Below are 122,815 nucleotides of genomic sequence, written 5' to 3'. Positions count from 1 at the left end.
TGCATGGTTTACCTCAACGCGATAGGTAAGAGTTAATGGATATAAATAAGGCATGAATCCAGTTATGCGAAACCGGATCGTTTCCTATTTGGATATTCTACTCGAACAGGCGGAAGAAATTAGGGTATAAAAGCTATTTCTTTCAATTGAGTTGACATTGATTACTTACTTTCGCATAACGAACAGAAACATGCGTTGCTTCGTGGTGTCTTATCTGATTTCTTTAATGGCAGCAGGATTTGCAAATCCAATTGTCACTAAGTCAGGTAAGTAAAGTGGTTACTTGTAAATTTTGAAGGAATATTATGAGGAGCGTACTTGTTACTATTACTATTATCTAAATGTCTTAAAGACAGTCATAAATAGACTTTATTTTCTCGGAATTACTCTAAAACCATTTCATTTATTTGCAGAATACGAAAGCATCGAGGTACCTGCTCAATCAAAAGCCATTCCTTCTGGCGATCATGTTGACTACACCGCGCAACACGAAACGAACACTCAGAACACTCTACCGGCGTACTATCAATATTACAGCACACCCAGCTATGATGACGTCAATTTGACCACGTCATATCCTGTAGCGTCCACCACGGACAAGTACTGGCATGGCATGGTGGAGGACCACAACAAAAAATACAACTATATTACGGAGACTCTCGACAACTATCACGACAAGATGGCCGACGAGGTGAAGAGTGCCTTCGATCAAGTTCACCAGGCTTTGTCTGATAAACCTAAGAAGTATATGGTCGGAGAAATTGCCTCAAGTAGCAGTTCTATGGATGATCTACAGAAAAAGAGCGACCATTTGAAGTTGGCTCTCAAGCAGCTGGAGGACCAGTTGACGCAGATGCAGCTATACCTGGCGATGCAGGAGGCCCTCCGACCAACCCGGAAACCGGATGCGGAAATCATTCAGCGAAGACCCGGAGGATACTGACAGATGAAAGACCCTGTGGCGACGGTAAGGTTTGCCTCCAGAGGCACTTTGATGGCTCTTTTCTAGTGAAAGTTTAAAATCAAGGGATGTAACGATCTCAAAATTTGTAAAGAAAGAACAGTGAAAAGTGATGAGGAAAAGAGCCTAACTTATCCAATCCCAGGGTCAATCGTTTTCCATCCGATTTAAGATTGCGAATGAAGACAAATTGTATAAGAATGTATTAAAAATCATAGGTCAAATGAAATTAAAATATGTGAACTACTGAAACTGATACCGCATTGATTAGTTTACAAACTCAGATATTACGTAATCTAAGTTTTAAAAACGCTAGACGATTTGGAAAGTTAGCTGAGAAAAAATTTATGTCTACAGTTTTTGTTCCAGCCTCGAATTTGAGTCAGCCGAAATGTGCTGAAAATCGTCTTTTAACAATAGAGCGTAATTCTTAGGTTAAAGTATATCATTTGGGTCCCAAGGCCTGTTAATATGTACAAATAAACAAATAAAATTACAGTAATGTTTTGAAGTAAAGAATGAGACTTGTTAATTATTAGACTCATTTATTTCGTCTTGACTTATAAAAGGATCATGACATTATTTGGAATGTTTTTATAATAGCAATCTTTTTTTTTGTTTGATTATAGTCATTTTAACAGCTTGGGGAATTCGTGACTTCTGCAGTGTTGGGATTTGAACCCGGGTCCTCGGCGTGAGAGGCGTGAATGCTAACCGCGATTGACCTTCCCAGCAATCTTTCCAGTAGACGAAGGAACTAGTAAAAGTAAGTAAAGAAACAATAGTATTTTATAATACCCCCAGGATAAGACATGACGATAAGTGGAAACAGCGGAAAATTCGCGGATAAAGGGAGGGTAATTAAAGCAGCACTTAGATGCTAGGTTCGTAGCTTTTTACCAAGTTGGGAGATCCACGATTTGAACCTTACCAGCATGTAGCAATAACCTTCAGGCAAGACACCATTATGCAACAACATTTGTGCAAGGGCACGAGAACGCAACGTCAAGGTGACCACACGTCCTGATTTACCAGGACATGTCCTGTTTTCGCAAGCGTTGTCCTGGTGTCCTGGTTTACAGCGGAAAATCCTGATTTTCAAAATGAAATCCTGCTTCGCTAAAGAAACTGAAGTACAAATGTTTTTAAAGTCCTACTTTGTCAGTCTTTCTAAGACCATAGGTTATCTCGTCGTCATAAATATTTCGATGCCCAATTTTACATTTTCTGTTTTGTATATGTAGCATACTTTCAACTATTTAAACTACTGTAGACTCGGCGACGAGACGTACGACAGTTGATCTCCATGGAACATAAAAATCGTCATCGGGGTTATGAATACCCAGGTCGATAGAAATGCAATGTTAGACCGGTGGTCAAGTCTATTACCTGCACACCGACATGACCGAGAACTTTGTAGCTTTTCGAGGCCTGGTGATCGGAAGCACTTTTTCCCAAGCTATCCACAAGCCTACCTTGGGATCAGCCTAATCTATCAAATTGTCATCGACGGGCCGTTTTTTTTATCAAATATCATCAATATGCGTTCCCAACGGGATGCGGATACACCCAGAATCGTTACCTAGTACCAGTAACTGTGCGCTCCAACCTACCGACTGAATATAAGGTGCTCCCAGATTTTGTTACGGCATCTTGCAACAATAGCAAGAAATTTCGTAGGGCAGTACCAGGCGAGCTTTACGGGAGCCCCTGCTACTATGGGTCAAATTTTCAAACTCAGACAATTCCTCCCGAGCTTTCGGGAGTACAACATGCCCACGGTTTATATTGTCGTGGATTCCAAGGCAGCATACGATACAGTTAAACGTGAAGAGCTGTGGCAGTTAGTACACAAGGTTGATTACCCGGGCCAACTAATGCGACTGAGTCCTTTCGAATTGCCCTTTGGACTGTTGTTGTGTTATTTAGCATCGTTATTGAAGGTGTGAGGTTAACAACTCCTTGTCTTCGTGGACCACTTTGATATCATTACTAGCAACTTTGAGACGGTAGAGGCAACCTAAAAGCAAAGCCATGGGTTTATACCGTCTTTAGACATCACCCTTCTTTATCGACAGACTTCGCAGCCGGCTGTTAGAGTACAGGAAAATTAAGGTGCTAGTGCAACGATCCTACTGACTCTATAGCAGCACCTCTCCAGTCAAGATTTGAACATACGACGACTAGCTTGTTAGGCCAGCATCATACCCCGAAGCTAACTGGGCGGACTGGGCGGTGTGCTGGGTAGTGCGATCAGATTGCAGCCGACTTGCGAGTGTCGAGATGCTCAACGAATTGGCGACGAATAGCCCAAGACGGGCTCTTGATACAGCACGAGTAACCGCGGGCCTTATTCTTTTTTGCTCTCCTATATGATGTTTTTTTGAGCCTTGCCAGAATACTTGGCGAATTTTCTACTGGTTTTCGGTACCATTTCGACGGCAGTTAGGTTTAGTTGGCTCATTGAAACTCGCCATAGCATTTATACAAGAGAGCATTTTGGCTCTACAACAGTGTTTGAATTTGGTTATCTGTATGGTTGGAGTGGTACATCATCACGATCATCATATTTGTCTAGCTTTGTGTGAATTGTACCTCTAAACACAAGGAGCACACAAGGTTGGTCGATTTGTCGAATCTACATTTTCATCGACCGACGGCGGAGAATGAACCATGAACTTGCACAGCTCTATGACGAACCCTGCATCCAAAAGGTGGCTGCTGGACAGATACGACGGGCAGGGCATGGTGCAAGAATACCGGATAACTACCTAGCAAAGATGGTATTTGGCTCAAGTCCGGTAGGAAGAAAACGACCAGGAGCGCAGCGAGCAACATGGTTAGACCAGGTGGAGCGAGATTCGACGGAGAGTACTCGGTGTCCGAGGAATTGGAGAGCGGAAGCCCACAACCGAGGTAACTGGAGAAACCTTGTTTAACAGGCTTTGTCTTATAGGACAGCAAGCCACTTAAGTAAGTAACTCTTCATCGGCATGTTTGGGAAAAAAATGTCCTGTTGAACCGATATGGTCACCCTCGTACTGCGCCTCGATTGGATGGCCTTAGCTTACATATCTGGAACTCCTCTTCCTGGTTGAGTCTTTCAAACTGTCAAGGTCAAAGTCAGAGAGTACCAGTAAAAGAGAATCGTGGAATTCGTTAATCTACTTCAATATAATGCAGAGTAGAAAGCAAAAACCGTGGGATTAAACGGCCTTTCTAAGACTTGACCCTTCTTTATCGACTTCGCGGGCGGCTATTAGAGTACAGGGCAATTACGGGGCTAGTGTAAAAATCCTACTGACTCCTATATCTAGCAGCACCACCTAGCCGAGATTCAAACATACGGCGACTGGCTTGTTAAGACCAGCACCGTACCTCGACGAAACCAACTAAGCGGCCAACTGATGCGGAGCATTGTGGCATAATTGTGATCCACACATGGTTGATCAGCTTGCAGCCACCGAAAAGAAGCGTCAATCTTCTTTTGTAACCAGTTACCGATTACCGTGAACGATTCGGTTTTTCCGAATCTTCTTTGCTAGGGACTTTGACTGATATATTCTGCATCTAGTAAGACTCCTAGGGTATCGCCACATTTCTTTGAAAAGCGCTGTATTAGGCGCTACGCGGTATTAAGGTGACATTAGCAGTCATCGATTCTGCCAATTTCAAAAGCAGTTTTTTTGTTTGAAACACAAATTCTGTTCATGAAAATATATTCGCTGTGTTTAGATTGACAAGAAGAAAGCAGCATTTATATTTTTTAAAACAGAACCCCGCGTTTGGGCCCAAAAACTGCTTCGGAAATTGGGCTCTCCGACGAAAAGTTAATGATTGCTAATTTCCCGTTAAAGCAAACATACTATAGCATACAAAACAAAATATTTTTATTAGCGGTGTGTTATTTTTCCAATATGCAGCGTAAAGCAGTTTGTACAGCTTTTGCTAATAGGAGATTGCTAATTTAAAAAATAAAACTATTGAACCAAGCATTCTGGTGTGAAAATGTGAGGAATGTGTAAGTTTTTCACAAAACTTTGCACGGTACAAAAATGACAAAATATGCGTCACATCCCATGGAAAATTTCCAAAATATGTTTTTTTTTCTTTTCCGGCAACTCATAAGTTTTTAGTGATACAAAAATTCACGATAGCGTTTATTGTTTTGTTCCTAAAAACTAACGATCCATATATGCGCCGTCGATTGTTGACTAGCATTTGAAGATTCCTTCAAAAATCGTCAACAGTAATTATTTAAAAAAAAAAACAAAATTTCAAAAGGATAGATAAATAGAGTCTTATACTTGTCTAGATTATTCTCTATTACTTAACAAATTAGATAAGGTTAGATTCTTTATTGTAGAAGTTTTCAGCGTGCGGCTGGTTCGCCTCCTGATAAACATTATGGAAAAGATGTTACACATTTTTCTAGATTCTAGGTTAAAACAAAACCACAAAACATAACGAGAAAAGGATGAAGAATAAAAATCTGAACATTTAATTTTAGGACACACTATGTATGTGAACAATTATTAAATTTGGAAAAGCCAATCCAAACTTGAATGGAACATTGCAACTCTGGTCATTTGAAACATGTGCCTCAAAATGTTCAAAAATTTAAGTTAATGTGTTTACCCGTGTTTTCCGGTTTTTCAGATACCATTATTAACATAAATCATGCAGATACTGATTCAGCTGCCTACTTCCTTATTACTCCTTACTATATTGGCGGTTATAGAAACCTAAGAAGAAATTGCGTTAGTGTTAGTAATAAATGTCTCAAAAAAGCTAACAAAAACAAGAAACAAGTTCTACCTGGGCAGTCGGTAAACGATACATAACATTTACTGATCACATGTTTCGAAACAAACGACCATCCTTCGCTGAGAAATCTGTAAATTCAGTACCTGTTCGTGGAAATTTTCCAACTAAATAAGCTAGGCTCCAGCACATCTCACTCAGAATCAAGTCAGCAATCTAACGCCGAGGTTGTTCTAGTGAAGTGAAACATTTGTAAAAATGTGGAATTTGTGGTGGATATCAGCATGTGTCGTACTAGGGATCTGTTCTGCAAATATACAGGCAAACGAAGGTAAGTCAAATTTCGAAGCAAAGAAAAAGCGTGGTGAAACACTGGTTGAACTTACAATTTAAAAAAAATGTTCTTCTCCTAACATAGATATTGTAAGAACAATAAGTGTTGTATTATTATCATCACCAACAAATTAGAATAAAGTTCAATGCAAGCTTCAAATTTGATTCATGTTTTGTATATAAACATGAATCAAATGGAAATACTAAAGCTTTAATTTTTGAGTGTGCCTCTAAATGCTTATATGATAATTTTTTTTCCAGTACCACAATCTACTACCACGCAGCATGAACATGAAGATTTAACCGACAATAGTATAAAGAAAATTCTAGTAAAAGAAGCAAGTCACTCAGTTGACGAGGCCACAAAGGATTCAATTAAACAAAAGCGTTCGGCCACTTATTATGATGCAGCTCCAGTTCTGGATTATGACGGTAACTACTTTCCAAGCTATGTTGAGCCAAGTTATATCCAACCCAGCTACGATCAGCCAAGCTACGAACAATCGAGCTACGAAGAACAATCAAGTTACGAGCAACCAAGCTACATTCAACCGGGCTACGATCAACCTGGATATGCTGAACCAACATACGATAACCATGATACCTCCTACTATCCTAAGTATCCTTTCCATCATCATCATGACAAGTACGTAGAAACTACTACTACTACCACCACTCCTAAATACAAACATACTGTCCCAAATACTACACCTAAATACAAGTATACTGCTCCAACTGTCACTCCTAAACACAAGCATACTGTCCCAACTACAGCACCTACATACAAATATACTGTTCCAATTACTAATCCTAAATACGAGTATACTGTCCCAGTTACTACTTCTAAATACGAGGAGATCCCAAAACAATCTCTACTGGAAAAAGCATCAAGTGGTAAGAAGGAAGGTAAAGAAGCTCCACAGTTCATTGAGGATCCAGTATATCTGCCAACTTATAACAAATCCCACGTGAGCAGTATCGTCAAGAAACCTCTGGCCCATGTTGTAGACACTAAGGAGCATTCAGCTTACCCGCCAACCTATGATAACTCCTACCCAAGCAGTGTCGTTAAGAAACCTCTGGGCTATGTAGAAAATACTAAGGAACATTATCCGTCAACATATGATAACTCTTACCCTAGCACTGTGGTCAAGAAGCCTTTGGGCTATGTAGAAAACACTAAGGAACATTATCCGTCAACATACGATAACTCTTACCCAAGCAGCGTGGTCAAGAAGCCTTTGGGCTATGTAGAAAGCACTAAGGAACATTATCCGTCAACATACGATAACTCTTACCCTATCAGTGTGGTCAAGAAGCCTTTGGGCTATGTAGAAAATACTAAAGAACATTATCCGTCAACATATGATAACTCTTACCCTAGCACTGTGGTCAAGAAGCCTTGGGGCTATGTAGAAAACACTAAGGAACATTATCCGTCAACATATGATAACTCTTACCCTAGCACTGTGGTCAAGAAGCCTTTGGGCTATGTAGAAAACACTAAGGAACATTATCCGTCAACATACGATAACTCTTACCCTAGCACTGTGGTCAAGAAGCCTTTGGGCTACGTAGAAAACACTAAGGAACATTATCCGTCAACTTACGATACCTCCTACCCAAGCACTGTGGTCAAGAAACCTTTGGGCTATATAGTGAACACTAAGGAACATTCGACTTATCCGTCAACTTATGATAACTCGTACGTGAGCAGTTATCCGTCCAGTTACGATAACTCTTACGTCAGCAGTGTCGTTGCCCAGAAGGTTATCAAGAAACCCCTGGCCCATGTAGTAGACACTAAGGAATATTCAGCTTATCCGTCAACTTATGATAACTCTTACGTGAGCAGTTACCCGTCAAGTTATGATAATTCCTACCCAAGCAGTGTTGTTGTCAAGCAGGAAGTTAAGAAACCTCTGTCCCATGTACTGGACGCTCTCTCTCCCGGCAGACCTCTTTTAGTTAGGGGAACTCTCAATCACTTGTTAACTCCTAGTTCCAAAGCAGCCGATAATGCACCCGTTTATGATAATTACCATTGTGGTTGCAGTGATCAAATCGGACGTTTGCAAGAGGCGATTCTGCTGCTAGAAGAAGAGCTTCTTAAAGTGAAATCGATCCTAGATGGTAAGACGAAAATTGTTAAAATTAGCAAAAAATCCAAAATGGCTGAAGACGGACACGATATTGATTAAAGATGGAATAAATGTGATTTTGCTATAAACAATATTGTTTTCCTTTAAATTTAGAACATCCTCTCATTTATATTTTAGAAATTAAGCGATTGTAACAATCAAAATAATTATTTGCCCATTCAGGTTTTAGAAACTCTTGTCGCACAAGTTTATATTACAGTGAATGCTAGGGAAACGTTCACAAAGAATATTAACATCTGGCTAGCATTAAAAGTATATTTGCAAAAAATAACATTAAATACAATTTGAAAATAAAACAAACTCCATTGCGCTCTGATGTAATATTACGAATATAATAGATTTTTCAAAAGCTAGTTACGAAGCCTTGATATTTTCCACTATTGTTATATTTTATTGTTGAAGTTTACAGTTAGGTTACATTTAACGGGAATCCCTTCGCATACGTTGGTATATTTACTGAAATTTCCCGACAATTTTATCTTCTTTACGAATCGAATTCAATTATAATAACTACATGTAATAATTTGTTTACAACAATACGTTACTTATAGCACTGCTCAAATCAACGTTGGTTTTACAATCTTTTTCGGCGTATCCTCGCTATCCACATATTTATAAAAAGTCAGTTACTTTTCTTATTTTATTACACTAGAAAGTTCATTCGTCAAACGAGTTCCTTGTACTAGGCGTTCATAGATATTTATGGGGAAAAAGTAATGCATTTACGCCCTAATAAGGATGTCTACATGAGAGTGCAAATAGTACAGTGAATTTTTATGTTCCACTTTAGAAATTTAGTGGGCCAAATGCCAAACTTATTGTATCATAAATCGGAAAAAATACCCTAAACAGTACTCTTACCGGTTGTAAGCTGGAAAGCGGAGAAGCAACATTCCTTAGGGCCAAATGGAGGACAAATCCCAGATTTTAATTATGCGATCCTGACCAACAGTGAGCAGTCTTTTCTTCGGTTCGTCCAGGTCCATTGCCACGATGCTGTGTTTGGCATCATGGAACGTCGCGAGTGAGGGTCTCCTGCAAATGAAATCGTTTTAACCACATTAAAGCACCCCGTTAATAATAGGAATGTAAATATTAAAATTTATTCCATTAAGAAGCCAAAACTTACTCTTCGCTCTTCAGTCGCTGGAAGCATCCTTCGCACACACGAACGTCGAATTCAAAACCCATGATGGGTATGTTGATACGATTGGTCGAGCATTTATCGCATATCGCCTTTCCACAGTAGCGGCAGTGATGCTGCCGCATACCAATCTGCTTCTGATCGATCATCGCTCTCAGGTTCCAGAAGAACGCACGCGTACACAACTGACAGGTGTCCGATTCGACCCATTCCGGGGCAACCTTACGCATGGCATTCATTTCCCAAAATACTATCACCGAATCCTCTCCGGCCGAGATTAGCTGCTGCGTGTTGCTGGCGTAAGTTAGAGCTGACACCTTATTGCTGAAATTTCGAATGACTTTGAGTCTGACATTTTTCGTTCAACTTACTGAAAACTTACTTGTGACCATGCAATTCGTAGGTTGTTCCACGTTTACCACCGACATCCCACACTATGACGGCCTGATCATATGAACCGCTGAATAACAACTGGGGTCCTTCGGCCCAATACAAAGCACGCACGGAACCAGCATGACCCTTCATCGTGGTTACCACAGTAGCTCCCGTGTTGCTAAGTTTAAGCATCGTAATTTGACCGCTATAGTCACCAACGAAAACATACTTAGAAAGACAATCATATCTTTAAACGCAAGTGTGTTAAGGAAAATTTGGTACTTGTTCAAATATTTAATAATGAAATAATTTTTGAGTAAGGATACTGCATTGCAGTGCACATGGCTTCAAAGGTGAAGCACCCCAAACGCTCTCCGGTTTCTGTGCTGTGAAAAGCGAAAAACTTGTCACGCCCAGCGGACAAAATCCAACCAGTGTGCTTTGCGAAGATAACGTTAGTAATACGGGCCTGGTGGGCAAGATACTCCCTGATCGGTGTCAACCGGTTGCAATCGTCGGACAAAATAAATTGCGAAATGGTACCATTTTCCTGGCCAATGAACAGAGTTCTCGTTTCTGGCGTGTAACAGAGCGATGTACATCCAGACGGCATGTACTGACAAATCGATGGCCAATATTGGCCGGAATCACGCTTCAACCACACTCGAATGGTCCTGCAAAATAACAATCAATAGATAAACTTTGTTCAAACTATTATAATAATATTTAAATGTACACATCTTGAATTAAATCTTTTTAATTTACTAATATGAAAGTTTAAAACTATCTTAGGAATCAATATGTAGCAAGCTTAAATTATTTTACGTCCTATGAAGGCACAATATATTAACCTCAACAGACCATTGGTAAATATTTGGACTAGTATCTATAGATACTTTTAGATATAGCCGCTAGATCCTACAAATCCATTACAGAATCATTAAATGATTAAAATTACAAAAAATAGTTCTGATACTCATTCCTAAACGTTATGCCAAAAATAGCTATAAAATTTTGATAGGACCACTGCAAGAGCTCAAATCTAAATGTTTTTTTATTTTTTTGATGAAAAGGCAAAACTCAATATATGGACGGAAACAAAATTGAATTAACATACTTGTCATCGCAAACACTGATAACACCTTCTTCTCCTGGAATTAGCAGCGCTGCGTTCACGTCATCATTGCAGCCTTCTAATTTGTTCAGCAGCTCCGGCTTTTTGGTGGTACAGAACCGATCATTTGCACTGCGTGGCGCTGGCTTAATTTCAGCAGCCATTCTCGATTACAGAATCCACTAATCACTCGTGACCGTCCGAACAACTAGAATCTAACTGAACGGGAAAACAAAAATGTTGAACGAACTGTGCCTGGAAAGATTAATCTAATCTTCGTTTGCCTTATGTTGACAAAGCAAAATTTTTAAATCACTCGTCACTGGATGGCGAATTAGTCGAATAGTTAACTTAACTATAAATGTATCGAATTTCACCTCTTTTGGATAACAGTAATAAATGTGTTGTAACTTTAACACGAAACAATAGCTAATCTTCTTTAGCACGCAAATATTGTCGAATGTTTTGACAGTATCAAATGACTTCCCTGAAGTGGCAAATTCTCGTACACGCACACAAAGCACCAAACGAATAATCAAGCCAAAGTAAATGGAACAAAGGCGATGTCTTAGATGTTTATGTGGACTATATAGCGTTAGCGTTAGTAGATATAAACCGTATGGATTTATAAACCTTTTAATTGAGAAATCTGAATCAAAATTGTTTTAAATTTTTCTTTGATACGCACCAGCTATTAGCTTAAAGACTCAGACACAATACATACGGATTTTAATACGCTGCGGAAATTTGACAGAAACCCATGGGGAAAATGTCAAATTAAGGTTTCAAAAATAAAGAGAATAATAATTAAAAGTTTCTCTATTCCTTACTGTTGATTTGCACGGAATCGCTCGTTAATTTCGTTTAATTAATTAATTAATTTCGTTTTTTTTTCAGTGGGTATATAGCTAAATTCAACAATATGTGTACCTATGTAGTTTATAGTTAAGGTGAAATTAGTCGTCATCGTTTCTGCCATTTCAAAAGCAGTTTTTTTGTTTGAAACAAAAATTCTGTTCATGAAAATATATTTGAAGTGTTCAGATTCGCAAGAACAATGCAGTATTTACAATTTCACGAACAAAACTCCGCTTTTGGGCACAAAAGCTGCTTCCAAAATTGGGCTTTCCGACGAAAAGTTGATAACTGCTAATTTCCCGTTAAGAAATAAACTACTGAAGTTTTTCGAATACTAAATTTTTTGGATGGATCAAAGTTTGAGTTTTTTTTTTGACAGATTGTTTAGTAATGTTTACAATTAGTAAATATTTTACTAAATGTTCAACCAATTATAGAATTATCTGTAAAATATTTTTACCTAATTCGGAGTTTTGAAGCTGTTAAACTGCTCTTACTAACACACCAGGATTCCTGCTTTCAGAATCCCGAAGATTGCTATTTTATAGTAAAGGCGATTTTTTTTACAGAGGTATCCCGGGGATTTCAACTGGTGGATTCTGTACTTATCTTCTGTATAACTCCCCCACACGATTTCTATGCCCGAAGACAAATATTTTTTGTTCGTCCAGGTGTACTTAGAGAGACCGTAATGCTAAGTTTTTGTTCCAAAATGAACATTTTGTCAACGTGGTAAAAACAGAACAGAACTTTATTGCAACGGTAATAGCCATGATAGTGCCCGAAGAAAATGACTTTAGTAACTAAATGATCAAACATAGTAACTAAAAAGTGACCAAACTAACCAACCTGTAAATGACCAAAACCGGACCAAATTTGTATTTGTAAATTGGTACTTACAGTGAACAATGACTGATGGTTTAAAATTAAAAGATGGAGTAAATAATATGGCGATAGGATTTTTTTCGTTCAAGGTTTTAGAAATTATTCGCAGATAATGTCGATTTAGGTATAATTTCTCTTTGTTGTCATGCGCAAAAGTTTTTCAAAATGCACAAAGAGTGAGAAGGGAAGCTCAAAAAAGGAGGATTTCAGTCGAGGATTGCGCAAGGATTCCATATTCCGTAGTATGTATTGGTATTGAAATTAATGCAAATGTTTCTACGGCCTATCAAATCAATTTGTTGTTAATTTGAAACCATTTTGCACAACAAAAAATCTATTATTCCATCAATTTTTGACCAATTGTTTTTTGATATTTTTTTTAAAAACTTACTTTTAAATACTTTTTAAGTAAATTTTCAGAGTAGTTGGCATAAAAACCTTACTTTCTAACATTTTTCGAAGGAGCGACCGCATTTTTCGCATTTTATTTCCTGTAGAACCGACTTTTGACGACTGGCTCGGAGAAAGCCCAATTTTCGCTCAATTTTTGCAACAATATAGGTCGTATATCCCTCCTAGATTTTCTCGAGCTGTATGTTCGAGTCTAATTTGTTTTGCAGGCCTGATTATCAGTGATAACGTTTCTTTCAATAAATCAATTCCGATGCGCGTTGTGCCATGTTGCATCGCCTTGTTGAAACTTCAATTGTTGAAGACGATGTTTTTGAATCGCCATGGTCATGCAATCAATAATTTTCGATTGAGTTGAAATTGCGCGTTGTAATTTCACATATGCAAAATCTTGAAACGTGGCTTTAGTGACCACACAAACAGAAAAAATGTGACTTTTGAGTGACTAGCACGAAGTGGGTCGTTCTGTTATTTTTACTTCGTGCGAATCGCAATTTATCAGGAAAACGAATTTGGTACTAATAAAATAAAGTACGTGCATAACCTACACATAACTCATATACATTCTGTGTTTCGCAGAAAACATTAACACCAACTGAAAATGGTCGATCTTTCTGGCAACGAAACAAGGCTCTAGCTCTGACCAATTTGGAGTAACCTACTGTATATGTAGGTTAAAATTCATATTAAATTCAAAAAAGGTTAATTCATATTTTATTTCGTAAATAGCATTTAATTTTCTTAATAATTTCTGACTCATTCAAAGTCAAGCTTAGCTTCAAATCTCATTACATGTCTTACTTCCACGTGAACTTCCGTATAGGTACACCATATTAAAAAAGATTTTATTACTGTACATACTCCCGCTGAAACCTCTATCCTCATCGTCTTTCAACAATTTATAATTAGTAATCCGGTACCGCATACCTAATATCAATCGTCCAGAATAAATTTACGATGCTGTTTAGAGACGTGAACGACCTTAGAACTTTTCAGCCCTGAGGCGCGTGTAACACACCGACGACGAATGAAGAATCAAACGGCATTAAGCGACACATTTATGGAATCTCACATTTCCTTAATCGCTGGTAGGTACACATTTTGCGTATATCTACGTATGATTAACGTTATTACAGCACATCAATTGAATTGAGTCGCCGCATACTTGCTCGTGCTTTCTATACTGTTAGAATTAGCAGTTTGGCTATCGTCAGTCCAACAATTTTACTGATTATATATTAGAATACAAGTCAGTTGTAGAAAAAAATCAGTTGAAATGTGAAACATCGAATAAAATTAATGATATCAAAACTTAGCTAACAAAATTTACGATACACGTAATGGAAAAACATTAGTTTTTGAACATAGAGAAAGCTTGACATGATCCATACTGTAACTAGTATATCTCTAAGCAAAAAGTAGGACATTACACTAAGAGACACTAATTGAGACGATTACGAATAAACTATCGGTTATTCCAAACTTCCTTAGAAATATACTTTTTCTAAAAATAAAAAATAAGAAAACTTATCCAATTTAATTCTACTATGTGTATTTTATTCAATGACAGATACGTATTTCGCCTACGACTTGCAGGCTTCCTCAGTGTCTGTTTTCGAACTACTTTTTCTAGTATAAATATAACTTTAACGTTGGGGAAGAATAAATGCTTAATGCGAGAAATGTAGATTCAGGCAAACTGAAAATTCTTGATATTAGGTCAAAAATAACTTTAACTTTAACTAATATAAAACAGTGAAATTTATTTGCATAGTCTCGTTATATGTCAAAGTAGAATTCAATCAAATGTTTCATATTAAGTAAGCGTGCTGTTACCATGGAAAATGTTATCGCAAAATTCCTTAAAATTGTCGAGAAGGTCTCTAAACCAGTTACACCTTGATCGCATGCTGGTAGAGTAATTCACCTTCGGTAGCTAACAACTTTTCTCTGTCACTGAACAACAAGATTGTAGGAAAGTAGGAAAATAAACATTTTTAAAGCAAAATTAGGTTCAATTTAGAATCGTTATAAATGTTAGTCTGTTAGTTGTTAGTTTGTTGACTCCTCCGTTCGAGACTCGCAAGTTGTAAACCTGCAAACGCAAACTTTACGCTAAATTGGACGAGTGAATCCAAATCGTCTTGCAGGCGATAGGCACAACAATAGATGTGACGTTGTTGAGCAGATGCCATTTTTCGGAATAAGTCACCTTCTCTATTGTACATCGCGCTCGAAACCAGATACTGTCACGAGATTGAATAATATTTCTATAAGCGATAAATGTGACCGAACACTCCATTGATCCGTGATTTCACATTAAGCTAATTCAATAGACGTACGAATATCTCATATGAATGCCATTGATGAGAAGTCTTATCAGAAAATGTAACTTTCAATCTGGTTATTGAACGAAGTGCTTTGTTCAATCAAGTAGTATTTCCGACAGCTCGCCTTGCTCTCGATTTCATCATGGGTAGCCATAGATAACAGGCAGGGGCACAATACAACAATAATCTCTTCTTGACATTGACGCACATTTTTCTTGCATGAAAAATTTGGAGTTCAATACGCTGCATCCAGCTGCTCCGATAGCTATTCTTTTGACGATAGCTATTTCTTTTTTAATGAAATCTAGCTTTAACCAGTTGTATTTAAAATTATGTAAGATTCCCTCTCGCAGCCTCACTTGTCATATTACTTTCAGTTATACCTCGATAAAATTTGATAAAGACGATATAAATTATAAATATTAATGTTAGTATCCTGATTAAGTGGGTTGTTTTATAAACTAAAAATATGATGAAAACTCTCACTGTTAGCTTCTTTTCAACTTTAGTTACAAGCCTTATTGGCACTTAGTATCTTGAGGACTTACAAAGCTAACAACCCTTTTAACTACAGTAACGAAAATTATAATCATTTGCTCCGTAATGAAATTTATATTTTAAATTATTACTAAATTCATCTCTCGTACTCCCACGCTTGATTGCATGAAACCGTGAGACAGGAAATTCAGTATCTAATCAGAAATTGCATTCGAAATTTGAACAGGTGTAGCCTATTCTTCTGCCAAAATATTTGACTGACTTATGAAGAGGTCTAGTGATAACCAACTCGTTAACATGAGATATTTTCATATTTCTAAGTAAACGATAATGGCTTTAGGTAATTGCATCCTTGTCAGATAACTATAACTACATATACAGGAAAAGCTGTTGCTATTAAGGGATCAAGGCAAGTACGAATATGTTAGGTTAAGTGTAATATTTGCCTTTGCGCATATGTTAGGAAAATATAATAACTTAAAATAGTTATTGAATATACCAAAAAATTCAAAGTGATTTCTGGGAGTTTTCTTTAAGCAGAATGTAAAACGTGAGACGAGGTAAGACGTTATGAGTAAAAATATCGTATTATTGAGAGACGACAATTTCAACTGTGAGCTCATAACATTCAAATCAAAATCATGAACAACTGACTGAGCGAATCCGGTTTTCAGGTTTATATTTATTTGTTAGCAGAATATGATCGCACTCTTTTGTTACTGGGACAGGCACAGCTTTCTTCAGAATTTTTGGCAACTTTTTTTTAAAATAAAATTTCAACAACCTTATTCGCTATCTTTTCATTCCTCAAAACAGGAAACTTTTCATTTTATCTTTTTTCGTGTCTCACGAGTTTGTTTATATTGGCAATGTCAATGTCTGTGTACATTTTTCAGTCTAAGAAGCAACTGAAGACTGTCTTCAACAATTGGAGTGTATAATTTCATTTGCGCCTTTGAAACAGAACTCCATCTGGCTTCAAAAATAGCACTTTTCAAAAGCTTCCAAAGCTGAATCAATATTGGTTTTACAGTGTAAACTTACTTCAAGAAGATAATCACGGTATAATTTATCGTATTTTCATTCACTGCAGTGCTCAAAGTGGGGTACAATGTGACACGCACTCCACTAGCTATTTTACCTTAAAATTTTTAAATTAGATGTTGGTAATATATTATACAGATCATATGTACGAAATTTCCATTGCTAGTTCTGCTTTTGCTCCGTTCGCATAGTTCTTCTAAACTAAAGGAACAGGATTCTAATTCAACCCATTTCCACCCAACGTTGCAAAAATGCAATGGCAAGGCTAGATTCGCAAATAGTGCAAAACGCTAATCAGACCAGTAGTCCTCTATAGACTTTCGGCAGTAACTTTGCTTACGGGAGACATACGTGCACTAGCCTTATTTGAACGAAAGGTGTTGCGGATTATTTATGTTGGAGTACAAACGGATAGCCGTGAGTGGCGTAGGCGTATGAATCACGAGTTGTAGGCACTAGTTGGAGAGATACCCATCGTACACCTGGCGAAAGTTGGGAGGCTGCGGTAGGCCGGTCACGCCGCAACGATGCCGAACTACTGTGCAGTGAAATTCGTTCTCTTCGAGAACCTCACCGACATCAAGAATAGAGGGGCCCAACGTGCTAGACAGTTCGACCAGGTTAAGACCGACTTGCGTGTGTCGAGACGCTTAACGAATTAGCGACGAGAAACCCAGTACCGAGTACAGTAGATAGGAATTGTTGATACGGCAAGAACCACCCCGGTTCTTTGCTGGTAGAAGTAACAAGTATGCGCAGAAGTGGAACACTATCTACACGCTGAAATGTGTTCATCCGTAAATAGGACGAATTTAATTAAAACTTGGTTAAAATCACACAAAATGCCCTTAAAGTGTACAAACTCAGATTCTGAATGCACCCAAATATTGGCAGACTAAATCCAAAAGTACGTTAGTTATCAAAGTGAATAACAAACCAAGTAACCGAGCTTTGCTGGATTAGCATAGAGAAAAAACACTCACTCAATTTGTTTACATTTTGCAGCTAAAAAGTCCTTTTCAAAAGTTGGAGTCTAATTAGTTAAATTTTCTACCCAAAGTTGGTGTACTTTAAGGGGATATTGAGTAGTTTTAAGCAATCTATTTAGAAGTAAACACATTTAAGAGTGTACCTGTGGGGTAAACCAGCCAGTATTCTGCAAGTATTTTTGACCGGTTTGGCGACAGGCGGGTAAGTATTGTTTGGTGGGAAATTACAGACAAGCACCTTGGTACAGGTACATTTTTGGTACAGTTCTCCCGGGATTGCTGACCCCTTTGGCCAGGTTTTATACAGTGCATTTCCAGTAGTATGGTCGATTTGTTAAGAGACTTTTAACCACACTTTCGTTAATTCAAGTTCATTTCCGATCGCTTTTGGGTTTTTACGAAGGTTTCCCTTAATGACAGATGAAAATTTCTCGATAGAGTAAAGCTCAGAAATGCTTGGAGGGTTACCCTCGTTGCACTGTTCTTTTAGTATCAGTTCAAGAAGGGCTGAGAGTGAACGTTTGACCAAAACAGAGGCTTTCGAATCGAAACGTCGTGCTGACGCTAAAATTATTCAACTCTAATGCATGGCTAAAAGTTAATTTGGCCACATAGAACAACCTATAATTCGGGACTGGAGAGTCGCAAAAAACAAAAATGACTAGATTGCAGTATTTTTATTCAGATTTAAATTTCACAGTATTACATCATTACAATTCTCTAATTCTGATAAAATGTTGGACTTTTCTCTTAACAGGACTCATCATGCCCCGCAAAGTTTGAAGATCCGAATGAATCAGTATGTTTCTTTCCCTTTGAACGCAATTCTTTGCCTCTTGGCTGTCCCCTCGCTTCATCGAAGTAGTAGTTTGACAATTACCCAAAATTTTTAAATGGATCGAAATTTCGGAAAATTTGGAAGATTTACATCTGTTGGCATGAAATCAACGTTATTAGCTGCGTACTACCGTGACCGCACATAATTGCGATCAGCTCCTAATTCCGATCACTCAACCTAAATGGTTAATTTTTAGAAAATTGTGCCAAAATCTGTAATGAAAGAGTACGCTTAGTTATTGTGCTATGTGTTTATGTGTCAGTTGTTGAAAAATGACTGCCTTTGGGGCACCATGCACTTCAAAATAAATTAAATTCGACAGGCAGAAGCAAAAAACGCCATCAAAATGTATTTTCTTAGCCGAAGTGCTAAGCGCACGATCAAATTTGCTAAGATCATAGGAGCGTGAAAACATATTACCTTCTTCGGTATTCTATGATAACTAATAGATACAAGCATATATAACCGTTTTGTATCAAATTTGGCTGAAAAAATGCTGAATTTGCGGAATTTATTCTATTAAAGTAATTGATCGGAATTATGAACATAATTTTTTTTCTGCTTCTAATTCCGATCACTATATCAAAGTTATAAACTGGCAAAATGCAAGCTAACGAAGTTACTATTTGGATTTTAGGATTGATTGCAACATGATAACATGGCAGGATTATCGAAATTTTTTGACGTAGGACTACGTCTTACGGCAAGGTGTCAACCAAAAATTTGGCGTTAAGCCACCGTCACGAAAGAATGAAAAGTTTTGAACGCTAATAGCTCTTCCAATTTAAAACGGATTTTGATCATAAACGATGCAGCAATTGTATGGCTTTCTTGAAAAGATTGTTTGCCAATCGCTAAATAGTGAAAATTAACGAAAGCTTTCAAGCTAAAAATTCTCCATACATTTTCCGTATGATAGTCTTGCTTCCCAGGCACAGACGACCATTACACACACCAAGCTTGTGGCTGATTAGCATAAGCAAGCATAAGCATAGGCACAAGCATAGGATTCCGCCCGTGTGCTGCTACTCCGTTATTGACCAGGACCGATGAAAATTGCAAAATGATGGCTGGAAAAAGCATGCTTAGGACAGCGCACTGTTCCTTTTTGTGCAACCTTATCAGATCCCTGCGTGCTGATCAATACAGACGCCGATCACGTCCGAATGCGGGTCCTGGTGGGATGGGAAGGAATGTTAGTCCAATACTTGTTGCTAATAAAGACAAGGGAATTCTCTGCATCTTCACAAGCATCAAGCTTGTGGCTGCTGCTGGTTCAAGACAAAGAAGCAAAATAAACTTGCGTGTTTTTTGTTTACTACAGAGCACAGTATAGCCTAGGTGCTACATTCCGATTTGATGGAATTTTGACCTTCTGTTTTTATACGACAGACTTCGTAGCCTGTAAGAATACGGGACAATTGTGCTACAAATCCTTTGACTCTTTCAGACGAGATTCGAACATGTGACGTCTAGCTTCCTGATCAGATGATTCTAGCAAAAATCTTACTGAATTGTTGCTCAAGTTCATATTTCTATCAAACTTTGTTATAAATGTTTCTACCAAGATTCTATCTTGTTCTGTTACTTATAAAGCGCTTTGTCACAATTTGATTATACAGCAAGACAGAATACTGATTTTTGTTACTCATATGGATATAAACTAGATAAAATTATATCATAATCTATACCTACAAAAAATGATTTCTGTCTGTCTGTCTGTCCCTATGTTCCTTATAGAATCGAAAACTACTGAACCGATCGGCGTGAAAGTTTGCATATAGGGGTTTTTGGGGCCAGGGAAGGTTCTTATGACGGTTAGAGACCCCTCCTCCCACTAGGAGGGGGCTCCCATACAAATGAAACACAAATTTCTGCATAACTCGAGAATTAATCAAACAAATGGAACAAAATTTTACATGTGGGTGTTTTTGGAGACAAGAATTTTTTCTATGGTGAATTGAGACCCCTTACCTTTTTAAGAGGAGGGGCTCCCATACAAATGAAATACAAATTTCTGCATAACTCGAGAACTAATCAAGCAAATGAAACCAAATTTAGCATGTGGGTGTTTTTGTAGGCAATTTTTTTTCTATGGTGAATTGAAACCTCTCCCCACTTTAGGAGAGGGGGCTCCTATACAAATGAAATACAAATTTCCTCATAACTCGAGAATTAATTAATCAAATGGAACCATATTTGGCATGTGGGTGTTTTTGGAGGCATGAATTTTTTCTATGATGAATAAGGACCCCTTACCTTTTTTGGAGGAGGGGCTCCCATACAAATGAAATACAAATTTCCTCATAACTCGAAAAGTAATCAAGCAAATGGAACCAAATTTGGCATGTGGGGGGTTTTGGAGGCAGGATTTTTTTTAATGATGGTTTGACACCCCTCACCCCTGTGGTAGGGGGATAAGCACTATCATACAAATAAAACAGAAATTTTTGCGTAACTCAAAAACTAATCGAATTCGAGAAATTTTTGACTTTTTCATAAAACATTAATCAATAACAAGACCACCAAAAACTATCAATAGTAACATTAGATAATTCAGCGCGAGGCGGCCACAGGCCGCGAGTGTTGCCGGCGACCTGCCGTCGGATTCGCCGGCCACTGCGGGGAGACAGTCCCCCGTAGAGATCACCTCTATCTAGGTTTATTTATTTTCCTAGATCTACTGACCTCTATTACGTTCCATCAGTTGGGTCACCCCTGCGAAATTGTACTTTCTACGAAAAGATTTTCCGTGAAATGGTACATCCCGCGTAAGGTTTTTCGCGAAATGGTATTCTGCGAAATTCTCTATTCCACGTTATGGTCAACCAAGAATTGGTGTTCTGCAAAAAGGTATTCGGCGAAATGGTTTGTAATGATGGCGAATATTTAAATGCTATCCGCTTTATTTTATCAGGCTAAGCATTGGGGGAGTTGTTTTCTACTTTACTGTGAGAAAAATTTGTATATTAAAACACCCATGAACTCCCCAGAAACTTGCAAAACTCAAGATTGCGAGAAAGGTCATCCGAGATTCACGATTTATGTACAACACAGTTTAATTTGTGGCAATACGAAGTTTGTCGGTTCAGTTAGTTTGATATATTTGTGATATGCCTTGAGCAAATTTTGTTACAACTTTAGTGATTTCAACTGCTAACGAGACCAAGTTTATAACAAAACGCAAAGGAGACTTTGTTATAAAATACTTATTATCTAGAACTCATCCTGTTATAAATTTGATATATTCATTTGAGCGGGTTATTAAACCAGTGCCGTACCTCCAAGCCAACTGAAAGGCTCAGACGTTTTGCTTTTCTAACGCTGCAAACAGCGCAGTATGAACTATCTTATTAATGCGTGTTCTTTTAATATAACAATAACATATTATTTTGAGGACTTAAGTTTTCTCCTATAACTTTGTTAATAGCTGGATGCGTGAGGCAAATTTCTATACTGAAATACTCCGACTTTGGCACTGGTAAAAGTATTCGTTTTTGATATCACAAAATAGCTCGCCTTCCATAAATATGGTACAGCAAGATAATATTATTATTATATTGTTTATTTTTTCTCACTTTACGCTATTTTACGCTACACATGTACCAATATGCTGTAAAAAGTTTTCTTTAATATTCCAGGTTTCTTCGTGAAAACCAGCCTCACGTAGTTCTACGCCAACTACGCAGTCATGTCTGGAACACAACCTTTCTGATTTGATTTTTACTATTATTTATGATCAAAGCTTTATGAAAATGTCGAAGTGACCTAATGTTATTGTAATTGTGACAGTTGAACAAAGATAAAAGAAGTGGAAAGTTTTATAATCCGCTTGCCGATCTTTTGAGTACACAAATTTTATGAATATTAAGCTAATGATAATAACGATCATTAACGCAAGCAGAAGACGACTGGTAGGGGGATTGTCGTCAAACTACATAAAAGCAACACATTTCAGATCCATATGGTACGAGTTGACAAAAGTTTTTTGCTTTAACAGCTCATCATGACGTGATCGGAATTAGATACACCTGTGATCGGAATTAGAATCACCCCTTATAATTGATGATCGGAATTAGATGCACTGATGCATCATACTAAGATGCATTTTTTTAACTTTCGGTAAATAATTTAGGCATTTTAGTATTTTTCCATGAAACATAATTGAAAATACTAGCTAAAGACACATACTGTGTTAATAAATATCAAAGCTATATTTTTCAGTAGGGACTCAAATAAGAATCATGCCTTAGGTGATCGGAATTACGTGCTTTCACGGTATTCTCAAGCGAGAATTTTCCATGAGTTTGATAGTTGGCATCGTAACTTCTAGCCATATCCCGGATGGAGATGCCACTTAACGCAATATTTTCCTCCTCAGTTCTTGGTCCCTAGTTCCGATTTGCTCGATACAGTGGACCCCCAGTGGAAGATTCCTCATGCAAACTAACGGGGTTTGCTTTTAATTTGAACAACTGGTAACCCTAAATATGCTGGAGTTTGTGTGAACTGGCTGCCCTGTTCTTTATTATTGTTTTTGGTGGCTTGATTCAGTTGGCAGTTGCAAGCAGCGAATATTTGATTCTCCGATCAGATAACCATAATCGTTGGGAAAACGCATTGTAAAACAGAATAAACACGCAAGATCAGTACAAACAAATCTTGTTTATGTGCATTGTCTGCATAAGCAAATGATGTCATATTGAGAATGACATGAACCATTTTTAAGTTCAGATTAAAAACGGTCAAACGAACGGGGGTCCACGGTAGTTCTTTGCCGTCTGTCCACACCTAAGTTCTCCTTATCCTTCAGAACATTACGCACTGTTGGTTTTTGACGTTTTAACACTTTAACGAAGACTACAGAATTCGTCATTTGTTGTGTTTATGTCCAGTCTTGAGTTTTGAAGTTTTCGTAAAAATGCTGTTCTTAAAAATAAAATATGTATACAGGCCGGACTCGATTATCCGGGGATTCGATTAACCGGAGTTTCGATTATCCGGGGTTTCGATTGTCCGGGTTTTTAGACTCGATTATCCGGGTGAAAAGAAAAAAATTTTTTTCAATGATTTATTTTAAACCTTAATGTTATAATTTTCATGCTACATGATGATTCCAACTAGACAAGCATTGATTCACCTCCCCAAAGCTACAAGAATCCTTTCTTATATCCCTTTTATCGGCGAACAAAACAAAAATAAACCCTGCGATGATGGAATCAATTTTTTTACTTAAAAATTATCATCATTATCATCATCATCATCATCATCATCATCATCATCATCATCATCATCATCATCATCATCCTAATCATCAGTAAAAATAATTTAAAAAAGGAATTTTATGACTTTAGGGGAGATTGATCAATAATAAAAAAACATTTATAATACCTAAATACAGTAATGACCCGATTTTGTCACCCCCATGATGAATTTAGGGGTGACAAAAACGGGACAATGACAAAATCGGGTATTTTTTCAATTTTTATTTTTTTGCAGATAACTTAGAACGAACAACATATATTTCATTCTGATCACTTTTAGGACATTTCGCACTTCCTTCTACCTCTCTGTGGACATTTGTCACCTGTTCACAGCGACAGCACATGTCCCACAGGTATGAAAACACGCGTTTTTTAATTGCGCCGAAATGGTTGATTATACAGGTTAACTATGTTCAGAGAAATTTCACAGCGTAAAAAACTCTTTCTTATGGTATGTACGATTCTTTGATTAACCCCCCTAAAAGTAAGATAAAGAATTTATTTTTCAAGCAGTAAGAGATAGAGCAAAACAATGTTCTACAAAATTTTTAAGAAGATTATTTTAAAGAACTTTGCCAAAGAAAGTGACCTTCTAGCTATTATAGTTGTGGAGATAAGAAACAACTTTTGTGGAAACTCCACGATAATCAACACAGTTCTTTTCACAGTGTTTCAACACATTTGACATGTTTGAAAATGATTTTCAAACTAAGCTTTCGATAAATCAAAAGCGTGACGAAATCGGGTAAAAAACGTGACAAAATCGGGTCAAAAACGTGACAAAATCGGGGGTGACAAAATCGGGGAGTGACAAAATCGGGGAGTGACAAAATCGGGTTACCACTGTATTGAAAAACATAACACCCAAAAAATAATATTGTACCAAAAAAAATCATCAGTGGAAAAAATCATAAGAAAGGATTTTACTGACTTTTGGGAAGATAGATCAATAATAAATAAAACATTTCTGATACCTAAAAGTCAAAAACTTGACATACCAAAAAAAAAATTTGTACCAAAATAGATGATTCGATTATCCGGGTTGAAAATAAAAATGAACACCCGGATAATCGAGTCCGGGCTGTATTCAAAATAATTTTTACGTCGAAATTATAGGAAAAGTTATGTGAATACTTTCCATTCAATTTTTCCTATACCATTTACGTGAATTTAAGGTAGTTCGCATGAACACTAATGCATTTATGTGAAAATTAGATGAATATTATTATCTCTACAGGGAGAAGTTTACGTGATTTTTCACGGTAAAAGAACGTATATAATATGTGTCACTGAAGTGTTATAGTGCAAATGTTAGTGGGCGATCTCTTGTTAACGGGAAACTAGCAGTCATTAATTTTTCGACGGAAAGACCAGAATTTTGGTTTCAAACAAAAAACTGCTTTTGTAATGTACAAAATTAATGACGACTCATTTCACCTTAAAGCGCGGTTTAATACTGATGGCACCAAAAAAGAGAATCAAATAGATGGCTTCAGATAGTACAACGCAGGAGCTTGACACATTCTAAACTAAGACTTTGGCTGTTGTTGATATCCCCGACCTTGAACAAACGTCTCTCAAAAATATTTCTTCAATCTACATTCGAAGCTAATTGCCCAGTTACAACTAAGTACTGCAAAATGAAAAAAGAACTTCAACAATCTCATCTATTACTGAAACCGGATGGCCTTAACTTACTTGTACAAAGCTGACCCGTCGACAAATCAAAAAGGGTCTTCTGTAAGTCCCAACAAAAATCAAATAGATACATTCGAAAGCTCAACCACGAGGGTGCAACCGATGGGTCTGGCACTAGCCGCGCTTCTAGTCGCTCTACACGTCCCTTGCAACCTCTCACCAGTAGCGCCTTCGAATACTTTCCATTGCATTTTTCCACACCGCATACCAGGCATTTTCCGTATTTTTTAATTCGTCTCTCATTATCAAATATCGCTCGATTCGCTCTCGTCAAGCCGTACGGTCACACACCAGTAGCCTAATAGGTACCTATTGTGGTCAGTGGCTCTAAAAAACCGGCACCAATCAATGTTACGCTGCAATCCGGCCGCTCTGTTCGGAACACTACAACGGTGACGATATTTACTATTTTTTGCTCCGCCGCACACACGATGCTGATTATTATCACCGTATCGAACAATAATCACAACGCTCTGCTACCTCCGCTACCGAGCATGCAGCAGCTAGCGCTTGAGCCAGGTTAAACTAAGACGGTAGACGTCGGTTCGATCGGCTGGTGTTAGTAGTCGCGCTCGTTGAAGGCACGCTAGCTCGACGGTTGGCGACGACGACGACGACGTCGACGTGTTGTAAGCGTAGTTTAGGCTTCAGTTGAATCGAGCGCGCATTCTAACTGTTGCTTCCGTTCGAATCGGAACGACAGCACAGAGCACTCGGGACCTCGGTACACTAAACTGCACTACAGTAGTACAGAACATTAGCAAACGGTCTACGAACACCCCAAGTATCAGTTTATGAATTATACAGTGATAATATCGACCATTTGTTTCCTCACCAACTGAGTACTTCGACTGGCGGCAATTCAAACTGGGTTTGAGAAAAGAATTCGTCTAATTGTGCAACAATTAGTGATTTGTGATAACTTGGATAAAAATCTACACATTATGGTTCAGCTGGAGTGATTGGAAAGTAGTGAACCCGCATAAGTTTTCAACGCAAGAGTTCGACGTCAAGTGTTTCATGCAGTGTTGAGTGGCGAAGAAAGTGCACCACAATGAGTGATAATGATAAAGCAGTTCACGGAAAAGCCATCGAAATGAATGGCTACAATAAAGACACATCGATGGAGAAAACGAAATGTTCCGATCTCAAGCCGCGTTAGTATTACCCATACAGTATCACATTTGCATTTCTAATTAGTCTCACTAGTCTAGTGACACAATCGTGCTCATTCTTAAACTAAAAAAAAGCTTTTACCATAATGATCGATCAAAAATTCTTAATTTTGTCAAAACAAAACATGGATAACGATAAACCTTCGAATTGCGGTCGCGCTTAGTTTTTGAAATACTTATAGGTACGTCTATAAGGACAACAGGTTTCGCTAGAGTTGTTTCGTTCTTCCTGTAGTTCAGAACAGGTGATGAATGTACGAAACTTTTTGCAGGAAGATGAAGGTCGGTCAGATCGAAACTACAGTTTGGCATATGAAATCTATAAAAAATGGTTCTTGAATCGTGGTGATCCAATCCGTACATGGTATTAATACAATTGACCATTTCGTTATCGTTCATTTTAATTGTTTTATCGCACTGCTCAATCGAAGAATTTTTTCATGACGTAATAAATTATTGCAATCTAGTTTGAATTGAATGTGTGGTAAATGCTAAACTAACACAGAACATGGTTGTACTATAGTTTCAAGCTCTAAGTTACATGTTAACACATTCTCTGCGATGATAAAAGCAACCCGGCGTTGACATCGAGCAAACCGGTTACCAATAGTGGCGACCAAATATTGTGCACTCATTTAAATGTACAGTTTACGCGCCATAATTTGTATGGAATTAAAGATCTTGATTGCTCTTGAACTTCAGAAAGTTTCAAAAGTGTTTCTTCAAAAAGATTGTCAGAGGTAGATATTTTCATAAAAATTAAGATCGAATTAAACTTTAACACCTATATAATTTACACAAATATGTAAAACTGGAATGTAGCGCAGTCAGTCAGGGTCAGCTTGTCTTTAAAGCTTGATTAAATGAATAGATAATCCGATATGTTATACATGATGCGTTTTGCATGTCAAACAAACTGATAGGACGTGATACTACTTTTTGCTGAAAAACCTATGTTTAACATGACACGTCTATCAGTGCAACTGTTTTTTACATCCGTTGTTACACAATTACTACATACGTTAATGTAACGTGGCCTGACAAGATAAAGGAGAAAAATTCCCCATCAATAATCGTTTTCGGTGCATATCCTTTCCACCTGTTTACATCATTTTGCGTTCATGATCATGAAAATACTTTTATTCAGCGTTGCCACGAACCCTGTTGACTCTTACGTAAAACATTTCTTGAAGCCGAATATGACCATCCTTGTTCATCAGTATCAGTATCAGCATGCAACCAAAAATTTGCATGATTATGCTCGAAAGGTGATAAAAATAGCTCTCCCAAAAACCTGCACTAATAGGAGAAAACGGACGTCATAATTAAATGTTGGTGGCTCATTTTTCGAGCACCTCCAAAGTGATAGGTCCCAAACAGTCGAAAATAAAAATATAGGAAGTGAGAAGCAAAAAAGTTCATTTCCTTGAAGGCAACATCACAAAATTGGGTGAGCAAGGGAAAACAGAGGTCATACTCATACTTGATAGGTCATTTTCCATAGGAATTGTTTTTTGTCGAATTAGGTCTGATGGGCATTAACATGAATCTGAGTGATCGAGACATACATTTGATTATCATATTTATTTACGAGGTCAGCTCATAAAATTTAATAGCCTAATGTCAACAACACAACTGGTTGAAGTTTATTTATTTTTTAAACTGCGCTGATAACGAAAGACGTTACGTTTGCACTTTTCTTAGTTTTGTATGTATATGAATTTTGCTCCAGTTTTATTGCAAGTATGATGAAATATTTTAACTTCATGCTTATGCGTGTGTTATGCTGTTAAACCACTCCAGTATTTCAACTGGCTTACTTTCCTTACTTCTCTGTCCATGAACGCCGATTCGGCAGGACAAAAGAAAGAAGTCATGTTACACCATTGTGGATCGCATTCACCCGATGCCACGAGAGGTTCGAATAAACAGTCTGAATATCGTTGATTAGGGTACGCAGCCATGGGTCTCTGAGTCTGTCTCTGCGCTGTCCCTGCGGATTCCACTCGAGTGCTTCAGCCTTTCTGCAGATTTCGTTCGCTCCTTTCTTCAAGACACATCCGATTTATTTGCGTTCCCTTCCCTCTATCAAGCACTGCTGACATGGAAGAGGTACTTCCGAATTGGAGACCCAGGTTTGAGGTCCCGGGAATCCCGGGAATGCTACATGACAGGCAACAGTTAGTTCAGAGCTTCAGACCTACAGTTTTCGAGTTATCTTCGCCGAAATGCACCACATCTCGCAGGCCTACAATAGAACGGTTTTCCTGTTTGAATTAAAAATTCGTTTTAGGCGGTAAAGTAATCTGATTTGAGGCGTTGTGGAACAGTAACGGTGAAAGTATGCCAATATAATACGGAGCGTCTAGATATGACCCAGACGTGATCAGCCAGCACGGAATCCAGCTGGCTGCCGTCGGACAATAGCATCGATTTTCTTCTGGGGCCAATTAAGGATTACCTTGCACAGTATTTTGAGAGTGCTATCGAACAACATTATGCCGCGCCTGTTCTACTTACATTCAGAAATAGGTACCCTCTTTTGGAGACTTTACCAAGATGCCTTGCCTCCTGAATACCGAAAATGTTACGGTTCCTAGTGATTGCTGAAGAGCTGATGCAACATTTGTGTCGATAAGACAGGACTCATATCCCCTTTTTTTAAAAAGGGCCATCGACTCGAACGTAGCAATTATCGCATTACTCTCCTTAAATCTGCACACAAAATTCTCTCCCACATCCTGTATCATAAACTCAAGCTTTTGCAGGAAACCTTTGTTTGCGAGTACCTGTGCGGTTTTTGAGAGGAATGCACCACGACGGGCCAAATGTTCACCTTGTGACAGATCCTCGAACAATTCCGAAAATTCAACTTGCAGACTCACCATTTGTTTATAGACTTTAAGGTGTCGTACGATTCAATTAAACAAAATAACCTGTGACGGATTATGCTAGTACATGGTTTTCCAACATAACCGATTAGGCTGATACGTATTGCAGTCAATGGATCAAAGGTAAGTGCCAGAATAGCGGATGAGATATCGGACCCATTTGTAACGTTAGTTGCTTTGAAGCAAGGTGACGGATTATCGAATTTGCTTTTGGGCTATCGAAGAGGAGTACACGCACCTTAAGTAGGAAGCTGCGAGGATAGGGCTTATCAAAAACTCTGCTAAAAAGAAATATATGGTGACTGGTAGAGAGCGTGGTAGCCATTCGGGTGTTGAAACTGCGGTAATGGAAGATGGAGATATTTTTGAAGTGGTCGACGAATTTGTCTAACTCTGTATGTGACAACGGTGTAAGCCGTGAAGTAAAGAGGTCGGTGCGGCTGCCAATAGGGCCCTCTACGGATTACGTAAACAGCTGATGTCCCACTGCCTGCAATTTCGTACGAAACTCGTGCTCTATCACACGCTAATACTCCCTTAGGAACTCTATGGCCATGAAGCATGTACGTTAATGGAGAGCGACTGTCGAGCTTGAGGTGTGTTAGGGCGTAAGGTCTTGCGATCAATTCTTTCCGGCAAATTAGGAGAAGTGTGGCACAGGCGCATGAGTCACAGGTGCATAAAGATGCGGATGTTGTGAAGCGACTAAAACACGGCAGGCCGTAAGGATGCCGGATGAGCGACCAGCAAAAACAATATTCAGCAGAGGACTTGATAGAGGCCGACTAATTCACGGCAGACCACTTCGACCCGTTGGATGGCCGCTGTTGACGAGGACGCTCGAACAGCGGATGTTAGGGATGATTAGAGGACAGCATGCCAAGATCGACAACTGAAGACACATCCTAAATTCGGTATGATTCAATAATCGGATAGCTACCGAAAAAGCTTCTGCTTCTGGAGCTTCTGGACTTCATACATTTGATTTCTGCTCTAGTTTAAGCTAACGACGGCTGGCGACGATGTGCTGTGAACGTTAGGCGCTGCCGGTCTTCCGGTCTAGTTGGCCTGATAAACTTGAAACTCGGGAGATTTGTTTAAACTATTTAGCACAACGGCCACTAGGGTGACGAGAAATATCACACAATAAGCAGATGCCTCATTTGGCGGCAAGCCTTTCTTCTTCCTCCGCTCGGAAGTCGCCCGAGGCTCTTTTGTTCCATCTATAAGTTTTCGAATAGCCCTTTCTAGCTTGGCGTATCGCTTCACCGGATAACAAGATGGTGTTGGATACGCGTCAGCGCTGCATTATTTGCGTACATCAAGCGGGCTTCTTCTCCACTTTCGATTGATGCAGATGTGGTATATTTGGTTTTCTATTCGGCCATCACTGAGAACCCGAACAACATACAGTTCGTGCCACAAAACGCTGCAACACAGTTCTCCATCTTTGCTCATTTCTGATAAATCTTGGCGTCCCGTGACGTGTGCAAGGTCCGCAAGGTCGAGTCAATCTTCTGAAATCGAAATCGCCCAAATGGATTTGAAAATCACTTTTTGGGACTTTCTCAACCACACTGATAGTCCGCGCAGGATCTTTAAGTCGGCTTCCACTTGATCAATATCGATTCATGTTGCTTGATGCACACCTGTTGTCCTGGTTCGCATCGTTCGTTCGATGTCGATAATAACATCCATTGGGTACTTCGGGTACTTTGGAAAACCAAACCACGCAAGGCCGCAAAGCTTACACGACCTTGGCGATTATCGTTCGATACCACATGCAGCGGTCTATACTATGCATCTCATCTTACTTGGTTCATATTGTCAAAATTGATTTTCATTTGTGGGAAGCGATGCACGGCGACGATGGTATAGTTCAAGAGTCGGCCCTCAATCCTCAGTCTACATATCCAGCCCAAGTTCCAGCAGCACCAAGCAACCATGTGAGTTTTATTGTACTCTTATTGTGGTCTTCAAGACCAATTTTGGTCTTAAATACCATCATAAGAGTGTAATAAAACCCAAATTGTTACTTGGGGCACTTCGATTTCGAAGTTGCAGAGTCGAAGTTCATCGTAGATAGCCCTATCAGCCTATCGCAACCTGCAAAAGAAAGCGATTTGCAGTTCCATGTTTCGAATTTCCAATCGTATTCCTTATTTTATCGACTAGGTCTACGTCAACTGTATCGACGAGTAAGTTCTTCTGTGCTATTCGAAACTTTTTGATTTCATAGAGCGCCTTATTGGTCCTCTTGTCCCGCTGGCACGAGGACGATGATCAACCACTCCTAACATAGAAGAAAGACGTTCAAAAGCTCGAAAGGTCGACAAGCTCCCTCTCATGTCGGCATACAGCCAAGTACCCAACGGGGTTGGTAACTTGATCATCTCTGAGTTATTCTTATCCCATCTCGAACCGCGTGGAACGGGGATTAGAAGTTACTGGGTAACAGGCAGAGACCCATTTTTAAGCCCACCGCTATGCGAGCCGGCACCGATGGTACGCATTATCCAGCACAGTTGACCTCGAGGTACGAGGCTGGTTTGACAAGCTAGTCGTCGTACGTTCGAATCACTCAGGCTGCCAGAATTAATAGTATCATAGCCATCATAGCACTAGCCCCGTAATTGTCCTGTACTGTAACAGCTGGCTGCGAAATGTGTTGAATAAAAATAGAAGGTCAAGCTTTGAAAACGGAACGTAGCACCCAGGCTTTGCTTTGGTTACCGGCTATTTTCCAGATCATGCCATCTGATTTTTGTAATTATATCAACAGCAACTGTAGGGTTAATGTGGAAAACCTTGTCAGTAAATCTAAAATTATGCTCAATAAAAAGTCCACTAATAGTTTTCTTTCCCAGTTCTGCTCCCGATTAAAATTTAATGATCAACATAAATGATGCAGTAAATTTGTTTCTTTTAGAGTACTTCTTTTATGATGCAAAAAGATTAAAGATCATTAAATTCAGTTCAAACTTTCAGGAGCAATAAAATTAGTGCATTTAGCGTAAACATCATTGATGCTTAGTTTGAACACCGCCTATAGCTAATCTGCGTACATTATCCTAAGTTGCTCAGTTGACACATTAATGGCACTAATAAATGCCAAGCATATCATTAGTCGAAATCCAGATACGCTTAGTTCCGTTTGTCAATCAAAGTAATGACGCCGGCGATTATGATCGTGACGTTGTGACGGTTATTCATACATCGCATCGGCAGCAGTGCAAACAGCAACTGTTGCTCGTTATAAAAAGTTGAAGCTATTCAATTTCTCCACTATGCATACATCGGAAGCACCAAGCAAATGCACCCAGCAAATGCGATGTGCGAATGTGTGATCATCACGGTTTTTGCACGTGCTCAACGGTCACAGCTAACGGAACTCAAACTAAAGAAGGTACAAGTAATTCGTGTTCCACTCACTCTAAACCAAGCTGACTGAATTGCTTTTGAATTGAAAAATCCTTTTAGTTTTTGTTTTTCATCTCAAAATCTATAACACAAATTTTTATTCTGTATTACAAAAGCCCCATTTACGAGCCGAGGAAAATGAATAAAAACAAAAACGGAAAATCATTTCACAGCATATTGGATTAATACTTTGGTTGCCCAAAGGTATTGATATCGTACTTATCGGCAAAAATAATAATTTTAATGACAAAAATAAAATTTTGAACCAAGTTTCTACCTCTGTGACGTTATATGGCAGATAAACACGAGCGAGTGAGTGCATTTATTGTTACTGCAGTTTGAATTTTAATCACATATTTGTATGATTCAATTTGATGGATGACCAGCGGTGCCTTTACTTTAGACGATTAGTTACGAGTTCAGAATAAATACCGACACAGCTATGATCGTTATGATGCAGTTCATCATTTACATGATCGTAATGACATGCAAAAGTATTTAACATGTATTGTAAATCAATCAGACTAAATTCATCATATATTCAGACAAATCACCTAATTACATAGGTTTACCAGTTTACATGACAACAATCAATACTTATCAATAAAGAGAATAAAGTAAAGCAACATGATTAAAAACTAGAGAATTTATTAAGGAAAATTACTCAAAACTAGGCTCTAATAAGCTGTCACGTTTAAAATTGGGTCATTAGAAAAAGCTTAGTTACGAAACATCTTTTTTTCTCTGATGTAATAAATCGTTATAACGTGTTACCATGCCATGCTGCAATATATGAACTCCACTTCAAAGTAATAGAAATATGCATAATCTTTTTTTAATAAAAATTAATTCTGTCGATAAAATAGATCCATCAAAATGGGTTAATAGAACAAACCCGATAAAACGAATCTGTTCCAACCTACTCGCTTGTGTATAACCGACAATCGCTCACGCACGCAACTCTCTAGCATGATATCGAGTTAGCTTGTATCATTATATACACAGTAAAACAAACACTATTTATGTTAGACATTCTCACTGTTCGCGCTTTTGTTGCTACCATTGAACACTAGTTACTTCAAATTGTTTATCAGTTTCAAGCAGATTATTGCATTTTACTGATAAGCATCAAGAGAAATTTAATCACAGTATCATCGAACAGTACCTTGCATTTGTAGCCCTCATTGGCATTGCAAGCTTTTGTTGACATTATTTCGAACAACAAACCACAGCGATAGGAACAATGACATTTGAGTACCCTTGACCGCAATCATTGCACCGGCGTCGAACCTAGTTTGTTTAGTAATTGATCAGTTTAATCACGTCAAAGTCATTCCTAAAAGCCACGCAGCCTAACCGGAACGAACGGAACCACACATGTGCGCAGAACTCAGCATGAGAACCGAAAAAATCCGCACAAACGGTCCGGCAGGTACGGTTTTATGTTGCCGATAATGCACTGCACGAATAATAAATAGCAGCGGCAAATATTTACAACATTCTGCGCCGATGCTGGCTCACTAGCTTGGTGCACACAAGACGGAAATTTGTGCTCCGTAACGCTTAACTTTGCGGCTGCGGCTGCGCGCGGTTACTAAGTTCAATATCAAGGTTCGTCGTCTATGGGCGCATGAAGTTCATGAATGCGAGTTCAGCACCAAAAATGTGTTACGTTTTTTCAGGAATCAGCTTTGAAAAGTGGTGGAATTCCTTCAGCTGCGTTTTAAAGGTGAATTGTTTCAAGTAATAGCAAGGAACCGTGGCAAACATGGGTCGCTGCTGTTTTCCCCTTTCAGTCCAGAAGAAAAAGATAATAGGTCCCTTCATACCCTTCCACACTATGTTATTCCATGATAGCACGTGATATTGGATTGATTATTGTAGTAAATTTAATCACAATTTCCACGTTAATAATTTAAATTTTATCACTTCAACCAAATCACGACCATTTTGTTCCATTGAAAAACTTTCACCGGTGTGTCCATTAAATTGAATAATTATGATTGTGTGCTTGATTGCCTTTGATTCTATTGGGGAGTAATGTGATTCATAAAACTAATTTTCCTAATCAGAAACGCAGTCTGGCAGTTGTACGATCGTGTAGTAGTATTCCATTTGCTTCGGTACAAATGTTTAAATGCTATAAAGCAGAGTAAAGCAAAGCCTAAGTGCTACATTTTCCGTTTTTTATACGATTTGAACATAGGACGACTGGCTTATTAGACCAGCGTCATACCTCGAAGCCAACTGGAAGGCTAAAAATGCTATAAACGATTTACAAAAGTACCTGAAAATGTAGGAAAAAAAAAGAAATTATACGTGCATGAATCTGAAAGCACTGAAATTAGGTGACAAACTCCGCTAGGCAGGAAAAAGTAATTTTGCCATGTCACAGAAGGGACGAGTCGTCAGTTATCAAAATGACATCCGAGCAAAAGCAACAATGCTTTAAAATTTTGCTTCTCGCGAGAATCCGAAAATCGAAAGCCGACGGCCTCAGCGACAATAAAAAGAGTGACCAGCGCTTTCTAAGCCCAACCTCTACGTCCAAGATGTTGCAAACAAGCTGAGGATGTCGTCTACAATCGTGCCTCGAAATAAAAAACGAATCGGGCTGTCGATATATATCTAATAAAGTACTGACTCCAAATTAAATGTAATGTGGTGTTTGAGATGTTTGACTTTAATATGCCAATACATGTTTTTCGTGACCGTTTGGTTAATGCTAGGAATTGATTTTAGTAGTTAAGAATATTCAATAAGACAAAGTTATGGTCAGATGAATTTTATAAACAATAAACTCGCGAAGATGAACGAAACAAGACAGCCAAAACTCAATGCCGGCAACTGTACACGACAATGCTGACAAAGTTCATATGCGTGGTTATGGACGACAAAACCTACATTGAGAAAGACTTCAAACAGCTTTCGTGGCAGGAGTTTTATACTACAACCAGAAAGGGAAAGATAACTGACATTTTCAAACATATAAAATTCTCCAACTGTCCCTAAGAAATATCTGGTTTAGCAGTCTGTACCTGTGGCTTGAAAAGCGACATATTCATTGCAACCGGGACCGTCAACCAGGAATTTTTTTATAGAAGACAACAAAGCTCTACAAATCAAATCAGAGAAAAGAAGTTATCAGGTTTTGTCCGACCGCCGGGTAAATCTATCCCACTGTGTGCTTGGGTAAAGAGGAACGTTATACAAACGTTAATAAGCATTGCCTTCACGCTTTATTTGACCAGAGATACTATCAGCACCTTTCTTTCATTTCTTTCTTCTACCGTTCCCTCCATCGATTGTAAAAAAACTATAAAACTTCACTATTTTGAAGATCAAGACAAAAACACAAGGTTTAGACTTAATTCAATATTTTTTGTTCCACTTTGCATGTTATAATACTTTGATTAGGAGACCGATTCTCAACCACTCTCTATGATCCATTAATTCACATGAACCTAGGAGGTTCACATTTAGACTATTTTTAGATGAAAATAAGAAGTTTACTGTTTCTTTTCATGAAAATCGTACTTTGTTCCATAGTGTATCCTTCTACAGGTGACCGCTATGTCCGCTATAAAACTGCCTTCCGACCAAGTGGCCCATTCTTCAGCAGGTTTTTATAACCTCTATAAGACTCAGGTCATAAGCTAGAATAGGTGTATCACGATCTGCTGAAAGCAGCAATAAAACCGATTATGCTTTTCGCTGCTTGGCGGCTACCGCTATAATTTACTGAAGCTTTTTCGCTACAAAGCTATAAAGCATACAGCTTGCTCTGGTAAAAAGCAATAGCAGCCCACCAGTTTTGTTCAAATTAACATACGTCCATGAACAGAAAAGTTGAAGTTTTACTGTCAGATCATCCTGATCGATTTGGCTTATAGCGACCATAATAAAATATTCCATAGAATAGTTAATACATTTTTAGCAGTGTCCGTTGGTTTGAAGCATATGCGCATTAAATTTTATCGTGCATATTAATATGATAGCCCGCCCAGTTAGCTCCGGGGTACGATGCTGGCCTAACAAACCAGTCGTCGTGTGTTTGAATCCCGACTGGGCGGCAGAGTTAATAGAATCTTCGCAGCGAAGTCCGTCGCTAAAGAAGGGTCAAGTTCTGAAGGACGTTTATACCGATGGCTTTGCTTTGCTTATTAATATAATAGATGGATAAAATCAATGCACCATCGAAATTTTGCAATTTTCGAAAACTGGCCGTTTTAACAAAATAAAGTTGGTCAGTTGGTCAATCTCAAATTTCTAGCAAAATCATTTTAGTTGTCTCCTGTGACTTGACCCTCTGTCGATTGATAATAACTTCTTTTTTGCAAAACACTTTGCTTTGATGTTTATTTGTGAGCTAAAACAATATTTTTGTTTGTAAGCTAAAATAAAATACTATAATATCAACGTGAACTCTAATATTCTTCATAATAGCAGCAATAATAAGCTAATTTTGTTCAGCTGCGCCACACGTATGGTAAGTTTATAAGTGATAATACAGGCAACCACAAGTTTGATTTATTAACAGTTTGGATATAGTTTTACATCTAGCTATAAGTGTGTTCTGACTCGTATCCTCTTGGTATTGCGTAATACCATACCATAACCAGAGGTAATGTTGAATACCGCAATAAAACCTTTATAAATTTCAAGTTAAGCCAAGTAGGTTTAGAACTGCTACTTGGGATGTGCTTAAGGTGTCTGTATTTCACATTTTTTTTATATTTTGCACACAGATATCAAACCAGTATTTAAATCCAAGTCATTAAAAAATCATCAAATCAAAAATCAGTAATTTTAAGAGTCATTAAATCCATTCGTTACCTAAAAATTCGTTTGCATAAACTAAGTATAAGGAAGACCAGTTCACACAGTCAGATTAATTGATAAATATTATGGAATTTACTGTACACTCAAGATGATTTTGAATTAACGCGGTTTTTACGTCGATTTTTGAATTAACACGGTTTATTTTATGACAATTTTTGAATTATTGCGGTTTTTTACAACATTTTTCGAATTACCGCGGTTTTTACCTTTGTTATTTTAAAACGGTTTTATTTTACACGCCATGTATCCCCCGTGTAAAAAAAGACTTGAGTGTATTGGCATATAATTAATTCAAGCTGTTGTTTGCTATCAATTAACGATGTCATCATTGCTCTCATAATGATATATGACCAAAAGGGAAAGTCCCACAATTACACTTTCAAGTATTTATTTATAAGCAAATACGAAAGTGTAAACTTTCGCGAATTGTTTGAACGCATCGGAAAGCATGTTTTTTTGTTTCGAACACACCGGTGATGTTTAATTTCCATCAGCAGTAATGATATAATCTGGTCTTTCCCAGGGGTTATTTGCAATGTCGGTTTTAGATAATAAATATTTACCGGTGTTAGCTAAATGAACTATCAATTTATACCATAAGCAGAATGTATGCTAAAACATGGAATAGTGAAATCAATAATTTTACACTTAAATATATAGGTAGGTTTTAAACAAATAAACACGTGCCGTTTTTTATATAGGTATTTGTCAAAGGAAGACATTTGGCAAGGTTAAACTGAAACCACTAAGTCTAATGATATAACTTTAGCAAAGTAAATGATATTGAGGATTGACCATCCAGATTTTTTCTAGAAAAGTTGGCAACTCCTATTTTTTATTGCAGCACTTTTTAATAGTGAGAGATATTTATCACAATCGTTTGAACACAAGAATAACAAAAACGACAATATTAACAAACTTTGTACCTAGAGACAGAAATTATTGTTTACCTAGGAAGTCAACTCGTAGTTGCGGTGCAGATGAAAGATCGGTTGTAATATGCAACGATTTGCGAATCCCAGAGAAAATTATCAAGTAAAAGCAAAATAATAACGTGTGAATTTCGAGCTTTCTGCTTAAAAACTATTTCCCAGTTTGCCTCTAGGTATGACATAGGTCGTATGTTCAGATCTTGGCTGGGAGACGCTGGATGAGTCTTACTTACTTACTTAGGTGGCTTGCCGTCCTAAGACAAAGCCTGTTGAACAAAATTTCTCCATGTAACTCGGTTGAGGGCTACCGCTCTCCAATTCCCCGAACACCGAGTACTCTCCGCCAGATCTCGCTCCACCTGGTCTAACCATCTTGCTCGCTGCGCTCCTGGTCGTCTTGTTCCTACCGGATTCGAGGCGAACACCATCTTTGCAGGGTAGTTGTCCGGCATTCTTGCAACATGCCCTGCCCATCGCATCCGTCCAGCTTTAGCCACCTTCTGGATACTGGGTTCGCCATAGAGCTGTGCGAGTTCATGGTTCATCCTCCGCCTCCATACTCCGTTCTCCTGTACGCCGCCGAAGATCGTTCTTAGCACTCGTCGTTCGAAAACTCCGAGCACTCGCAGGTCCTCCTCGAGCATTGTCCATGTTTCATGCCCGTAGAGAACAACCGGTCTAATAAGCGTCTTGTACAGGGTGCACTTTGTACGGGGACTTAGTCTGCTCGACCGCAATTGCTTGTGGAGCCCATAGTAAGCACGACTTCCGCTGATAATACGCCTCCGTATCTCACGACTGGTATCATTGTCCGCCGTTACCAGTGAGCCAAGGTAGACAAATTCATCGACTACCTCAAACTCATCGCCGTCGATCAATATACTACTGCCCAAGCGGTGTCGTTCGGCCTCGGTTCCGCTGGCCAGCATGTACTTTGTTTTAGACGTATTTACCTTTAACCCAATCTTTTCTGCTTCGCGCTTTAGTCTGGTGTACTGTTCAGCCACCGCCACAGATGTTCTGCCGATAATATCCATGTCATCGGCAAAGCAGACGAATTGACTAGATTTGTTGAATATCGTGCCCCGCGTGTTGATATCCGCTCGGTTCATAACACCTTGTAGCGCTATGTTGAACAGCAGGCATGAAAGACCATCACCTTGACGAAGCCCTCTGTGTGATTCGAATGAACTTGACAATCCACCCGAAATCCGAACACAGCACTGCGTACCATCCATCGTAGATTTAATCAGTTTGATGAGCTTCCTGGGGAAGCTGTTCTCGTCCATGATTTTCCATAGCTCTTTCCGGTCGATGGTATCATATGCGGCTTTGAAGTCAACGAATAAATGATGCGTGGGAACTCTGTATTCACGGCCCTTTTGGAGGATTTGCCGCAGTGTAAATATTTGATCCGTTGTAGACCGACCTTCGACGAAGCCGGCTTGATAAGTTCCCACAAATCTATTCGCAATTGGTGATAGACGGCGGAAAATGATTTGGGACAGCACTTTATAAGCGGCATTGAGAACGGTGATCGCTCGATAGTTCTCACAGTCCAACTTGTCGCCCTTTTTGTAGATCGGGCAGATAACCCCATGCTGTTGCTGTTCCGTATTCCAAATTCTAACAATTAGTCGGTGTAGACAAACGGCCAGCTTTTCTGGTCCCATTTTAATAAGCTCCGCTCCGATGCCATCTTTTCCAGCTGACTTGTTGTTCTTTAGCTGCATGATGGCCTCCTTAACTTCGCCTATCGTTGGGGCTGGCACCTCTTCCCCGTTTGCTGCACCGTCGAAATCGCTTTCCCCGCCGCCATGGTTTTCCGCCTGGGGGCCATTCAGGTGTTCGTCGAAGTGCTGCTTCCACCTATCCGTCACCTCACGATCGTCCGTCAGAATACCGCCAGTCTTATCCCGACACATTTCGGCTCGCGGCACAAAGCCTTTGCGGGATCCGTTCAGTTTCTGGTAGAACTTCCGCGTTTCCTGAGAACGATGCAGCCGCTCCAACTCCGCATATTCCTGCTCTTCCAGGTTGCGCTTTTTCTCCCGAAAGATTTGGTTTCGCTGCATCTTCTTCTGTTTGTGTCTTTCCACGTTCTGACGTGTGGCACTGCGCATCTTGGCCGCCCGCGCAGCGTTCTCCTCATCCATCACCCTCCTACATTCATCGTCAAACCAATCGTTCCGCTGATTCCGGGCCACATGCCCGATGGAGCTCTCCGCTACACTGCTGATGGCTGTTTTGATAGTGTTCCAACAGTCCTCGAGAGGGGCTTCGTCCAGCTCGTCCTCTTCCGGCAGTGCAGCTTCGAGTGAATGCGCGTAGTTTACGGCGACGTCTGGCTGCTTCAGCCGCGCGAGATCTAACCGAGGCTGGCGTCGGTACCGAATGTTGTTCACAACGGAGAGTCTTGGGCGCATCTTAACCATCACTAGGTAGTGGTCCGAGTCAACGTTAGCGCTTCGATAGGATCTGACGTCGATAATGTCTGAGAAGTGCCGACTGTCGATCAAAACGTGGTCGATCTGTGATTCTGTCTGATTTGGTGACCTCCAGGTGTACTTATGGTGGATTCTGTGCTGGAAAAAGGTACTACGTACGGCCATATTCTTGGAGGCGGCAAAGTCGATAAGTCTTAGGCCCATTTCATTGGTTCGCTGGTGTGCACTGAACCTTCCAATCACCGGTTTGTATTCCTCCTCCTGGCCGACCTGAGCATTGAAATCCCCGATGACGATCTTGATATCATGTTTTGGGCAGCGGTCGTATTCACTCTCCAACTGCGCGTAGAATTCATCCTTGTCGTCATCGGTACTGCGCTGGATGAGTCAAGCCCCGGAATTGTCTTGGGCTCTCAAAGCTAGTTGCAGAGTCTGTTGAATAGGAACAGAAGGTCAAGTTCTGAAAATGGAACGGAATGTAGTACCTTGACTTTTTATTGCTTAATTCTTAACAATGGCGCCAGTGACTAGACTTTTTCTTTATCAATGTAAACAGTGGCAAAACCTGCGGCACCTCCTAAATCTCTTAGACAAACACTTGATGGCACCGAATCAAGAGTCAACCAAACAGATTCTTACAATATAAACGCATATTGGTTCGGTAGTATGCACAATATAAGCAGATATTGTTATCAACTCAAGTGAATTACTACACACCCACATGAAGTGGATGAAAACGGGTGCAAATCAGTTAAAAACAATCAAATAAATAGAAATAAATATTCAATTGAAACTGATATAACCGCATTGACGGCTTCTAAAAACTTGCGCGAAGTAGTTTTGTAACTGATTCCTTAGAACGAAGCTGATAAGAAAATGAAACAATATTTTCTACTATCGACAGTGTTTATCAAACAAGCTAAGGCCAATATTACTGCATCATCGCCTCAGACGTGATATGGATTCTGATCTGACTGAATAATAGATTCAAACGGCCAGTGACAGTCGTGCGGAAAGTTCCGAAGATAGCTAATAGTGTAAAATCGCGTGAAACTGCTATGGCACGTAATCGTAGAAATGAAGGTGAAAAATAATGAATTATAAAATATAGTTTCTGTCTGAATATTGCATGAAGTGGATTTTGAAGCTTGTCAAACAATTATCACACACAGAGCATATTATAAGTTACGAAAACATTAGTATATTCGCGACATTCCATTTCCAACTCTACGGCTATCTAGGAGGAACGATGAACTCAAACCATTTCGTTGAAAAGCGAACAATCGAAATACTTCCAGCAATAATAGCATTCCCATCAACGAGATTTTTCACACGGTGGCAAACGAAGCTTCAATAACATTCTCCTCAAAACAAACGCGTGCATCAGAACGGGTAACCGGAACATAGCTTTTACGGATTGACGATCAGTCGTCAGCAGCGGTGATATAATTGCGGATATGAACGTTTCAGGTGTCGATTGTGAGTGGATTGCATATGTTTTTGCTTTGATGCATATGCATCAGACTGAAAGTAATTTAACAACTTACTTTGAAGTTTAATTACTACATAAATTTTGAGTAAGTGCGATCTACAATTTAATATTCTCCGATACTATCGCGATTTATGTAGGTACCGGATGGCTGAATCAGTCTCTTTTGTTCTTCGCTCGCATGGTTTTCAAGTAGAACGGTCATATTGACATTCACTTTCTAAATAATTAAATTTTTTTATCTTCTTCATGGATAATTCATAAGGTTAGTTGTGCTACTTTTAAACTGACATCTATTATAACCCAAATTGAATTCACAGATTCATATAACTACGGTTATAAAACGTAGCTTTTCGATAAAAATAATAATCCAATAGCACGAACTGGAGTCGTTCAACTCATATTTTAACCGCAAATGTCGTTCGATTTGCGATATGAATTTAATATCTAATAGCCTAGTAAATTAATAAAATAGTTTGATAACATAGTTAGGCCATTACAAATATTTTATAAAGTTTTTGTCCTCCCAGTGTTGGGCCACTAAAGGGGGGGGCGAAAAAACAAACAAAGAGATTATTTTAATCGAGCAAAAAATATATGCATTTTAAGCATTTTTACTTTAGGTTTAAGCGTGAAAATCATATCTATTCTTGCTTTTCATATATTAATTTCCATGCAAAACTCTAGGAAATTTTTTATTATTTTTTGGTCCCCGATTTTTCAAGCCAATTTCCAAGGGGGGGGGGGGGGGGTTAGGGGGTGACAAAAACTTTAAAAATAATTTGCAATGGCCTTAATTTTTAATAACATAGTTCAAAACAATGTCAAAGCCAAATTGTAGACAACATTTTTTTAGCCAAAAAACGTAAAAATTTGAAGCCCAGTTTTTTGCTTGTACGATTTTGCAATTAGTGTGTAATTTTACAAAATGCACTGGAGATTGCAATGTCAGATATCGATCTCCATATCCGTCACCAGTGCATGGTGAAAGTATAGTGACGTTAGAAAACCTATATTACGATTGTGAGCTAATCGTCACCGTTCACGTTCACTTGGCTTAATTCATTTCCGTTGGTTCACTTCTGTGACGTTGAGAACAAGTAAAAATAAAAGGAAAGACGCAAGAGGGAAGTGAAAGTGTTCGTGCAAGTGACTATCAGAATAGGTAACGTCATAATTACGCACTAGAAGAGGAAATGCTTATACAGTTACGAGCCAGTTCAGATGATTTGTTTAAATATAGTTACTGTTACTGTTATATTAAAAAAAACTTTCACGCCGAGCGTGTCCTTTGAAATTAGAACAATTCTGACGTTTCAAGTCTAATGCAATACATCTGTGCCTATAGCCGCGTGTATTGAATCTCGCTGGGAGCTGGAACTACCACCTGCGTAAGAAACGTTCAATACTCTGACTTTGACTGTTCAGTATATATAAACAACGGTTCAATTTTTGAACGTAACAACAGGAACATCGGTGAATGATACGAGAATGAGAATATTGTAGTACACGGTTTCACTCAGGCTGATTGCAAATATACCTTCATACCTGTCTACCTGGTCTACCTTTATCACCACCATTCACAGAGCGCAACAAGTAGCGCGTGGGTATTCGGGTGAGAAAGGAAGTATCTAGGCGATGAGTATTGTAATCTCTTTGCATTTTTTTACAGGCGCAATCAGAACCATTTCGCAATCCTGCATATTTAGTGTATTTTTTCAGCTGCACAAAAATGATAGACAGAACCCTAATTATCGCTAAAAAGTTAGCGAAAATGAAAGATATGAGTGAGAAAGCCTTGTGAACGGCAATCAGGAAGTCCAGTTAGAATAACTCGTATGAAGATAACCGAAAACGGGTCGAAGAGAGAATCCTGCCAACACTCGCTTGGATAATCGTACAGTGTTTCGAATCAAAACCATTCGCTTTTATTCTGCATACCGTTCGGATTCGGACTCGTTCCGATCAGAAATTTCGCTCCAATCAGAATCAAACTGTATGCTATAAATAACACACTTTGATCGGAATTCGATTCGATTCGATTAAATATTGCCATCTCCCTTATCTTTTTCAGTTCATTTACACAATGCATATTTATATCCATTTTACAGTGTTAACTCAAAATGGAATCAAAAAGGACAAAACCAAAAAGGTTAACAAATAAAAATCATTAATATGGCTTATACGGAAGTAATATGTGCTATCACATGTTAATGGCTCATAAATGAAGTTAATTGAATTTGGGTAGAAATAATTAAGTTAATCTGCATCGGGCAGTGCATCAATCAAGCGTAATAATTTTTATAGCGTTGCCATTTTATAGGACATGCAACCTGTTACCAACGATAGAACCGATAGAACAAATGAGTCGTAATCCATTCCTGAGTTACCTATATGAAAAGTTTCCCCTTAAATTATTAATATGAAAACAATTGTTTAGGTGAAGATGCAATCAAATTTCCTAAGCAATCCATAAAATACATATTTGGAAAATTTTACTTTTATATTTTCATCATGAAAAGCTTTTACTCTGCGATGCTTGGTTGAAGAATAGAATTTTGGTTGATGAGTTATGAATTTTGGAAGCAAGTATATTTTTGTTCAGAAAAATCAAATTTTACAGCCGTACTTCAGCATCAGCAGCAACAAAAGCGCTATCGTGAAATTTTTTTCACGAAAACACTATGGACACATTCCAGCGTTACGAGACACCATGAGCAACCGTTTTTTCGTAGCAAAATTGTTCATATTTTACCAACAGCCCGACGAAAATCTTTCAAAATAGGTGTTTTGAGCTGCTATTTAGTAGTACTTTCTCAATACGAGGGCGAAATATTTATTATAATAAGCATCATTGAATAGTGGCGGAATACTTTTCGTTACGGGACACCATCGCAGAAAATGCGTATTCTGAACATGATTCAAACATTTGCAAAACTCTGCTCTGTTTCAAGTTTTTCAAAGTTGACATGTTCCAAAAATTTTTAGCTGAAGGCAGCCTGAAACTCAAAATGTAAAGGTATATTCAGGTTTTGTGTTTAGTTTGTAAGATATAATAAAAATCATTTCGTTACGGGACACCATGCGCTGTTGGGCAAACGGTATTCTGCAAATGGTGTCCCGTAACGAAAAAAGTAAACTGCATTATATGGTTTATTTTCTCTAGATTTCTGTTCAGGCCGTCATATTTTCTGTATCTGGTCTATATTCACTATATTTTGTAACAATAGTGTACTGATTTGGTGTGTTATAGTCTGGTAATAAGACATACGTAACGAAGTATATGTAAGGTAAAGTTTACTTTCAGGTAAAAAGAAATACCCATGGGAGAACTATACTGAAGTATCATAATGAAATGCTTGCCTAATCTTAGGGTTTGGACACATTAGTAATTAAAATGTAGGGGCTGTGCATTAATTATGTAACGAGTTTTCCCCATTGTTGACTAATCGCCCCCTCCCCCTATGCAAGATTTTGCATGATTTTGGCCAAAATAACAAAATTCAAAAATTTTATTTGAAAAAATTTAAAACGGTAAATAAGGTTCGTCTTGATGCGAAAGGTATGCTTTATTTGCGCTGCACGCCAAAATAGTGTTAAATAGCAAATATTCGAAAAATTAGGTATTTTGTTTTACTTCAGACGTATCAGTTAACGTATCATAACGCATAAATTTAAAAGTTTTTAAGCAACTCTACTATTTCATGCAACATTAACAACTCATGTTGCGAACTATAACGATAACATAAGTTGCTATAAAAGACTAAGTTTGCCTATTCTTTAAAATAACTTTGTTGATAACTTGCAAATTATTATACAGTCATAAAACAGTTATATAAAATATAAAAAAAACTAAAACAGTTGAAAAGGGTCATGAAAACTTTCAAAAAAGAAGCGCTATAAAAAGTAGCTGAAAATGATGCCGTTCGAAGTACGACACTTACTATGCATCTTGCAAGCTAAAAATTGTTCTCTGGGCTAGGCTTTCTTGCTAGTGTGCTTAGCGAAGCCACTATAATTGCTAAAAAAGCTGACTAAACAACTTTCAGAAACGGAATTCCAAATTTTTAGACTATTCAAGTATTTTAATGATAAAGTATTGAAGTAAGTCGAAATCGGCGTTAGGTATAAATATCTTTAAGGCTTAACCCTTCTTCTTTATCGAGAGACTTTCTTTCTTTTTTTGCCTTTCTACTATATAAATATATAGTATAAAGGTATAGAAATCACTTGGAAAACCGGAAATGGAAAGAAGGTCCTGCGGGCCGAATGTTATATACCATTCGACTCAGTTTCGAAAACTGAGCATTTTCTGTGTGTGTGTGTGTGTGTGTGTGTGTGTGTGTGTGTGTGTGTGTGTGTGTGTGTGTGTGTGTGTGTGTGTGTGTGTGTGTGTGTGTGTGTGTGTGTGTGTGTGTGTGTGTGTGTGTGTGTGTGTGTGTGTGTGTGTGTGTGTGTGTGTGTGTGTGTGTGTGTGTGTGTGTGTGTGTGTGTGTGTGTGTGTGTGTGTGTGTGTGTGTGTGTGTGTGTGTGTGTGTGTGTGTGTGTGTGTGTGTGTGTGTGTGTGTGTGTGTGTGTGTGTGTGTGTGTGTGTGTGTGTGTGTGTGTGTGTGTGTGTGTGTGTGTGTGTGTGTGTGTGTGTGTGTGTGTGTGTGTGTGTGTGTATGTAACGCTTTCAATCTCACTCACTTTTCTCGGAGATGGCTGGACCGATTTTAATGTTCTTAGTGTCAAATGAAAGGTCTAGGTGTCCCATAGGTCGCTATTGAATTTCATACTGATCGGACTTTTAGTTCAAAAGTTATGTATAAAAATACGAAAAATATGGGACTTCATTATCTCATAGGTCCCTTAACCGATTTGAACAAAATTGATTGCATATGAAAGAGGAGCTTTGCAAACCCTTAACTTCCAAATTTCATGACGATTGGACTTGTAGTTTGAAAGTTACATAAAGAAATGTGAAAAAATAGTATTTAAACCATATTTTTGTAACATATAAGCATTAATTCACTGAAAAACATCACACATTTTATTATTATTTGAAAATTACTGCTGAGATTTATCAAACGAAACCGAGTTATTTAAAATCGGACGGCTCATTCAAAAGTTATTTAAACTTTAACACTTAAGCACCGTATATTAAACCGTTAAAACGTGTGAAATCAAAACAAATGTTGATTGTATGCAATGTGTGTGATGTATGTGTGTATGTATGTATGTATGTATGTATGTATGTATGTATGTATGTATGTATGTATGTAAGTATGTATGTATGTATGTGTATGTGATGACAATTTGCAATTTTTAAATTTGCATTGAAATTCAAGAAAAGTGAGAAACATGTCAATTGTTTGAAGTTTTTGAAGCCTCTTAGTGGAATACGAAATTTGAAATTAAAGAATAGATGAAACTTTTACCGACTAAATTTCACTATTTAATATTTATTCGCGACAGATACGTATACGCTTTGAAATAACACGCTGATGAAGCCTGCACGTCGTAGGCGAACTACGTATTTGTTGCAAATAAATATTAAATAGTGGGATTCAATCGAAAAGCTTTTTGTTTTGTTTGATTTCAGATTTCAATTGTCGTTTTGTTCACTTGCTGTTACTCACAATTGTGCAAGAAAAACAAAAAGCGAAGAAAAGCAGTTATTTTAAGCATGTCGGTAAAGTGGTGTATAGGATTAAAAATACTAGTGAGTTGATTTTTCCAAATAAAGGCTGGCAAATGAGTGAACATGTGCAAATATATCACCTCTGTTTTCTAACTCCTATCTCTACCTCCACGAGGTGCCGGCTGGGGTACGGTAGCCAAAGTTGCGCACCTGGTGGTACGCAACTTTGGTTGTCGTATGCAGACAGAGAAGGTGGAACACTCGCCGTGTGGTTTCCGGCTACCTAATCGTGCAGTTCGGCGCAGGATTTTCGGAGGGCGCGGCTGCGGGGTGTGAGCACACCGGGAGAGAGTTATTTTCTCAGCTGGCTTAGCACAGAGAGAGAGAAAGAGACTCTTAATCGGTCTGTTTTACACAATCTGCACTTACGCCCTTTGGCAGTTGGTGCCGAATTGTACGTTTGGGCAAAAATTGAGCCACGGGACCTGATCCTGCCGGGAGTCGGCAAATCAGGTGCCCCTAAGTCAAGGTCTATCTCCGTGCCGATGACTGAATGGCTGGAGGGGTGAAAACATGCCAGTCGCGAACGGAGTGCTTTGGGCATCTTGCCCCTACTGTGCCATGCGGGGCTCTGGTACGGTCGATCTTTGTTGTCCCTTGCGTTTCGTGGGAACAGCATAGTAGTCCTGCCCAATTTCCCTTATGGGTTTTACGCCAAGTGCGTTCTGGCCAACTTAATTGGCTTCGCTTACAATTTGCTGTCTGATCTGTGTTGGAGATTGTTTGTGCATATACTCCGCTAGTCAAATAGTTAGAGTCGCACAAATAAATCTTCAACACAAACGGGCAGCAAATTTGTATTTATGCGAAAAACTTTTTAATGGCTCTGTCACCATCGCATTGGTCCAGGAGCCATATTTTCGCAAGGGGTACTTTCATTCGACGGATATTGGAAACCAGAACTTTGCTGTTTTCAGCAAAACTGGTATGACGAATCCTCGTTTGATGCCCAGGGCATGCATATTGTTGCATAGGTCAATTAGTGCATGCCTTATCTCTGAGTTGACTACTCGAGATATTTGTGCAGTCACAGTAGAACTCGTCGTGGATGATGTCCATAGGCGCTATGTCTACTGTTCTGCATACTTACCACACGATGAACCGTCTCCCAGCGACGATTTCAGAAATGTGGTGAGATACTGTCAATCTAGTGGGCTTCCGCTCATTGCAGGCAGTGATGCCAATGCCCATCACATCATTTGGGGCAGCTCGGATATCAATCTGAGAGGCTCTGATTTGATGGAATATTTGAGTGGTACCAACCTTGGAATACTCAACATGTCCAACTTTCATACGAGCTGGTAGAGAGGAAGTGTTAGATATAACACTCTGCTCTAACAGGATCAGTCATGAGTTGGCACAATGGCATGTTTCAAATGAGACACCAATATCTGATCATTGCTTTATATATTTTGATCATTTGGGTGTCTCCTTGAACGCTGCAACATTTCGCAATCCGAGATTTTCTGACTGGGAACTCTTTGAGGAGGAACTGGCGACGAAATTTCAAGGATTCGAACCAACGATTGAGTCATCGATCGACTTGGATGTGGCTGTAGATGTCACAACATCTTTTATTGCGGAAGCTTTTGAAGTAGCTTGCCCACTAAAAACTATTAAAACGACTAGAGGAACACCATGGTGGAACTCTCATCTCGCGGAACTAAAGAAACGATGCAGGAGAGCCTGGAATAGACGTCGGAGGGATGGCGTGGAGCCTTTCAAGCAGGCCCGGAAAGCCTATGCAAAGGCTTTACGATCTTCAGCACGCACGAGCTGGCACAGGTTCTGTAGCAACGTTTCCAGTTTCGGCGAGGCAAGTCGACTTAATAAAATACTGTCAAAATCGAAAGATTATCAGGTTAATAACATTCGAAGTTCGAACGGTGAATACTGTTCGAATGACAATGAAATCCTGGAATGTCTCTTTTATAGTCACTTTCCGGGCTGTGTGGAACCTGAAGTTCGAAACGATCCAGAAATCGTTTTAGGTGGCTTAGACTCATGGGCTTTTGCTCGGAGACTTGTCACAACTGAAGCGATTGAGTGGGCCGTGAACAGCTTCTCTCCATACAAATCTCCTGGAACAGATGGAATATACCCTATTCTACTGCAAAAAGGATTCAAGTACTTCAAACACATTCTGAGAAGGATGTTTGTGTGTAGTATTGCTATTGGGTACATCCCAACTCAATGGCGTGAAATAACCATTAAGTTTATTCCTAAAGGTGGACGCGCGACATACGAGCAAGCCAAAAGTTTTAGACCAATCAGTCTAACGTCTTTCTTGCTTAAATCACTTGAGCGGATTGTTGATCACCACATCCGTGAAACAAGCTTAGTAGAAGTTCCTCTTCATTCAGCACAGCATGCTTATCAAAGTGGCAAGTCTACAACCACTTTATTACATGATGTGGTGGATAAAATTGAGGTTGCTTTTTCACAAAAGGAATCTTGCTTAGGAACTTTTTTGGATATTGAAGGCGCGTTTGATAACGTATCTTTCGCTTCCATTTTGGAGGCTGCTCGTTATCATAATGTGCCTTCAATAATCATAAAGTGGATAGAACAAATGCTTAGTAACCGATTGCTTTTTTCGTCCTTACGGCAAGCAAGCATTTGGAAGCAAAGTGTTTGTGGATGTCCACAAGGTGGCGTTCTCTCGCCTCTTTTATGGAACCTTGTGGCGGACGGCCTATTGAGGAAACTCAATGGTCTAGGCTATCCGTCATATGGTTTTGCGGATGACTATCTCATCCTAGTAGTTGGAAAGTGCATAAGCACATTATTTGACTTAATGCAGCAGGCACTACGTGTCGTAGAAACGTGGTGCCGAGAAACTGCACTTTCGGTAAATCCGAGCAAAACATCTATCGTCTTATTTTCAAGACGTAGAAATACCAATGGAGCTCGCGCTCTGCGCTTTTACGATTCGGATGTTGATGTTGTGAACGAAGTGAAGTACGTGGGGTTGATTCTCAACTCCAAGCTTGACTGGTCCACAAATATTGATTTCCGAATTAAAAAAGCGTGCATGGCCTTTGGGCAATGTAGACGAGCAATTGGCAACTCTTGGGGGCTTAAACCCAAATACATACACTGGTTATACACGGTCGTTGTCAGACCAATACTGGCGTATGGTTGTCTTGTATGGTGGCAGAGAGGGGAAGTTGTGACTGTCCAGACAAAGCTAAACCATCTTCAAAGGATGTGTTTAATGGCAATGTCTGGTGCATTTACTACAACTCCTACTGCCGCCCTAGAAGCTATTTTCAATATTAAACCTCTACACTTCCACCTGAAGCAAGAGGCACTAATATGTGCTTATCGACTACACGCGATTGGCCTTTGGCAGTCTGTGGACGGTTCCACTGGTCATACTCGACTGTGGTCGCAAATTGTTGCTGAGGACAAGTTTGCCCTTGCTCCTAGCGATGTAACGCTCATGCGTACTTTCCCGTATAGGACTTTCTCAAGTGACTTTCCTCCTAGAGAGGATTGGATGTCAGGCTACATGGAAAGGAAAATTTCCGACTATGTGGTCTGTTATACCGATGGTTCCTTGTACGAAGGTCGCGCGGGTGCTGGTGTTTACTGCCGTGAGCTGGAATTGGAGGAATCCTATTCGTTGGGTAGTTACTGCACCGTTTTTCAAGCTGAAATCTTTGCAATTATGTGCGGAGCTCAGTTTGCACTTCAGAAAGAACTGATAGGCAAGATTATCTACTTCTGTTCTGACAGTCAAGCCGCTATAAAAGCCCTTTGTGCGGCTAATTCTAAATCTAAAACAGTCATCGCCTGCCACACCCAATTAGAAGAACTAAGCATTCTAAATGCCGTTCATCTGGTTTGGGTTCCTGGCCATTCTGGTATAACCGGAAATGAATGGGCTGATGAACTAGCAAGATCTGGAGCAGAAAAGTCGGTTTTCGGACCGGAACCTGCTTTACCAATTGCGGCATGTTGGATAAAACAAAAGATTCGATCTTGGTTTTCATCTGAACATGTACGTTATTGGGAAAATCTTGAAACTTGTCGTCAAACGAAAAGTTTCATTGTTAAGCCTTGTGAGAAGGTTGCGAAATTTCTTTTGCAACACTCAAAGGTAAATTGCAGTATTCTTGTCAGATCACTGACTGGTCACTGCAGACTAAATTATCATATGGCTACGATTCAGCGAGCTGAATCGTTTCATTGTAATTTATGTGAATCCGACTACGGTACACCATATCACGTAATTTGCAACTGTCCTGCAGTAGCACAATTGCGTCATAGGATCTTTGGATCCTACGTCTTAAATGAATCGGATTTTAGGAAACTAAAATTACGAGACATTTTGATGTTCCTTACCGAAAGCGGTATTGAGCTATAAGCTCTTATTTATCATGAGTATACCCCCCAGGGGGTGTACTTTTGATAAGTTAACTACCAAGGATTGCAGTATCCCCTCGGGGGTACAAAAATCTCTCGGTATATATATGTTTGTGTTTGTCCAAATTCCTCATCCACCCCTTCCTATTCCTCCTGTTTTCCTTCCCGTCCTCATCAGGTAAATGATGACACGGGCAAGATGGGCAAGGCACAAATCTTCCACATGATTGTGAGGAACGTGCTGCTCGAGCCAAAGATGCTGATACCTGATACCTGATACCCATAGGTCGCTATTGAATTTCATACTGATCGGACTTTTAGTTCAAAAGTTATGTATAAAAATACGAAAAATATGGGACTTCATTATCTCATAGGTCCCTTAACCGATTTGAACAAAATTGATTGCATATGAAAGAGGAGCTTTGCAAACCCTTAACTTCCAAATTTCATGACGATTGGACTTGTAGTTTGAAAGTTACATAAAGAAATGTGAAAAAATAGTATTTAAACCATATTTTTGTAACATATAAGCATTAATTCACTGAAAAACATCACACATTTTATTATTATTTGAAAATTACTGCTGAGATTTATCAAACGAAACCGAGTTATTTAAAATCGGACGGCTCATTCAAAAGTTATTTAAACTTTAACACTTAAGCACCGTATATTAAACCGTTAAAACGTGTGAAATCAAAACAAATGTTGATTGTATGCAATGTGTGTGATGTATGTGTGTATGTATGTATGTATGTATGTATGTATGTATGTATGTATGTATGTATGTATGTATGTATGTATGTAAGTATGTATGTATGTATGTGTATGTGATGACAATTTGCAATTTTTAAATTTGCATTGAAATTCAAGAAAAGTGAGAAACATGTCAATTGTTTGAAGTTTTTGAAGCCTCTTAGTGGAATACGAAATTTGAAATTAAAGAATAGATGAAACTTTTACCGACTAAATTTCACTATTTAATATTTATTCGCGACAGATACGTATACGCTTTGAAATAACACGCTGATGAAGCCTGCACGTCGTAGGCGAACTACGTATTTGTTGCAAATAAATATTAAATAGTGGGATTCAATCGAAAAGCTTTTTGTTTTGTTTGATTTCAGATTTCAATTGTCGTTTTGTTCACTTGCTGTTACTCACAATTGTGCAAGAAAAACAAAAAGCGAAGAAAAGCAGTTATTTTAAGCATGTCGGTAAAGTGGTGTATAGGATTAAAAATACTAGTGAGTTGATTTTTCCAAATAAATTTATACAAATTTCAAACAAATTCTGCGCATCAATAGATGCTCTTTTCAATCAATAGATACTAGAGCTTAGAAATGTTATATGGAAAATTGGAAGTACACGTTGCACGGTAGTAATTTTGTAAGATTTATTTTCGTTAGTGACATTTTAAAGGACAGATGTCTTATGTCATGTATCATGTTTTAATAAATAAATCAAAAAAGACAAGCACTGGGAATCATATCGATCATATTTCCCATTCTCAAGCATGTTTATGGCGCAGCTTTTGCACTATTTTTCGACCTCATCTTGTTTTCCTAACCCTCTAACATTGTAAAAACGATGCGATCAAGCTAATGACTATCTTTTCATGAAGGTGCATTCAAAAGAAGCTTAAGTTTTGATTTTCATGCAAAAATAATTATCTGAAGGAGCGACAGCTAAGAAAAAGTTCAATTTCTCTTTTTCATATCTAATGCTCTATTTAGTTATTTTTTCTAATTCAGATATATTGCAAAATTGAAGCCAAGCAGACTAATAGTAAAATTTTGAGATTAATCATTTTGTTGTCGATATCCTTTTTCTTCAAAAGCGAAGTATAATAATAATTTTTCTGAACTCTTGTTTTTCAAAGATGCTAACTTTTGAACGCATGGTATTAATATCAAAATATCAAAAAATCTGCTATGAACACATGTTTCATATTGTCAATTCAAAAAAAATCAAGTTTCGTATATGGCTCTGAAGCCCGAAATTTAAGGCCGTCTGTAGACCCGTTAGAGGGTTAATTTCTAATTTTCTATATATATTCATTCAAGTCTGTAAAAATTATCTTTTGTGTTTGCATTATTTCTCGATAAATCACGTAAATATTATATAACTAAATAAGGTGTTCATGAAGTAACATAAATGACGCTTACAAGTATTTACGCACCTAAGGAAAGAAATATAATTATTCTACGCAATACGTCGTGAATTTTACTGGCAAATAAGAATTTTGAGGAATACGGAACGCATATTTAAAAATATAGTCAAGTTAATTATAGATGTTCCTGAGAAATTAAATAATGATTATTGTGGCAGTAGAAAGGCTAGGTCACGCCGCTAGGTGGATTAATTCGGGTTTTTTTGTTTTCGGGTACAGTGGGTTGTTAGCCTCAGGTCCCTATCTCACTGACGTGGCTGCCACCTTAAGGTGGGAGGAAGCCACTCTGTCCCCTTCACTGTTAGCCTACAGCAACCGAGATTGCGTACCCCAGCCGGCAACACGTGGACGTAGGATTAGAAGTTAGTAAACAGAGGTTATGGAATGCACATGTTCACCCTTTGCCTGGAGTCACCCTTTGTCGAGCAGCTAGTTATTAGAGTACAAAACAATTAGGTTGATTTGTCTATTTTGGATAGGCTTTACGCATACTTTATTTTGGTCACTTCTATTTGATTTTGCCGTAAATGTCCAAAATAACGTACGCGCAACGTCTGCCCAAAATAGATAAATCACTCTACGGGGCTTGTTCAACGATCCTACTGACTTTGGCAGCACCATCCAGTCGAGATTCGAACATACGACGACTGGTATCATACCTTGTTAGCCATTACTCATCAGGCATTACACCTTTTTTTGCGGTGTCCACCTTTCATATAATGTGTCCGTTTTTCTGTACAATGTCTAAAAAATATGATTACTAGGTAATTTTTTTGATGTCAAAGCATAAGTTTTGAACAAAATTTAGTAGTATATGGCTATATCAAACAGAGATACTTGTGTAGATATTGAATTTTAATCTTGAGGTGCCCGTCTTTACCGCACATTCTTTAATATTACAATATATTATTATATTGTAATAATATTTATACATACTTATAATAAATACATATTTACTTGCATTTGGTCATTAAAATAATAGATTTGTTATCGTCGATAAAGATTAGTTTAAATATGATGTGATAAGTGCTTTTTCATTCAATTACTTTTTGCGTTAAACAAAACGTTACGGGACACCATTTTGAAGCACCTATTTTATTTAACATAGAAATGCTTATCAAAAGTCAAGCACAGCGCGATTTTGATTGTACATATATGATTAAAGAAAATCCATAGTTTCAAAAAATTCGGAATTATAATCTCTGGTATATGGAAATAAATGCAAAATTTTCGTTACGGGACACCATTATAAAAGTATCTGTTTTTAAAGGCCGCTTATCTGGAAAATGCTTTCATTTTTTAAAAAACTCTGTATGAACAAAATGTTACCCTAGTAATGAAACATGTTTTGACGATATACAGTTTTAAATTATTTTGGCTTAAAACTATTGACAGAGAATTAATTGCAGCCTTGCCTAAATGATGAAAAAATCTATATTGTTAACCTCCCACTTGTAAGGTGCATTTTAGCATGAATTGTCAATAAACAGTATGACAATTCAGGATTTTTGTAAGCTTTATAGTATGTTTGAACATACTACATACAAATATTTTTAATATTACTACTTTCAAAATTTGCTGTCATGGGATAGATGCGCTTGGAATGTGTCTATGGCAGGTTAAAAGAAAAAAATGATTTGAAAACTTCTCTTGCGGTTCAACATGGTTTGCTCGGCTGTTCTGTAGAGTTTTCCACCGCAATGTGGAAAACTTTTCCCAGATATTTTTCCTGGATTTTCATGGTAATTCGCTTAAAAGCGATCTAGGTACGAACAAAATTTGGGGCTCTTAGACCCTTTTATACGATAATTTTGAGAAATGTAGAGTACGATTATCGTACGATTGTACGATAATTTTGTAAATGTACAGTAATGTTCCGATTTTGTCAACCCCATGTTAAATTTCGGGCTGACAAAATGGGGAAAATAGGGAATTTTTTTTCGATATTTTTTTCAAAAATCAAGTTTTGAGACCTTGCAATATCGAAGACTTCTACTAAAATCTCTACTAATACCTTCAATTTTTTTACAGTAATTATAACTAAAACAGTAGATATAGCCTGTTCTATTATGTTAAACTGTTCGTTTTTGTATTTATCGTACTGTTGCTAGTTACAAAAACCCGTAACGACTCTATGAATAGTTCATTGAGCAAGTCACGAGATTGAACACTACAGCTGTTCACAAACGCCCATATACTGAGCTGTATATACAAATTCTCAATTCCGCATCGCGTCGTCGATACGAGAATCATAGTGCAACTTTTGCGAGCGAGTCGCCCACAACCACAAGCACATCAAGAGAGAGAGAGAACGAAAGGTGTTTCGTAAACAACTAAAGCATACAATACAAAAAAACTGAAAATATACAAGGCAAAGCCAACAGAAAACAGATCCTTTGATTCACAGAGCAAATCATAGGCGAAGGGTCTTTGTTCGAGTTTAATCCAGCTGTAGGTTACCCTGCGAAAACATATCTCAGTACCTACCTACTACACTAGACGGGCTTCATTTCGTCTTCATCAAGCGACAGAGAAAAAGTGAAACGTGTCCAAACAGTTACTGTGGTTTTCAGTTCATCAGTGCATTATTGCAATAAGTTCGCAAGAGTGATTGAAGTAGTTTCATAGTGAAGTTTACCGGAGTCAGCTGATAGTGAAACAATTAACATTGGAGCATGACCCTTGACGACCTACAATACGCAAGCTAACCGTAAAAGTGATTTTTCACTGATTCTGCAGCAGCTGCAGTCTTTGTTTTCCGTCAGCTTCAAAGCAGTGATAAGCCAAAACCAACAGCACAATCCATGCATCATTGAGCAGCATTTTGCCATACGGCGCACAGAAGGGCAGCGCGACGGTGGCGATAGTGAAAAAATAAATATTGAGTCATTTATTTGGCAACTTCAGCATGCTATTGCTTTCAAATGCAAATCAACTTGAAGCCTGCTGCAGCTAGGGAAAAATCGTACTATCAACCAATAGGGGGCGGCAATCTACATATCTATCTAGCACAAGAAACCACCAGACGACGTGCTTGCTCCTAACGTTGGAAATTTGGGTGCAGGAAAATATCGGGCACCCCTGCGTTGCCGTTATGTTCAACTGTTGTGGCAGACGCTATGACTACCGTCCCATCGATCTTGCATTTCAACGTAATAATCCTATATTTAACTTATACATAGATATATGTACTTGTATGCTTCGTGTGGGTTAAATGTATGCAATGGCACAAAAATTTAAGATTTTATGTGCTTTTACGAATTAATTTGGTCTCTTTTTGATAACAGCGATGCAATATGAACAAATCGAGCGATAGCAATCATGTCTAAACTTTTTGAATCCTTATCATTGTCATAATCAAATCTATCCTCATGCTGGACGATTGAGATTGGAAAGCTGCCGTCATACAAAAAATTTTACGTACGGAATTAGAATGTTTGTTTTTCTTATGTTTTGGTTGACAGGCGTATTGGAAAAACTTTAGTCCTAAGATTTTGAAACATGCAGAGAATGTAGATTACATAAAACAATAGATTGACTAGTAAAACACAATTTAAAGCAATGGACTATCCCACTTTTTTATATATATTAAAGAAATCACGACAGACACCTGAGCTAGGAACTTATTTTGCACAATAAGAGATTGCATCTTCTAAACGTTTCTGGTGCTGATTAGAATTCTATAAATGAAATAATCTTGATCTTGAAATTAATAGTTTTATTTTTTCCTTCAATTTTTTCAGCGAGTGGGTTCGGCATTCGACATGTGCAGACTCTTTTACTCTTCTTCGGCCTCACGGTTGCATATGCCCTGCGGGTTAATCTTTCGGTGGGCATCGTGGCGATGGTCGACAAAAATGCCGCAAACAAAGACTTTGAGGAATTTGACTGGGACCAGAAGACGCAGTCGATCATTCTGAGTAGCTTTTTCTGGGGCTATGTCGTTACGCAGATTCCAGCTGGTCAGATGGCACAGCGGTTCGGAGCCAAGATTTTGCTGCTCTTCTCGCTGGGCATTTGCTCCTCACTGGCAGTTCTAACGCCAATATGTGCTCACATTGGTGGAAGCAAAGTGAGTATCAATTAATAATGATTTGTGATAGAATATAATATTTTATTTTTTTTTAGCTTTTGGTCGGTCTTCGAATATTGCAAGGTCTTAGCCAAGGTTTTATTTTCCCATCAACGCACACTTTACTGTCCAAATGGGCACCGGTCTCAGAACGCGGTAGATTAGGTACTTATTGCTACGCTGGAGCTCAGTTTGGTACTGTTATTATGCTGGCTATCAGCGGAGTGTTGGCATCTTCTTCAATGGGGTGGCCTGGAATTTTCTACATATCAGGAGCCGCTGGACTTGTATGGACCGTCATGTGGTTCTTCTTTGGTGGTAATTCTCCAGTAGAACATGGCACGATTTCCGCAGAAGAACGAGATTTCATTGAGAATTCTCTAGGAAATCAGGATCATAGCAAAAAAATTGTAACTCCGTGGAAAGCAATATTTACGTCCGCACCAATGATTGCGTTGATAATAACCCACAGCAGTCATAACTGGGGTTTCTGGACACTACTAACCGAAATGCCAACCTACATGAAAAACGTTCTGGAACTGGAGATCAAAAAGAACGCCCTACTGTCCAGTTTGCCATACTTGGTGATGTGGATTCTTAGTTTGATTTTCAGTCCTATCTCAGACTTTTTGATAAACCAACACTATCTATCGCGGGTCGCCAGCCGGAAACTTTTCAACTCCATTGGCCTGTGGATTCCGATGTGCGCACTGCTCGGTTTGGCTTTCGTACCTGCAGGGCATACTGACCTGGCTATCGGCCTGCTGACGGCGGCTGTTGGTATAAATGCAGCAACCTACTTGGGATTCCAGGTGAACCACATCGATTTAGCACCCAATCACGCAGGTACCATGATGGGTATTACGAATTGTGCAGCAAATGTTATGTCTATCATTGCACCATTAATCGTCGGACTGGTGCTGGATAACGATGTAAGTTTACACATAAATTACAAAAAAAATCTAATATGTCATTCATTACTAATGTTTTATTATTGCAGAAAGATCCTGTGCAATGGCGAACTGTATTTTACATTGCTGCCGGTGTTTACTTCTTTGGAAATCTGGTGTTTGTGCTACTAGGAAAAGCGGATATTCAATCCTGGAACGAATCCCACCCTAATAAGAAGGATGGTAATAGAAGCGTTGTGTCTAGAATATTAATAAGGATATAATTTTGAAATCTTCCCTTGCTTACAGATGATACTGAAGCTGCGTTGCCAAATAATCACAATTCCACCGAGCGTCCAACCAATGTCGATTAGTACGGCAAAGGATAGGATCACTAATCCTATGACATACAACATCCGGGATTGTTTTTCCCGTTAACAGAACTGGAATACCGTTACTACCAAGGAAGAAAGTACTTAGTCTAGTCCAAAGAAAAAAGACGAGAAAGCTCAAAAATATGAAGCTTTCTGCGGAAAAAAATTGTATCACATTTACGGCATATCAAAAACCCAGGATTAAAACCGAGTGCTCTTATTGATTGTGAAAAATTTTGTGTAGGGAAAAAACAATCTTCCTATACAGTTTGTAAACTAAATATAGGTAAATCAGTTCAAAGCGAAGGCTATTAGCCAGTGTGTACAAAATACTTCCTAAAGTTGGGGCTGGAACTTCGAGCTTCCCAATACAAGAATATTTTTAATTAATATGTTATGTACATTGAAATAAGACAATAAAACACGAATATTTACAACTGTATTCAGTCATTTATTTGAGATTGTCTCTATAAAAGTTTTTTATTAATGCGCTTACCTGATTTTACGATGATGTAGATGAGATACATGCTACCTATCCAGCTGACCAGAATGGTAGCCGGAAAGACAAACTTGTACGATACGCTATTGCCGGTCGGAATAAGGACACTGATCACAGTTGGTACATTCTGCAAAACAACACGGTCATTTATTGAAAGCAACACACCAAGCCTAAAAACTTACGCTAAATTCAAGCTCCTGCCAGTCACAGTATTCGGCCTGATTTAGTTTATCATAGTCGTATATCTGAGCGCTACTTGAGCAAGGATGCCTAAAAGTTGCTGTTGTTTTCAAAGGGTTTTTGCTGCTCGTAACTCGACACTGTAGATACATAGATGGGCTTTCGATTTGGATGCGTTCGAATCTGTAAAGATTTTTGCGAAATGAACAAATTGCTTTTATCGAGCGTAACAACCAAATAGTTCCGTTGTTCAAAAATTCATCTGAATAATACAGAAAACCACGTTGATCGCGATCGATCTCATGACAGAGTTTAATATTGGAACGCTTTTACAATTAGTATGGAATGACTAATTAAAACATTTTTATTTCACGTCTAACAAAAAAGACGTGACCAGGTGGTCTACAGTATGCAATGAAGAGAGGAAACTTTGCTTTAATTTCAAATTAACTGATGAACTGAACTTCGCTTGCTCTATTTTCTAGGCACACAAATCACATTATAGGCTAGTCGATGCAAAAAGAAATAGATTTGTATCAGAATTTATTGCAAAATACTCACTTTTTCTCTGATGGATCGTGATACCTAAAATGAATAGGCAGCGTTATGTTCACCTCCCTGCGTACGGTTTCGTAAAGATAGACCGAAAAAGGACTCGATTTGCTTGTCGGTTTTTCTACATCCACATAAAAAGGAACATAACTGTTAATCTAGAATAGTAATAGTTTCGTTATGCTGATTTTTTTTTCAGAGAATTCTGTATCAAACCTTTTTGAATTTTTTCATATTAGTTAATTGGTCAGTGTCAACATAAATTGCCGACGAGAAATGCTGCAAAAGAAGTAACTCACAGGACATCTTACTGATTGCTCCAAATTTCAATGAGTAATGAATTTCTCTAAAATTAAAAATATTCGGTGTTAATTGGTCTTCTTCCAAATAAGTTTGAAGAGCTTCTACCTATGAAAGCCACTATTGTGAATGTTCATATAAAGAAAAGAATTAATACTAGACACATTACGTACGGCAACTAAAATCACTATTAAAATGTGAACACAAAACATTTCGTAAATCCCACGGTTTCATACGAAAAACTATACAATTTTCATAAAACATGAACTACTTAAGCTAAATCCATAAAATTCTATGTGCAAAGCCCGGGCGGTTTGTTTATGTTATCAGTTTAAACAGAGTTGCCAGGCTGTAGGCACAGAGCAACGTAAAATTAAGTTTTATTGAAATAGACGATTTTCATCTGTCTGTAATTTAAAAATTTCACAGTTCTAAGCCAGTTAAATTATTTCAAATCTGCAGTTTGTTATCCAATATATATTCCAACCATTTTAACATTGATGTTAATGATGATAATAAAATGGTAAAATATGGTAAAACGAAAATAAGTGGCTGGCAGCTACAACGGCAGTAGCTGAAGGATAGATATCGAAATGGTTCCCACATATTTATGCTGCATGGACCCAACAAAAATTGTTTGCAAACTTTTCTTTGGAGCTATGCACACAAATATATTTGTAGTTGTTTGTAGTGATGTCAGATATGCATTTTTCATAAACAATAATTCACAATAAAAGAACTGTTGCAAAATTCTAATACTAAATTTGTAGTTTTTCCATTCTCCACTGCGTATTTGTAAAACCGACATTTTCTAAGCTAAGTTCAAGAGCTGTATGTTATACTACAAAAGAAAAAGAACAAAATTGGCTTGTAATCTCAAGTTTGATAATAAATATGTTAATGAAAAATACGGTTCTTCGGGAAAATGTGACATCTCTACTCTTTAAATGCAACTCAAACGCAAGCATCTGAACTTTATTAATCACATCCTGAACAGAGCTGTCATTTTCTTTTCAATCGAACTGGGCAGAGCGAAAATTTCTTTTATCTTTCTTCAAAAGCAGCTAGTTTTCTTGTTTAAATCAGTCCTATTCTGTGCCAATGATTTCCGTTTCGCAGTAGTGTAGTGTATCCTTGTGTAAATGTTACCGAAAACTGCCAAAATGCCCGCGATTCGAGACAGTCACGTAGTTAAAATTGCGGTCGAGTTCGAAACCGGAATTCCGCAGCTTATCGAATTTGATCAGCGACAACCACTGGCTACGATCATCCAGAACCTGTGTTCGTTCTGGGTTATCCAGGATCCGGAAAGTTACGCCTTGCGATTCACCGATGTTAACAACAACTATGTAACGGAGAAGAATAGGCACGATGTGAAAAACGGATCAGTACTGAAAATGGTACATTCGCCGTCCAAAACGGCTAGCGTCATTTTGGAAAAACTACAAGGAGGAAAGAGTGAAGAGATGGTAAAAGTATTGCAGGAACTTCCGGGGCTTAGTGCGGACATTACTTTTGCGCTAGAGTTCATTAAAGAACAAGGACTAAATTTGATTATTGGAATCATAGAAGATCCCAGCTGGAAGGATGGGGGAAATATATTAAAATTTGCTTTGTCTGCTTTTGTAGAGCTGATGGATCACGGAACTGTGTCGTGGGATATTCTGCAACCAGCTTTTATTTCTAGAAACATTGCCTTCATCAATGGAAACAGTAACAAAGAGATTGTGCAATCCGCATTGTCAATACTGGAAAACATCGTTCAGGCTAGTAGCAAATTTTCATTGGTTGAAAAAGAAGTTACGTTAGAAGTGTTGCTGAAGCTTTTGCAGGATTCTCCTTCAACGGTGATTCAGCAAAACACAATCGCTCTTATTAATGCACTTTTCATCAAAGCTGACGATGTCAAGCGCAAAGCCATAGCATCCACATTTAGCTCGAAACAATACCGTAGCATTATCAATAGTGTAATCACTACCAATATGGGTGCAGAAATATCTCATCAATTGTATGTTCTACAAACACTTACTTTGGGGTTATTGGAGCAGCGTATGAAAACTCCCATTGACATCCAGGACCAGGAGGCACAGGAAAAAATTAAAGAACTTCGGCGAATCGCTTTTGAAGCGGATGGTATCGAACCGATGCCAGATGTAACCGCTCGTCGCCAACATGGGGGATCGTATTCCACGCATTACAAAAAACTTGGGTTCAAATGTGATATCAATCCTTCGCAGGACTTCTTAGAAACACCACCAGGGGTATTAGCACTAGACTGTATGGTTTATTTTGCACGCAACTACACCCAAAATTACACCAAAGTGGTCCACGAAAACAGCTGCCGAGCCGATGAACATGAGTGTCCTTTCGGTCGCACCAGCATCGAACTTGTAAAAGTGCTCTGCGACATTCTGCGCATAGGTGAATCACCATCGGAGCACGGACAAGAGTTTCATCCTATGTTTTTCACTCATGATCATCCCTTTGAAGAATTTTTCTGCATTTGTATTGTGGTGCTGAATAAAACCTGGAAGGACATGCGTGCCACTACCGAAGATTTCGTTAAAGTCTTCAGTGTAGTACGAGAACAAATTACCCGTAGTATTACAGGTCGCCCTGCATCACTTGAGGACTTTAAAGCTAAAATACATACTTTTACATACAACACCATCACCACTTTGCGGCAACAGGAGCGAACCTCTCGTGAAGAGTGTGAATCGACTGCTTCAGCTATTGTATCTTTAAAGGAAAAAATCACTCCCGAAATTATGTCTTTGATTAAAGAACAACGTTTAGGCTATCTGGTAGTGGGAACTCGTTTCTCAAAGTACAGCGGAGGAAAACGTGAGCGGGATAAATACTGGTATGCGCGACTTTCTCCGAACCACAAAGTTATCCATTATGGTGATTGTGATGAAAAAACAGTACCGCTGCTGGAAGAACTGAACAACAAACTACCCGTGATCGACATTCGTCAGATGTTGGTCGGTAAGGAGTGCCCCCATATGAAGGAAATGCGAGCCAAGAAGTCCACTTTTCCACTCGGATTTTCGTTGGTGACCGAATCAAGCGATCAGCAAACGTTGGACTTCGTCGCCCCAGACGAGACTACGTTCAATTACTGGACGGATGGAATCAATGCTTTGCTTGGTCAGCCGATGGTTAGCAAGCAGAAGGATGACGATTTCGAAACGCTGCTGTCGATGGAAATCAAGCTGCGTTTGCTTGATACCGAAGGGGTAGATATTAGCAAGGATCCACCGCCGATCCCGCCGGAACCGGAGAACTATGATTTCTGCTTCGATAGTTAAGGTAATCGCTGCGCTGGTAATGACTTCCGTAAGGTAATGGTTACTCTCTATGTGTAGAGTAAGAGAAAGAACGATTCTAGTGTTAGTGCTGCATTTTCTGGCTAGAACCAAAGCTATATATTTTATTATTTTTATCTAATTTTTCGGAAATACTAAATATATATCGGGCAGTGAAGCGCACCAGCGATTGCAATTACGTTCCATTTTGTTAGAAATGACTATGCACATTTGCAGTAATATGTACAAAAATCACGTTTTAACAAAATTTTACAGCTGCATTTTACTAGTTCAAATTTACAGTAATAAATTTTAAGAATTATTTCATTCCGTCATTTTTTTCGAAATTGACATACACATTTAATTCGCTGGCACAGAAATGATGCTGGTTCTGAAAAAGTCGATTGAAACGATTGAAATAGGTTTGTGATATTACAGAAAAGCAAAATTAGAAAATTCGTCATTACACAGGAATGTTTAATTTTCAAGCTGCTCTGCGCGGAAATATTTTAAATTCTGCATCTGTGCGATTTGTGCTCCTCTATTACTATTATTTAATTGTGCTATTGAATATTCGCTATCGTTTGTTCAAAATTTATTCATAGAAATAAAGTGAAGTGCTTTGCAATAAAATATGTAGTAGATTCCGTATATTTATCGACCTGCAGAAAACAGCAAAACTGCGTTTCACGCGTAACAAAGTTTTCAATTTGAATATAATCCGATTTATTTTCTGTGCAATTTCTTAAATGAACCAAAAAATTGAATTTATTGTATTTCATTAACAGTTTAGCATATTTGATTATTTTAGAGTGAGTATTTGGCAACTTAATAGTTGCCCATCAAATGCACAACAATAAATCATAGCGTTATAAAAAATCACAATGTAATGAAAAACCACGAACAATTTTACTTGCAAAAAAATTATTTACCTACTAAGCTTCTATTTGTCTATAAAGATGAACAGTAACTGACTAACTATTGTAATACAAATATATAATCTGTTCACACATACACATGATCGAAAATGCATATTTTTAGGAAATGCATTGCAATAAATAATTCTATGGTTATATATAAATCTCAATAAACACCGTAGCTTTTAAAATGAAACCAATAAAATAATTTCATAACAAATATGGAAATCAGCAATCGTTCCACTAGAAGTGAATTTGAACGAAACTACTGTTCCCTGGCGTATAAGTTAGTCTTAAGTTTTAAGAACAAAACCTAGAAATATTCTGACAGACTTAATCCTTTTGTATAGACAGATAAATTATTTTCGTAGCAAATTGTTGGTGTACGATAGGACAATCGCGGAACTAATTGATAGGCCCTGTTGTACACTCTCATAGTAAAAGTATTACCCGGTTACGATTCGATCCCGAACGATAATCTTATTGCATTGACCAGCATTGTGCTGTGAAGCTAACCGGACGGCCGAGCGTAGATTGTTTACAAAAATGTCAGCATTATTAATTTATGTTGTTAGAAATCACTCTCAAGCGTAAGCTTCTGATGCAGCAGTGACAGAAAGCTAGAATTGGATATGAATCCAGTTGCATGCCGATATAATATTTTTCCGCAAGTTTAACTGCTGGTTATCCGTTTCCGTTTCACGCTTGAGTTTGGTAATTTTCAAAGATTCTCGTCCAGCATAATGTCCTGCTCATCTTGACGGTCCGGAAGGCAAACGAAAAACTCAAACAAATTTAAAACCGGACCACGAGAGAATGGGTTCTGATAGCGACCACGCTTATCGCGTAGGTATGGATAGCGCTTATAGTTGAACATTTCGTTTGTTGTAAGATTCATGCAGGCGTGTAGGATCTGAAAATATTTAAAAATAATCGATTGTGAATTCAATGAAACTCGATCATACTCACTGATGTGCAAGTGAGAATCCATCCCAATCCGCAGAACACGAACGCTTCCACCAATCCCAGAACATACAACAAGCTGAATCCTTCAATCATTACACAATAACACGCGAAGTAGATCGTAAACGAGCAATTGATCGCAATGCTTAGCACAAAAAGCAGGAACCACATGCGATTACGAAGTCCCACGCAGTTGTAGATGAATGGACAATGGTGATCAAAGTACGAAACACAGCGATTGCAAATTCGGCAATGTTTGGCACGCAGCGGTCTCAAACATCGACAGCTGTGACAAAGTCTAGATAAAATCACGTTTCGTTTCTTCCACTTATCAAAATAAGGAATCTGTTTGATTGCTCTGTAGTAGGTGTCCGAATTTAATGGAATGTAGCCTGGATCTCGCCGATTTGCGATGATCCAACTTATCCACATAACGGCGTTCCAATAGATAAAACAATAGTGCGAGCGCCTCAAAATATTCCACGTTATTGGGATACACTAAAAAATAAAATATTATCAGTGTTAGATTCTGCTAGACACGATGCCATCTTACCCTTATCATGTACATTGGATAACCCCAAAGAAGCACTGAGAAGAGAAACAGAATCAGTGGACCCTTTGAAGCGCCGCCCCCTCCAAACAGTAAACTCCACATCTCCGAAACTGGCGGCATCCATCTGGATTTCCTCTTTTTGAGTTCATTGTGTAGTAGTTTGACGACCTCGTTGTTACGATGGCTTTGAGCCAACATTAGTGGAGTTTTGCCATTTTTATCCCTTGGCTCAAGTTCGAGGTTACGCTTTTCACAAAGGAGTTTAACGCACTGTAAATTGCCTGAAAGGCAGGCCAAATGCAGTGGCGTTGAACCGAAGTTATCCGTCTTTTGTAAATCCACACCGGAGTACATCAGCAATCGGATCAAATCGGCATGGCCCTTGTAAGCAGCCCAATGCAAAGCGGTGTCACCATTAATATCCGTTAGATGATTCTGGGCTCCCATTCCTAACAAGTAAGCAGCCGTTGCAGTTCTACCATACATGCATGCTGTCATCAAAGGAGTTAATCCTTTAAAATCAGCAGCATTAACAGCAACACCAGCTTGTAATAGAACCTGCACCACCGCGGCATGCCCCTTACGGCAAGCCCAATGAATCGGTCGTGGGCCTTGGGTTCCTAAACAAGGCAAATCAACTGGAGCGTTGCGTTCAACTAGATAACGCATCATCTCCACGTTCCCGTCTAGCGCACCCCAGTGGGCCGGAGTGTAGCCATGTTTATCCCGTGCACTGAGCGCCTCTGGACCCACTTTTTCCACGAGATTCTCCACTTCAGCTAACTCTCTAAACAATAAATTTGAAGCAGTTTTAACGATGCTTTTAAGAAAATCGTAATAAACTTACCCCGCCTTAATAACATCAAAGATGTCATCGACGCTACTTTGAATCAATATTTCCGTACTATCGGAACGGGCCAAAAGATTGCTGTCCCGCTCCTGAGTTGGTGTCTTTTCGTCTTCGGTGTGCGGATGTTCATCGTTTTCCTCCGTAACCATGTTGCATGACGCCGTCAGGGGTAGTGCCCACACCAAGGTGCGAGCACTACCGGGACTCGGGTGCACTCGGGACTGCGTTTTGATACCGTTATCGAGCGCCACTTTAGTGAAAACGAACGGTGTTTGCTCCAGGGACTTGGGTTGGCGATGGTTACAAACGTAGCTGGTTTGCTATCAATTTTACCACCATCAATCAGCAATATATTAGAAAAACTACATCAACTGTTCGTTATTTTGTAGTAAGTTTGATTTGTATCAAACTTTAAATTGTGTGTAATTATCGTTTATTTTCGTACCTACTTTCTCGAACTGCGCTTTCTTAAATTTTCCTAATTATTGATTTTATACTACAGATTTGAAATTGACATTAGGATGACTTGCGCATTACAAAGATGTGGATAATATTTGAAAAAAAAACTTGAATACTGCAACCAATCGTTTCTCATACTTTTACTCATTGAGGTAGATCAGTTCCATTCACAAGCTTATCCCATTCATATCATAAAACAAAGAACAGCTGTTCACATGAGTTTACTAGAATATACCTACACAATTCCACGAAGAAAAGAAATTTAAAAGATCTTCGATTGTATCGGAACAATTAAAAAAATTCGGATCTAAAATTTTCCAATAAGAAAAGTACAAAAAATTCAAACGAAGTCGTATAAATTTTAAAGTTCGATACTTCTTTCTATTATATAAAATTGCTTATGAGTACAGTAGGATATCGAATTTGGCAACAAATGCGTGTCGCCTATCCTATTTTCCAAAATCGAAGCCCTGCACAAGTTCAGATCCTGTTTTGGTTTTGGAGAAATTGAATATAAATGTGTCAAAAACTGACTAATTATCGTTAATCAAGGATTTTTTTTCACGATTACAACCGTTTTATGTTGAAACAGCCCGGCACAAGCTGTGTCAAAACTTTTGGCACCCTGCAGTAAGACGTATTTCTATGTCAAAAAAAATATTGCCTTTGGAAACATTCTGTATATGCAAGCTTTTGTTGATGCACATGCTGGCGCCATCATTTTTCGTCATTCAGAGCATGTGTGCGCAAACAAAATCAGGTTTAAGCATATTTTTGGAAATGAAATATTTTGTGTTACTAAAAACGAATACTTTCGTTGCCAAAGTTGGTCCGTGAAAACCAATGTTAAAATTGAAATCCCACTGCATAGCAATCACTCTGAAAATTGAATTTCCAAATGAGGTTCAGCGTGCAGTGGGTTAGGTACTGTTTGACATGGTAATTTTTTGATCTAAAGTTCTTTTGTTGAGATTTTTATCGAGAATCATGAAAGTTTTCCTTTCAATTCTGAAGCCTAGATATTTATTGCGAACACTTCCATGTATGATCTGATTGTAAACAGGCACTGATTAAGCAAGCTAGTCGGAGACGAAATGCGTTTCTGTCAGTATATTAAATAACAAGTAGAATCAATACAAAAGTCTCATCTTTCTCAACTTAAGCTTTTATTTGATTTATTACTGAACATTATATTGATCTCATCACAAAAATATTTCAAAATGCGTTGTTGAGCTATAATTTTTATATAATATATCGATATTAGAAAAATATATAAATAATTTCCCTTTGTACAAGTTAGTATACGGTTTTATATTTGTAATAATAGTAACCTAACCAATGGTTTCCCCGAACATGAATGGGTTCATTGACTAGATTAGTTGATTTCGAAATATTTCAATGCCCAAAAACTCAAAATGTTGTATTTTAAGAAAGGAAAATCTAATTCAATGAGAAATATCCTTTTTCTTTAAATACTTGGCAAACGATTTCAACCCATCAATCGCTATGGGTAACCCCCCGATAAAGATTTCATATTCATCTCAAATGAGCGATTGCGCACTCGGTACTTCGCCAAATAATATCCCATTCTGTCAAAATATTCTATTATACTGAAAATAACTACGTTCAAGAAACATTTAGCCGCATTGTTGTGAACTGTGTAAAGTTTGTTGAAAGTGACGAAGTGTGTTTCACACGAAAAAATTAGCTGGTCGTTCCTCGTTAATCAAATTAAACCAATTTATTCTGTGAAACGTAAAATATGGGAAAAAATAACAAAACAAATAAGCAGGTTTGTTTGTGTGGAATAAGCTTATTCGGTGATTTTATTTTCGATGCCTTAGCTGTAGTCAGAAAAATCTTTGAAAGCTACGAACCCGGACCGAAACCTTTTAATACAAACAATTATTGAATATATGAAAAAATATCCTAAATGATGCAACCAGCATTGCGTCGCCATCAGCTTGATAGTGTTTTATAGCATGGAATAAAAAACCCTGCAGCATAAAGTCAATGCGACTCTGGCTCTGCTCCTGCTGCCTGGCGGCACCGCATAGGTATCGCTGGTGCTTTGCAGGCCGAAAATGTCAAGTTTCGCATTCCTGATGCCAGATATACCGATATTTGTATTTTTAAAAAGATTTAATAATCTTTTTTTCCCGTATAGTGTTTTGACTTGAAATAAAATGAAAAATCATTTGTAAGCTCTTATATTGGGAATATGTAAATATGAATAAAAATACGTAACACTCGAACAACACGCTTATAAATGGGTTCAGAATTTAAATATTTCCAAATTTTCAACATTACCCACGGTTCTGGCATCGTTGCTTCCGTGCCTTCTTCTTTTTGGTCCAAGTGTTGTGCAAAATGACTGACAACGTGCCTGTAGCCGAGTTAGAAAACCTGCAATTAAACCAGCAAAAGGCATGAATTTGTACATTTTTAAGTAAACTTTGCTTAATCAACCAGTAAGCGTAAAAATGAGACTAGTGCCAGTACTGAGCTGTTTGAATCGGGCCGTAAATTTACGGTACAATTTCGTCAGCAGTTTGCTTGTGCTACGTCAACAACAGCAGCAAAAACAAACGCAACCGTATCCCTTTCGGTGCCAGTTTGCTACTCTGGTTCGTGGAAATTAACTATCAAGCTCGCGTGATGAAATTTGTGATATCTGTTACTTAGATATTGATTTACAAAAAGCCTATGTTTTATGGCTATAACGTGTTAGATACTTGCTATGATTTCGTTTTTTTTTTCATAAATCGCACAAAAAGCTTCGGGAAACCAACGGTTCTCTATTGTTTTCCTAAAAGCATATATAAACTCAGTTCGATGTCTCACTAACTTTATTCGTGTGTTATCTTTCAGGCCAGTAAGATGAAAAAGGAGAAACAGAAAAATCAACAAGAGAAAGGTAAGTTCCCTCAAATCGAAGTGACGCAACATTTACCATAATTTTCGATAAAGCATCGATGATTCATATCCACTTATTTCCAGGAAAGGAAGGCAGTACTTCAACAGGCTCTCCTGCGGAGAAACCACTGCCGGAGTTTATAGATCAGCGTATAAAATTATACGATGAATTGAAAAATCAGTACCTGGAGGAATTGGCCAATAAGCCGAAGAATGCAATTAAGGTGGTGCTTCCAGACGGGAAAGAAGTGGATGCTGTCAGCTGGGAAACCACCCCGTACGATGTAGCCAAAGGTATCAGTCAGGGGCTGGCTGACAATACGGTCATCGCTCGCGTAAACAATGAATTGTGGGATTTGGATCGACCTCTGGAGGAAAATTGTAAACTCCAGCTGCTGAAGTTCGATGATCCCGATGCACAGGCAGTCTTCTGGCACAGTTCGGCCCATATTCTGGGAGAAGCAATGGAAAAGGTAAGTTTGTAGTATTGCACTTGTAACTGCTATTGCATACTTTAACAAAATTGTACAGAATATTTGATACAATTTTAACGTTTAAAAAAAGTGTTGTCCAGAACTACATGCACTATTCAATTCAGATACCTATATGTTTATTTCTCATTGAATTATAGTTAGGTCCCAGGAAAAAAGAAAATTGGATAGGTTTTTTTATCGGCATACGTTGAACCTATTAATATTTTTAAGATATAAATAGGCATATGAACTTTATTTGGCCTATTTCCGTACGAAAGTTGCCACATCTTTACAAATATTCAAATTTGACCATATCTCTAATTATACCACTCGCTCGCTTCCTATAGATGGCATCCGCTTTCTGAGTGCTACTGAATTTAGCTTCTTCCACACTGCCAGTGTCCTCGCCCGGTGCCTTCTGCGCAATTTCCATATGCTTTTCGATATCTGGAAGCTCGTCACTGGGTGTACATATTACGGGTAGTGCCAAAAAACTAATCAGCAGCGCAAATCGTCCGAATCGCTTGAGTTGCTCTTTGAAAGCTGTTCGTGGGATCTGACGTTCAGGATTCCCTCCCAAGCGCATCAAATGATGGCTGAGCGATTTGTAGTAGACCAGTACTAGTTCCTCATAGTGTTGGGCACGTAGCTCTTCATCCGTGCACATGAAAATGAAGTAGACCAAATCCAGTACTGGTGACACGTAACGACATAGTTGCCAATCAAACATGCTCACCGCAGTTGGAGTTGAATCCTGAAAAAAATAAATTTTTTTAGTCATTTTCCGTATTCGACAGAAAGAAAAACCAACTAACATCATCTGCGTAGCAAAACATAGTATTGTTAACCCAGCAATCACCATGACCCAGAACAGCGTACGGTTCAGCTTCGCTTGCCATTGTGTCACTTTTATACAAGTCGGTAGCAACACCCCTAATCGGTTGCATCTTCATTCTGCTCGATTCGTCATCCTCATCAAGTGTCGATATTGCACGTTCGCAACTTCCATTCATCATTTGTTTCATCGTTTGTCTTGGTTCGTTTTCAATCAAACGACCTAGCGGATCGCAAAGTTGTTTAAATTGTTCGAATAGTTCCGGTTGCTGATCTTTTAGCGCGAAGGAAATGGCATGCAGTTTCCCCAATTCTTCCATAACTAGACGGGTGTGTTGATAATCCACTGGCTCGGTCTTGGTCCACATCCGAAACTTTTTCTCTCGTAAGTCCTCCATGATAATCACTCCTTCCATTTTACTCATATCACAATAGGCATAATAACTTTTCGGAAAACTCCAAAACCCTTGAAAGTCGCCCTCCAAAATTCCCTTTTCTATTTGGAATTTTTTCAACATTGGCAGTACTTCGTTATAAGCTTGCACTTCTCGATGAAACAAACTGATAGTGTACATTTTACGTGCTTCATTTTGTGGTAAAGTTTTACAAACCACAATCAACTCCTCGTGATCTTTTTCACTAATAACCACTTTGAATAAGTCACCCATAAAACCATCTCCTCGCTTGGAAGCCTCCTCAAATTCGAACTGACAAACTCCTTCCGTATAGCCCTGTTCGGTGGCCACTTTTCTCAGCCCTTCCTGTATGTACTCGGGTAGTTTCGCGAACATAGATCCGTCTGACATTGTGTGGAAAATTTGCCTCTGCTCCGGTAAACGTGAAACGAAAAATAAATATGGAATCACAAATCGCATAGGATATTTATTTGTAATCTGACAAAAGCTAATTCGTGCACTTGGTCGCATTGAAATCTAATAAACGAGTGAATTTGGCTAGATCATTGATTAGATAGCATTTGACCAGATGTTCGAACTCGTTCGGTTGACTTGCAATTGTTCGCACAATGTACCTACTAACAGCCTGTCGATTTTATGGCCTATACTGAATATAAATTAAGAAGTATTATACAATCATGCAGTTGAAGTTGACAATCTCTCAGCTATGTTCATATCATATAAGACCAGTTATCACTTGAATTGCAACTGTTGGTGTCAATCTAGATGAGATAAAATTACAAAACTTTAATAATATTATTATTAACTCTTGTTATTTTTTAAGCAATATGGAGGTCATCTGTGCTATGGACCACCGATCGAAAATGGGTTCTACTATGACATGTTCCTGGAAGGCAGCGGAGTACGTACTATTGTAATTCGGTACTAGATTTTGTAATAAAATGAAAACAATTCTCACCCCTGATTAGATTTCCAACCAAGACTACGGAAAGCTGGAAAGTGAGGTGAAAAAAATCGTCAAGGAGAAGCAACCGTTCGAGCGGCTGGTAATGAAAAAATCCGATCTGCTCAAGATGTTCGAGTACAACCAGTTCAAGGTTCGCATCCTAAACGAGAAGGTTACAACGGACACCACAACCGTCTACCGGTGTGGTTCGTTGATTGATCTGTGCCGTGGGCCTCACGTGAAGCACACCGGTAAAGTTAAAGCCCTGAAGGTGGTAAAGAATTCATCTACCTACTGGGAAGGTAAAGCCGATGCGGAATCGCTACAGAGATTGTACGGCATTTCTTTTCCCGACCCGAAGCAACTGAAGGAATGGGAAAAAATTCAGGAAGAAGCCGCTAAACGTGATCATCGAAAGCTCGGAAAAGAGCAGGAATTGTTCTTTTTCCATGAGTTATCTCCTGGTTCATGCTTTTTCCAGCCGAAAGGCGCTCATATTTACAACACTTTAATGAACTTCATTCGAGCCGAGTACCGTAAGCGTGGTTTCCAGGAAGTCATTTCACCCAATATTTATAATGCGAAGTTGTGGCAAACTTCGGGTCATTGGCAGCATTATGCCGAGAATATGTTTTCCTTTGAGAGTGAGAAGGAAACTTTCGCACTAAAACCCATGAACTGTCCGGGACATTGTTTGATCTTTGACCATCGTAACAGATCATGGCGCGAACTACCACTGCGTATGGCTGATTTTGGTGTATTGCATCGCAATGAGCTCTCGGGTGCTTTGACTGGTTTAACACGAGTTCGTCGTTTCCAGCAAGATGACGCTCACATTTTCTGTATGCCGGAACAGATTCGTGAAGAAATCTTCGGTTGTTTGGATTTCTTGCGCCATGTCTATGGTGTGTTTGGTTTTTCATTCAACCTTGTATTATCAACACGTCCAGAGAAATATCTTGGAGATATTGAGGTTTGGAATGAAGCGGAGAAAGCTCTTGCAGAATCACTGGACAAGTTCGGTCAACCCTGGAAAGAGAATCCCGGAGATGGAGCGTTTTATGGTCCGAAAATCGACATTACCATTATGGATGCTCTCAAACGTAATCACCAATGCGCCACCATACAGCTAGATTTTCAACTACCAATTCGGTTCAATTTGAATTACATCGACGATAATAGCGAAAAGAAGCGACCGGTAATCATTCATCGTGCTGTGCTTGGTTCGGTAGAGCGTATGATTGCTATCCTGACAGAGAGTTATGCCGGAAAGTGGCCCTTCTGGCTGTCACCTCGGCAGATCATGGTAGTCCCAGTGGGTCCGCAGTACGATGAATACGCCGATAAGGTGCGCCAACGTTTGCACGATGTCGGTTTTATGGTTGAAGCCGATCTGGATGCAGGAGATACAATGAACAAAAAGATCCGCAATGCACAGTTAGCGCAGTATAATTTTATTCTTGGTGAGTTAACATACATTTGATTGCTTCCTACTAGCATATTAAATAATTGGAATAATTGTTCACAGTTGTGGGTGACAAAGAACGCAGCTCGGAAACGGTCAACGTGCGTACCCGTGATAATAAGGTACATGGAGAAGTTTCGGTAGATGAGTTAGTTGGAAAACTACGCAAATTGGCGGATGAACATATCGTGGGTGAGGATCAGTTCTGAAGTAAAAGCGTCTGGTAGCAGTAATAGGGATTTATTACCGAGTGTCTCACTAATTCATACCTACTTCAATAATTTATTATTCTGCAAATGCTTAAAGCAGATGTTCTTTCAAAAATAAAGTATTTGGCAAAATTATTTTGATTGTTTTATTGTTTTAGTTGTCCGAAAAGTCCGTTAATTTCATAAGACCATACACAAGCAATTCAATTTAAAGTTGACCCCAGAGTGTTGTTCTTACCCAGCAACTATCATCTCTAACTCTTCGTTGAGCAGCTGTAATATAAGAAACCTCACCTTAAGGGAGATCGAGTAACCAACTGCGGTGTAAGCTAGTCGTATGCTTGCAGGACAGGCACTCATACGAGTGCTGAGTACAATAATGAGAAATAAACTTGTCAGCTTTGAGCATCTCGCGGTCTAGAAGAGGCTAATCAACTGTATGGCCACAAAGAATATAAGTGGAAGTTCGAACACCGCGACGATCAAAACACAGTCTCTTTGAATTTTGCAATTGGCCTCATTTTGGCGGAGAATTTTATGATCAATCTCAGATAGCGAGTTGAAGGTTATAAAGGGAGTAACATGAATCACGAAGCATATCAGGCGCACAAATCTTCGTACAAAAACCGGCAAGCTGGGGTGGGCTGAACATTCACCGAGAATGCCGGGCGCGACTGGATCAGTAGACTATTTGTCTTCGATACTTCGATTGAGGACGTCGACTTCAGGGTATACCCCAACTCGTTGGATGTGTCGGAGATGCCACCACAGCCAGGTGGTTGAAATAACCGAAGGATAGTATGCCAAGACTGTTGGGTCATAAGACCTATCTTGGGGTCGGTATTGAATCGTAAGCATTCGAGCTCTCAAGTTTCTGCAGATACTTTGTGGGTTAGACGGATAAAAATTACAAACCACGGAACAGAACTGGAAGTTTTAACAACGTGACGATCAAAAATGGCAACAGTATCTTTTTCGATTTTGTCTTTCTTTTGGAGAATTCTTGTATAGATAGAAATATCAGCAGCAGAACACTCGCTCCCCTTGATTACTGTATGGACTGTATGGTTTCGTGTGTTTCCGTGGAAAAAGTCTCTCTATCAGGGGTCGCTAGTAGAGTATCTGTAGAAGGTTTTTGAGTTAGGCTTTTTTCGTCGCATGCATTTTTCTTGGATACTAGCGCAATTAACAAGAGCATAATTAGTTCTAGTCGATATCTTTATTTGCAAAACATACTTTAATCTACTATTAAATAATTCCGTTCTCAATTATCACTTGCGTTTTTTTAAATTGTCCAAAACGTTCTTTTTCACATATACTTTCTTTATCAACAAAACATGTTACCGAAAAAATCACGCTGATGAAATGATAAGTTTAAACATCTGAGAAAGATAGAAGTCCAACACTTTTTCGCTAGGCTCCGTGACGTATTCTTTTTGCACTTTGAATTTCATCTATTTCTATTCCAGCTGTTCTACAGTTGAGTAAACATCACTCACTAACTCCCCAGCGTCTGGATGTTCTGATGAGACAAAGGTAAGCTATAGACACCGTTTCTTGTCATTACAACAGCAAATATGTTCTACCATGGCCCCAACTGTTGCTTTATTATTTTTTTATTTCTAATAAATGATTAAGCTTCAGAAAAAAAACTTTCAATGTAGAAAATAGGCATTTAAAGAGAATAGCTAAAAATCCAGCCGAAAACTTCTCGTAGGATAGTTGTAGACTGTGACTATAGTTAATTATTAGTACGAAAGGAATTTTGTTATTGATAGACATCCTTCTCAACTACTTTGTATTTTATCATAGACAACAAGTGTATTTAAAGTGTATAGTTTATTGATGTGACTTTATTGTTACTAATATTTATCCCATTTTTTGCTAGGCCTGACACGGTTTATTTACAGTTGTTTACATAATTACATAATACAGTAACGATTTAGCTCTACTCTGATATATCACGATTTTTGGAACGAGGGAACTAAAGATTTCCTTTAGTTAAAAATTATATTATGTACATTTTTACATTCTTAATGGGTAGCCGGTTTCATTACAAATAAATCGTACAATTTGTTGAATTTTCTTTGTAAATATACGTGAAACTGGTGTAAAATTACAATTTATAAAAAGAAAAACAATAACAGTGCCACTTCATTTTACCGTCGGGTCGGTCGGAACTGGACCCGTTTGCTAGTCAATTCAAATTGCCAAAGTCTAATAACGACGATGCTGTCTTATAAAAACACGAATATTATCGATATCGCTATCGGTTGGATCACATGCAAGTCATTTTTTAATGATATTTCCGAACTTTATTTACTCCGCTTACTCTTGGCCGAAACCTTCAGTCTCCTCGATTGCGTAGTTTAGCTTTTCAACCAGCTGATCGTAGCTTTTGTACGGAGGTAAATCTAATCGATTGAAGCAGGTGTGCGATCGTGGCAACCAGGTATCTTTGCCAACTTTCTCGATACAGAACCGCTGCGGGCCGTTAGAACCCATTAGCTCGGCGAAGCCACCAACCGGCACCCGGCACGTGCCCGTTACGAACTGCAACAGTCTGGCACGCTTCTCGTTGTCCGTTTCCCGTACGAACTATAAAAATATCACAAAAATAAAGAATGATATCTAGTTGTGGAAGCAACGGGGCAAGAATACAAACCTGCCAGAACCAAACAACTTGTTTGCTGTTTCGGTTGTAGTGTCGGTAGATCGAATTGCGCTGCCAATCGTCGACGTCGATCTCCTGCATACCGCACAACATGAGTTCCAGTTCGCGCTCGTCAAAGTATTTTAGCCACTCCAAAGGCACCACTTCATTGAAACCCTCCAGGAAGGTTTTGGTCTGCTCTTCGATACCCCTGCGTAGAAGAATTTTGAATTGTTATTATCTAGTGACATGAGCAACAACTTCTAACTTGAATCAGTTACTCAATGAATCTTTAAAATAATGTTCACAAATAGCAAAACTATTCATTGGCTCACCTAGTCATTCGCCACTCCGTCATCAGTGAAATGTATTCCTCTTTGTTTTCCTCCGTAACACGTTCCTTGTCTCCTTCCTCCTTCAGCTCGTGGTGAATTATTTGACCTAGAACTTCAAAATCTACGCTAAACCACAGCTCCAGTCCGCACTCATCAATGTTGTTATCCCGAACCCAGATGAGCGAATTGTAAAACTCCGGATCGATCGACTCGATATCTTTGGTTGTAAGCTTTTTGTTCAGCATTCGTTTGTAGAACGGCATCGTAAAGCCAGAGTAGATAAACCGCCCGTGATACAGTGCCATTGCAATAAATCTACCGATAAATTTGAAATACTGCAGATGATCCGGATTTACGTAACTGGCCGGATTAATTTGCAGGCTGTAGTTGTTTTTGTTGGCATACTCAAACAGACAGTACATGGGATTCAACACTTCATGCGAAAGAAGGAAGAACCATTCACGTGAAACACCGCCATAATCCAGACCTTCTTCGCCTCGGAAAATGATATACAAACGTCGTCGTAATTCGTATGCCGGTAGGCGCATAATCTGGTGGTAAGAATCCTCGAACAGGGTTTGTCGCGTTAATGTTATCTTTATATGGGAGGCCAGAGCATTGCTTTGACATAGATAGCGAAATTGACTGAGCTTCCATCGGAATGAACGTTCGTAAGCGCGGGGTACTCCATAGACTCCTTTTCCGCCTTTCGGAGCTCCAGGCCGAGGGTCTTCAAAAGTAGTTTTTCGGTTGTTGTGATCAACAAAGAAGCGTTCTCCCGTTGCCGTGTAACGAATCTCCCACCCTGGCGGAAGTGGACCTTCAGCCAGCATATTTACTTCCTGCCCCTGGGTTCGAGGATCTTCCCATTGGGTGGTGCGATTTTTGTGATTAACAAAGTATACTCTGTTGTCAGGTTGAACTCGTTTTTCCCAGCCATCAGGAAGCGGGCCAAGACCATCGTCTTCCTCGTGAGGAACAGAGGTTGTATTGGATTGTTGAGCATGCTGTGGGTAGAGGAACCGCTGGTTCCCTTGCGATATGATGTGCTGTCTCTGACCTTGCCAGTGCTGGAAATGCATCAGACGTTCACTGTTTGGCCGCTGCCAGGTCGTTGTCCGTGTGTTATGATCAACGTAATAAACGCGACCACGGGCGTCTCGTCGCATTTCCCAACCTGCGGGAAGGGGTTGTGGCTTTTCCCAGTATGTAGACCGCGTGTTATGGTCAACGTAGTAACGACGGCCATATTTATCCACTCGCATTTCCCATCCGGCTGGCAGCGGTTCGTCGTCAATTTGGTTTTGTTGAGCAGCGGCCTGCAACATCATCTGTTGATCGGTCAGGCTACCAAGAACCATTGCACCCGTTGCCGGAGACGTTGTTGTATTATTCGCTTGAGGTGCTATAGTTCCACCGTTCATTGGAACCATGGCACCTGAAGCTAAATTAGGTTGAACTTGGCCGTTGAAAGTAGTGCTGTTCGATACACCATTGAGCAGGGAATCTTGCGAAGAGTTGGAATAAACTGGAGCTAGACGTTGATGGCCAGACGGAGGCAACGAATGCATCACTTGCTGCTGTTGCTGTTGGTCCCAGTTCATACCACTGCTTCGACGAATCGCACCCGTTGATGCGGCTGGACCCATCGAAGATGCACCTGGACCTAGTGGCAATGCAGCTCCGTTTCCCATTTGACCAGCTGTCGCAACCGATCCAGCGGAATGTATATTTAAATCGTTAAAATTTGCCATTGCACTATTCAGTTGTACACAATCACCTGCCGTTGCTGCCGTAGCACTAGTCGGTCCACTGCTGAGGTGATTCCCTGCTGCCGACGGTGAATGATGGCCCTGCTGCTGGTGCTGATTGCTGATGCTGCCGGGACTTGGCGTTGGTTGCAACTGCGAATTCTGTGACTGCGTCGATGGCGTACCACGTAATCGCATACGAGCTCGAATGCCCCCGTTGAGAATACTGCTGCGGCTGCTGCTTTCGATCGTAGCGGAAACCTAAGGAGCGCACAACAAAACGAAACGAAACGGGGTGTCGTATTAATAATTAATCAGAAGCACATCATTTCGCTTATTGATTTTCCCACGCGTTATCAAGAGTGGGTTTAGTGCATCGAATATAGATTCGTCTCGCGATAAATGAAATAGCTAATGATATAGACTTATTAGCAGTAAGCAGGTTATATATTAATTAATAATATTTCAGCTAAAGCAACCGTTTAAAATACACCCCAACAAATGCACCGCTCAAGTCCCAATTGCACCTAATGATACATACACAGCACGAGATTTCTACATACCCCGTTCCCGTTGACGTAAGCTGCGGCACCGGCGACGTCATTGGTGTGATTGTTAGCAACGTTCACACCGCTACCTCCCGCCCGCATGGCAACAACGCGCATATCAATATTCAGCCCATTTAGCACGGCCACCAGTTCGCCAGTTTTTGTTGGCTGCCGAGGTTCGTTTGCTTTTGATGACGACGAACCGTCGGTGAGCAGATCCATGCTCAGCTCCAAGTTCTCCAGTACACCGTTATAGTGCTCGAGAATGTGAGCCAAATAGACAGTCTGCTGGCCAAGTAGCGAATCCTTGCGAAAGCTGGAGTGGTCCAACACTCGAAAATGCAGCACCGAACTGGGTGAAACAATCACCGTGAAGCGTTCGTTCCATTTGGGCGCGTTAGTGTTCTTAAGGAAATCGGTCTTACGGGTGCTTTTGTTGTCGATTGCAATTTCTACGTATGGGTTCGGCTTCAAGAAACCGTTACTGCGCAAAGATGCATGCTCAACTAGACGGGGTGGACAAAATGAAAAAATAATTAGTATTTTTTACGAACCATGACAAATTCTAATTATCTTGTGAAAGAAATATTAATGCCTTTTGATTTCACTTACTAGTAATGCTAAGTTGGTGGATTCCTTCTTCCATCTGTGTTTGCGTATATTTTCGTTTTTTATTTATTTCTTTGTTATCTCCGCACTTATTGCTCCAAATGTAGAACGTACGGTTTCTTGGCTAGACGTTGGTATAACAATTTTTCCTGAAATTGAAAAAAAAACATAATGTCAACATAATTTAGGACAGCACAGATAGTAATAATTGAAAACCAGCCGCTGTATAGGTCGATTAATACGCGAGACATAAACAAATAGTCGCATTTGCTCCATTTATTGACCCTCTGTGCATGTATATAACTCATTACAGCATACAATCCAGTAGCGATTAGTGCTTTTATTTTTTCGCTTTGGCTCACACCAATGTTTTACAATCATCTAACATGCTTGGCTTTTGCCACGGTGCATGGCAACGCAAAAATTCGATTGGATCGATATGGTTTAATCAGCTGCTTCTTCATTCTTTCTTATTCATTCTTACTTTTTTTTAAGTTTTTTATTACCGTTGCATCAGTATATGCATAATTTGGCCGAAAAATCCTAATGCCACATTTCCAATGACCTTTGCCATATATTTATCAAATAACAAGAGTACGGTTGATTGACAATGGTATGGAATTGCGTGCGTGAACCACACTGCTTGTATCAAACAAGCTTGTAATTAATAACGAAAGGAAAGCTAGCCGAGAACAGTAGATTAATTCAAAAACGTAAGATGTGCGATGAATAAATTAGTTTTCTAGGTCATTTTAATCTTAACCGACCTTTGTATTTCAATTATAATATATAACTTTAGTTATGTTAGTCGTTTGGATGCAAATTTATTGCACATTTATTGAACTAAGAGATACAAAATTTCATGTAGGTGAATTAGTCATGGAGTCTTCTTATCTGGTATCATGTGATTTATCACCAAATCAGATTAGCACTTTTAATCATCGATGCGACACAAGCAAAACTCAAACAAGCATTTCGTATCGTTTTTAGTTGCTTGATGCACAAAAAGTTGAAAATCGAAAAACATTCGTTCGCTAATCAATTAGTGTGGTTCCATATTTAGCCAAAGAAATGGTTTACAAATAGGTGTTAAAATTTTACCATAAACAAAATTTCTTGCTAATATGCAATGCAGAATAGGTATGTAACAAGCTGAATGTTACAATAACAATTTGAGATATTTACTTTGAGGTTCGTTATTTATTATTGGGTCATACACTTTGATATCAAAATGCTGATTAGCAATAACATTCAAATACTGTTTATATTGCCACGATAGTACACAACTCTATAAACATTTATGTGCATTTGACGAATTGGTTAATCGCACATTGCCTCATAGTGGATCCCAGTTCATAACTGGAAATTTCTGGTTAGGCTCGCCAATCTCCAATGTAAATATCCAATATTTCTGTCAGAAACACTTGGAGATTCGATAATACCATTTTCACTATACTGAGGGTTGCTTATTCAGGCGTACAATTACTAAGGATTCATCGTCATACTTTGGTGGCCCAAATTCTTCAATTAATACAACAAAAGCAACTTCCGTTATTCAATCTTATATAATTTCACCACCCACTACCCTTTGAGTCCGGATATTATTGTTTTTTCCAAAGCCTTCGCTATATTACAAGTTTTTCATTATTGCGAAAATACAGCACTCACTCACTTTTGCTAAGTAGCCTCACACGTTAACGAAACACCTCCCCGTTAGATTTTACCGCTGACGAAAAAAAATTAATAAAACAACCTTAGGACTCGTATCGGCTGCTGCTTTTCGTTTTCGTCCGCTTTTTGATTTCAATTGCACTGCACTGCTGCTGATGACGAATTCTTCACAATTCATATCACTTTACACTTTTTGCACGCAATCACGGGTTTCGTTCATTTTCCATGCCTTATTCGGACAAAAATCGTTTTAGCACGGCACTTAACAAAACGCGATGCGATTTGGGCAGAGTTTTATAACAAATTCACTCAACTATCGCTTCACAAAGGCATAAAAATTATTTTTTGATCCGTCTCTAAAAATAATGGCTACAACACTTTGCCTTTGCGAACTTTTCTGGTAAAAAAAGTCATCGACAAGTTCAGCTTGGTGTACACCGCAACAAATTTGACAGTAGAAAACCAAGGGGACTTTCAAAGCGAGCTTTCCAACCAAGTATCTGGCAAGCAGCCATATAGAGCTTACTGAGCCCAGTGCAAAAGGCTACAAAAACTTATCGTTTTTCACTCAAACGTATATTTTTTACCGGGGTATAACTGGGGAAAAACATAAACAAACGTGTAAAATCAATGTAAAATCTAACAACAGCAACAACAAATCGCGCGTCGATGTGTGCGTGCGGCAAACGTCAGCAAACTCAATATGTTTTCGATGACAAATCTAGCTTTTCACGATAGCCATCACAATACAGCAAAGTTTCGTTAATTGGTGGTTCGTTAATTGGGCGGTTCGTTAATCGGGTGTTCGCTAACTGGGCTATGCGACAACTTGAATGTCAAAATTGTATGGAATTTTCGAGTTTAGAAATTTCTAACAACTGTCAGTCGGCCCAATTAGTGAATCAGCTGGATTGCAGTCATGTCCCAATTAACGAATTCAGGCTGTATTTGACCCTCCACCATTCATCCCTCGACACGGGTCGCGTCATACCTTGGATCAGGGGTTTTCCATTCAAGCTTTTACATAATAGCCATGGATAACAACTATTACCGTGGGCCCCCGTTCCTTTGACCGCTTTTAATCTGAACACTTTTTAATTTGCACCCCGTTGGTTTGCACAACGTGCAAATTAAAAATGGTTCAAATGTCATTCTCAACATGACATCATTTGCTTATGCAGATAATGCGCATAAACGCGATTTGTTTGTCCTGATCTAGCGTGTTTAATCTGTTTCACATTGCGTTTTCCCAACGATTATGATAGAAATCCGATCGGAGAATGAAATATTCGCTGCTTGCAAGTTGCAACTGCCAACTGAATCAAACCACAGAGAATTCTCTGTGTTCCACCCACCCCATTGACATCTCTATGTAACGAGCTGCAGTAAACGTCAGCGACAGCATGTCCTGCAGGCTTAAAAAATTTAACCCGCGAATGAATAAGATTAACTCAGAAATGAGTGACTTTCAACTCAAAAATGAGTAAAAACCGACTCACTATGACAAAAAGTGGAACAACCCAAAAATTTGAGTAATGGCAATTTCTAAATTCTGAGTAGTTTAGGTCGACCTCATAACTGAGTTAAATTTACTCGTAATTTGTGTAAGTACTACCCAGTTTTGGGTGAAATGGCACTCATTTTTGAGTAAATATTGCTCATTAATGAGCTTCTACGGTGGAACTCATAAAAGGAGTAAGAGCTACTCAAAATAGTGTGTAAAATATACGCATGTTTTGAGCTGTTCCACTTTTCGTGAAAGTGGGTCAAATTTTTTAAGCGTGTGTGGGCTCAAAATTTGACAGCGGGCCCAAATCAGACTGCTGGCAGTTGATTGAAACGCAGTGCTGATATGCTATCTCATTTTCGCTCATACGAGATGTTGGCAGCGAAAACATGGTTGCCTGCCGATGGGGTGCTTCCACCGCTGGTACGTAAAAATAGGTAAACAGCGTTTACCTAAATTTAGCTTCCCGCACGAAGTTTCTGATTTACACACTTAGAAAAAAACTTAGAATTCGGTAAAATTTTACCGAAATCTAAACAGCTGAACGTTCGGAAAAAATTTTTATGTCATCAAATGTTACTAAAGATCAGTAAACGTCGATATGCACGATCGAAATTTTTACCGAACGTTCAGCTGTTTAGATTTCGGTAAAATTTACCGAACTGTTGAGGTAAGTGTGTAGGTAAAAACTGCATAAATTTAGGTTTTTTCATTTTTCTGTGTGGATAGGGAGGATTTTAAAGACAGGCAGCGCAGATCCAAACTACCAACACTGCTATACGCTATACTCGTTTTCAATTTCCAAATCGTTTATATTCTCCTTTTTGATTCTCATTTCTCATTCGTTTCCTTTTCATCGAGTAGTAAAGACCGCATTGCACTTACGGCATTATACATTTCAGGTTAATTTCGGTGAGTTTTACGAATGTTAAACTAATTAGTGTTCGTTGTTGATGTTTTTCATTAATAATACTATTAGCAAAACAATTTGTTAAGCAAGAAGCGTTGCTTATTTGTGCTTTGGCAAAATTAATACCGGAATAAATTGAGGCACGTTATTTTCAAAATGGCCGACGCAATGCTGCTCATTGCTTGGCTTCGTGTTTCTGCTGCACAAGGTTCATTTACATATTCTTACGTGGCTGGCTTTTTTCTACTTGTAACTTGCAGAACTTCAACTAAACAGAAACAATGGCTGATAACGATGATCTCTTAGATTACGAGGATGAGGACCAGACCGAGCAGGTTACTACGGAACCGGCTGAGCAGCCAAAAAAAGATGTAAAAGGAACGTACGTCTCGATTCACAGTTCCGGGTTTAGGGATTTTTTGCTGAAACCCGAAATTCTCCGCGCCATTGTGGATTGTGGTTTCGAGCATCCATCAGAAGGTGAGTATTGACGAATGTGCCAAGTAGTGTTTGTGATAATTTTCATTTCTATGATGAGAACTAAAACCATTGTAGATAGGGACATCTGATTAAATGGATGATTGATGTTTTAATATTTTGCTGATAGATTCTATAGACCATGTTTCATGTCGTAAAAATATAGCAGTTCCTAATGTTTCGCTTTGGTTGATATCTATTTCTAGTGCAACATGAATGTATCCCACAGGCGGTGCTTGGTATGGATATCCTGTGTCAGGCTAAGTCTGGTATGGGAAAGACGGCCGTCTTTGTCCTGGCAACTTTACAGCAGCTGGAACCAACGGAAAGTGTACCATACGTGCTGGTTATGTGCCACACTCGTGAGTTGGCCTTCCAAATCAGTAAGGAGTATGAACGCTTTTCCAAGTATATGCCCAGCATTAAGGTAGCCGTGTTCTTTGGTGGGCTGCCCATTCAAAAGGATGAAGAAGTGCTGAAGTCAACCAACCCGCATATCATCGTTGGAACACCGGGCCGTGTCCTTGCATTGATTCGCAACAAGAAGCTGAATTTGAAGCACCTCAAACATTTCATCCTGGATGAGTGCGATAAGATGTTAGAGCAATTAGGTAAGTGGCTAATTTTAGTTGATATTTGTTTAAAAACTATGATGAAAACACCCACTGTTGTAGATAGGGACATCTGAGTTTCCTCTAGTGATTGATTTTTTTTTAAATTATCTGATTTGTATCTTACTGTCCATTTAAAAAAATATGAATAGTAGTAGATGCTTATAATCTTTTGTTTGTTTGTTTTATTACAGATATGCGTCGAGATGTACAGGAGATTTTCCGTAATACACCGCACGGTAAACAAGTAATGATGTTCTCCGCTACGCTTAGCAAAGAGATTCGCCCCGTGTGCAAGAAGTTTATGCAAGATGTAATTACACCCAATTCTACTACTAGTACTATTCTCTGTAACGCTGAGAGTGTCTCTACTGTCCGCCTTGAAAGATATTGTGTTGATGGGAATAGTTTGCCGTACCGCTGGGACCGTGGGTTTCATAGAGACCGCTGTTGGGCATCATCGCCAAGGATTAAACTTTGTCAAACGCTAAGACACTACCAAAATGATAATACTGGCTTTTGGAGTGTGGCTCAAATAGCCACCTAAAACGTATCAAACTGGTAATAGCTTACGTTAAACAATGAGGAATGCTGTTTCCGAATATTGGGACTGTTTAATCGGAAGGTTTGTATGTCCCAAACGCCGAGGGAGCTGTTAGTGAAGCAATGACCTGACCAGTAGATAATCTAAAAACCAAACCGTATAAAACAACACCTACCCGATAATAGTTGGCTTTTGGGAATTTCTAACATTTCTTCAACCGCATAATATGAATTGATAAATAATAACAATGCTAAAAGAATCTACTGGTGAAATGGTCAAATAGCAACAAGGAAGAACGTGATTTTCAGCAGAATAGAAGCGGGCAGATCATCCAAGCTGAAGCCTGGTGCGAAATTTTAAGAATACACGACAATGAAGACCGAGAACCCCCGATGACGGCTAGCAAAATTGGCAACCTGCACAGTTTCCAACCTCTTGAAGGCCAAATCCGTATGTACAGTCTGTATTTTTTTAAATGCTATCGATCTTGTCTCGTTTCAGATAAATATTTCAATCACTAACTTTTAATTCACGTTTCTCCTACCCCGCGGGCGGATACAAACTATCCCTTGAAACCATCAGACTCTTTCATGTGATTTAGCAACCGATTGTTCACGTATTGGCAGAAGTCGATTGTAGAGTTCTCTCATGGTCGTTGGAATCCCACTACAAACGTCCTGTGTGAATAGTGCAACCGTGCATAACTCAATTATATCAATTTTTGTTTTCCTTCTGCGATATCTCCGTTTCATGTTTCTACCAACTCTACCAGCCAATGGAAGTTTATGTTGACGACGAAACCAAATTGACGCTTCATGGATTACAACAGCATTACGTTAAGTTGAAGGAGAACGAAAAGAACAAGAAGCTCTTCGAACTTTTGGATGTATTGGAGTTTAATCAGGTATTATTAAAACCATGAAAATCTAATGAACATTGTTGAACTAACGACATACCACAATTTTAGGTCGTTATCTTCGTAAAATCCGTGCAGCGCTGCATGGCGCTGGCTCAGCTGCTTACGGAGCAAAACTTCCCGGCTATCGGGATTCACCGTGGCATGGTGCAGGAAGAGCGCTTATCCCGTTACCAGCAATTCAAGGATTTCCAGAAACGTATTCTGGTAGCTACCAACCTGTTTGGACGCGGAATGGATATTGAACGTGTCAACATTGTCTTCAATTATGATATGCCCGAGGATTCCGATACCTACCTGCATCGTGTGGCTCGTGCCGGCCGATTCGGTACCAAGGGGCTGGCGATTACATTTGTTTCCGATGAAACAGATGCGAAGATTTTGAACGAAGTACAGGATCGATTCGACGTTAATATTACCGAACTCCCGGATGAAATAGATCTCTCGTCGTACAGTAAGTTTCTTTTTCTTCACACTACTCTAATTGAAAACTAAATATCGTTTTTGTTTTGTATTCTTTGCAGTTGAAGGACGATAAAATGCCACAACAATTCAATTTAAATTTAGACTAATTTAGTTTGTAACTGGAGTAAAAAACGCAAAACAAATTTACGTTAATTTGTGAATCCTGACAGCTTTTCTTATTTACAATAATGAGTCTGATCAAGACGAGGGAGCTTTGATTTGCGCTAGAGCTTCCGTTATAAGGATTTTAACTAGGATACTACGCTGTGTAGTAAAAGTCAGCTCGTACACCAAGCTTCACAAACAAAATTCTGACTCCATTAACACTTGGTTAGTTCAATTTTTTACATGATCTATTTCTGATGTATTAATTTTGTCACTAACTTCGCGTTTAAGCACATAACTTTACAAGCTTTGCCACGTTGTCAGGAGCAAATAAATATACAATATGCTGAAAAAAATACGTTGGACTAATCTTTTTGATGACCGATTGGCAAGAAAACTCGAGAATGTAGTCAATGGTGTTCTCTGCCCGGGCATCCATAGTCGTAAGATAACTGCTACTTTGACTGATTTGTCGTGAACTCAGGTCTTAGTCTCTTAGTAGAATCACGACCATTCGAAAGTCGACACTCCAAGTATCGAAAGTTGCAATTTGCTGTCTACTGTAAAATTCAGATGATTCGTTAAACAACGACCGGAGAAACAAATCGTGAGAAGATGGCTTTTAGAAGTAGATGTTTCGCATTGCTGAAGAACACAATACATATATGTTGGCGAGGAGTACATTCAAGTTATCTTCTTTCTGAAAACGTTCCTGAAGTGCCTCTTTCGAAAGCAATAGTCCATCCATAGTTGATCGAACTCAAATTTTAATTCCGAAATGCAATTTTACGCCTTGATCCGTAACTGATCACTATCAAAAGCAGCAGATTGTCAATCTAGAACGGACAAATGCCAACCAAGCTGGAAGAGAACGAAGCATCAAGTCTCTTGTAACTGCAATTGGTTAATTGCGGCATGACCCCGAAGGGAGGATATTTGTCGTGTCTTGGTACGCTCGTTTCGATAACGATTTCAAGGAAGACGGAAAGCAGTCGGACGACAATGCGATGGTAAAACTGGTTCTATAGTGATACAAACGTATTAGTTGCTCATTGCAACTGGTTTCAGTCGTTTTGGAATGGTGTCTACGACTTTTTCGTATATTCGGTGGGAATTTTGTCCAAATAGACATTTTAATCCATTATGCTATCGATGTAGACTAAATAGCTTAAAGTAGACTAAATACCATCACTGCACCCCCGCCATGTTAACCGTTGCGTTCAGATTTTTTAGATTTAGTTCATCGTTTGACTTTCGTGTTACTATACTATGGATAAAATTTTCAACCTCCGACAAATTCTCCAGAAATATCGGCAGTACGGCGTTCCCACGCATAATATTTTCGCGGATTTCAAAACAGTATGCATGCAATATTATAGTCGAGCGCCAAATGGTATGCCAGATAACCTTGACTCATCATCATAGACGATCTTGACATCGTTGTTTGAAACCTTGAGACGGCAGAGGCAATCTACGCCAAAGTAAAAACGAGGGTTAGGAGACTTGGGTACCAAATAAATGCGTCAAACCCAAATATATGGTAGGAAGAGGCTCGAGAGAGAGCAACGTTCGCCTCCCATGGATAGTGCTTGTTGACGGCGATAAACTGGAAATGGTTGATGAGTTCAAATATTTGGGATCTCTAGTCGCCGCCGACAATAATAAGTGTAAGGAGATTTAACAACGCATTTAAGCTGGAAGTCGGACTTACTTTTTCCTACGCAAGACTCTTCGATTAAGGTGCATTTCCCACTGAACAAAGCTGACGATGTACAAAACGCTAATTAGACTGGTAGTCTTCTACGGACTTAAGACTTGAACTTTTCTTAGGGAAGACATACGTGACATACGAAAATCGGGACGCTACGTTGGGCCGGCCACCTTGCGATGATGCCAGACGACTGTGCAGTAAAATGCTAGCCGGCTCAACCAGATTGAAGCTGTCTTGTTTGTGTCGAGACGCTCAACGAGTGCAGTGGAATCAATTGATACAGCTGTATCAGTTGGCAAGGAGCCACCCCAGCTCGAAGCTGCTAGAAGAAGCAAGTAAGTAAGCAAGTTGTTCCTGTAAATAAAAATACCAAAAATACTACCCCAATCGCACATGGAGCTGATGCAGATAACGATATCCAGGACGCAAAATCCACTATCTTGATATGACTTCCTGAAGAATACGATTTTTTTTTCATTTTTCTCTGGAAGCGTTTGCGCTCGTAAAATTAAATGCTAGTCCTAACGGATAACACATTTGTGTTGACGCAACTGAAATTGTTTTGGCAAATCGCCGAAAATAAACATAACGGAAGTTTCTTTTACAGGAAACCAATGAGCATTTTTCAATGAATAGTTTTATCATTAATGTATTTTAGTAAGTAGGTATAATATAGGTATGTGACATTCTGAATTTTTATTCTTGGTTTTAGTTTCACAATTTAATAATTTTAGTTATAGGGAAATTGATCCTTCTCTTTGCCTTGCATTGTCTTGTTTCCCTCCTATTCCTGCTAAAAAAAATTACTACAGATAAGTCAGTAAAAAATTCTTATACAATAAAAGTATATATTACTCAATCTTCTGATAATATTCAAAAAACTTCTAGCTAACAAAATTCGCTCCTTTAAGCAGTCGAATAGTAGTACCTCAATACCTGCTCTGTCTACCGGCGTTTGACAACAGTCGAGCTTACGCTGGATGGTATTACACCCAGTTCTAGCCATGATCAGCTGAAATTATTAGCACTAATCGTAAACTTATTCGATAGGACGTACAACGAATAACGGTCTAACGTAAAAGTAGTATTATATCACAAACAGAAACGCCTTCTGGTCCGAGAAGCAAACCCGCACACAGCAGATGGGCAACGTTTGAACGGCTGACAGTACGGACAACGGAGGGCCTTGTTTCATAACAGGGCACTGACGATGGTTGTTTCCGGCCTTCGCCAGTTACATTTAATACTATTCAGTCGTTCAATCATCTGACACTGCACCTTTACGGACTCGTTCTGGGCGTGACGTATGTTGCTTGATAAGAAAATTAGAATCCGAATTCTACTTAAACTAATACAAATTAATGCTACTAAGTTATAAAACTGTAATAAGTGTGGAGCGATAGGGCTCTCGGTGTCACGCTGAGCAACGTACGGTGTGGAGGGAATAAGAGTCTGTTGCCAGGTTAGATCCTTTTCGTCGACGTTTTCATTGTTGGGATGTAGACTATGGGTATATTTTTGGGAAATGTCAATGTATTCAGAAGTTGAGTGGTGTATTGCTACTGCTACTAGTGGTACACACATATTTGGCTCACTAAACGACGACAATGAAACGTTGAAGCTGGCGGTGGTTGCCGCCATCCCAACACAAGGGAAGTAAATGTTATGAGAGCAATGGAAATTGAACCGATGATCTACTAGTACTGTAGTTAGCTCAATACGGTTTGTCTGCGCTTGGAGTCACCAGAGGTTCTTCGGTAAGACGTAACCATTCTTTGAATAGAGATGTTTGCTGCAATTGGAATCGGATCCAAGCAGAGCTTGAGCGAAAGAATCTTTCTTGTCAGAATCTGAGGGTACTATTGTACCCTCGAAAAATGGTTTTATAGCCGCCGGCCCCCCATCGTCACCGTACGTAGTTATGGTTTCCTTTTGTCCATCCTTGGTCGAACGTGTGATGGTTGTTTTGGTATGACCTTCCGAATCACGAACCGTTTTGCGCGTTTCGTAAGTCTATCAGAAACATTTAAATATAGGTATGTAACCTTATTAGGAAAACGAAATCCTATTACTTACCCCATCAGGCTTCCGGATGGTTTGAGAGATAATACTTTGGCCAAACATGCGCGGACCTTGGAAAGTACCTTCGAAAATACCGTCGTGGAAGCGCTGGGATGGCACCCGACGTGAACCACGAGAAAAGATCGACGGCAACGGGTCCGATTCTTTATAACCGTGTATCCAATCCATAAACTTTTGTTCGTCTGTTAGTTTTGGTTTTGGTTTAGCCTTCGAGGGTGACGAATCCTGCGCATCCCGCTTCTTCGGAAGCAACTCCTTCAAGTCTGGGGAGATGCGTTGCAAAAGAGTATGCAACTGTTCTGGATAGATTCTGCGATTGTAAGGATAATTTCAGATATCGAACTTTCTACCAATTACAATGACGTTTGATTAACTTACTCTCCATCCAAATCAGTATCGACGAGATTTTCCTTCTTGAGGTCCTTTTTGATTTCTTCTTCGAAACCTGGCTTTAAGAATTCATGCTTCAAATCGTGGTCAAATGTTTTAAGAGATTCTGTGAAGCGGTAAAATTTATTACTTAATTTATCGCTCCCTAAAGTTGACGTTGGTATTTACCATCATACTCTTCCAGGCTTTTCATCATCTCTTGAATTTGATGATCGAAGTGCTTCTGGATTTCCAGTGGGTTGGTGAAAATTTGTACGCCAAAAATCTTCTGGTTGTCGAACAAATCATCATCACTGTCGTATTCTTCAACCCATACGGGCTTCCGGAATTCATCTTTTATGACTGGTTTTTTCTTTCTGCAAAAAAAGAAGACCATCTTAGACTTAACATTATGTTTTTTGGTGTGTTGCGTTCTATTGAAGTCACCGCCATTTGAATATTTTATATAACGCTAGTCTCAACAAAAGACGAACGAAAAGTAAGAGAATTAAATGTTTGAATAAATGAACAGGTCAAAGAGAACAAAACAAAAAAGACTTACTTTTTCTATAGTGAAGACAAATCATTGCGAGAAAGTTTCTTTTCCCATAGAGTACCAATAGCTTAGCTGCCGTACAGATAAACCGAAGAAAAATTGCATAGGAATGGGAATGATCATATATTAAAGCATTCCTGTATGATGAAAAAATATGCAATGCAACCCTATTCCTTTTTATAGAGCCAATTGATGAAGGAAAGAGGGGGAGCGAATAACGTGGTTATAAATGTATGTTAAGCCATAAGTCTGGAACGTCTGGACGGTTTTTCGTCAAATGTCGTTTGTCAGACACATTTCCTGACATAAAAGAATCAACGTTGGAAGGTAGACAAAAGAAGGAGACGGTCTCTTACAAGGGGGAGAAAGGTTCCAACGGGTAAAGAAAAGCGTTTCTCTTGCATTTGGAATGAAGGCAGTAGTACAAATGGCTGTATTTCTGAAAGAGAGAATAGGGTGGCCGCTGGCCGGTAATAATGGGGAGGTTCAAACACGTTTCTGTCGGTTTATAGGGTAGGGATTACCGAGAAGAAAAATTTACTGTGGGATAACAAGAACTGACAATAACAATAACAGTTATAATAACAGATGTACAAACGACTGAGAGACAAATTGGCCTTGAGTAAGCTCGTCCAATCAGCTAGTATCGTATATCTGTCGGATACCGCAAAATATTACCAATGATCAATCTGTGAAATTTCCAAAATCTGTCATTTATAATGCTGGTTATGAAATGCTACTTAAATTGAAAGATTTATTAAAAATATCACATTGAAATTGTTAAACAGTATAACAATTGAATTTTTTAAGGGTCGAAAAAATGTACCTGTGCATCTATTGAGCTTTTTTATGCCGGTAATGGATAGTATTGCGACCGTCGAAATAAATTATCGATCCATCTTCGGACGCGCAATTTGTTGCCCGTACAGGTATAGTTCGATTAGGTAGGGAATTGCAAACACTGAACAAGTGTTTTGATTTACTCTTTCTATCGAATAGCGAATGTTTTTTTGCACATGCAAGATGAAAACGAAACTGGCAAAACAAAGAGGCAAACCAAGTTGACCTTTCACTCCTTTACTGACCTCTTATCGTCGTCGTCCCCTTTCTGACCGTCTATGCCCATCATCTTCCTCAACAGATCCATCTTTACGACGCAAATTTTGATGAAATTTAAGAACTGGTCGGAGAAAAAAAAATCGGCAGGCTTTCTGCAATTGTGCAAATTGCTAGTGACCGATAATGCGCTTTGTTATGTATCTTTTGGTTTGGATTTTGCGTAATCTTGAATCAACCGTTTAGCTTCACTGTTTTGTAAGATTTTTGCACTGTTTAATGAACTGTAGACTAAAATTTGAAGCAGGAATCCGTTCAAATAAACAACGCACTAAAAGAACTTCTAGAAAACCGAAAAACCGTCAGCTGAGTAGTGAAAAACTTCGCTGTAGCTTCTAAATAGTGTCAAATATTAGACGTTCTTGCGCACTGTGAGGACAGTTGATCGAGAGCTTTCGTTAAAAGTCACGTACGCGCAAAAGCTCCCGAAGAGAATCTTCCAAAGTAGATGGCAATATAGTGGGTACGCAACGCTATTGATTGCTTTTTATACGAGATTCCAATCAAAAATGATTTATAAGCATTTTCATTTTGAATCTAGATTAAAACACATATTTTTATGAAATACTTGGCGTAGAGCGCCAAAAGAGTTCAAAAAGTTGTACATATACATATTTTACAATAGAATTCTTTCGAAAATAGTTCACCAAACAAATCAAAAGCAAGTATTACCTCGCACGTGGGTGGCACACGTGGCATGTTTTATCAAATTTTAATTCAAGGAGCTTTAGGTCTTAAGTACTAACTTAAGTACTAAGTACTGTTGGCATCCGAAACGAAAGCTGCTTCCCAACAAACATTTTTGTTGTATCTTATCCGGTAATTAGTTATACAACGGTTGAATGAGCTAGTATTCAATAAAAACGTTGGGTTGGCCTGCTTGCGGAGCCAAGTACAGCCTGAATTCGTTAATTGGGCCACGACTGCACTCCAGCTGATTCGCTAATTGGGCCGACTGACAGTTGTTAGAAATTTCTAAACTCGAAAATTCCATACAATTTTGACATTCAAGTTGTCACATAGCCCAATTAGCGAACGCCCAATTAACGAACCGCCCAATTAACGAACCACCAATTAACGAAACTTTGCTGTATGTAATTTTACAAAATTGGTGAGAAAAGTTACATTGTGTTAATTTGAACGCTAAACATCGAAGGGAGTCACTCTGTAAAAACTTTATTTTAATTTCAAGGATTTGGATTTTTGGTGATTGGTGCAATTCCTCTTATTTCTGGCTGAAGGGTAAGAAATGGGGAAGGCAAACGAGAAAGCGACCAACATAGCTTTTACCAGCCTAAGCTCCTACCTAGCGCCTCCACACGGCCATACCCGGTAATATTCTATTCAGTCGCTAAGCTAGGAGGTGCGATGCCGCGTGGTTCCCAGATGCCTGATCTCAAAACTAAGATCCACAAAACGGCTGAACCACTAGGACTTGGTAAGCAGGTAAGCCTAATATGTTATTTTAAATATTTGTTTCGTTTTAGCTAATCAAGGACTACTCCTACTGTACAACGAAAACTTGGTCGTAAGTTTAAATAATGAACATGGATATCAATCAGAACAAAAAATTAAATTATTGTATATTAGATGAACTGATGAAAATTCAAATGACGCAATTATATTTCACTCGATGGATTATATAGACATCTACGATGGGTGAAACCTCATATGCTAATGCTAATTCCTCTGATTTGTGGCTGAATAAAGTTTTTTATGTCCTCTTTCCACGCTTTCTACTCTGGCGATTTGAGATGAATACCTACCAGAATTTATCTCGAGATGCTACAGTTCTGTGGGCCCTTTCTAATTGAATAATCTTCCTCGTTCACCGCGAAGAAGGTAGCTCGGGGTTTGCTTCTATTTCATCGATTTCTCTCAGAAATACGCTTATAATAATGATAACCTTTAAAAAAAATTAACCGTGATGGTTGTTGCTATTTTAACAAGTTGGATCGTAAAATTTAGGGGTTTTAAAATTTTATAAATATATGAAACAATTTTTAGAAATTATTTGGAAAGCCAAAGCACACTTTGTTGAATCCTAAATTGGCTGAAATTTATAAATAAATAACTTACAAATTCTTATTTTCTGGCAAAATGTTATAAGAAATCACAGCTATCAGAACGATAATGTATTATTTTACTACTTTACTATAATTTGACAAACTCCCACAAGTTTATTAATAAAAAATTGTTTCGTAGCTGAGAAGTGAACCATGTGTTTACCATGCCCCGGGTCCCCCTATTATCAATCTAGTTACTCGATTTCAAGAATGTAAAACATTAAATTCGGTAGGTAGTTAAACTAAAACTCGTTGCTAAACTAAGTTCTGCTCTATCTTTTGTATTCACAACGCACTCTCGATTTCCACGCGTTTCTGCACAAAGAGCGTATCACCCAGCGTAAACCGAGTATATGTCGTTAATACAAATGAAGGAGCAATACTTAATTCAGCGATAAGCTTTATAAGTCCGCCTTACATATTTTTTTTAAATTTTCCTTTGCTGAAGTGATACGGGTAATAAACGATCGTAAGTAAAATTAGTGTCCAAAGAACAGGACAGCCTTGATGGAATGTACCCATTACGTTTTGCTTTCCGTGTTAATTTTTGCTTCCGTTATCCATTCACCGTTCTGCATCGTCTCAACATCAAGTTGCTATTTGCATGTTCTTTGATCCTTTTACTGTAGAGATCCAAATAAAACATTAGACCTGTAAATATAGTGCTAAGGGTTGCAAACCAGTCGTAGGTTTCTAAACAAATTCATTGCACTGCTTTCCGTTTTTCATCTAACGCTTTTATTTTAAACAAAAATCAAAAGTCTGAATAGTATTTCAAATTTTACTGCGAACTTTCACTTTCTAGTGATGATGATCCTTTTTCTGGAATCTTTGACCGCAATAACCGCACGCATGAGCTCCTGGTTTATCCTGTTTAAAATTGTCATTAGCTTCGGCTGTCGAATGAGGCATACTGACAACTTACCAGATTGATGTAAACTTTCGGGTGACCCAGCGCTGGCTCGGTTCCTCCGTCGCAGTATACAACCCGCTGGGTGGATTCGATAATGGGTGTTTCATCGATCAATTTGATGGCCCAGTTCTGATTGACCACTTTGGTGGCATTCACAAAACGGGCGTTACGATAGTCTTTTTCATCGTAAAACTGAAACAAAATTATTAAAAAGAAGAGATTGTTAAATTTGTCTACTTGCGTAATCAAAACGCAAACAGTCTACCTGACCGGTGTGGGTTATTTCGTCCTTGATTGCAGCAAACGGTGCAGCCAGTACTTGGGTTTTAATACCACAAGCTCCTAGCCGGTGAACGATACGAGCTGATGGCTTTAAAAGCACTCTGCAAGCCATTTTTACAATGCAGGAATTACTTGATGTTGATTATTGGTGTGCTAGAATGAAAAACTCTCCTGATTTTCAATAACATCGAGAAATGTCAACAACATGACAAGATTTTAGTACAACAAATTCGAACTTGCATAACTTGTATAACTCCTATAATGCCAATGTGGTATATACAGGTGTTGAGCAAAGTGGTGTTAGTGCAGTGAAGAAATTTCAGCATGGTGTGGGTGGAATCGTAAATCGACCAATCACGATGAAGCGTGACGTCCAACTCCAAAAACAAACCGCATTGTCCGACGCGGTTTGTTTTTGTAGTTTGACGTCGTTTCTGATTTTTCACTTCTAATCCCATCAAATGTCTTCATCTGCTACACCTTTTAAAACCTCATTGAGTGGTAACCACATTGCTTTGCTTTGGCATGGTTACCAAACGTTGACAGTTCTAGGGAATAGTATGTGTGCAATATTTTTACCTGGCATTAATTTGCAAGCAAGTGCAAGCCCGTGTGTGCGTTTGTGTTTTGAAGGAGGAGGATAGTGTTGCAGAAGAAAATATTCATGAAAGCGAAAAAAGTTCAATATTTTGGTGTATGTCACCAGGAGTAGAAGAACGAAAAATCAGTTTTATTGCCTCACAGGAGCGATAATTCTTTCCGAAAATAGTTTTAATAGTATGTTGTTGGAGTGTTGAAAGAATTTCCATCGGTAGCTGGCCGACAGCGCCGAATTGGAAAGTGGAAGTGCAACGTGAAAGTTTATCCACAAGGGCACAGCGAAGTTTCCTTTACGTTGCGAAGAGAAGAGTGTGTTGCTGGACAAAACTTCGGCTTTCGTTAATCGACGTGCCACTGCTCATTTGTCACAGAAATCATACATCTACCGTCCGACAGCGGTTTTAATAGCTGCAGTTTCTCGCTGCACGAATATTACGCTGTCTAATTGCGATAGTTGGAAGCTAGACGCAGCAGAAAGTCAAGGAAAAGTGGGACAATATCATTTTCACTAAGATCGTACATCGGCGTGTTAAGTTTAGAACGTAAGTCTATAACGCATTCACCATCTCGAAACGGGATTGACTTAAAGAGTAATTATTAATATCGACATCCATCCACTGCATTCCAACCGCAACGTAATAGGTGCTCATGTATTGTTTGTGCTGATCGGCTGATGAACACTTTCTAAATTTTGGTCTATGTGGCAGAACTACTCACTTTATTTTATGCACAACCTTATAGTTTCATACGGTTATTTATAGCAATATTAGCAATATTTATTCATATTGCTAGTTAACAATATACAATACAATACATATACAATATAATACCAAGGAATTAATTTTATCAAAAGTCCTGTGCTATTATTTAATAAATATAGATACAATATATACATAAATAACAGCAATTTTTGGATGCCTCAATAATGGGAAAGTGTTTGCGTTTTAAGCCCGGCAAGTATTTCTTCGATTTACTAAACTAATTTCAGCAAATGTACCAATTCTGGTTCAAGAAACCTGGTTTCTATGTTTCTCTCAATAAAGGCTACGACAAAAGAGTAATGCTGTATTTAGTAATGTTTTTTTTTTATTATTGTATTAGGTTGATTTCATAAATTGAAATTGTCATCTACTAAGAAATTGTCCGAATCCTAAAATATAGTTTGATATGACAATTTCCCATTTTATTTGTTTTAATATATTATGTAAATGGGTGTTGCAAATTTTCCATTTTGAAAAAATGCGACTATGTCTTAAATTAGAATGCTATTTTTACTTTGATCAACGCGTTTCACATGTTTATTAAATAATATCCAAGTGAGTTACAATCTACACATCACAGACTTCCGAAACAATGACAATGGGCATTGACATGTTAATGTTTTTGATTTAGTTCTGCCACTGTAAAATAGAAATTTTCAAAAGATCCTATCATAGGTTGCTATTTCAGCCGTAATATTCAAGACAAACACATTTCGAAGCTAACTAAAATTATTTGATATGATTTTGCTTAGGTACTCGGCATCGTCCCATCAGTGATCCACATCGGCAAACCTAGCTCAGGGCAATGACGTCTGTCCAAAGCCAAGAGGATCTGGAGGCGCGGATCGCGCGCATCAAGAAGCGTAACGAAGAAATTGAGAAGAAACACCGCGAGGCTGAAGCAGATCGCTTGATGGCCATGAAGGAAAACGCTATGGTGGAAATCAAACCTCCGAAAGACGATGACTGGCCAAGGGAGCATAAGTACGATAAGATCGATTTCACCTACGATTTGGACGCGAATGCGTTGGCAGAACTCGAAGGTAGGTTTGGACAAATGGAAACGTGGAAACTTACGTACCCAACCAACTGCGAAATAAATGTGTACATCCAATAAGTTGTAGCGGTACTTCAAACGTGTTTAATTGTTTTCAAGTTTGCTTTGTCTATGTTCTTATTAATCATGCAGCGCTCTAAATTGCCTCGTTTGTTAAGGTATATTTAGCTGCAAAATTAATAAAAAAAAATTCTTTTGCAGAAAAAAAGAAGGAAAAGAATGCGTTCATTCAAAAAATTGCTAAGGAATATAAGGTATTTGCTGAAGGCGAAGGGCCTCCTCCGGATCCGGCGTATAGTTTCCTTGCAGATGTTGAGCGCGATGGTGAAAAGTCATTACCGACGAATTTAAATCCCATCAGTAAAGGTTCCAACAAGAATAATTTTGAACGCAAAAATCCAAACAACAGAAGCGGTCGTCTCGGAAATGCTCCCACGTCCAGCAACAATCGTGGCGGACGAGGAGGTGGGGGTGCTGGCAGCAAATCGAACTATAACGGCAATCTTCAGAGGTCATTGTCGACCAATGAGCATGATGGGCGTCTGAGACCGGACCATAATCGTTATGGGCATAACAGGACAACCGGCGGAGGGCCTGCTGAAGGCAGATGGCGCCGTGATTGGGATGTCGATAGAAGCAAGGATGATTGCTGCATTCAGAATCAAAGTAACGGATTTAAAGGAGAGCCAAATTTAACCGTCTCGGTGTCGCAGGATGGGGAATTTAAAAGTGTAAAAGGTAAGCGTCTAAACACGTAAAGCTAAATTTTATGTTACAATTTCTTCATTTCGTTTTCATTTTAGTTACATCACCACCAATAATAGGAAGTGGTCGGGTTGGTCCACGCCAACCGGCGAAACCACAGTTCCAATTTCAAACGACAGGATTGCAAGCAATGGATCATCATAATCATCCTCACCAGGGCGGCAAACCATCACACCACCGAGGAAATAGTGAAAACTTCAACCGAAATGTTCCAGGGCGTAAATCCGATAAAGAAGCGAAGCGGACTTCGAAGGCAGCTGGACAGCAACAATCGGCAAGCAATAAAGCAAGTTCCACGGCCGGAAGTGTTCAGGATCGGTTGAATCGCAATCGGGCGGTTAATAATGATCGGAACGATAATACTGTCAAAGCATGTACTAATGGGAGCAATGCAAATGAAAATAGCTCCCATTCATTGGTGAAAACCAATGTCACATTAAAAGCGATTTCAAAAATAATCGAGAAAAATGCGGAAATTGACGAAAAACTGGCCCGTCAGATGCATCATGAAAATGAGAAAATGGCTAGTCGAATGAAGGAGCTTCGTATGCAAGATGGAGCTTAAGCGGATGAGTATACGGGGTTAGTTGGCCCTGATCTGAAGCTGCTTTTCTTAGGAATTAAAATCACAGAAAAGCAGCTAACATGGGCATGTTCGATACAAGCAAACGAGAATTCGCACTTGCTCCCGAAATTAAAACACGCTAGCGCTGCTATATTACTAGAGATAATATATATTTGGTTTTTAATATGGGAAATTGTACTCATAGTTGCGGCAGCTTTTGAACTACCCCGATGGATATTGAGAGATCACTCAAATTAACCCAGTGCACGAAATTTTTTCTAGGCAACGTAACTTTCAACTGTTGGCTCGCTAGCCAATCAGGCAACAATCAGTTTTATTCGATGGATACTACCCTATTTATTATTTATAATCGATTTATGTAGTTTTAGTCCAAATGAAACAGATTTTTGCATATTTAACTATTTCAAATTATCACTGAGATGTGCATGTTATATTCAAACGTTTATTTTACCTAAAAATACGTTATACGACCCGAAGCATTTAGTGTCCTACCCTTTCATCTGATTAAGGCCAAGTTCGAAATTCGTTTCTGAAAATGTATTTCATTTTTCTTTTTTATTATTATAACGAGAAAAAAACGAATTCATAAATGTTGAAAATATATATCACATAACATTTGATGATAAAAAATATTATTAGAACTTTTATTATAAAATCCCATAAAGGTGTCAGACATCTGGTAGTAAAAGAGTGAACAGCTGAATAATTAGTCAAGTGAATATTCCCTCTGCACATACAGTAAATTTGTGGTGAATTACTTGGATGGAAATCACGTGTAACGTAGTGCGCATGAGAATGTTGAGAAGGCAGTGAAATTCACCTCAAGGGGAAGCGTATAGCAGGCGTAGCAGGTCGTGAGAAAAAACGTAAACACAAGATGTGACTAGACTGCGTTCGCTAAACTAGTGTTGAGGAAGGAATGCTGGCAGAAGTTATTAAATTAAAGTCGGAAAAGACTGCATGGCATATCTAAATGGTTTGAATTTAAAAATCTCAAGGAAGAAACTACGAACAGCTAAATAGATGGGTAAGGTAAGTGGTTTAGTTTAGTCGAAATCATCAAAGATTTACTGTGGGGGTCAGTGTATCCCATATATTGCATAATTTTGCGCTGTCAAGGGTCAGGAAGAGCGTAGTTGTTTTTATGTCTCAGGCTTTATGCAACTTGTTTGCTTGCTAATTCGATAGGAGAGGCTGTGGTTTATGACAAAAACGTGTGCAAATGTGGATATATCTATAATAGTCTCAAATTGCTTTATTGCGAAGAGTGCGTTTGGTGTAAATTATAATCATGTAAGTTCTGTTATTCGGGTAAAATAAACCGTGCTAGTTTTAAAACCTGTGTCAAAGATGCGGGACTACCAAAATTTGCTAGGAAATCTTAAATTCCTAAAATACGCATTAAAAAATTGCGTAGAGCACAACCATGTAAATTCCAAAAAACGTGAAAAAATGCATAAATTTCAAAATTTGCGAAAAATAAGCCGCCTGCATTCAAAAATTCGTGTATAAAGCCGCATAAATTCCCAAATTCATATAGTTATAGACTATAAATCAGACTTGAAACTGGACTTGAAATGGGTTTTAGATTAAAATTATTATGTTTGGGAAGAGGAGAAGCTACCGGTGGAATGGTTGGAAGGAGTGGTTTGTCCTATTTACGAAAAGGATGGTCGGCTAGACTGTTGCAACTATCGTGGCATAACGCCACGTCAAGGTACTCTCCCAGAGCCTGTTAAGCTGGCTGTCACAGATAGCATTAGGTTTAGTAGAGAATTATCAGGCCAGGCCTAAGGAAGGTTCGCACAGATACGGACCAATTTTTTTTCCATTCGACAGATTTTACCGAAATGTCTGGAGTATAATGTGCCCACGTATCGTATATTTTTATGCTTCAAAGCAGCATACGATACAGTCGATCGAGACCAGCTATGGCAGATAATGCACGAACACGGTTTTCCAGATGATTTGGCGCGGCCGATCAGAGGATTTAGCGATGTGTTTTGTGTGCATCTCTTGGTGACACTTTCGAGTCACTTTGAGACGCGGTGAGAATTGAGATAAGGTGACGGCTTGTACGCACACTATTCAACATCGTTCTTGAGGGGATGATACGGCGAGCGCCAGCGGGTATCGAAACGCGAGTATTTGTAAGGAGATGTAAGGCCCTTCGTAAAACGCCAATGATCAAAAAGCATACGCTGCTGCTGAAGCTGACATTGTTCAAAAGCTTCGAACGCACGAAAGGTACTGTGGACGATATTTGGCGGAGAAGAAATTGAAAGCGGAGCTAGCTGTTATTTTCGTTATTTTAGTCGTGTTGGTTACTTCAGAATTGTGGCCATCTTGCGTTTATGTTTGGTCAGCAAAAGTTTGGCAATTTCAGGCCCCTGATAGGACTCGTATATTTCCAGTTTCTATTATTTACCTGTATATACCTACATTAAATGGAAACTTCAACCTAGACGCAGCATCATTGAAAACTGTTTCCCAATGTTAGGGGCGGCATACAATAACGTGTGATTTACAACATGCGGTATGCCAGCAGCAAATTAAAAATGTTAAAAGGATTTATTATAAATAATTCAGATAATATTACGGAAAGGAATAAATGGTACACCTTCTTTTTCTTCTTCTTCATCATAGAGCCAAGGTGGCTCGTGCTGTTTCAAGCACTCGTCTCCATTCAACTCGGTCTTGGGTCATTCGTCACCAATTTCCTAGTCGTCTCAGAAGTCGCAAATTGCTTTCGACCTGGTCGAGCCATCGTGCACGTTGGGCCCCCCTGTTCCTGGTGCGGGTGGGGTTGTTGAAGAGGATTATTTTCGTCCGGCATCCTTACGGTATCCTAACACTATCGTCCGGCATCTTTACGACGTGTCCGGCCCATCGTAGCCTACTAACTTTCGCTAGATGTACGATGAGAGTCTCCCCAAGCAGTGCCTGTAGCTCGTGATTCATACGCCTCTGCCACTCTCCGCTTTCTGTTTGTACTCCGCCAAATATCGTCCGCTGCACTTTCCGCTCGAACACGGCAAGGGCGCGTACGTCCTGCCAGAGCAGCGTCACGGCTTCAAGTCCATAGAGAACTACCGGTCTAATAAGGGTTTTGTACATTGTTAGCTTCGAGCGGCGGCGTACGCTTTCTGATCGTAGCGTTTTACGAAGGGCAAAGCAGGCCCGATTTCCCGCTTGGATGCGCCGCTGGATCTCTTTACTAGTGTTGTTGTCTGCGGTCACCAGCGATCCCAAATACACGAACTCCTCTATCACTTCTAGTTCGTCGCCGTCAACGATTACCGTCCGTGGAAGACGCGCGTTTGTTTCCTTTGAGCCTCTTCCTTTCATGTATTTGGTCTTCGATGGCGTAGATTGCCTCCGCCGTCGCAAAGCTCCTGGCTATAATATCGAAATCAACTGCAAAGCCTAGAAGTTGGCTACCCTTGGTAAAATCGTGCCTCTCGTTTCGATGCCCGCTCATCGGATAACTCCCTCAAGAGCGATGTTGAACAGCATGCAGGATAAACCGTCATCTTGTCTCAACCCTCGCCGCGTCTCGAAGGGACTCGCGAGTGTCCCAGAGAAGCGTACGAAACACATCACTTGATCCAATGTAGCTCTTATCAGCCCCATCAGTTTGTCCAGAAAACCGTGTTCGTGCATTATCTGCCATAGCTTGTCTCGATCGACTGTATCGTATGCTGCTTCGAAATCAATAAAGACGTGATGCGTGGGCACGTTGTACTCCCGAAATTTCTGCAAGATCTGTCGGATAGTAAAAATTTGGTCCGCAGTTGCGCAAGCCCCCATGACCCCGCCTGATAATTCCCTACGAAACCTTGTGCTATCGGTGACAGCCGGTGTAACAGGATCTGGGAGAGTACCTTGTAGGCGGCGTTTACCAACGTAATACCACGATAGTTGCAGCAGTCTAGCACCCTTTTTGTAGATGGGACAAACCACTCCTTCCATCCATTCCTCCGGTAGCTTTTCCCCCTATCAAATCCTCGAAATAACCCAGTGTAAAGCCTTTGCTAGCGTTTCTCCGCCATGTTTATAAAGCTCTGACGGTAGGCGGCCCTTTCCAGCGGATTTATTGATCTTCAGCAGCCTGATTTCTCGTTTGACTTCTTGGAGATCAGGTGCTAGAACATTACTATCTTCCATAGGCGCTCCTGGGTAGATTAGATCATTTTTCTTAGATAATTTTTCCATGCAGTTTTTCCCCCTCCACCGCTTGTTGGCATTCCTATCAAACCAATCATTTTGTGTACTCCGAGGCTCAATACCTAGTGCCTCCGATGGCCGAGCGTATTCTGCCCCAACCGTCTGCGAGGTTTGAAGCACCTAACTCCTCGGAAGAAGGCATTGCCTCGTTCAGTACTCGCGCGTAGTTCTCGGCAGTTTGCGGGTTATGCCTGATATTCAGCCGAGGAGGGCGGTTTTGACGTGTCCGGTATACGGTGGACAGCTTTGAGCGCACATGTCCTGCTACTAGGTAATGGTCAGAATCAATATCCGCACTCCGTCGGGTGCGTACGTACGTACGCTTCTTTCTCATCATAGGGTCTACCTTCGTGCGGGCAGTGCACGTTAATGATGCTATAATTGAAGAAACGGCCCTTTATCCTCAATACACACATTCTCTCGTTGATCGCCTTCCAATCTATCAAGCGATCCTGCATTCCGCCCAACACTACAAAGCCCGTAGCCAGTTCGTTGGTAGCGCCACCGCTTTGGTAAGACTGGGCCTTTCCGCCACGGATTTTCCATACCTTCTCTTCTTTGCGACAGATTTCCTGCAGAGCTACGATGCCGAGTTTGCGAGGTTCAAGCTGTTCAATCAGCACCCGCTCGCAACCTGCGAAATTTAGCGATTTGCAGTTCCAAATACCGAGTCCTTGTTCCGTCGCCTAGGTCGATGCCGAATATTTCGCTCCGAATTTGCTTGAATTTTGTTAGTGATTTAATTTAGGTGTGTAGCCGTACTGGGGCAACACTACCGAGTCTCGCGATGGGGCTGCCATCTTATAGTGCCGAGACTCACTATACCTCCTTCCCGGTTAGTATACAACCTTAGTTTCCACCGGGGTTGGTTACCCGATCTCCGCTAAGGTTGCTCGTATTCCGCCTGGTACCACGAGGAGGTCGGGATCGGAGTTGCTGGATAAGAGTTGTTAGATTCCGCATTATCCAGCCATTTACCAGGCAAAATAAATGGTACACATCTGTTCAAATAAATTGCCAAATGAAGACGACTGGAACGATTTCGCGGTTTTAAGCCGATAATTGCATTTTTGTTGAATTTTATTTTATAACACCTTAAAAATAAATCTGAAATCTGTTCAATTGCTTTAAAGAAAACCCAGTTTCAAAGGAAACCTACTTCTTCCAAGCCTAAACGAAAAATTTTCGTGAAGTGAAATTCCAGCCTTTCTTGGATAAGAAAGGCAAAAGACGTGCTCGCTATGATTACTCACACGAACAATACTCCATAACGTGAGGAATCAACTAAACGAGTACGACTAAACCACAGACTTTTACAGTGCAAAGTTTATTATTGTCGATAAGACAGACTGTCATGAAGCTCATACTAAGTCTTTTTGTTTGCTATTTTATTACTCAGAGAGAACCACAAACTACAATTTATATCAATATCTCTTAGTAACAAGATTTATCATATCACTACAAATGCATGCAAAATGCGGATTGATATGTTTGTTTTGTTTTGAACACAACTGTTTCCATTGTTTCAATGAGGTTAATTCGTTCGTTATGTTAGGTGTCAGAGTTCGACAATGTAACACATCAGTGCCTGCTGACAGTGCTCCACATTCGCTAACAATCAGTGTGAGCTGCGTACTCGCGCCGCGCGTGTAATCGATCAGCGATTTGCTTACTGTTACTGCTAGAGTGCTAGCGACAGTCGTGCCGAAGCTGTTGACTGAACCGGACTTTGCGTTGTTACATTCTTCAGCAGTACGCTACTAGGTGTTGTGCATATATCGTCACCAACTAAAAGTATGTTTTTCCTGTTATCTTTATTAAGTTGACGATATTGAGTGTTTGCAATTGTATTTCAATTAACATGTGTAGACATTACGTAAGGTTTGTGTGCTACGTACAAAGTGTATTTCAAGCAATTCTTCGGTTGACAAGTTATAGATAGGCGTCTTCGGGTTCTAGTCACGATCTAATCGGCTCTATTTATACACGTCTACGTTGCATTGCTTTGCCGACCCGACGGAACAGAAGGAGTAATCGATTGCATCGAAACAGCAAAGTCCAAAGTTCACAACTGCGGCTGTTGGATTACGTAGCAAATTTGATTATGCGTTTACCATTTGTTGGTAAATGTTCTGATAAAAAAATTATGATGGGCTGGGGTGAATAACTACTAGTTTAGATATTGGTTAAGCACTGTTTAACGGTGCTAGAGCGGAAGAATGGAAAGGCCAAAGTGAGTGAGGCAGTTCAAGTGCATGGATAAAAGTAACGCATGCTCGATCAGCTGAAACCGGCTTGCGGGCTGCGTTTATGTATTTACATATATGAGGCATCAGAAAGGAAACCGAAACCTGTTCCAGCGGGAAGCAGCTTACGGCTTGAGTTGCTAAGATAAAAATATTTAGGGTAATTGATCTTGAATGGACCTATTTAGCGCTTTTTAACACCACCACTCGCACTCCTGCTCAGTTTACTCGTCATTTATAAATAATATGTGGTGATGTTACTATTTGTTGGAAAGTACCACCTTTTTTCTACATTATCAGTACTTTAAAAATGTATAATTGATGAAACTTTTATTAAATATATCGTTTTTAACCAAAGCCTATTTTTGATCTTGAATGGACCCAACATGATCTTGAATTGGACCTATTTTTGATTTTGAAATGGACCTAAATTTGGATTGTCATAGTTTCTTCCATGTAAATGAACAAAATAATAACAAAGAACTTTTTTTTAATAGTACCACTATACTACTGCTATTTATTAATAGGACACAAGGTTGAACAGCTTTTACCTTTCTTATACTCTGTTAGAAAGGTATGAAAGTCGGTTGAAAAATTTGAAATCAGTCACAGTCGCCGAGGGTCTTGTTTTTATGTCAGCCCAACAATTGAACAATGTTTCAGTGACTTGATATGCGTTATGTATGTATCTGTGTGTGACATTTGTATATTGGAAATTTATTATTACCTGTTGTTCAGATATGGTTGAAACGATTTCTACGTCATAAAAAAATTATGTCGCCTATTAGTTTCAAAAATTTAAACCATTCATTAAAAATATGTAATATAACTTGTATTAAACGTAGTTTATTAAGTACAGTGAGGTTCGAGTTTTTATTTAGTGACTACATATTTCGAAAGGTCAGACTTTTACTGACGTAGGACTACGTCTTACTGCAAAGTATCTAAAGGTTTGCGACAGCCCCTGTCGAACATTTTGAATATAAAACCGTTGCAATCGTGAAAAATTCGTTAATTAGTGGTAATTATTCAATTTTTGACACATTTATATGCAATTTTTTCAGTTAAAAAATGGTCTAGATTTTGCCACGGTTTCGATTTTGGCAACATAGGCGACACGCATTTGTTGTCAAATTCGAAATCATACTGTAAATAGTGCTTGAAAAAATTAGACTTGGTAATTCTACTAAGTTTAAAGGTAAGGTTAGATACAAGGTTTTAATTTTAAATGATAGTCGATGAAGAACTGTACCAGATAGAAAATAGGTGAACCTTCCTATTTTCTATCTGGTACAGTTGAATATTTTAGATCTCAGGGTCACTCAATTTCGGTGGACAAGGAGGTATTAATTTTGTCACAAGTCAGAGGGGAGAGGTGCTTAAAGAAGACTTTACATCCCCCAAGAAAAAAATCAGAGGGGTTGTGTATAAGATGCGACCACGGATGACGTAGTACAACGTTAGTCGGGTTGCATGATTTTGAATATTTTACTAAACTGATTTTTAATCGATCTGTCAATCGATCAAAAGGTGATGTGAAGTCAACCTGCTTACTTATCGGCGGAATATAAGGTCTTTGCCAAATATTTTTTAAGTTTTTGTCACCCCCCCTTTGGAAATTGGCTTGAAAAATCGGGGGGCTAAAAAAAATTTGTAGGCTATGAGTTTAAAATCAATTGTCCGTATGCTCTACAGCCTGAAAAACTCGAAAATTGAGTGTACTTAACCTTCTAGCACGAAACAGAAATGGAAATTCGAATTCGTAGTTTCCGAAAATCGTCCAAAAAAATTCTCTCGTTTTTGTCTTCTTTTCGTACCTTTTTGCATGGAAAATAATAACGTATATATTAAAAGCAAGAACAGATTTGGCCCTTGCCCCTACGGCTCCTTGAAGATAGTCGTTCAAAAAAACCATGAATTGCGGTACCATGGATTGGCGCTGGGGGCTTATCCGAATTGAAAAATTCCAAAACGACATGAAAGAACATTTAATTATCTCGTGTTTGATCCATCCTTTTTTAGAATCCGAACACATAACAAAATGGCGATAATTAATACATAAAAGTATGGTTTTTAAGCGAAAAAATTGACTTTAAACATTTCTAAAAAATACAAAAATTACAATATCAAGAAAAGGATGGGTCAAACACTAGATAATTTTGTTGGCTTTCAAACAAAAAAAGAATCATAAGAATTGCTTGAGCCGTTCTTGAGATATTTATGGTACCGACTTTCAAAATCTGGTTTCGAGAAAAACGACGTTGAAGTTTTTACTCGTTGTTTAATCGCTCCGGACATGCGTGGTACAAATAGCTGTAACTTTGTCAATATTTGGAATTCATGCAAACGACTTCAAACACATATGGTCAAAATGTTAATCTTTCGAAATAATCGATCAAAAAATTTAGGTTTTAAAAAATTGAAAAGATACTATGCCCCCTTAACAGAAGGCAGTTAGTATCCCTCTTATCTTTTGATCCATATTATCTTTTAATCAACGATGGTTAAAATTTTTGTACAATACCGATTTTGTACAAATTAAGTTTATATTATTTTAGGCATAAAATGACATATGTTACCTAACTAATTAGGAAGACTTTTTAGTTTCAAAACTAGAGGCTACAATATACAAACACTATGAAGCAACTACGAAAAAGGATGAGTGATAGTTAGTTTTATCAATATAATTAAGTTTTTATTTAGGCTATAAATCAAGCTTACTTTCAATATCCCGTGCTTATAGATTAATTATAAACAGAGATACTATAGTGACAACAAGCAGTTTTATGGAATATACAACGGCGTGTTCGTTGGTGGTAGGCAATGATAGCTACCGGCAGTGATGTCTCGGAGCGCAAAACTAGGTCCATTCTAAAATCAATACTAGGTCCATTCAAGATCAAAAAAGGGGGTTAACATTTTTCAAGAATTTGAAGATTTTACTGATTTTACTGAACTTTTAAATACCTAAATTGAAATTACACATATTTTAGCATGATTTTAAGAGTATTGTTTTATTTCAAACCAGAAGGGTTCCGGGTAGTAACAGTTTGAAAATACTCTATGGTGACTGCCAAAACGCTGAAAAACAGCTACTTTTAAATACGCGGCAATAAAGTAGTTTTGGCTATAATTTTAATTTAATTTTAGTATATTTACGTTCAGAAATGATTAAAGATAATCATAAAAGCTAAATACAGTACAAAGACTTGATAATTATATCCTAAAATTCTTATTTAAAAATAGGTCCATTCAAGATCAGAATTCGACTAGGTCCATTTCAAAATCATTTACCCTATCAGCTTTGTTATGTGACGTTTTCTTTTTAAGGTGTTCTCTGCCAGCGAATTGTAATGTACAGTAAGTAAGTTACATGCGTCATGCTTTTCCAATTTGAAGTTATTCTTGGAATAATGTTTTGTAAACATGTTTATCGAACGAAGAAAATTTGAAGAAACGAACAAAGAATGTATATTTAACAAAGTGAAATTGATTTTGTATTTCAGATTCAAAAAACATGTTCTACTCAAAAGTTTACTTTCTTTGGCACCACACAGCTCGGACTGGGGTATCGGGAGTTCCAATTAACCGAGACAATTCGTGTCTTGATTATAACGAAAAAACGTACGGTTTTACAGGTTTTTTTTTATTCTTTGGTAACTTTTTTTTCTAGATTACTGAGTATCCCAAGTTCCTTAAATGTTGACACACTTGCGTGCGTTTGACAATAGACACTGTAGTCTTGCAAAATCGAATGTTTTGTGTTGTGTGCAGTTCAATACAGTTTACGATCGATCGAATGACAAAAAAACAGTTTGAAATCACCGCATAGGGTAGTTTGTGTCCTGCTTGGATGACAAAATGGGCATCATTAAAAAATTTCGAGAATGGTAGAGAGACGAGATTGCTTCCTTGAGGTATGATGAGCTGACGAAATTATATGAATTATCATTGCTCCCAATCTTCACAGAGACAGTTGGTTCGATTCTACATTCTGATCGGGTCTGTTCCGATCAGAAACGTCCCGATCGACGTGAGTGTTGCGCCTACTCATTTTAATGAACACGCCAGCATTAAGATCCCTTTCGGACTGTCGCTCTGATTTATTCATGCACTGCGAAGAGTTTTTGCGAGTGTGTATTCAACAGCTAACTAACTAACGGTCGTCGCTCTCGTTCGTAATGACGTCATGCAATGGCAGCCCAAGCTGCTGATACCGATTACTCGTGAGGCCTCGCACTCTCGTAAAAGCCCTTACGGGCAACTTTCCCCTTGTCAATGATCACCTTATCAATCTCTTTCAGAAACCCTTTCTTGCGATTCAGCCACTTGTACAACTGCTATCGGCCCAAATGCAAGATAACCGTACCCCTTTCCCCATTACAACCTTTCTCCCCCTTGTAAAAGATCACCCCCTCTTTTGTCAATCTCCCTATGCTGATTCTTTTACGTTAAAGAAGAACATGTGTGCCAACCTTTAATTTCATTCCATGTGTGCCAAATTTGATGAAGAACCGTCGAGATGTTCCGGAGTTATGGCGGAATATACATTCATACTCACGTTCCCCGTCTCCCTCTTGGTTTCCTCCCAGTCAGCTCCTTCTTCTGTTACGTAGCTAATTATGCATCTGTTTGCTCTCTGAAAATCCCTATACCGGAAAGAAACAAGTCCTTTTCCCCTCCTCAGTGGAAACCCCCTCTTTTCTCACTGCCACTTGGAACTTCCCTCTTTGTTAGGGACCACTTTCCCTCAGAACAGAAGTGGAAGTCCGAACGATTCGGCGATCAAAGCTGATAACAGTGTCTATTTTGTGTTTATTTTTCTTTGGGAAGGCTTTCGCATAGAAGCAATTAACAGCAATATACGCAGAACGCTCGCTGCCAATCGCATAGCAGCTTGCACATGCTTTCATGTGCATTCGTATGCGTTCGTGTGTTTTCGTGGAAAAAAGTGACTCGCTACCGCCAGGTTCGCTAGTTTCTGTAGAAAGTAGCATGTACGTATTTGGATTTCTACTTCCACTTCTGTTCTGTGACTTTCCCTTTGTCCAATCTCCCTGCGTTCATTCTTTTGCGTCAAAGAGGTCAAGGAGCATGTGGTTTCCTTTTCATATATCGCTCCTCGGTGGAACACCCCTCTTTTCTCACAATCACTTGCACAACTGCAATCGGTCTAAACCCAACAACCCCTTTTACTTGCCGTTTTTTTAGTGCTGATTCCCTTATGTCAAGAAACATGTGTGCCAAGTTTAGTGGAGAGCGGTCAAGGCGTTCTGGAGTTATGCTTATGACCTTCCCTCTTATTGGGGATAATCCCTCCTTTTAAGAACCCCCCCATGCTGATTTCCTCCGGTGACACACGGGTGAATTTCGCTGACAGATCATGAACAACGAACGGCTGCAAATAAGGTTCACTTTGAAGTTGCGCAATGTACTACCAAACTTTGGATTGGAAGAACATATACCCCCCTTGGTTTTACCTGAGGGAAATGAAGCGATGCTAACATTTCTTAGTTGGCACTGGGTCAATTATTATCTCTATTTATAAATAATGTGATTAACAAACAATATTTCATCAGTCTATAGTATATTTTCAAACTTACTACTTTTATGCAGAGAAACATATTGAAATGATGGTTTTCGTCACATTTATGATAGGTGAGAAAACTCTGATGAATCGAAATAAAAAGTATTAACATGTTTTGTAAAACAAACGTAAACGATCAGGTGACTAGGTATTGTTTTTAAAACACTATCAGCTGTTGATGTTGTTTTGTAAACACGGGAAACAGTAGGAGAGACTGCTCTACCTAATAGTAATTTTAGCATAGGGATTTTAGCTGGATGTCTTCGAACAGAAAGAAAGAAATCTCTGTTGCCGTCATAGAGCCGAAGAAACAGCATTAGAACGAACTTTGAACCAATTACACGCAAACTTTTACTGAGCCTCAATATTTTTGGATTGTCTCATCGTTATCAATAACATATAGAGTAGGGCGGGGCATAAGTGCGATGTTTGAAGTTGTCATCAATTTTCGTGAGATATAAAGAAGGACAACAACATAATATATTTTATAGTGATGCAGTAACTCAATGTCTTCATATTCAACTATAAATCATCTGCGGTAATAGTGTTTTGCAAAATAAATTCTTCTTTCTTCTGATCAAGTGCTGATTCGCACTTCTACCCCACTAACGGGGCAAAAGTTCGAAGCTAGAATCCAAGACATTAGTCCAGCAATAGCTAACAAAACCATATTATCTCCAATCTGCGTTATGTTTCGGTAAGGGATATTCTCAATTTGCACCTTTTCTATTTTGCGCTTGTGTATTGCAGCCTCCGTTAGATCGAAACTTTTCAAAACGTTTGTTTTTTGTTTCATCAGTGGATACACATTGTTTTTCTTCGGCCAACATCTTTAGAGCACACAGTTTTCTGCAGATCTTTCATTTCTAGTATCTGTAATATAGTGCCTGAAGCTGTATATAATTAGCTATATATACATTTTTGCCTCGTCCATGAATCGTACTTTTGCCCCGTCCGTGAATCGAACTTTTACCCCGCTAGGCGCTTGACGGGGTTAGATTAAATTACGGAAGAGCGAAATATATTTTGTAAATTATTTTCACCGTACTTTCAAAACAGATATGTGAGTGATGTAAAACGCTGCTACAAATTTTCAACAAGTAATATCCTCCTGTTGATATCGTATTTGTCGTATAACAAAAAATTACATCAAAACCACCCTAAAATAACATTTGCACATAACTCAGCAACTATGCTTCGTAAGCAACCAAAGTTTACGTTAGATTCAAGCTGTCAAAGTAGTCACCCATCCATGCCAATGTAGAAAATTTACTCGGAATCTGCACCGATAAATCACTGAATCGCACTTTTACCCGCATCGCACTTTTACCCCTCCTTACTCTAATATGAAAAGCTCATTATTTCACTACTTTTCAAAAATACCTTTTGATTTTCTTACCTGTTTTAAATATGACGAATGGAATCAGCTAATCACTCGGAGTAGGTACTTGAAATTTTGAACTGTGTTTTAAATTACATCCTTTTTTTGTGGAAGTTGAATAGCTCAGGTACACAACTCAACGAGTACATCTTTGTATAGGGTTTTGTAAACGATTACTGACTGACTGAGATTGATGAAAGAAATCTTGCATATGACGAAGTGAAGTTTCCATATGCCTCCCGTTTGAATACGGAAAATTGTTTTACTAAAAATTGCAAGCCCCGAAATATTTTATCTGTCTAACTGGGTGTAGGTCATATACAGGCAAAAAGTGTAGAATTCAGCTAGTGTCAAAACATTTAGTAGTTGCAGATATAGTTCGTTTAAAAATTTAAGTTTTGGATCGTGTTTAGCTATGACGAGAGGGGTGAGCCTTTTGTTGTTTTGTTTCTTTTGTTATATAAATTCATATGTAAATGCGAATTGAGTCGAGAAATATCGTTCTAAACCGGATCCACGAATTGGCGTAAACTTTTGGCGTATGAGCATATATTTTTGTTTGATTGAACTATGATAAAGTCATAAGGGCCATATGGCATCTATCACAACACTTACGAGTGTTGATGTTTTCGATAATCCCATAAATGACACATCAAGAAAAAACACCGGTCAAGTGCGACAAATATGCGGTTACGAGTAAAGTAAGCAATCAATTCTAATTGCATCGAATTGATTCCACTTATCTGGTGTCCAAGTTCCAGCGCGTATATATGTCTCTCACGCAGTACGAAACCGGCTCCAATTGTCGGCTACATAGTGCAAGTTCATCGTCTCGGGAGCTTCGACACTGGCAAACATTTTTTAAATGTAGGCAAACACTGCCTGATAAGGAGGTAATTTGACATCAATTGTGCCGGTGCCGGCTCCGCTAGTATCTATGGCCATTCGCTCGTTATTCATTAGGATACTTAGCTTCTCAGCTTCCGCATAAATTTACAACTTTTGCGAATTACGAATATCTTTCCAAACGAAAACTTGTTTGTGCTCATATCAAGTGTTTTAAGTACAAAGTACAATTCATCCAGTTTTATGAATGCAGCTGGCTAGATGTTTGTGTAATCGAGGAACAAATTAGTTCAAAGCATTCAAACAACGAACAGAAATGTCTACATTTTGTACAAAAATAATTTCTTCATTCATTTCTCGTCACTTGGTTCAATTGGGTGAATGCTTGTTGAGATCAGAGAAGACCGAAGATTGACCAAAGTTTTCTAATAGCGAATTCATAAATTAACCTGGGTTCGTGCTAACTCCAGCAGTTACATTTATAGCGAATTCATAAATTAACCTGGTTCAGGTCGATTAGCACTCAGTTTTAATCGAAGTGCTGTCAAAGCGTTCATAAATTAACCGAGATTGCGTCTCGGTTAAACTGACAGCATTCAGTTTGAAGCGCGGGTTAAAACTGTCTAGCATTACGGTTTACGGGTCGATCTGTCAAACTGCCCGTATCGTTCATAAATTTCGGCTTCGAGTTAGCACGAACCGAGGTTAATTTATGAATTCGCTATTAGTAACAGTGGAAAAATTTATGAACGATATGGGCAGTTTGACAGATCGACCCGTAAACCGTAATGCTAAACAGTCTTAACCTGCGCTTCAAACTGAATGCTGTCAGTTTAACCGAGATGCAATCTCGGTTAATTTATGAACGCTTTGACAGCACTTCGATTAAAACTGAGTGCTAATTGACCTGAGCCTGGTTAATTTATGAATTCGCTATAAGATAAACAAACATTAGTTCGTTTAATCTCGTTTGATTTGAAGTAATTTCAACAAAAAATAGTTTACGCTAACAACTTAACGATGCGCTATTTTATGAAAAGACACTTCTTAATATGATGAAACAAACTGTCGATCACTAAACAGACAATTTTGCGTTTCAGTTCAGACTGGCCGTTTGCTTTGGATGTGCCTAAATTAGGTATTAGTTGTATGACTCAATTGGCGCCAATTGCTTTTCGTGAACATCTCTTCCCACTGTGGTATCTTTATATATCCAGGCCCTTTGACCCGCTCTCATCGGACATCTCGAGTTTGATCACATTGACAAAGTTCAACATGAAATTGTAACTGTTCAGAACTTGAAGCTTTCGATATAAGAAGCATAGTTCGTACTAGTTCTTATGTACGGCAACGTACGGTTTTTGGTATGAGATGTTGAAAGTGATTCATCTCTACCGAAAAAGGATTATGAAATGGATTATAATTGGCAAAGGCTAAATATTAGACGTGGGTGTTAAATAATTGTGCAAATGATTAACGTATATCGAAGGCGCTACAGCGTGCTCATGTGACATGAGTCATGTCATCGCCGAAAATAGCTTAAAATTTAACCATTGTATTTATCTACTATAGATTGATTCTGCCGCTACTCGCATAACAGTCTTATTTTCTATAGAGTTTCCTATATAAATGGGACTGTTATGCGAGTAGTGGCAGCATGCATCCAGTTTGTTAAAAAGGATGTTTTACGTTTGTTGGGTTTACCAATTAAGTGTGTTGTGGCTGTTCAAGCATGCGCTATTTTTGTAATTTGTTTACTTGCACTTAAAAATAGAATGTTTACTATTGGAATGTTCGATAAAAAAATAAAAGAGTGCATGTTGTCAAGTTTTGTGGCTCCTCGTTGCTCAGTCGTGGTGTGTCCGAGTTTGGTATAAATCAAAATTGCAGTCCCAACTGTCTATCTTTAAATATAGTATTCAAGCTTGAACTCATTTTAAGTAGTTGCATAAATAGGAATAATTATTTTAATATTAGCTAACACGTCTGTATTGTCTTAGCACTATTTTGAACAGATGTCACTCTCGGAAAACTGGAAGGAGCTGTACAAGTTCAGCGTACTGGATTATGGCGTATTTGCTGCGATGCTCATCCTTTCGGCCGGATGTGGAATATATTTTGGCTTTTTTCAACGAAACCGAAATCAGACACCGGAAAGTAGTGACGATGAAAGTCCAGGGCCGGGGCGAAGTAGTGTCAGTGGTCACAGCAGTCAGAGCAAGCGAACAACTACGTTCGGTTCTTCTACGATGGACGAGTATTTGCTCGGTTCCCGGAAGCTGAAAACGTTCCCGGTCGCCATGAGCCTCGTTGCCGGGTACATATCGGGAGTAACCATACTGGGAACTCCGGCGGAGATTTACAACTTCGGTACGCAGTATTGGTTGATCATTATACCGATACTGCTGATGGGAGTTGCAGTCTGTACGATCTATTTACCGGTGTTCTGTTCGTTGAAACTTAATTCATCCTATGAGGTAAATATTTTTCTATAATTCTGCAGAAATAGTGAAGTAACAGTATTTGTTTTTTTTTGCAGTATTTAGAACTGAGGTTCAACTCTTCTGTAAGATCAATAGCTTCCATAATGTTTGTTCTTGACGAGGTAGGAAAATAACGATTTTAATTGAGCATTCATATTTAAAATATTTTTTACTATTGCAGCTATTTTTCCTACCGATGATAATCTATGTTCCAGCGCTAGCATTCAATCAAGGTACTACAATTTCATAATTTGTTATGTCTCGTGTTATTTACTTTAGAGTCTCTCTCGTATTAGTCTGTATCACAAGGTTACACAATCTTTGAATCCTATGAGGCTCCTTCACATATCGATTTTTAGTCATTCCATCGACTCCATTGAAAGTTTATTCCAAGTAAATCAAGATGTTATATAGCGAATCCACAGTTAGTAGTGTCGTTAGTGAAAAGATATAATGTTTTGATACGTTTTCTTATTCCGGGCCAGCACCATATTCAAATCAGTGCCTACATCTGAACAGCTGCAGATTTGACCAACATTGACAACGAAAAAATTCCAACATTTTAGTTGCCACCCGTTACCTGTAACAGAGGGTCACGAAGTTTTAGCTCGACCAGATCGTTGCTGGCTCGCACGTTTCCGGACGCTCAAAAAATTGGTGACGAGTAACCTAGGACAGAGTGGAGTGAATCCCGGCTCTAGACTGGTGCAGAAGAAGTAGCCAAATTCTAGGCTTCGGCGATGATTTCGACATTTAGCCTTGTGTGTTGCCGGACGCATTATATGTTACACTGAATGTGAAGGTTGGGAGAATAGGGCAAAGAATAAACTGTTACTAAATGTAACTGCTGGATATTTTACCCTTTACAAGAAGTTAGATCAAAGAGCATACCTTTTTGAATATTTGCATCTCTGGGCCATACTTTGTAAATAATAACTTTATACGTTATATTTTTTATTCTGGAAATGAAAGTATTTAGTGAAACAATTCATTTAATTTTGTTTTTTTTCAGTGACTGGTTTCAACCTGTATATAATTGGTGCGATTGTTTGTGTTGTGTGTATATTTTATACATTATTGGTAAGCATGTTCTGTATCCTTTATAAAACGTCCTGTAATTATCATGGTTATTCATCTATCATGGTTATTACAATCTCAAAGTGAGACTTTCAAATACTAAATATCCACATTATTTACCCCTCGCAAACAGGGTGGCATAAAAGCCGTTGTATTCACCGATGCCTGGCAGGTGGTGGTTATGTTCATATCGGTAGTCATAGTGGTCATCCTTGGCACGATAACGATCGGAGGTCCGGATATAATTTGGGATCGTTCTGAAGCTGGTAGTAGAATTGAATTCTTCAAGTAAGCTTACGGTCGATTCTGCTTCGTACAGACCAATATTTCATTAGCAAAATTTATTCTTTTTCAGTTTCGATCCCTCGCTGTATGAGCGGCAAACATTCTGGGGAGTTCTAATCGGAGGATTTTTCTACTGGACATCGTTCAATTCGGTCAACCAAACCATGGTCCAGCGCTACATGTCACTACCAAATCTGAAGAAAGCTAAGATGTATGTATGATACTTAATACGACATTCGTTCAAACTAACTTCTGGTAATTTTATTCTAGGTCCATAGGGATGTTCACAATCGGAATGGGTGTGTTCGTGTCGGTTTGTTGCTACGCTGGTCTGTTGATTTATGCTCATTACTATCAATGTGATCCAATGTCGGTTGGATTTGTGAAAACGGACGATCAGCTGTTCCCTCACTATGTGATGGAGATTGTCGGACACTTACAGGGAATTCCAGGCCTGTTTATAGCGGGCGTATTTGGAGCCGCTCTCAGCTCATTATCAGTAGTACTTAATTCTACCTCAGCTGTATTGTTGGAGGATATACTTAAAGGATTGTTCCGCGTAAATCCGAGTCCCTTTGTGGCTAATATTTTCGTCAGAGGCAGTGTGGTGGTGCTTGGATTGGCTGCCATGGGTTGCTTGTTTGTAATTGAAAAATTAGGAGGAATACTCAGTGTCGCGACCTCATTATCGGCTATTGCCGCTGGAACTACGTGTGGAATTTTTACCCTTGGGATGCTGATTCCCTGGAGTAATTCCTTAGGTGCTCTAGTGGGTGGAGTATCTGGTGCAGTTTTCTCCGGTTGGATATCGTTGGGAGCTCAATTTGCCAGCGCCAATGGTGCGATTGTGCCACACAAATTGCCGGTTTCGGTTGACGGTTGTCCAGATGATCTGATTGCCAACAGCACCATTATAAATCCGATATATCCGGACGAATCAGGAGTCTTTCCACTGTTTCGAATGTCGTATCATTGGATTACTCCGATTGGTGTTCTGACTGTACTGATAGTAGGTACTGTTGTATCGTTTCTAACGGAGCCGAGGAATCTTAAGGACATAGATCCGGAGTTAATTTCACCAGTCATTCACCGTTTTCTGCCACAGGAATGTTTTGGTAATTACGGATCCGCATCTAAAGATGCTTCGGTTACTTTCAGTGAAGAAATGCGTCCTACGTATGGCACCCGATCGGTAAGATAGTGTTTGTGTTAGTCTCATAAAATATACTAATCCAGTGAATTACGTTTTTCAGTCATCCAAATTCAAACGATCAATATAAAGAGGATGTTAACATGCGTTTCGACATACCTGAAACATTCGATTGAATGGCCATGATAATTATGCAATTGTACTTAGTTCTTGACGAGTGAATGCAATTTTGCAATCTCTAATGGAAGCTGCAACAGTGTGAGGAATGCTAGTTATATACATATTAGACTGTACAAATTAGTTGTTGTAGCGGTAGGTGACTCTAAGTCTTATAAATATACTACTCCAAATATAGGTGCAATGTGCTAACTTTTGCGTAACTGCCTGTGATACAATCAAAAGAGTTGTTTAGGGATTAGTGGCCGCAAGAGGAGTTTCTTTTTATATTCTGATATTACTATCGAATTTGTATGCCAATACGAAAGATTTTTCATAAAAAGTGTTTTGAAATTCTGTTTTTTTGTATAAGATGACACTAGTTTTAAATTTACAACTTTGATCTTGCTTAAATGAAATGTGTACCTGTCAAAATTATAATAGATAAAATAGATTTTCATAAGCAGAATACTGTTGGCGTTAAACTTAACATGGGAATAGGAAGGACTCAGACCCTGAAATTAAATAAAAAGAAAACTATTTCAATGAAATTCTACTAACTTCGAAGTTCTAAAACAGACACTGAATCCTGCAAGTCGTAGACGAAATACGTATCTGTCGCGAATAAATATAGATAGTAGAATTAAATTGAAATAGTTTTTCTGAAATTAAACAATTTTCAGGTTTCGTATTCTACTAAGACGCTCCAAAAACTTCAGTCAAGGACTCGGTAGTTTTGCCCTAGCTTAGGGGCTGTTCAAACAGCGTTTCTCTCGGAGGAGTGGTCAAATACGAAGTGCGCTTCTCGTCCTCTGCCACACAAAAATTGGCAAACAAATTGTCAGTCTCCGTTAACGTTTGTACGGATGATTTGATTGCCGACAGATCGTTTATTAATCCAATATATCCAGATAAACTGGAGTCTTTCCACTAGTTTGTACGTCGTATCATAACAAATAAACAAATAAACAAATCATCAGTGTACCACCGTACCTGAGAACCAGAAAATTAAGAAACGAATCGATTTGGATTTTTGGCAAAGACCTTTAGCATGAAAACACAGTCACGAATTGCAAAACGGAACGCTTTAAGCCTTGCTCAGCTGGGCAAGCTGGCTCAATTGGCTAGAGGAACTGCCGCATGAATA

General features: G+C 38.9%; 14 protein-coding genes across 21 annotated transcripts; 7 read left to right on the top strand and 7 right to left on the bottom strand.

Annotated features, from left to right (window-relative positions):
- Positions 1 to 5,983: 5,983 nt before the first annotated feature.
- On the top strand, positions 5,984 to 8,259 carry LOC128740816 (adhesive plaque matrix protein-like). Its single transcript, XM_053836381.1, has 2 exons — positions 5,984 to 6,056; positions 6,320 to 8,259. The coding sequence occupies exons 1-2, from the start codon at positions 5,984 to 5,986 to the stop codon at positions 8,257 to 8,259; spliced, it is 2,013 nt and encodes a 670-aa protein (XP_053692356.1).
- A 211-nt stretch (positions 8,260 to 8,470) lies between these two features.
- Positions 8,471 to 11,346, bottom strand: LOC128742044 (WD repeat and FYVE domain-containing protein 2). Of its 2 annotated transcripts, none has more exons than XM_053838226.1 (6): positions 11,231 to 11,346; positions 10,857 to 11,072; positions 10,066 to 10,413; positions 9,747 to 9,986; positions 9,350 to 9,688; positions 8,471 to 9,255 (listed from the first exon to the last, which is right to left on the bottom strand). In XM_053838226.1, exons 2-6 carry the CDS (start codon positions 11,015 to 11,017, stop codon positions 9,117 to 9,119), a joined length of 1,227 nt encoding a protein of 408 aa, XP_053694201.1. In that variant the 5' UTR covers positions 11,018 to 11,072; positions 11,231 to 11,346; the 3' UTR covers positions 8,471 to 9,116. The 2 variants fall into 2 exon arrangements, with proteins under 2 accessions (XP_053694201.1, XP_053694202.1); XM_053838227.1 differs by having other exon boundaries at positions 10,857 to 11,068; positions 11,231 to 11,319.
- A 15,025-nt stretch (positions 11,347 to 26,371) lies between these two features.
- LOC128744684 (putative inorganic phosphate cotransporter) lies at positions 26,372 to 60,854 on the top strand. 2 transcript variants are annotated; one of them, XM_053841849.1, is made up of 5 exons: positions 26,372 to 26,825; positions 58,832 to 59,160; positions 59,217 to 60,092; positions 60,161 to 60,293; positions 60,360 to 60,854. In XM_053841849.1, exons 1-5 carry the CDS (start codon positions 26,723 to 26,725, stop codon positions 60,422 to 60,424), a joined length of 1,506 nt encoding a protein of 501 aa, XP_053697824.1. In that variant the 5' UTR covers positions 26,372 to 26,722; the 3' UTR covers positions 60,425 to 60,854. The 2 variants fall into 2 exon arrangements, with proteins under 2 accessions (XP_053697824.1, XP_053697826.1); XM_053841851.1 differs by lacking the exon at positions 26,372 to 26,825 and adding an exon at positions 57,408 to 58,240.
- A 10-nt stretch (positions 60,855 to 60,864) lies between these two features.
- LOC128744686 (phosphatidylinositol-glycan biosynthesis class X protein) lies at positions 60,865 to 62,236 on the bottom strand. Its single transcript, XM_053841853.1, has 5 exons — positions 62,064 to 62,236; positions 61,872 to 62,001; positions 61,665 to 61,813; positions 61,106 to 61,286; positions 60,865 to 61,050 (listed from the first exon to the last, which is right to left on the bottom strand). The coding sequence occupies exons 1-5, from the start codon at positions 62,165 to 62,167 to the stop codon at positions 60,892 to 60,894; spliced, it is 723 nt and encodes a 240-aa protein (XP_053697828.1). The 5' UTR covers positions 62,168 to 62,236; the 3' UTR covers positions 60,865 to 60,891.
- Positions 62,237 to 63,005: 769 nt separating this feature from the next.
- On the top strand, positions 63,006 to 66,370 carry LOC128744683 (engulfment and cell motility protein 1). Its single transcript, XM_053841848.1, has one exon. It carries the CDS (start codon positions 63,098 to 63,100, stop codon positions 65,264 to 65,266), a length of 2,169 nt encoding a protein of 722 aa, XP_053697823.1. The 5' UTR covers positions 63,006 to 63,097; the 3' UTR covers positions 65,267 to 66,370.
- A 531-nt stretch (positions 66,371 to 66,901) lies between these two features.
- On the bottom strand, positions 66,902 to 68,761 carry LOC128744685 (uncharacterized). Its single transcript, XM_053841852.1, has 4 exons — positions 68,544 to 68,761; positions 67,697 to 68,483; positions 67,150 to 67,641; positions 66,902 to 67,093 (listed from the first exon to the last, which is right to left on the bottom strand). Exons 1-4 carry the CDS (start codon positions 68,693 to 68,695, stop codon positions 66,902 to 66,904), a joined length of 1,623 nt encoding a protein of 540 aa, XP_053697827.1. The 5' UTR covers positions 68,696 to 68,761.
- A 2,584-nt stretch (positions 68,762 to 71,345) lies between these two features.
- LOC128744496 (threonine--tRNA ligase 1, cytoplasmic) lies at positions 71,346 to 76,399 on the top strand. 2 transcript variants are annotated; one of them, XM_053841549.1, is made up of 6 exons: positions 71,346 to 71,432; positions 71,877 to 71,922; positions 72,006 to 72,394; positions 74,468 to 74,545; positions 74,613 to 76,053; positions 76,119 to 76,399. In XM_053841549.1, the coding sequence occupies exons 1-6, from the start codon at positions 71,376 to 71,378 to the stop codon at positions 76,262 to 76,264; spliced, it is 2,157 nt and encodes a 718-aa protein (XP_053697524.1). In that variant the 5' UTR covers positions 71,346 to 71,375; the 3' UTR covers positions 76,265 to 76,399. The 2 variants fall into 2 exon arrangements, with proteins under 2 accessions (XP_053697524.1, XP_053697523.1); XM_053841548.1 differs by lacking the exon at positions 71,346 to 71,432 and adding an exon at positions 71,449 to 71,632.
- LOC128744497 (uncharacterized) lies at positions 72,684 to 74,034 on the bottom strand. Its single transcript, XM_053841550.1, has 2 exons — positions 73,210 to 74,034; positions 72,684 to 73,148 (listed from the first exon to the last, which is right to left on the bottom strand). Exons 1-2 carry the CDS (start codon positions 74,032 to 74,034, stop codon positions 72,684 to 72,686), a joined length of 1,290 nt encoding a protein of 429 aa, XP_053697525.1.
- A 1,077-nt stretch (positions 76,400 to 77,476) lies between the features above and the next one.
- On the bottom strand, positions 77,477 to 84,209 carry LOC128744490 (E3 ubiquitin-protein ligase Su(dx)). 3 transcript variants are annotated; one of them, XM_053841538.1, is made up of 7 exons: positions 83,833 to 84,209; positions 82,164 to 82,309; positions 81,567 to 82,057; positions 81,033 to 81,264; positions 79,253 to 80,954; positions 78,930 to 79,128; positions 77,477 to 78,862 (listed from the first exon to the last, which is right to left on the bottom strand). In XM_053841538.1, the coding sequence occupies exons 2-7, from the start codon at positions 82,195 to 82,197 to the stop codon at positions 78,593 to 78,595; spliced, it is 2,928 nt and encodes a 975-aa protein (XP_053697513.1). In that variant the 5' UTR covers positions 82,198 to 82,309; positions 83,833 to 84,209; the 3' UTR covers positions 77,477 to 78,592. The 3 variants fall into 3 exon arrangements, with proteins under 3 accessions (XP_053697513.1, XP_053697512.1, XP_053697511.1); XM_053841537.1 differs by having other exon boundaries at positions 79,253 to 81,264; positions 83,829 to 84,209; XM_053841536.1 differs by having other exon boundaries at positions 79,253 to 81,264.
- Positions 84,210 to 86,162: 1,953 nt separating this feature from the next.
- Positions 86,163 to 89,738, top strand: LOC128739261 (ATP-dependent RNA helicase WM6). The gene is made up of 7 exons (XM_053834739.1): positions 86,163 to 86,250; positions 86,509 to 86,728; positions 86,932 to 87,336; positions 87,531 to 87,649; positions 88,653 to 88,784; positions 88,848 to 89,250; positions 89,321 to 89,738. The coding sequence occupies exons 2-7, from the start codon at positions 86,530 to 86,532 to the stop codon at positions 89,332 to 89,334; spliced, it is 1,272 nt and encodes a 423-aa protein (XP_053690714.1). The 5' UTR covers positions 86,163 to 86,250; positions 86,509 to 86,529; the 3' UTR covers positions 89,335 to 89,738.
- A 1,998-nt stretch (positions 89,739 to 91,736) lies between these two features.
- On the bottom strand, positions 91,737 to 95,543 carry LOC128742343 (uncharacterized). Its single transcript, XM_053838677.1, has 5 exons — positions 95,170 to 95,543; positions 93,718 to 93,905; positions 93,538 to 93,655; positions 93,154 to 93,469; positions 91,737 to 93,090 (listed from the first exon to the last, which is right to left on the bottom strand). Exons 1-5 carry the CDS (start codon positions 95,229 to 95,231, stop codon positions 92,818 to 92,820), a joined length of 957 nt encoding a protein of 318 aa, XP_053694652.1. The 5' UTR covers positions 95,232 to 95,543; the 3' UTR covers positions 91,737 to 92,817.
- A 2,438-nt stretch (positions 95,544 to 97,981) lies between these two features.
- LOC128741458 (NADH dehydrogenase [ubiquinone] iron-sulfur protein 6, mitochondrial) lies at positions 97,982 to 98,614 on the bottom strand. The gene is made up of 3 exons (XM_053837284.1): positions 98,445 to 98,614; positions 98,192 to 98,371; positions 97,982 to 98,136 (listed from the first exon to the last, which is right to left on the bottom strand). Exons 1-3 carry the CDS (start codon positions 98,571 to 98,573, stop codon positions 98,068 to 98,070), a joined length of 378 nt encoding a protein of 125 aa, XP_053693259.1. The 5' UTR covers positions 98,574 to 98,614; the 3' UTR covers positions 97,982 to 98,067.
- Positions 98,615 to 99,090: 476 nt separating this feature from the next.
- Positions 99,091 to 102,845, top strand: LOC128741457 (uncharacterized membrane protein DDB_G0293934-like). The gene is made up of 4 exons (XM_053837283.1): positions 99,091 to 99,603; positions 100,575 to 100,865; positions 101,081 to 101,617; positions 101,683 to 102,845. Exons 2-4 carry the CDS (start codon positions 100,628 to 100,630, stop codon positions 102,207 to 102,209), a joined length of 1,302 nt encoding a protein of 433 aa, XP_053693258.1. The 5' UTR covers positions 99,091 to 99,603; positions 100,575 to 100,627; the 3' UTR covers positions 102,210 to 102,845.
- A 305-nt stretch (positions 102,846 to 103,150) lies between these two features.
- On the top strand, positions 103,151 to 122,282 carry LOC128739140 (sodium-coupled monocarboxylate transporter 1-like). Of its 3 annotated transcripts, none has more exons than XM_053834538.1 (9): positions 103,151 to 103,262; positions 118,518 to 118,994; positions 119,057 to 119,122; positions 119,182 to 119,233; positions 120,013 to 120,080; positions 120,211 to 120,365; positions 120,433 to 120,573; positions 120,633 to 121,554; positions 121,616 to 122,282. In XM_053834538.1, exons 1-9 carry the CDS (start codon positions 103,254 to 103,256, stop codon positions 121,640 to 121,642), a joined length of 1,917 nt encoding a protein of 638 aa, XP_053690513.1. In that variant the 5' UTR covers positions 103,151 to 103,253; the 3' UTR covers positions 121,643 to 122,282. The 3 variants fall into 3 exon arrangements, with proteins under 3 accessions (XP_053690513.1, XP_053690515.1, XP_053690514.1); XM_053834540.1 differs by having other exon boundaries at positions 103,172 to 103,257; XM_053834539.1 differs by lacking the exon at positions 103,151 to 103,262 and adding an exon at positions 107,880 to 108,251 and having other exon boundaries at positions 121,616 to 122,281.
- Positions 122,283 to 122,815: the final 533 nt, after the last annotated feature.

This window comes from Sabethes cyaneus, chromosome 3, assembly GCF_943734655.1.
Source record: "Sabethes cyaneus chromosome 3, idSabCyanKW18_F2, whole genome shotgun sequence".
Lineage (NCBI taxonomy): Eukaryota > Metazoa > Arthropoda > Insecta > Diptera > Culicidae > Sabethes > Sabethes cyaneus.
Note: the sequence above shows the minus strand (reverse complement) of the source record. Positions and strands in the feature narration are given on the sequence as shown.

Coding starts and splice junctions, on each gene's coding strand:
- LOC128744496 (XM_053841548.1), top strand. CDS start 71,489: ATGAGACTAGTGCCAGTACTGAGCTGTTTGAATCGGGCCGTAAATTTA. Junction 71,633..71,876: donor GGTGCCAGTTTGCTACTCTG/GTTCGTGGAAAT, acceptor GTTATCTTTCAG/GCCAGTAAGATGAAAAAGGA. Junction 72,395..74,467: donor TGGGAGAAGCAATGGAAAAG/GTAAGTTTGTAG, acceptor TTATTTTTTAAG/CAATATGGAGGTCATCTGTG.
- LOC128741457 (XM_053837283.1), top strand. CDS start 100,628: ATGACGTCTGTCCAAAGCCAAGAGGATCTGGAGGCGCGGATCGCGCGC. Junction 100,866..101,080: donor TGCGTTGGCAGAACTCGAAG/GTAGGTTTGGAC, acceptor ATTCTTTTGCAG/AAAAAAAGAAGGAAAAGAAT. Junction 101,618..101,682: donor GGAATTTAAAAGTGTAAAAG/GTAAGCGTCTAA, acceptor TTTTCATTTTAG/TTACATCACCACCAATAATA.
- LOC128744685 (XM_053841852.1), bottom strand. CDS start 68,695: ATGGTTACGGAGGAAAACGATGAACATCCGCACACCGAAGACGAAAAG. Junction 67,642..67,696: donor ATCCAATGTACATGATAAGG/GTAAGATGGCAT, acceptor TTTATTTTTTAG/TGTATCCCAATAACGTGGAA. Junction 67,094..67,149: donor GGATTCTCACTTGCACATCA/GTGAGTATGATC, acceptor AAATATTTTCAG/ATCCTACACGCCTGCATGAA.
- LOC128739261 (XM_053834739.1), top strand. CDS start 86,530: ATGGCTGATAACGATGATCTCTTAGATTACGAGGATGAGGACCAGACC. Junction 86,729..86,931: donor TTTCGAGCATCCATCAGAAG/GTGAGTATTGAC, acceptor ATCTATTTCTAG/TGCAACATGAATGTATCCCA. Junction 88,785..88,847: donor ATGTATTGGAGTTTAATCAG/GTATTATTAAAA, acceptor CCACAATTTTAG/GTCGTTATCTTCGTAAAATC.
- LOC128744686 (XM_053841853.1), bottom strand. CDS start 62,167: ATGTTTTGTGTTCACATTTTAATAGTGATTTTAGTTGCCGTACGTAAT. Junction 61,814..61,871: donor ATATGAAAAAATTCAAAAAG/GTTTGATACAGA, acceptor TTACTATTCTAG/ATTAACAGTTATGTTCCTTT. Junction 61,051..61,105: donor GGCAGGAGCTTGAATTTAGC/GTAAGTTTTTAG, acceptor GTTGTTTTGCAG/AATGTACCAACTGTGATCAG.
- LOC128744683 (XM_053841848.1), top strand. CDS start 63,098: ATGTTACCGAAAACTGCCAAAATGCCCGCGATTCGAGACAGTCACGTA.
- LOC128739140 (XM_053834538.1), top strand. Junction 120,081..120,210: donor GTATATTTTATACATTATTG/GTAAGCATGTTC, acceptor CCTCGCAAACAG/GGTGGCATAAAAGCCGTTGT. Junction 121,555..121,615: donor CTACGTATGGCACCCGATCG/GTAAGATAGTGT, acceptor TACGTTTTTCAG/TCATCCAAATTCAAACGATC.
- LOC128741458 (XM_053837284.1), bottom strand. CDS start 98,573: ATGGCTTGCAGAGTGCTTTTAAAGCCATCAGCTCGTATCGTTCACCGG. Junction 98,372..98,444: donor AAATAACCCACACCGGTCAG/GTAGACTGTTTG, acceptor ATTTTGTTTCAG/TTTTACGATGAAAAAGACTA. Junction 98,137..98,191: donor CGAAAGTTTACATCAATCTG/GTAAGTTGTCAG, acceptor AATTTTAAACAG/GATAAACCAGGAGCTCATGC.
- LOC128744490 (XM_053841537.1), bottom strand. CDS start 82,197: ATGGAAGAAGGAATCCACCAACTTAGCATTACTA. Junction 79,129..79,252: donor ACGGAGTGGCGAATGACTAG/GTGAGCCAATGA, acceptor TCTTCTACGCAG/GGGTATCGAAGAGCAGACCA. Junction 78,863..78,929: donor AAGTTGTTTGGTTCTGGCAG/GTTTGTATTCTT, acceptor ATATTTTTATAG/TTCGTACGGGAAACGGACAA.
- LOC128742343 (XM_053838677.1), bottom strand. CDS start 95,231: ATGGATCTGTTGAGGAAGATGATGGGCATAGACGGTCAGAAAGGGGAC. Junction 93,906..95,169: donor GGGGACGACGACGATAAGAG/GTCAGTAAAGGA, acceptor CTTTTTTTGCAG/AAAGAAAAAACCAGTCATAA. Junction 93,656..93,717: donor AAGCCTGGAAGAGTATGATG/GTAAATACCAAC, acceptor ACCGCTTCACAG/AATCTCTTAAAACATTTGAC.
- LOC128740816 (XM_053836381.1), top strand. CDS start 5,984: ATGTGGAATTTGTGGTGGATATCAGCATGTGTCGTACTAGGGATCTGT. Junction 6,057..6,319: donor AAATATACAGGCAAACGAAG/GTAAGTCAAATT, acceptor TTTTTTTTCCAG/TACCACAATCTACTACCACG.
- LOC128742044 (XM_053838226.1), bottom strand. CDS start 11,017: ATGGCTGCTGAAATTAAGCCAGCGCCACGCAGTGCAAATGATCGGTTC. Junction 9,689..9,746: donor TACGAATTGCATGGTCACAA/GTAAGTTTTCAG, acceptor TCGAAATTTCAG/CAATAAGGTGTCAGCTCTAA. Junction 9,256..9,349: donor CAGCGACTGAAGAGCGAAGA/GTAAGTTTTGGC, acceptor TTTCATTTGCAG/GAGACCCTCACTCGCGACGT.
- LOC128744684 (XM_053841849.1), top strand. CDS start 26,723: ATGAGTGATAATGATAAAGCAGTTCACGGAAAAGCCATCGAAATGAAT. Junction 26,826..58,831: donor ATGTTCCGATCTCAAGCCGC/GTTAGTATTACC, acceptor CAATTTTTTCAG/CGAGTGGGTTCGGCATTCGA. Junction 60,294..60,359: donor CCACCCTAATAAGAAGGATG/GTAATAGAAGCG, acceptor CCTTGCTTACAG/ATGATACTGAAGCTGCGTTG.
- LOC128744497 (XM_053841550.1), bottom strand. CDS start 74,034: ATGTCAGACGGATCTATGTTCGCGAAACTACCCGAGTACATACAGGAA. Junction 73,149..73,209: donor TGTTTTGCTACGCAGATGAT/GTTAGTTGGTTT, acceptor TATTTTTTTCAG/GATTCAACTCCAACTGCGGT.